This window comes from Leptodactylus fuscus, chromosome 4, assembly GCF_031893055.1.
Source record: "Leptodactylus fuscus isolate aLepFus1 chromosome 4, aLepFus1.hap2, whole genome shotgun sequence".
NCBI classification, from domain to species: Eukaryota; Metazoa; Chordata; class Amphibia; order Anura; family Leptodactylidae; genus Leptodactylus; species Leptodactylus fuscus.
This window is the reverse complement of record NC_134268.1, coordinates 96,694,253-96,838,431: the sequence shown is the minus strand read 5'-3', so window position 1 is coordinate 96,838,431 and position 144,179 is coordinate 96,694,253. Positions and strand designations below refer to the sequence as shown.

Here is a 144,179-nt window from a genome sequence, read left to right as displayed (position 1 = left end):
TAGGTTATCTAGTGTGAGTGAAAAAAAGACTTTCTCCTGGTAATCCTTCCAAACAAGTTATTCTTGTTCTCAATCTTTTTCTACTGTACATCTGGTTTTAGATGTAGTGTTTGAGTTTTTTTGCAATTTCTTTGAGCATTGCGCAATCTGTCCTTTTGGTAAATTTGCTGGAAAGATTGTCCACTGAATGTTTTCCACTTGTGAATTATGTTTCTCACCGTAAAATGATGCACTTTACATTGTTTTGAAATGGTGACGCTTCCCATATTGATGGACAACAACAGTTTCTTCTGTAAGGCTATGGTTGATGTCTTTCCTTCTTGAAATTCTAGCATGACTTGCTGTTGATCAATTAAAGAGAATCTCTTACCACCTCCTCCAATTCATCTGTTAATAGGCTTTACTCAATTGATTCCAGTGTAGTTTGAATTTTCTCTAGCCCGCACTGTTCCTGAGCAACAAACACAGGTAGTTTTGGTGCCTGACGTGCTATTTGAGCTCTGTGAGGTCAGAAGGGCGGTGTCAGGAAGGGGTGTGTGATTCAGAGTTCCAATTATTGGCAGATCGTGTCAGAGCTCAGAATCACAACCCTTCTCTGCTCCTGTCTGACATCACCCACCTGACAGTACAGAGCCTCTATAGCATATCAAACACCAAAACTAACAGTATTTATTTCTCTGGAACGGTGGGGTTTAGAGAAAAAAATCCAACTGTGCTAGAATTAGTGCAGCAGTAGCTAAGAAATGAAAAAAGGACTAGACCTGTTGGAGGTGGGGAAACTTTTGGACAACTTTTAGTTTTCTGGCAGTATTTGTATCATTAATAAATTCTGTAATATATATTCTAATTTATAATATAAATTCTGTATACTTTATTAACAGATTTTGTCTCCTTTCTATGAAATCCTGTATTTCTTTATTCTTTTCCTGGCTTCGGTATTGAGATGTTTCTAACCTTCTCTGAGTAACTGTGTACGGACCATGGGCAAGGAATACGGGTCTGTGTAAAATATAAAGAAAGTGAGGGTGGGATAGGGTCACCAAACGGTAATATTTCAGGCACTATAAAACATACAACTTACTTTCATATCATACTTACTTTCATTTCATATCAAAAAAGAGATAATAAGATTAAAGTACTATGTCTTCTTTCCAGAGATATAAATGGTTGAAAACACAGTTGTGGTTAGGATATTTATATGCAGCTGCATAATATATGTGATATAAATATCCAAATCTCATCTGTTTTTTTAACCAGTGATATCTCAGCCCTGCGACCTTACACTCCTTCATATGACACTGAAAGAAAGTTTGTACGTTTTATAACACCGGAGACAGAACTGTATGAAGTGATCCTCCCCTACCCTCATGTTCTTTACATTTTATACAGCTCCATATTCCAAGCCCGTACACCATACACAGTAACATTCAGTGAAAGGCAGGAACAACTCTCAATACAGAAGCAATGGAAAGAGTGAAAAAATCTAGGATTTCACAGAAAGGATCCAAAATTTGTTAATAAAGTACATTACAACATTTATTAATAACACAAATTGTGCAAGAAAATCAAAAATTGTCTGATAATTTAGTTATGCTTTAAAGCCTATGGAAGCAGTAAGGGTGTACTTAATTTTTTAAACACTTCTTTATTTTGGCATAGTTTTTGTTAAATAATGACACGGTGTAATTTGTAATGTGTTGTTCTTCACCTGGGGTGGAATTTATTTAATTTTGAAACCTTCTAAAGACCAAATTTTTTTAAATCTATCTTCATATGTAAAAACATTGGGCTCATAGAGGAAATCTATATATTATATGCATATAACTAACAAAATTAAATCCAACGTATCGTTTATTGGCATTTTACTACTCATGTTCTCATTTTCCCAGAGAGGGGCAATAGTGAGTGAACCGGCCATCCAGGTAAGACGAAAATGTAAAGGCACCCAAGTCTGGTCTATTGAAAAATTAGAGAATAAGCTCATCGACATGAGGGATGCTTACCAAGAATGGAAAGAGAAGCCAGATGAGGTAATTACTTCACCTTGGAGACATTACACAGTTCTGGCCACCGATGGTTGAAAGACTCTTTTTGTACAATAAAAATGTTGATCTGTTATTAATGTTATCTTCTACAGAATAAAAGGATTATTTATAAGAAAGGAGACCCATTTTATGAAGCACAAGAAAATCACAACCTTATTGGCGTGGCGAATGTTTTCTTAGAATGTCTCTTTTATGATGTTAGACTTCAGTATGCAGTGCCTATCATTAGCCAACAGGGGGAGGTAAGAGTTTCCAATGTTATTATTTTTATATATACATTTTTGTACACTTTGTTGCAGGAAACCTTTCTTGTTCTCAGCCTTACTTATATCCTTACATCAGTCATAAAATGTTATATAGTATTTTATTTATAACACTTCAGTTCATCGAGCCTTGGGTTTAAAGGGATGTCATTAAAAAAAAAAGGTTAATGCTGTATTTACAGTAATAATCACAAACTGCCTTTTATCTATTCTGTCTGTATAGGTCGCTGGTCGACTTCACATTGAGGTGTCGCGGGTTACTGGCGTCGTTCCTGAGTGTTTAGTTGGTGACGACTCATCTGAGAATTCGAGTGAAAGTGGTAGCTTTGAAATCATGGATAATAGTGGAGAAATAATCTACCGACCAAAACGGCTGACGTGTCGAGTGAGTATTTTCTTTCATTGTTATGTCATGTGAGCTGAATGGATTGGTGTATTTGTTTTTTTTGTTTGTTTGTTGTTTTTTTTAAAAAGTCCATAGAAGAGTGTAAAGTTGTCATCTTTTTGTGTAGCTGATATTAAGTACCGCAAGCAGAATCTCAGTTTTGCTGCTCTAGGTATCATAGCTTTTTTAAGTATAAGTTGTTGTGAATTTATGTCATTTAATAAGCCATAACACTTCTTACATTGTTTTTCTCCTTGATTCTAGGTTAAAATAAAAGAAGCCACAGGCCTCCCATTAAACCTATCAAACTTTGTGTTCTGTCAATACACCTTCTGGGACCAGCCTGAGCCCACAGTAGCACCCCCTATGGTCAATCCTGATATGCCTTCACCCAGAAGTAAAGAAGCTCAGTTTACAGTTAAATTTGCACATTCAAAGGTCATTATTCTTCTCTGTATTTTTGCTATAGGTATATACATGTAAAGACTAAAGTATTCCTATTTGAGTTATTCACATTATATAATGTTTTCTCCTGTGTTAGACTGTAATCACACTGAGTAACGCTGACGTTTTTTGTGCTTATTTTTGCACATAGCGCCGCGTTAACGCCGCGTAGCCCCGCGTTAACGCCGGGCAACGGCACCGCAAAATAGCGTGGCGTTAACGCGGCGTTAACGCGGCGCTATGTGCAAAAATAAGCATAAAAAACGTCAGCGTTAGAGATGAGCGAACAGTGTTCTATCGAACACATGTTCGATCGGATATCAGGGTGTTCGCCATGTTCGAATCGAATCGAACACCACGTGGTAAAGTGCGCCAAAATTCGATTCCCCTCCCACCTTCCCTGGCGCCTTTTTTGCACCAATAACAGCGCAGGGGAGGTGGGACAGGAACTACGACACTGGGGGCATTGAAAAAAATTGGAAAAAGTCATTGGCTGCCGAAATCAGGTGACCTCCATTTTAGACGAATAGTGGATTTCAAATCCGGGTCATATGAGAATGTGAACTTTGTGACTATGAGACAGGGATAGCTGTACAGGCAGGGATAGCTAGGGATAACCTTTATTTAGGGGGGAATGTTATTAAAAATAACTTTTTGGGGCTCTATCGGGTGTGTAATTGTGATTTTTGTGAGATAAACTTTTTCCCATAGGGATGCATTGGCCAGCGCTGATTGGCCGAATTCCGTACTCTGGCCAATCAGCGCTGGCCAATGCATTCTATTAGCTTGATGAAGCAGAGTGTGCACAAGGGTTCAAGCGCACCCTCGGCTCTGATGTAGCAGAGCCGAGGCTGCACAAGGGTTCAAGCGCACCCTCGGCTCTGATGTAGGAGAGCCGAGGGTGCACTTGAACCCTTGTGCACCCTCAGCTCTGCTACATCAGAGCCGAGGGTGCGCTTGAACCCTTGTGCACACTCTGCTTCATCAAGCTAATAGAATGCATTGGCCAGCGCTGATTGGCCAATGTATTCTATTAGCCTGATGAAGTAGAGCTGAATGTGTGTGCTAAGCACACACATTCAGCTCTACTTCATCGGGCTAATAGAATGCATTGGCCAGCGCTGATTGGCCAGAGTACGGAACTCGACCAATCAGCGCTGGCTCTGCTGGAGGAGGCGGAGTCTAAGATCGCTCCACACCAGTCTCCATTCAGGTCCGACCTTAGACTCCGCCTCCTCCGGCAGAGCCAGCGCTGATTGGCCGAAGGCTGGCCAATGCATTCCTATGCGAATGCAGAGACTTAGCAGTGCTGAGTCAGTTTTGCTCAACTACACATCTGATGCACACTCGGCACTGCTACATCAGATGTAGCAATCTGATGTAGCAGAGCCGAGGGTGCACTAGAACCCCTGTGCAAACTCAGTTCACGCTAATAGAATGCATTGGCCAGCGCTGATTGGCCAATGCATTCTATTAGCCCGATGAAGTAGAGCTGAATGTGTGTGCTAAGCACACACATTCAGCACTGCTTCATCAAGCCAATACAATGCATTAGCCAGTGCTGATTGGCCAGAGTACGGAATTCGGCCAATCAGCGCTGGCCAATGCATTCTATTAGCCCGATGAAGTAGAGCTGAATGTGTGTGCTAAGCACACACATTCAGCACTGCTTCATCAAGCCAATACAATGCATTAGCCAGTGCTGATTGGCCAGAGTACGGAATTCGGCCAATCAGCGCTGGCTCTGCTGGAGGAGGCGGAGTCTAAGGTCGGACCTGAATGGAGACTGGTGTGGAGCGATCTTAGACTCCGCCTCCTCCAGCAGAGCCAGCGCTGATTGGTCGAGTTCCGTACTCTGGCCAATCAGCGCTGGCCAATGCATTCTATTAGCCCGATGAAGTAGAGCTGAATGTGTGTGCTTAGCACACACATTCAGCTCTACTTCATCAGGCTAATAGAATACATTGGCCAATCAGCGCTGGCCAATGCATTCTATTAGCTTGATGAAGCAGAGTGTGCACAAGGGTTCAAGCGCACCCTCGGCTCTGATGTAGCAGAGCCGAGGCTGCACAAGGGTTCAAGTGCACCCTCGGCTCTCCTACATCAGAGCCGAGGGTGCGCTTGAACCCTTGTGCAGCCTCGGCTCTGCTACATCAGAGCCGAGGGTGCGCTTGAACCCTTGTGCACACTCTGCTTCATCAAGCTAATAGAATGCATTGGCCAGCACTGATTGGCCAGAGTACGGAATTCGGCCAATCAGCGCTGGCCAATGCATTCTATTAGCCCGATGAAGTAGAGCTGAATGTGTGTGCTAAGCACACACATTCAGCACTGCTTCATCACGCCAATACAATGCATTAGCCAGTGCTGATTGGCCAGAGTACGGAATTCGGCCAATCAGCGCTGGCTCTGCTGGAGGAGGCGGAGTCTAAGATCGCTCCACACCAGTCTCCATTCAGGTCCGACCTTAGACTCCGCCTCCTCCAGCAGAGCCAGCGCTGATTGGCCGAATTCCGTACTCTGGCCAATCAGCACTGGCTAATGCATTGTATTGGCTTGATGAAGCAGTGCTGAATGTGTGTGCTTAGCACACACATTCAGCTCTACTTCATCGGGCTAATAGAATGCATTGGCCAATCAGCGCTGGCCAATGCATTCTATTAGTGTGAACTGAGTTTGCACAGGGGTTCTAGTGCACCCTCGGCTCTGCTACATCAGATTGCTACATCTGATGTAGCAGTGCCGAGTGTGCATCAGATGTGTAGTTGAGCAAAACTGACTCAGCACTGCTAAGTCTGCATTCGCATAGGAATGCATTGGCCAGCCTTCGGCCAATCAGCGCTGGCTCTGCCGGAGGAGGCGGAGTCTAAGGTCGGACCTGAATGGAGACTGGTGTGGAGCGATCTTAGACTCCGCCTCCTCCAGCAGAGCCAGCGCTGATTGGCCGAATTCCGTACTCTGGCCAATCAGCACTGGCTAATGCATTGTATTGGCTTGATGAAGCAGTGCTGAATGTGTGTGCTTAGCACACACATTCAGCTCTACTTCATCGGGCTAATAGAATGCATTGGCCAATCAGCGCTGGCCAATGCATTCTATTAGCGTGAACTGAGTTTGCACAGGGGTTCTAGTGCACCCTCGGCTCTGCTACATCAGATTGCTACATCTGATGTAGCAGTGCCGAGTGTGCATCAGATGTGTAGTTGAGCAAAACTGACTCAGCACTGCTAAGTCTGCATTCGCATAGGAATGCATTGGCCAGCCTTCGGCCAATCAGCGCTGGCTCTGCCGGAGGAGGCGGAGTCTAAGGTCGGACCTGAATGGAGACTGGTGTGGAGCTATCTTAGACTCCGCCTCCTCCAGCAGAGCCAGCGCTGATTGGTCGAGTTCCGTACTCTGGCCAATCAGCACTGGCCAATGCATTTCTATGGGGAAAAGTTAGCTTGCGAAAATCGCAAACTGACAGGGATTTCCATGAAATAAAGTGACTTTTATGCCCCCAGACATGCTTCCCCTGCTGTCCCAGTGTCATTCCAGGGTGTTGGTATCATTTCCTGGGGTGTCATAGTGGACTTGGTGACCCTCCAGACACGAATTTGGGTTTCCCCCTTAACGAGTTTATGTTCCCCATAGACTATAATGGGGTTCGAAACCCATTCGAACACTCGAACAGTGAGCGGCTGTTCGAATCGAATTTCGAACCTCGAACATTTTAGTGTTCGCTCATCTCTAGTCAGCGTTACTCAGTGTGAATACAGTCTTACATTGTATTTTCTTTCCAGGATTACCTGGTTAATATTACGGAAGAGTTTTTGGAGTTCATTTCTGAGGGTGCACTTGCTATTGAAGTCTGGGGACATAGATGCGCTGGAAATGGAAGATCGTTGTGGGAGATAGATTCTCTTCATGCAAAATCTAGAACATTACGAGACAGGTTTGTTTGGGAGAAGCATGTTAGCCAATTGGTATGCATCATGCTACCATGTCATGTTTTTAGTGTCCTTCTCTGAAAAGCTACAAGTCAAAAGGGGTTTTTTGGGACTTGTATATTGATTAGCTATCCTTGGGATATATTATTGGTGGGTATCTGAAAACTGGGACTCTTGCTGATCAGCTGCTTGAAAAGACCACTGTGCTCATAAGCCTCTTCTTTTTGCCAATGTCACATTCATTGGTGACCTGGTAATGCTGCAGATCAGTTCCATTCAAGCTGCAATACCAAGCATAATCTCTACAATATGCTGTGCTTAAAATTCAGTAAAGAGGTCACAGCTCACATCCAAATGCTGTGACCTCTGCAACCAACTGATCTGTCCCATATAATAAGAATTTGTCATTAATATACAACTCCTGGTTTACCGTATTTTCCGGACTATAAGGCGCACATAAAAACCTACAATTTCCTCAGAAATCGTAAGTGCGGCTTATAGTCCGGTGCGCCTTATATATGGATGGAAGCGGCGGCAAAGTCTGCGTGCCGCTTCCATACATACATAAAAGGCACCGTAAGGGTGCATTCACACTACGGAACGCCGGCGTGTATAACAGCTGTACACGCCGGCGTTACAGCAGGGCTGCCGGACACTTCCTATTCATTTCTATGGGAGCCGGCATGCGAGCGCTCCCCATAGAAATGAATGGACAGACACTTCCCATTCATTTCTATGGGAGCCGGCATGCGAGCGCTCCCCATAGAAATGAATGGACAGACACTTCCCATTCATTTCTATGGGAGCCGGCATGCGAGCGCTCCCCATAGAAATGAATGGAAAAAAGCAGTCCTTTCATTTCTATGGGGAGCGCTCGCATGCCGGCTCCCATAGATATGAATGGGAAGTGTCCGGCAGCCCTGCTGTCACGCCGGCGTGAAACAGAACCCTGAAACAGAACGTGAAACTTACCGAGCGGTGCAGGGCGAGCGGTGCAGGGCGGGCGGGCGAGCGGTGCAGGGCGGTCGGGCATTCAGGCCTCCTCTTCCTCCGATGTCCTGACCACTTCCTCCGGCACTCACGAACTGATAATGGCCTGGGCGCATGCGCAATATCATAATCCTTCTACTACGGCTACTGCGCATGCGCCCAGGCCATTATCAGTTAGCGAGCGCCGGAGGAGGAGGACGGAACATCGGAGGAAGAGGAGGCCTGAATGCCCGCCCACCCTGCACCGCTCGGTAAGTTTCACATTCTGTTTCAGGGTTTTATTTTAAAACGGGGAGGGGATAGTTTAATATAACTTTTACGGTTGGGCTCTATCAGCATGATTTTGCTGATAGAGCCCCTCCTCGCCTGCCGAGCGCTTCCAATAGAAGCGGCTGGCACGCGGGGGGTTAAGCGGCCGCTGGCAAAGTCTGCCTGCCGCCGCTTTCAATAACATATAATGCGCACCGGACTGTGCCTTATAGTCCGGTGCGCCTTATAGATGAACCGAGACGGACTATAAGGCGCTCATGGGCATTGCACCTTATAGTCCAGTGCGCCTTATAGTCCGTAAAATACGGTAGTTTTTTCAATGACTATAGTCACAGCTAATAATAATAATGATGGTGATATTAATACTAATCTTTGCTTATACGGCACAAACATACTCTTCAGCATTATACATTTCAAAAGGTACATATATCAATAAAATCAGACTTCACAAAGGAAAACCCCTTTTAAAGACATAACTATAAATGATTTATCTACTTTGAAGTGTAATTTATTAAAAGGAAGGTAGTAATGTTTATTAGAAAAATTTTTCCATTTTATCTCCAGATGGAATGAGGTGACTCGGCGAATAGAAATGTGGATATCAATATATGAGCTTAATGAGAATGGAGAATACATGTCAGTGGAATTACATCAGGCCAAGGATGTGAACACTGGTGGAGTATTCCAGCTTAGACAGGTTAGCTTGCCTGTCTAGATTTTGCTTTTATATAATAATGCAAATGTTTTGGTTATATTCATACATTTATATATATTTTGTTAAAATTTCAGGGTCATTCTCGGAGAGTCCAAGTGACTGTTAAACCTGTGCAAAATTCTGGTACATTACCTCTAATGGTCGAAGCTATCCTTTCAGTCTCAATTGGTTGCATCACTGCCCGATCAACAAAGCTGCAGAGAGGACTGGATAGTTATCAGGTAACTAGTCAGTGACTAAACTAAAATATCTTGGCAGTGGAGGCACCAATTCATAACAGGAATACATTGTTTGCAAGGCTGGGATGATGTGCTTGGTTCTAGAACTGAGTCCATTAACAACATGCTTTAAAAACCGTTTGATTGTGGGGACCTATAGGAGGTTGTTTAAAGGGGTTGTCCCATGAAAAATGTTACATAAAATTAAATGAAACAAGTAAATTTGAGGGACCTTTGAAGCGTTTTTAAATGCACACAGTGAACAGGCTCCAGATAGTCCAGACAAAACACCAGTAAATAGGATTGTTTGATCTGCCAACAAGCACAAATGGCTCCCTATAGTTTCCTTGTCCAACACCCAGACACAAGTGGCACTTTCATAACACACCCCTGTCCCTGGCTGGACCGTTTCCAGATGCCTAGCACACAAAAATTTGGTATCATGATGCCCATTACATGTCCTGCGATTGACAGCCAGTCACTCTACCCTTTGTTTGAAGTGGTGTTGTGAACGAGATACCTGGACTGTTACTGCGACACTTTGTCCCTACTGCTGGAGTGATGATGTGGGGACCATTACATGTGACATTTGGCCACCACTAGTATTAATAAGAGTCAACACATAACTGAAAGTTCGACAATTTTTGCAGGACATCCTGTGGCCACATGTGTTGTCTCTCATGGCAGGGCTTCCAGCTGTGACACCAGCTTCTTCACCTTACAAATGTACAGGCCCAACAGCAACATATTTGGGCAAAATGTGCCGCAGTATACCATACAGAACCTGTATCTCTCCATGCACAACAATATTTCATCTTGCATTCAGGTTAGAGGTGGCCCAATAGGGTACTAGGGCCTCCTTCCACAGTTTTCACTAATAAACTTATCCTTTTATTGTAATCACTCACATATTTCATTCAATTCCAACAACTCCTTGGTGTGTTCTTTTTTTTTTTTTTTTTTTCTTTTTTATCAATGAATATAAGAGATTTCATAGAATAACCCCTTTAGGCTTCAATACAAAATAGGGAAGCAATTGCTTATATAGTGCTTACGTATTGCCCAATTTCTACAAAAAATCTAAAGATCTTTTACTTTTTTCCATAGTCTATGTAAAAAATGGCTGTATTTTCATTCTAGTAATATTTTAATTTGCATTTGTCAGACAGGCTTTATGCTATAGATGCATTTCTCTGTTTTCCTACAGTTTAGCATTGTGTATGTCACATTATGTTCTGGTACTTATTGCTCCTAGTGCTTTGTTACTATGTCATGAAAGCCATGCATGTCCTGTTTACATCGTGTATTCTCTCCTACCAGAAAGATGATGATGTTGGTGGTGATGATATGGATAGTTACCAGGTATTATTACAGAGGCTGCTTCTGATCCCGAGGCATGGGACACAATTCTGCTCTGCACTACAACTTGGAAAGAGGGAGAGAGATCTTGTGGAGCGCGGGGAAATGTATTTTGGGAGGAGGGCGGGGAAAGCTTATAAAGCTGGGACAGGGAAGCTTTAAACAAATCACTCCTTATTGCCATCACTGAACCATCACCTAAATTGCTTACAGACCAGGTACCATGTATAATGCTATATAATTTACTCACACACATAATAGAGTTTGTCTAGAGGTGGTAAGTCCCATAAGAAAACAATAAACATAGTAATATAATCTAGTGCATATAGACTATGTAGTATTTCTGAAATATGGGTCAGTCTTTGACTCAGTACAGACTGATGAAGGATAATAAAAATGGATTCATAGCCTGCTACATTGAGTTTATCTTTTTTGTAAGGTTGGCCATACATGTAAGATAGCTGTTGGATGAATGATAACTTGTCTAACAGCTATCCTCCCCAATATTTTAGGCTTGCTATTTCAGTAAGTTGTAAGTCATTTGAAGGAAAATATAAGTTAAAGAGGACCTTTCACGTCCTCAGGCACATGCAGTTTTATATACCGCTAGAAAGCTGACAGTATTCTGAATTCAGCGCACTGTCAGCTTTCCCCTTATGTACCCTGGGGTTGGAGATATCAGTGCCGTTAATGATCTCAGCCCACTGTCAGAAGGGCATTCCTGACAGTCTAGCTGGGCTGTGAGGAATACCCTCCTGACAGTATTCGTCCATAACCCTGTACTGAGGGGACGTTCCCTACTGCCCAGCTATGACGCTAAGTTGTGAGGAATGTCCCCTTGACTGTACGATTCCATAGATTAGTAATGGGGGCCGTTCTTCACAACTTGGCGTCCTGGCTGGTCGGTATGGAACCCCCCCCCCCCCCCTCTGATAGTACATGGTTATGGAAAAGTACTGTCAGGAGGGGACGTTCCTCACAGCGCGGATAGACCGTCAGGAATGCCATTCTGACAGTGGGCTGAGATTGGTAATGGCACCGATATCTCTTACCCCAGGGAAACTGAAAAGCTGACAGTGCGCTTTCTAGTCGTATATAAAACCGCATGTGTCTGAGGATATGAAAAGTCCTCTTTAACCTGTCCAATCTTTGATGCTTTCTGATGGAAGACATTGACAGTCACAATTTCCAAATCACATAAACAACCTACAAGTCACAAAGCCCACAATATATGCCTAGTTATACAACACTACATAAAACCTACAGAACCCACAAGCCTAAACAATAGCAATTAATTATAATAAGGAAGTGGTGCTTAATGTTCTGGTATAAACTACAAGATACACTATAAACAAATGGTTAATAAAGTACACATAATATTCTAGGTATACATATGCTTACTTATATAGCGCCATCATATTCCCCAGTGCTTTACAGATATTGTCAGTCACTGTCCCATATAGGGCTCACAATCTAGATGTTCACCAAGACTAGTTGACTGCCCCTGAAAGTATAATTAAGAATACAAAACAATGTTACCTGTTAGTAATGTGAATCTGAATACGTCTAAGTAAGCCACACCACAATTAATCTATTGTGTATGGCCAAATATTTAGGCGATCTATGTTTGGTAAACATGTTACTTAGTCTTCATAAATTGATTGTTATATGGGCAGAAGGTCAGGTCAAATAATTCTACTAGTTTGGTTTTTTTCAACATATATACACTACTGCACTCAAAATGCACCAAGCTTCACTTCAATCTTCACCAGATTCCAGATTGTCATATATTAGCACACAAAAATCAAAATAGGTTGGGCATACTGCCAATGTATTGTGTCCACCATCAGGAGTATAATGCTTGGGTAGTTCTCTTATTAGAATCTTTATCTACCGTTCTTGCTTCATTCCAGAACATTAGGCAATACTACCCTTAGCTGAACTATCAGTTTTTCTAGGTTGTTGGAAGCTAGAATAAAAAGATGTTACTAAATTACAAACATAAGATACATAGTAATTGCAGAACAATCCAGCATTGATAAAAAGTTCATTTACAACATGACTAATGATAATATGCTTATTCACAATTGCACTAACATATGGCTTAGTACATAATGATGCATTGTTCCATTCCAAGCAGACACCAGTGAGCACAAGGCATGATGCATGATTTGGATTAATATGCATGGAAACAAGTATTCACACATGGACCTGCTGATAATCTTTCGCAAGCAGCTGTGCACAGAACTAATGGTGGAATTGTATTAATTTGGTTTTCTTGGATATCTAAAGGAAAATAGCTGGCTATACATCACTCCAGGCTTTTCTCATTAAACATGTTTTATGTTGTATCCCAGACAACAAGCTTATATTTATTCTTGCGTTAAACTTTGTTTCTTTTTAGACGTCTTTTACATCTGATTGATATGTATCAATATGTATGATATGAATCATTCCAAAATTTTAATTTTAAAAGTCCAATCCTTTTTAGAATCTTTTTTCATTCCCTTTTCCTATTTTTTTTTAAAAAGCAACATAAAACTGTTTAATGATATCACTTCTTAATTCTCACTTAATTCATATGACAGAAGTTTAAATGGAAAGCTTGGAAGCCACAGTTTTTTAAGTGTACTGTATATATATTTTGTATCTTTACAACAGGAGGAGGATTTAAATTGCGTCCGTGAGAGGTGGTCAGATGCACTGATAAAGCGTAAAGAGTACCTGGATGAACATATTCAGAAAATCATCAATAAGCAAGGTTTATATGTTTCTTTCTTTGCATGTTTTCACATATGTGCGGTGTTTCCAGGAATTAAGAATAAAATAGACAGTCCTGACTTATGATGTCCATTTTTCCCATTGTGACATATGGATACCATAGTTTGGGATTCACCCCTATGTGCCAACTCATTCTGTATATGCGGGTCTGGTCTGATGATTCAAACCATCCTTGTCCTGCATGGATAACCATTGATCTGATTTGCTGCCATGTAATACTACACTGTAAGTAATTTAGGAAGTTAACTATTCGACATGGATGAATAAACAATTAATACCATTACCCCTATTTGATTTTCACACAGAACCTGTCTCTTCTTCATGTGTTCTAACTATTTAGCAAAGTAACATTGGGACCAATATCGTCACCTACAGCCCAAATCCCAGCATGCATATGGTCCGACCATGGCTCGTTTCTTGTGCCTTTAATTCAGATCAATTTGAAAGGGAAGAAGGGGACTCCTGTGGCTTTTGCATAAAGCTTCAAAAGCCATGTTTCAAAGAGTCATGTCTTCAGCACAGGTGGTCTTTTGGCACATGCAAATCTAATAATACGGGAGATCCTCCTCTATATAAGCAGGATTGTTTATCCTGTGCATTGATTGCACTTATACAGTTTTTATTACTCTATATAACCCCTTCTAAATAACGCACCATTTATTGCACTATTGTTCAACATGTTGTGTCAGAGATGACTAGTCTTAAAAATCTCTGTTTTATAATGTCTGAGATATCCACCCTCACATTCTCTACATGTTACACAGTCCCGTACTCAGTAACATGGCAGAAACGGCTCTCAATACAGAAAAAATGGAAAGAGTGAAAAAATGCAGGATTTCACAGAAAGGATTATATAACAAAAGGTGCTGAGACTGTAGTGTAACAAAATAGTTGCAAACTACTGTATAATAACCCATAATATCAAACAATAATAACTTCTTAAGAGTTGTGCAAAGCACATTCATACAATATAAGTACAAGGATAGAATAAATGTATATCATCTACTGACTCGTACAGACCAAAACTACCTGCCCCAATGTATGTTTCACTCTCAAGATACTTCCAGGGGTCAAACAATAGCAGTGTGATGTTCAGCTCTGTAAACTTATACCATTTCAGTGTGTAGCAGTGTAGTGACAGGCTGTATAGTCAAGCATGAGATTTTAATAAGAACAAAGTGAAGATACCTGGTGGAGGAAAGAGATGTAAAGTACAGCTTTTAGCATGCCATGCAGCACACATCTCTGTATCCTAAGGAGGATGATAGAGATTGTATCATGTGACTCATGAACTAACTGAACGGAATGAACTGCTGAACTAGAAACAATCCTGAAAGTCTAACTCAGTCAGATACATATGGATGAGCACAACCGTGACACCTACTGTAGTTTAATGGTACAGACCTATGGTCAATGTGTATGAGAGGCCTGAAAAGCAGTGCTGCAGCACCTGGCATATTTGGCACAGAGTAGACTGAACCTCTGGACTAACAAGATACTGATTTTATCACAAACCAGTTGAGTTGTATGAAGCTACATACGCAGAGTTTCTCACTAACATGAAAGAGATCACCCACTTTGCTTTTCCAGCATTAGGAACTAAAAGGCAAGTCTTCAGGAAGGGCTGGTATTATGAATGAAGTCTGCAGGAGGGGCTAGTATTATGAATGAATTCTGCGGGAGATGCTGGTATTATGAATGAAGTCTGTGGGAAGGGCTGGTATTATGAATGAAGTCTGTGGGAAGGGCTGGTATGATGAATGAAGTCTGTGGGAAGGGCTAGCATTATGAATGAAGTCTGTGGGAAGGGCTGGTATTATGAATGAAGTCTGTGGGAAGGGCTGGTATGATGAATGAAGTCTGTGGGAAGGGCTGGTATGATGAATGAAGTCTGTGGGAAGGGCTAGCATTATGAATGAAGTCTGTGGGAAGGGCTGGTATGATGAATGAAGTCTGTGGGAACGGCTGGTATTATGAATGAAGTCTGTGGGAAGGGCTGGTATGATGAATGAAGTCTGTGGGAAGGGCTAGCATTATGAATGAAGTCTGTGGGAAGGGCTGGTATGATGAATGAAGTCTGAGGGAAGGGCTGGTATGATGAATGAAGTCTGTGGGAAGAGCTAGCATTATGAATGAAGTCTGTGGGAAGGGCTGGTATGATGAATGAAGTCTGTGGGAAGGGCTGGTATGATGAATGAAGTCTGTGGGAAGGGCTAGCATTATGAATGAAGTCTGTGGGAAGGGCTGGTATTATGAATAGAGATGAGCGAACACTAAAATGTTCGAGGTTCGAAATTCGATTCGAACAGCCGCTCACTGTTCGAGTGTTCGAACGGGTTTCGAACCCCATTATAGTCTATGGGGAACATATACTCGTTAAGGGGGAAACCCAAATCCGTGTCTGGAGGGTCACCAAGTCCACTATGACACCCCAGGAAATGATACCAACACCCTGGAATGACACTGGGACAGCAGGGGAAGCATGTCTGGGGGCATAAAAGTCACTTTATTTCATGGAAATCCCTGTCAGCTTGCGATTTTCGCAAGCTAACTTTTCCCCATAGGAATGCATTGGACAGCGCTGATTGGCCAGAGTACGGAATTCGATCAATCAGCGCTGGCTCTGCTGGAGGAGGCGGAGTCTAAGATCGCTCCACACCAGTCTCCATTCAGGTCCGACCTTAGACTCCGCCTCCTCCGGCAGAGCCAGCGCTGATTGGCCGAAGGCTGGCCAATGCATTCCTATGGGTATGCAGAGACTTAGCAGTGCTGAGCCAGTTCTGCTCAACTACACCGTGTGCCGGTCAGCCCATCAGATGTAGCAGAGCCGAGAGTGCACTAGAACCCTTATGCACACTCGGCTCTGCTACATCTGAATGCATTGGCCAGCCTTCGGCCAATCAGCGCTGGCTCTGCCGGAGGAGGCGGAGTCTAAGGTCGGACCTGAATGGAGACTGGTGTGGAGCGATCTTAGACTCCGCCTCCTCCAGCAGAGCCAGCGCTGATTGGTCGAATTCCGTACTCTGGCCAATCAGCGCTGGCCAATGCATTCCTATGGGAATGCAGAGACTTAGCAGTGTTGAGCCAGTTCTGCTCAACTACACCGTGTGCCGGTCAGCCCATCAGATGTAGCAGAGCCGAGTGTGCATAAGGGTTCTAGTGCACCCTCGGCTCTGCTACATCTGATGGGCTGACCGGCACACGGTGTAGTTGAGCAGAACTGGCTCAGCACTGCTAAGTCTCTGCATTCCCATAGGAATGCATTGGCCAGCCTTCGGCCAATCAGCGCTGGCTCTGCCGGAGGAGGCGGAGTCTAAGGTCGGACCTGAATGGAGACTGGTGTGGAGCGATCTTAGACTCCGCCTCCTCTAGCAGAGCCAGCGCTGATTGGTCGAATTCCGTACTCTGGCCAATCAGCGCTGGCCAATGCATTCCTATGGAAAAAAGTTTATGTCACAAAAATCACAATTACACACCCGATAGAACCCCAAAAAGTTATTTTTAATAACATTCCTATCTAAATAAAGGTTATCCCTAGCTATCCCTGCCTGTACAGCTATCCCTGTCTCTTAGTCACAAAGTTCACATTCTCATATGACCCGGATTTGAAATCCACTATTCGTCTAAAATGGAGGTCACCTGATTTCGGCAGCCAATGACTTTTTCCGATTTTTTTTCGATGCCTCCGGTGTCGTAGTTCCTGTCCCACCTCCCCTGCGCTGTTATTGGTGCAAAAAAAGCGCCAGGGAAGGTGGGAGGGGAATCAAATTTTTTTGGAGTTTGCCACGTGATGTTCGATTCGAATCTAACACATCGAACAGCCTGATATCCGATCGAACATGTGTTCGATAGAACACTGTTCGCTCATCTCTAATTATGAATGAAGTGTGCAGGAGAGGCTGGTGTTATGAATGAAGTCTGTGGGAGATTCTGGTATTATGAATGAAGTCTGTGGGAAGGGCTGGTATTATGAATGAAGTCTGCGGGAGATGCTGGTATTATGAATGAAGTCTGTGGGAAGGGCTGGTATTATGAATGAAGTCTGTGAAGGCTGGTATTATGAACGAAGTCTGCGGGAGATGCTGGTATTATGAATGAAGTCTGTGGGAAGGGCTGGTATTATGATTCCCATTCTCTTCTCCTACATACTTTAGTTCATTTTGCTAGAAATGTGGACAAGATGAATTAGTTCAAAGTGAGCTAATCTTCATATTAACTAATAGTTCATGAACTACCCACTAATTCTCTTGACTCGGTCCTCTATATTTCAATACTGGGAGATCACTCTTATTTTGATTTCCCATTTCGAAAAAAAAAAAAATTAGCAGATTTATTATTTTGGATGCCAGTTGACTCTGGTGGAAAATGCTCCAAAATCTGCTGTATTATGTTGGTATGGTTTATGGCAAAATTTTCACTGCAAAATGCACCACAAAAATTTTGCAACAAAAATAATTTCAAATGGAGGCAGATGATTCATTTTCTGGTAGCTGAAAATAAAATCAGCTAACAGTAAGAAAAGCATCCTGCTTGATATATAGGCACATTCTGCCCAAAACTCCCATTGAAGTGAATGGGAGTAATTTTCTGCGGGGGGATTTTGCGTTGGGGATGCCATTGTAAAATCCGCTATGTGAACCTAGCCTAAACATGCATCCAGCATCATCCTATGAGATAAGTAGACAGGCAGTCTCAAAATGTGCCACACTTTATTTTACATTGTTTAACTAGTTTGTAAGTATTTGGAACTATGTAGCATAAATAAGTGTGTTTCTTGCAGAAAAGACTGAGGATGATATTGAGAGGGAAGCCCGATTAGTCGAGCAGTGGGTTGGCCTAACTGAAGAGAGGAATGCAGTTCTAGTCCCATCTCCTGGAAGTGGCATTCCTGGAGCTCCAGCAAACTGGTAAGGGTTTGTTGTATTGCTTATAAAATGTAATTGTTCATTATCTATACTTATTCATGGGGAACTTACCAAGTCCAGTTATGATATATCACCTCCAACTAAGTGCAAATAGCAATAAGCTAAGGTATCTTACTATATTTTTCCATAATGATTTTGAGCTCCATCTATTATCAGTACAGGGATAATATTAAAAATAGAGGGGAAAAATGTTACAGCAAAATCATCAATAAAATATGTCAAAATCCTAATCCTATGTTTACTGCACATGTTCAATTTGTTTATGAAATTTATGATTTTTACATCCCATGATTTCTTTTGTCATCTGTGCAGGACTCCACCTGCTGGAATGGAGGCGCACATCCCCGTTCTCTTCCTAGATCTTAATGGTGAGATCACTTCTATTCATGCTCCTCTCACTATTTTATTTTTGCTTTTCCTGTTTTTATTCTGGTAAGAATAGGAAATAAAACAATGGTTATTGATGTCCTTAGATTTTAGATTTACTGATCTTGTCCTGGGTCACACAGTTGTCTACAGATCATAACCCTATGAGATATAGTAATGTCAGTCCTTTTAATGCTTTCATTAAGAAGTCATTGACAGCAAGAATTATGTAGTACTAACCTCTGCCCGAAACTTAGTCTGCGTGTTGTTGGCGTCGATGATCTGCCTATATTCAGCAAATTGCTGCCGTCCATGGTTTGCCTGGTCCGGCGTTTCGGCAGCTCTTAAGCTGTCCTGCTGCTGAACTTGTTCCTCATGCCATGCCTGTGATTGTTTTGGCATCTCAGCAGCTCACAGGGCACCATATAATGAGCGTGTTGTTGGCGTCAATGAACCACCTGCTCTGGCGTTTTGGCAGCTGTTAAGTTGGCCTGCCGTTGAACTCACTCGTCGCACTGTGCCCGTAATTGTTCCAGCATCTCAGCAGCTTGCTGGGACACCATATAATGAGCGTATTGTTGGCACCGATGATCCCCCTCAGCTCCACTTGAGGAGAACTCTGTTGACTTCTGGCTACGTTCATAGCTGTCATTGTTTTAGAATTTTGCAACAAATTAGATTTTCTTTTTCCCGGCATGTTTAAAAGTAGCAAACTGCCAATTTGGATTAAAGTTGTTTTCCCATCCAGTGTGTCAGCATGTTGCCTGGAGCAGATCAGATAATATGCAAATGCATGTACAGAATGGACAGAGGGTTAGCTGAGTGTTTTACATACAGAGATAGCAGAGCAGCTTTATCAGCAATCTCCAATTAACGGTAAGCTGCTTATTTCATTCAAATCCGTTCAGCCGTTTTTGCGTGATTGAGGAACAAACATCCAAACACGCAAACTTTCACATTTATAATATTAGCAGGATAGGATGTTGAGCTATACTGTATACTGTAAATAAAAATGAAACCTGTAGAACTTTTTAATGCAATGGGATATCTAAGAATCTTCCTGATTCTATTGCAAAACATATTTACTATGGTCCATGTAAAAACCAGAATATTTATACTGATGAGAATTTGTACCTGTGACTTGAATATTTTATTCTTTGTTTAAAAAAACGTCACCTTTATTTCTATTTTTTTCCATTTCATTTGTCTTTTTTTTTTCTTCAATAAAGCTGATGACCTGAGCGCCAATGAACAGCTTGTGGGCTCACATGCAGCGGGTGTCAACTCAATATTACCAAAGGAGCATGGTAGTCAGTTTTACTACCTGCCAATCATCAAGCACAGTGATGAAGAGGTAACATATATGTATGAGTGTATTTATGTGTCTACTCTTTAGATGGGCAAGAAATGTGCAGGTGGGATAAAGACCAAAAATGCTGAGGCTGACTGTCAAAATATAGGTTATGTCCTATTTTGATTGATTATGTGCAGATATACAACTTTTCACCTTCTCATTCTGTGGGCTCTCCAGACTCCCCTTTCCTGCCCCTTGGGTCACTGGAGGTGGGATGACAGGAACAGGCTTTCTTTCTGATGTCATTTATACCATCTCCCACCCCTTCCTTTAACACACATACAGAATCAGGAATTAAACCTTTTCATGCTACTCCCCGATATCAAATGAGGGATGCACCCAAACACTCTACTTGCATATTGAGATACCAATTGAAAACTAAGATTGTAGGCTTTAGTATGATACCAAGATCTAAATTTTAATCCTAATATTCTACTCTTGGCGAGTGTATTCATTCATAGAGTATCACATAAGTCTTTCGATGTGAAAAGGTTAAATTGGCTGCCTGTACTGAACTTTTACATAATGTAAACTAATAATGTAACCCTGAGCAGTTTTCCTGGATCATGATGTCAGAACAGTCAGAGCGATACTAGAATCTTCAGCCAATTTGTTCATGGTACAGTGAAACCTCTTTGGGATGACCATTGATAATTGCATTCAATGGAGGGTGGTCTTTTCCAAGAAGGTGTCCATTATTTATAATATATGATGGAACTGAAATCAGGTCTGAATGAGAGGAGTGTGCTTACCAAGAAGTGGCCTTTTTGATAGCTTTCACTGTATACAGACATTAATGATCACCTACTCAAACTCCGCTTGCCACAACATTATATGGAGTATACTGACAAGTTAACAAGCTAGGTGTGCGGGTTGGGATAAAAGGGACTAAAAATCTCTTCACTGACAGACTGGGAATTACATGGGGTCCATATCACTATATTAGCTTAAAGGCCACACATGGTCCTACCAGATAACTTTCTCAAAACTGTCTCATATCATTTAAGTGCCCCCAGACCCAGAAAGAAGCTTTGTGGTAAAATTTTCAATGACAATCCTGTCTTGAGCCTATGTTCCTTTTCTTGACATGGCAGAATTGTCTTACTAATGCTCTCTGGTGTCTTGTAGGTTTCCGCCACAGCTTCTTGGGATTCTGCAATCCATGACTCTGTGCATTTGAACAGAGTGACTCCCCAGAATGAACGCATCTATCTCATTGTGAAGGTTACAGTACAGCTGAGTCATCCTGCTGCTATGGAGCTGGTTCTCCGGAAAAGAATTGCTGTCAATGTATATAATAAGCAGGTAAGTGCTGTGTGTTAACTATTGCATTTTTTCCCCATTTGTTTTACACTAAAAAAGAAATATGATCCCCAAACCAGATGAGCAGTTGTCTCAGACGACCAAGACTGGACCTTCACTTAGGTGTTTTTATTACATGTGGTATTACATGTTCACCATACACAGCTGTACGGTAAAATAGCTAGGCTTTATGAAATGAGGATCTTAGCAAGGTGGTGGGTGACCACAAGATATTGCAATATTTCTGCGGAACCTCAAGCTTTGACTATTTAAAATCAGGAACCTTTTTTTTTTTTGTATCTATATTTTTTGCAGAGCTTTACCCAGAGCTTAAAACGCAGGATGTCTACGAAGAATATTCTGTATACTAGTGGAGTAAGCTATGAAATCGTATCCAATATCCCAAAGGTTAGTTTCTTAATATCTGTTAATAAAGTTTTCATAGAAATAAGATCTATTTATGAGAGCACATCTTCAGAAATACTTTTTTATAAGTCTTTTGGTTTCCTTATAATCAGGCAACAGAAGAGCCTGAAGACAGAGAAACACTAGCTTTGATGGCAGCAAGGAGCGAGTATGAGGCAACATCTGACGGAGAAACATACATTGAAAAATATACGCGTGGTGTGCTGCAGGTGGAGAACATTCTGAGTCTGGAGAGATTAAGGCAGGCAAGTCGCTTCTCAAAGATTAATGAACGTGGGCATGTTTTTGTGTGTTTTTGTTACTTTTCTCAGAATTTTCCAAGAGGATACATCCTTCTGCCTAGACCAAATTGACTCTATCTCATTTTGGGACCGCACAAAACTATTGATGGGTTTCTTTTCCATGTTCACTTTAGTTAGACTTCTTTAGTTTTGCAGATGCACCTAGCATTCAAGCATATTCATTGGCATACTACCTAAACTCATGAGGACTTTATATGATACTCCATCATATAACAATGCTTCTAGGGTAGAATACCTATTGGATTTGTAACAATGTCTGTAAAATGCTGGGGAATATGATGGTGCTATACAATTAAGCAAAATAAATGTGTACAGAAGAAAACATTTTGTGAAATTTAAAATAATTCTCCATGCACCTCTGTGGGCACCCTTTTACAGCTCTGTACTGTATGAAGCTGTAATATGGCTGTGTACATGAGTGCTTACAGGTTGCACTGCATATACCTAATTCTGAATGTTCATATTCTGAACTGTTCATATGGGTTAATCTAACATGTCTTTTTGCTTCCAGGCAGTTACAGTCAAGGAAGCAATTTCTAACAAAACTAAGCACATTCGGAGGAGTCTCAGCACCCCCAATATGCATAATGTAAGTAAGTTTATTCAGTACGCCTGAAAACACCACAGCGGTGCTTCCATTACTTTGAAGAACTGTGATCTACATAGAGATTATTGCAAAAGTTCTGATAATGCGATAAACACATGACAAAAATGTGGCAATCTTCTTTATCTTGGCATATTGTAAGCAGTACATGCTTGTAACATGGTTGTAATAGATTTGACCGTTTCTGGTGTCAGATATAACTTTATGTAAGCTCCAAAGTTCCCGATTCCTGGGCAACACTGTTGTAAATATTTAAAAGCTAAGGGCTAGTTCACAATGAGGCAGATTTCGCCTCAAAATCTGCCTCCATACAATGGTGGTCTATGGAGACTGCTAGCTTTTTTTTTTTCTGCTAGTAGTTTTTTGCTGCTAGCAGAAAAAAAAAAAAAAAAAGCGACATGACCTTTCATCAGGTGGATTCCGCCTGAGGAAAGCAATAGAAGTGAATGGGAGGCGAAAAACGCCTAGCGTTTTTTTTTGCAAAAAAATGCGACCGAAAACGCCTAGCATTTACCAAAAACTGCTCCAGAAAACGCTCCAAAAAACGCCTCCAGGTCAAAAAAACGCTTCCTAGTTAGATAGCATTTTTTTCAGGACCAAAATAAGCCAGGCAGTTTTTACGTGTGAACTAGCCCTTAATGTATCTTTAAGGCCGGGGCCCCATGGGACAGAAACGCCGCGGGAAAAATCGCAGTTTTTTACAGTAAGGGCAAAGATGGATGGGATTATAGAGAATCCCATGCCCACTTTGCGGTAAAAACTGTGGTGCAGACACGCCACAATTTCCAAAAACGCTGCAGTTTTGGAAATTGCAGCATGTCAAGTATACCTACGTAAACGCTGGCAGTTTCCACATAAGTATAATTGTAACGGAAAGTCTGCGGAGGAAAACTCTGTGAACTTTCTGTCTAAAGAGCTGCAGGAAGAACTGTGATGCGTTACTGCCGTGGTTTTTCCCGCTGCACTTTTTTGCTGCGGGACGTCCCGTGAGGCCTTAGCCTAAAGTGCAACTTCCTTTCAATTGAAAGCGGGCAGTAAACTTCCCATTAGCAATGCTGTAACTAAGCAATGCCAGTATACTGTCGGTACACATGTACTCAATGTAATACATAGAACTGAAGCATTTACCAGAAGGTGGAGAGTCACTTTAAATGGCTATATCTCTGGTTTTATACCACCTAGAAAAAGGGCTCTGATCACAAGAAAGCTGGCTATAACAGAATCTGAGATATCACTAGTTAAAAACAAGATACATCCTTCTACCTAGACCTTATAGGCAATAGGCTACAGTCATAAATTTGATTTTATATGCAACATGAACTGCTTGATATTACATTGAAATTCCTGACTATGTTTTTAACTATTGAGATCTCAGATTCTGTTATAACTAGCTTTTTTATGATACCACAGCCATTTTTCTAGGTGGTATAAAACCAAAGATATTTGAAGTGACCATCCTTCCTTCAGTAAATGCTTCAGCTCTGCATATTCCCAATATAACTGTGTATGGACTTTCCTTAGTAACAGCTCAGTTAGAGGGTTGTTAGGGAGAATGTTACAGGCTGTTTTATAAGAAGAAATAATTTAGGGTAATAAAGCACATTACAAAAATGGTCACCAAACATCCCCAACATGATAGCAAAAAAAAAAAGGGAGAGTGCCACATGGCGAATACGCTGCATTTTGACCACAGCGGAAAAGTGGCAATAAAAAGCTGCATATTATAGTACCTGCAAAGTGGCTGGGATTCTGGCTGATCTCATCCATACATTGCAGAAGAAATGCTGTGATGTCAAAAACTGTCCCGTTTTTGTAAATCACATCATGTTAATTATAACTACAGAAACGCTGATAGTTTCCGTATAGGTATAATAGGTAAAACAATTGTTAGGGTGCATGCACACTACGTAACGCCGGGCGTGTATGAGAGCCGTACACGCCGGCATTACGGCAGACTGCCGAACACTTCCCATTCACTTCAATGGGAGCGCTCGTAACAGCGGCGTTTACGAGCGCTCCCATTGAAGTGAATGGGAAGTGTTCGGCAGCCCTGCTGTAACGCCGGGGTGTACGGCTCTCATACACGCCCGGCGTTACGTAGTGTGCATGCACCCTTACAATGTAATTATTTGTGTATAAATAAAATGTGAAGTAGATCTTTATGTCATCCTATGATAACTGTATTCTTTTTAATGGTTATATCCCTGATTTCTAGGTGTCCTCTAGCCGTTTGGATCTGTCTGGCTGTGATGAAGATGACAAAGTAATTATTTTTTTATTTTTTGCAGGAACAGATTTCAGTTAGGGCAGATAATTTTGTGACGTGTTACTGTTTTTAGTGGTTCTAATCCGCAACCAAATTAAGGTGCACATTATGGTCATTGGTGCGGGATATTTCCCAAATTCTGACATACATGTATGTCCTGGGAAGGCTGAACAGTGCCAGTTTTGTCTTCTCACAGAAGTAGAAATAAGCTAGTACATCGCAATTAAAGAGTAAAATGTTAAATGTTACTAAAGAAAACAATTAAAATTAAACCAAAATGTTGCTGCAAAGTAAACCAAGTAGTAAGTGGTTTCAAGTTGGACAAAACTGCATGGTGTTAGTTTACTAATGTTACTAAAGTTAGGAATAGTAAATTTGCACCCCCCTTCCCCCATATTTATTTATCAAACTGTATAGTTGTAAGTATTTCATTTGCGTATATTTTCACTAGGGGTGGTCAGAAAACCAATTGGAAGTTTCTGAATATTCCTCCAGTTACAAAGATGTATCATTCTATGGAAGTCAGCTCAACGAATCGCCTAGAAGAAGAGACACTGTAGGAGGTAATATTAAATCTTAGTATTTATAGCTGTATCATAAACTGCGGCATATGATGATCGGCCAAAAAAAAAGGCAAATGACAACCCAGTCAGACAGACACTCCTTGGATATGCAGTTGTCATCTGGTACAAATATATGTCTGCCCACAGAAAATCGAGGTTTTAGAGCTGTGTGAGTGAGGAAAGAGGCTACAAAGGGTGAAAATGACACTACAAAGCAGAGCTTGTTTACATTGATAGTGTTAATGTAATGATATGTATCACTCCAGACAGGTTTTTTTTATTCAATTTGTGTGATAACTCCTTTAAGTATACTTACCAAAACATTATGTACACTTCACTATGTATGTCAAGAAAGTGAAGGATTTGTCTTCCTTTTTCAGGTGGAGCACCAGAAAGCCCACAGGCCTTAATATCAAGTCCATTCAAAACATTCTCTCCGCACCCACCAAAATTTTTCAAGCCGTTAATGCCTGTAAGAGAAGAGCACAACAGAAAGGTTCCTGTTGAAACTCAGCCATTGCTTAGTCAAGAGGTACGTGCGGGACAGGTGTCTTTTTTTTGTGCCTGGATAGGTGGTTATATACTAACCTGCTACTGAACTAAACATTAACGTATGTCGCATAGGTGCTTATAAGCTGTAGTATGAATAGCAGAAGTGTAGCAAAGCTAAGACTATCTTAGCTACAGACAAGTCACTTTGGACATATTTATTGCGATATCTTGATAACTTTAGTTCAGTGTCTGATCACTGGAGGTTAAATTGTCAAAGGCTCTCTATTCTTTTTATAATAGTAGGGTTTTAGCACTAGTAGTTATCACAATACGCTTTATGATGATTCATAATTTCCGAGGCCTTATTTCAATTTGGTTTTATAATAATATATTTTATATAGGATTAATATGGTTCAGCACTGATTAAATTTTTAGGAAGTTTAAGGAAGATTTACACTTAAAATTGAAATGGCTTCTTGCAGCAAGTCCATGTGGATATTTTTCTGCAAAGTGTGGATGGGTTTAGCCAGAATACCATCCACTTAGCAGGCACTGCAAAAACCACAGTGTTTATTCTATATGGGGCCCGGGCCTAAAGGGGCTTTCCTATCAGTGGGGGTGTAAAGACTCAAATCTCCACCAAACAGGAGAAACAGGAATTTTTTGTCCCCTATTCTGAATGGAGCAGTGATCATGTGGTGATTGATTTCAATGGGAGTGCTTGAGATAGAAAGTACAGTGCTCAGCTGTCCCTCAGCACTCCTGTTGAAATGAATAAAGCAGTGCACGCTCTTGATCACTTTCTGAATGGGGAACAAAAGTCTCTCATTTTCTTGGTGAGTAGGGGTCTGAGTGGTTGGACCCACTTGCCTAGATGGTAAAATCCATTTAAATTCCACTTTGCTTTTTCTTCCTACTAATGTCCCCTGTCCCTTCTCCACCCTTGTTTGGTGAAAATGAACTGAAGACCTGAGTAATCTGAACCAGATGGGTTACTGACAGATTTGTTGCAAAAATGTATGTGACTGAAAATCTGTTGCATACATCTGAACAGTTGTTGTGTTTTACGAATGAGCCAAGTTTTTATTGTGACTACTTTTTGTGCTGTCATGTGACAAGTTCATATACAATACCAATAAGTATTTGGACACGTGTGGTAGATTACAAAAAAAAACGTTTATTCAAAAGGGGTTAACATCCATTGTAAGTTCATTATTTTGAATGTTCCCAAAAGACCTGCACCATCTGTCATTATATCCATCAAAATAATGGCGTGGGACAGATTTGGTGAAAACAGACACTAACGGACAACAGATCAAATCCCATTGAAATCAATGGGATTTTCAACATATTTATTTATTACTTTATTTTTTTAATGTAGATTGTGAGCCCCATATAGAAATCACAATATACATTTTTTCCCTATCAGTATGTCTCTGTAGAATGGTAGGAAGTCCATGCAAACACAGGGAGAACATACAAACTCCTTGCAGATGGTGTTCCTGCATATTTGTGACGTGTCTGTTAACATCTTTGGACAGATGCTAGCACCTTGCACTACTAATGGTAGAGTGAAAGCCCCCTAAGAATAAAAAAGCAGTCACTTACAGGAAACTACAGCATTTATAATTTACTTGAATCGGACAATGTTGCAGTTCCTTGCACAGCAGAATAAGCCAAAGGCTAAAGCCCACCAGTGATATGGTATGGTATATTGCAATTTTACTTGTCGGTTATGACTTGATGCTATGACTGATAGGTGTATACTAGTGATATCAAATATGATTATTAAATGGGATTACTCCTTTAAGTACTGGGCTATTTGCCATTTTATCAGTTGGTTTATTGTGCTGCATTATTTACAATGTGAACTACATGTTTGTAAAGATTTCATACAGTCCTATGAAAAAGTTTGGGCACCCCTATTAATCTTAATCATTTTTAGTTCTAAATATTTTGGTGTTTATAACAGCCATTTCAGTTTGATATTTCTAATAACTGATGGACACAGTAATATTTCAGGATTGAAATGAGTTTTATTGTACTAACAGAAAATGTGCAATATGCATTAAACCAAAATTTGACCGGTGCAAAAGTATGGGCACCTCAACAGAAAAGTGACATTAATATTTAGTAGATCCTCCTTTTGCAAAGATAACAGCCTCTAGTCGCTTCCTGTAGCTTTTAATCAGTTCCTGGATCCTGGATAAAGGTATTTTGGACAAACAATTCAAGTTCAGTTAAGTTAGATGGTCGCCGAGCATGGACAGCCCGCTTCAAATCATCCCACAGATGTTCAATGATATTCAGGTCTGGGGACTGGGATGACCATTCCAGAACATTGTAATTGTTCCTCTGCATGAATGCCTGAGGATTTGGAGCGGTGTTTTGGATCATTGTCTTGCTGAAATATCCATCCCCGGCGTAACTTCAACTTCGTCACTGATTCTTGAACATTATTCTCAAGAATCTGCTGATACTGAGTGGAATCCATGCGACTCTCAACTTTAACAAGATTCCCGATGCCGGCATTGGCCACACAGCCCCAAAGCATGATGGAACCTCCACCAAATTTTACAGTGGGTAGCATGTGTTTTTCTTGGAATGCTGTTTCTTTTTGGACGCCATGCATAACGCCTTTTTTTATAACCAAACAACTCAATTTTTGTTTCCAAAATGAAGCTGCCTTGTCCAAATGTGCTTTTTCATACCTCAGGCAACTCTATTTGTGGCGTACATGCAGAAACGGCTTCTTTCTCATCACTCTCCCATACAGCTTCTATTTGTGCAAAGTGCGCTGTATAGTTGACCGATGCACAGTGACACCATCTGCAGCAAGATGATGCTGCAGCTCTTTGGAGGTGGTCTGTGGATTGTCCTTGACTGTTCTCACCATTCTTCTTCTCTGCCTTTCTGATATTTTTCTTGGCCTGCCACTTCTGGGCTTAACAAGAACTGTCCCTGTGGTCTTCCATTTCCTTACTATGTTCCTCACAGTGGAAACTGACAGGTTAAATCTCTGAGACAACGTTTTTTATCCTTCCCCTGAACAACTATGTTGAACAATCTTTGTTTTCAGATCATTTGAGAGTTGTTTTGAGTAGCCCATGATGCCACTCTTCAGAGGAGATTCAAATAGGAGATCAACTTGCAATTGGCCACCTTAAATACCTTTTCTTATGATTGGATACATCTGGCTATGAAGTTCAAAGCTCACTGAGGTTACAAAACCAATTTTGTGCTTCAGTAAGTCAGTAAAAAGTAGTTAGGGGAATTCAAATCAATAAAATGATAAGGGTGCCCATACTTTTGCACCGGTCAAATTTTGGTTTAATGCATATTGCACATTTTCTGTTAGTACAATAAACCTCATTTCAATCCTGAAATATCACTGTGTCCATCAGTTATTAGATATATCAAACTGAAATGGCTGTTGCAAACACCAAAATATTTAGAACAAAAAATGATTAAGATTAATAGGGGTGCCCAAACTTTTTCATAGGACTGTATGTTTCTATGTTACACAGCTTCACTTTGTGTTGTATGTATAACATGTACTGTGTATTATGCATATGGTCTGAGCCAAATGGTTACTTGTGTTGACGTAACCTAAGTAACATAATCAGGTTTTCACATGCTTCGCACCTCCACATTCCATGTCACAGGAGTCCTTTAAATTAAAAAAAAAAATGTGTACCCACCTGCAGCTTTGTTTGGTGATGTCAACTGTTTGCCTTTACCCTAGTGTGGTTGTGGTGAGCTGAAACTGGAATCTCATGTACCTCTTTTTGGAGTTGAAGTAACAGTTATCAAATATGATAGCTGAATTTACACTAAGTTATATATTATTATTATTATTATTATTATTTATTTATTTATATAGCACCATTAATTCCATGATGCTTTACATTTGGGGGTTACATACAATACACAGAATATACAGGTAGATATAATGCTAACAATGACCGACTGGCACAGTGGGGTAGAGGGCCCTGCCCGCGAGGGCTTACAATCTATGTGGGAAGAGGGGTAGAGACAGAAGGAGAGGGGGAGACTGTACAGATGGGGGTGCGGTGATAGTGTTATTGGAGGTTGTAGGCCTTCCTGAATAGGTGAGTCTTCAGGGCCTTCTTGAAGCCTGTGATTGTGGGGTCAGTCTTATGTGTCGTGGTAAGGAGTTCCAGAGTATGGGGGATGCACAGGTATGAGAGTGTGGATTAAAGTTGTTACACTGGAAATTAGGGCATGTTTTTGATAATAAAATTTTTTTTTTTTTAGCTATTCCTGGTTACATTTTTTGGCATTTTGATCCTAAATATACTGAATGTTCTCTGTTGTTGCACTTGGTAGAAGACAGTTTGGGGAATTTATTAAGACTGCCGTTTTCTGCACCAGTCTTAGACTAAGGCTCCACGTTGCGGAAAGGAAGCTTTTTTTGTTACAGATTTTGTAGCAGTTTTTTGAGCCAAAGCGGGACTAGGTTGAGCAGAAAAAAAACAAAAAGGGGGACACTGAGCCAATCCTCCTGTAGTAAGTCAGGATGATATAGGAATGAATCACACAGACAATTGTTTGCTCAACTGAAGGGGCTGTGAGGACGTCACAACAACCCAAATGCAAAAGAAATAAATGATCCTGGGAAGGTTCCTTAAGAATTGGGTGAGCGCGTTCTCTGGCCCTATCTGGTTGGTTGGTCCTCTCTCATTGCTAGGTTGACCAGAAATTAGAAGTATGCATTTCTGATTCCGTTTATAGCCATTCTTGGCTTTGGCTCAAAAAAACGCAACAAAATCTGCAACAAAAAAAGCTGCGTTTCCGCAATGTGGGGCCTCAGCCTAAAGGGAGTCTGTCACCAGGTCCACAGGAAGGTTATGTTTACGCAGAGTTTTTTGCAAGCTGAAAATATCTGCTTTATGAATTAGGAAATGGTTCTTTGACACATTTTTTTACATGGTGCTTTTTTTAGCTCCAGCACACTGTATGGACCTGGAATCTTCTCTTTAAAAAAAAAAAAAAAAAAAAAAAAAAGTAATGGTTTTTGATGCAGTTTTTGCAGAAAAAAAAAAAAAACGCATCGAAAACCATGAAAAAAAAAGCTAGCGGTTTTTCCACCTCCTATTGATTTCAGTGGGTTTTTCAAAGCAGAATCCGCCTGAAGATAGGTAATGTCGCCTTTTTTTTTCCAGCTAGAGGAAAAAAACTGCTACTGACTCTCATTGAAATGAATGGAGGCGTATTTTGAGAAGAATTCCACCTAAAAATCAGTCTGCAAAAAATCCCTGTGTGAACATACCCGTAGATTGGTTAATGTCACCTAAATCAAAATGTGTTTTCCCCTTGTAAATCTTTCCCTCTGTTGCTAAGATATCACCATTTTTCACTATCCACATGAGCTCTTTGTAGCAACAGCAACGTCCTTGTTATTCCAAGGAGCTCATTTTCATATTGACAAAAAAGCAATATCTTGGCAGCGTAGACATCGATTAACAAGAGGAAAACCCCATTAGATTTATTCAGGTGACCCTAACCTATCTGCAGTATTGGGTTCATATGCTTGCTGGCACAAGATACAGCAGAATTCTGTATTTATCAGTCTGGTGCATTGTGGGAGATCCTGTACAACAGAACTGAAATCTGTGCCAGCCTGGGCAGCCAGCTCTCTGACATGAGTTATAGTAAGCCTGGCGGGCTGCTCTGATACACCCACTGTGTTAGAAAAGGCAAAAAGGGTATGAGAACGACCAAAGTGGCCCATCCTTGGTGCAAACTGAGGTTGTGCACCAAAGAGACAATACTTCTATTCCAGTTTTCTGGTGTAGGTCATTTAATAGGTTGAACTCTTGTTCTGTAGCCAAAAAAACACATCATATTTGAGGGGGTTTTTTTACACCATTTTTTTTTTTTTTTTTTTTCAAGAGCTGACTATTGATTCTTCAATAATAAGGCATGCTGTATAGTCACTGTTATCTGTCATAGGCTCTGCATGTGTTTATAAACAATGTTCACCGTTATTTTTGCATGTTTTTATGTATCGTATTCCCACTGCATGTCTTACTCACCGCCATTGTATGCTTTACATGATGTTTTGGTCTATGTGATGTGTTGTGTGTCTTTAACCTTTGCAGAGCATGTCTTCACCACTGACAAATAATATTGGCACTGCTGTGCCTTCTGGACTTAATACCAACTGCATGCCAGTAGAAAGCAATAATATTCATCAAGATTCCATTGTAAGTTATCATTTTAGCGTTTGGTGTGTGTTAAGATGTTGTATTGCTTGCTTCATATGTGTATTGGCACCCGCTGTATGTCCGCTGGATTCTCTGTTATGGTAAATTGTGCTCATTTAATCCATTGCATTAGATTGATCATGTAATCCTATTACCAAACAGAACTGCAAGCTGGAAGGATGTGCTTTATGTTATTAGCATTTTCATTCTCTGCTGTCTTTAACACATTTGTGTTGTCATTACATAAAGTACCTTGCCAGACTTGGCCCTCTCACCACAAGACTATGCATGCTAGTGCTGCTCCCCTATAACCCAGTACCAGTATACCAATATATTTAGAGGATATTGCTTCACTCAGTAACCCATTTTTAGCATTCTTACTCCTCTGTTCTTCTGGTCGGAGGAATGTGTCACTACACACTGTCAGTACTCATAGGACAGTTTCCGATCAAATAGGGACCCCACATTCAAGCTGGTAACAATAAATTCATGTAAGAAATATCAGGAATGACACAATGCAGAGTATTAAGGAAGATGCTCCAGAATTGTAGTTTTATAGGGAGTTTGTACTAAAATATACTGCACGTCACAAGATAGTTCATCCGGAAGACAGTGGAAAATGCCATATTTGTTTTATCCTATTACTAGAAGAGATCTGAAAGATGAGGCACGGACTTCAGTCAAAACTTCAGTGTAGCTTTGCACAAAAAAGCAAAGAAATCTAATCTGCATGGTAAACTTGCATAAGAGCTATTTAACCCAGCAAAAGGACTAAGCATGGATTATAAAATAGTTTATATTAACTCATTCAAGCCCACGTTTACTGATCAAGTTCACTTGCTGCTCTCTTATCCTTAGGTCTGAGAAGTGCCAGATACCGTACACAAGGCTTCCAGGAGGTGAATTCAGTTTAGTAGCCCTGCTTGCTGGTATTCAAGTCTGTACAGAAATTTACAGGAATTTTGAAAAATCATTAAATCAATTTTCACAATGGAAGGTTTAGAATTATCTACCGTAAGCGCTATACTCAGAGGTCCTATAACCTATGACCTCAGTGGTACTATGCCTATATTACAAGTGAGAGACTAAAGTATGCTTGTACGTGATACACATACATTTCTTTGTGTATTCCATATATAATAATTGGTTTTTAGGAAAACTGGTATGGGTAAGATGTTACAAAACATAGCTCCTAAGAATAAATTTGTATAAACTGTATAGCAATGATCAACCGATACTTTTTCTATGCACAAGTAGAAAAGTGGTCCCTCTTATGTGAGCAGATCTTTTATTCACTGCATCCATTATTCTTCTAGGAATCTGAAGAAGAAGACCTGGAATTTGATAGACCAATCAAAAAAGAAATGTGTTCCTCTGCTTTTCATGACTTCAAGCCTTATGTGCCCGAGGAGTTTGCCGACTTCAGTGTTTACAATGCTAGTTTGGACAACAGAGACTGGATCAATTCCAAAGCGGACTTTGCTAGTTTTCATTCTTTGGATAAAGATGTTTCTCGGAGCCCTACTACCAGCAGTGTTACTAGTGGTTATGTATCACATAGTGCTTCTAATATCACGCTCTCTGACATTGTGGTTGCTTGTAGTGACAGTATGGATCAGTTAACTGTCCAAGTAAGAGACTTGGAAAGCCAAGAGCACCCAGAACTTGCTGGACCTCTGTCTGTACAAAATGGCAAATCTTACGCACATAAAGAGTCCAATGAGAACAGCTGTCCGGGAAATGCAAACAGCCACTCCACCGTCACGGAAAATAGTGCCTTTGAAAAAGTGCCACTTTGCACTACTGAAAAAGATGCTGCTGTATTGTGTAGAAGTGTATCTTCTTCATCTATGGACTGTAATAAAGGAAGCTGTGTCAGCTTTTTACCCTGTGAGGTTGCTGTGGAACATACTTGTGATATTTTAGAAGACCATTCCTTCACGGAATTCATGGGAGTAGAAGATGGAAAAGACTTTGAAAACCAGGAAAATCCACAAATGTATTCTTCTAAAAGAGAAAATAAAGTAGTAAATGTTGTAGACTATGAAGCATATAATACATCTGGCCAGGAATTGTCAGAACAAAAAGATAGAGAAACCTCATTATGTTGCAATTCTCAGCTTTGCTCTTCTGAAAGCCATTTGCCTGAAAAGAATCATCTAGATCTATCTGATGATTGTGAAGACAGTCCTTCCCATGGCCAACCATGCCTTCTGTCCCTGGGTGATCAAGTATGTATTGGTGACAACAAGTTTGGAACAGTGCGATATATTGGCACCGTGGATTTTTCCAGAGGTGTATGGGTTGGTGTTGAACTTCATGTTCAGTTAGGTAAGGAACAGCTTCATACTAATAGTATATTATCTCTGGATGAATTAGCATGGTGTTACATAAGTCTGTTTTAAAGTGATTGTGTCATAAATATAACATATTATTTAAATCACATTTTTTGTTAGACAATAGGTTATACTGTTATTTTTTTTTCCAAGTCACTATTTATACACAAAAAATAAACTATTGTAGTTTTTTAACTCCGACCACTAGACAGACATTTTTTTAGGCAGTTCAGTTTTCACTAGTGCTCTTCCGAGTCACATCGGAATCCCTTTTTTCAAAATATTTTTTTTATCAGTGGAAAGAAGGGTCGCAGGTTGGCAATTTGTACAACCACAACATTATTCCTAACATAGTCACTTTTTTTGTTTTTGTTTATGGCAGTAACTTTTTTTTAGAGCTTAGTACCCTAACTCCATCATAATAGCCAGTCATAGTCCCTGATAACAGCTCACTGCAGCTTTCCACCCACATTACAGCTAGCCATATTCCTCCTATAATAGCCAGACAGAGTCCCCCCTCCTGCCTCCATAATAACCAGGCATAGCCCCAAGCATTATATCTAAGCAAATTCCACCATAATAGCTAGATAATCCCTGATGTAATAACAAGGTATAACTAGATACTGTAGTATCTTGACTTCCATATAATAGCCAAAGTCCTCCATCATAAATAGCCCACTAATACTCCCACCTCCAGTATACTTAGGCTCAGTCCTGCCATAATACCTAGGAACAACTCCAAATGTAATAGCTAGGAAATATACAGTATAGAGCCTAAATAGCATATGAGGCACCAAACTAACTGAACTTATTGCTCAGGGCTAAAGAAAAAATTCCAACTCTGCTGGAAACAGTAGAGCTGCACCAATGGTAAAGGATGTCAAGCATTAAACTTGGCAGAGGTCGTGAAAGGTACACTTTAAGGCCAGGGTCCTACGACAGTCACTGAAAAGTGGATTCTGTAGAAGAATCAGTGCAGCGGAAATGCTGTGATTTTCAAAACCATTGCAGTTTTGGAACATGTCCAGGGGCGTAGCCACAGGGCCCGGGACATTTGGGGCCCAGCAACAGCCGCTACCGCTGTGGTTTTTTTTTTTTCTTAATAAGCCGTTACCGACTGGAGTTACTTCAGCCAGTAATGGGCCCTATTTACCTGGCAATCCTGGCAGTGGCTGGGATGGGTAAGTGACACCGCGGGCCCCACAAACACTATTATTATACTTGGAGGTCTTTTCAGACCCCCGAGTATAATGATCGAAGGCCCGGGAGAGGTAAGGAAACATAAAAAACTGTGTTACTTACCTCTCTGGGCAGGCTTTGGGCGTGGTTGTATGACGTCACATGACCGTCATGTGACGTCCCAGACGTTATTGAAGGTGGCCGACACCACTGAGGACTGCAGCGGAGCCAGGGATAGGTAAGTAACAGTGTTTTTAATGTTAGTTCCCTTCCACCCCCACCCCACCCCCACCCCCCCGGTCTCTGATTATTATACTCTGGGGCCTGAGTGAATAATTGTTCCTAAGTGTTCTCAATGGCGCAAAATACTGTGTATAGGGGCCACTATGGGGCATAATAGAGTGGGCAGGAATGCCGGGGGGGGGGGGGGGGGGGAGTTCAGTCAGGGTCTTCAGTGTCGGTCAGGAGGGGGGCTCCATGTCAAAAGTTTGCCACGGGGCCCCGCCATTCCTGGTTACGCTACTGAACATGTCAGTTATACCTACAGAATCTCCAGCAGTTTCCCTATAATTGAAGCAGAAGGTCCGCAGAGGAAAACTGTGTGGACTTTCTGTGAAAAGGGCTGCAGGAAAAACCTGTTTAAAGTAAAGCGATGGGAATTTCTATTTTCATATGCTTAAAGGGATTCTACCACTAAATCGCTTTTTTTTTTTTGCTTTAGACATCGGAATAGCCTTTAGAAAGGCTATTCGTCTCTTACCTTTAGTTGTGGTCTCCGCAGCGCTGTTCCTTAGAAATACCGATTTTAACCGGTATGCAAATGAGTTCTCCACAGCAATGGGGGCGAGCCCCAGCCTCAAACGGCGATGGGGGCATCCCCACTGCTGCCTGAGAGCTCTCTCCAGCGACGCTTCCATCTTCAGCTGCAACCCTGCTTCTTCTGTCTTCCGTCTGGGTCCAACCTCCGACACCTGCGCAGTACGCTCCTGTATTGAACTGCAAGAGCGGCCATTTTTGGGAGGCCTCTCTTACTCTTGTAGTTCAATACAGGATCGTACTGCGCAGGCGTTGGAGGTTGGACCGACATGGAAGACAGAAGAGGCGGTTGCAGTTGAAGATGGAGGCATCGCTGGAGAGAGCTCTCAGGCAGCAGTGGGGACGCCCCCATCGCCGTTTGAGGCTGGGGCTCGCCCCCATTGCTGTGGAGAACTCATTTGCATACCGGTTAAAACCGTTATTTCTAAGGAACAGCGCTGCGGAGACCACGTCTAAAGGTAAGAGACAAATAGCCTTTCTAAAGGCTATTCCGACGTCTAAAGCACAAAAAAAAAGTGATTTAGTGGTAGAATCCCTTTAAACCTTTGCTCTCATGGGAGATAAGCCACCTAAATTGTTTGGTAGCAGCTTTCACCCCTGTCCCCATTCAGAACACATACAAGTTGGTTAAAGGGGGCTGTGCCATCACTACAGATGACAATAAAATATACTTTGTAGAGTAACTTTGTGAAGTATTATTGTTAGAAAAAAAAGTTGTCACAGAAATATTTTACTGTTATCAGGTTGTAATAGCTCCCCCTGGTGTTCAATAGGTGTAGACCAGTGCACTTTCTAATGAGGTACATTTAGTCATCCGTGTCCAGTTGAATACAGCTTTTCTCCTATATCCTGAGTGGAAAAAGCAAGGAGATCATTTAATTACTCAATGTAAGCTTTTCGTCATCTCATAAGTGCAGCCTGCTACTCTCAGCTTTCTCTCTAAGAGTGCTAGACGTACGATACAGACTCCAAGCAGCAGGAAACTAGCAATTTTGGCATTTTTTAAAGTTTTTTTTAATGGCATGCGCAGTATTGCATAAATAATATGTTAAAATTATTTTATGACAATACCAATTTCATATAGTGTGTATGTATATATATATATAAAAAAAATTCTATATTTATTTTATTTTTTTGAAAACCTTTTTTCCCCAGAAAATAAGGTTTTGGGTTTTTCTGCCATATTCGACCCATAATATTTTTATTGATGTGATTGCACGAGGGCTTGTTTTTTCAGGATGTTTTTAAAAGTATTTTTATTGGTACAGTGTAGAGATACATATGACTTTGATATCCGTTTTGATTATTATTTGTTTTTGAGAGTTGAGATGAACAGAAAACACAAATTCTGGCATCTAAATTTAAACCCTTTCTGTCACAGGCATTTTTCGATTTTTCACAGTTTTTACATTTTGAGTTCACACAGCCATATCAGGGCTTAGTGTTTGCAGGACAGTCTGCACTTCTTAACTGAGAGAAAAACGGTGAGCTTTATTTTTATAGTGTTTTTATAGTACAGCCATAAAGACACATCACTTGTATTTTATGGGTAGGTACAATTTCGGAGATAACAAATTTATATAGTTATTTTTTTTATGTTGGAATCACCATATTCTGACACCTGTGGCTTTTTAAAAATATTTCTTTGTAGCGGATGCATAGGGCGTTTTTGTTTTTTGTGGGACCAGATGTACTTTTTAGTTAGACTCATTTTGGGGAATGTCTATTGCTTTGATCGCTTTTTAATCAAATTAATAGAGGTGAAACAGTGAAAAAATGGTGGTTCAGCTCTTTTGACTTTTCTTTCCCTGCTATGGCATCCACTGAATGAGGAAAATATTTTAATAAGTTTGTAGGTTGGGTGTTTTCAGACACAGGAATGCTTCATGTTTATATGTTCCCATTTTTTAAAAACTTTTATGTGTGTTCTAGGGAAAAGGGGGGTAATTTGAATTTCTATTTTTATTTTATTAACTGCAATTATTAGACCCCTGATCATGTAAAGTTTATGGGCACTTTTTGTGCACCATACAGTGAATGGTATGGCATGGAGTTGCAAAATGGAGCAATTCAGAATCCCTTTTACCTTGTACAAATCTCCCACTTTACCAGCACCAAAGCAACCCCAGACCATCACATGACCTCCACCATGCATGACAGATGGCATCAGGCAATCTTCCAGCATCTTTTCAGTTGTTCTGCGTCTCACAAATGTTCTTCTGTGTGATTAGACACCTCACATTATGATTCTTCTGTCCATATTGACATATTGAATGAGTATTTCATATTAACATAATATAAAAAATGTGTCTTATTACCATGAATTGATGATATTTATCATAATATTGTCACAGCCACACCATTATAACCAAACAAAACACATGGTTTTAGTACCAGTTCTATAACTGTATGACATATCTGTATATCTGTATGACAGTACACCACCAAATATATTTATTGTATTCATTTCTTTCTTAGGCAAACACGATGGCACAGTGAAAGGAAAAGAGTACTTCCATTGCAAACCCAAATATGGCGTGTTTGTCCGACCCAATCGACTAACTAAAGCACTTGGTTCCACTAGGAGAGACAATGGCAGCACTTTGCGAGCACAAGCATGTTACCCAGACAAGCGGAGGAGTGCTACATTGAAAGGATTCCCATCCACCAGGACAAAAGATGTAGCACAATATCCATCTGGGAATGAAGCAGCATCAGCTTTTTCCAGAAAGCAAGAGAACAGGAAATCCTGGATTAACTAAGATGCAGCATTTGCACTTACTATGTACCCTGTGTATAAATCCTATGGACTGCTTAAAGAGAAAACTATTTTTGTACAGCTGTACAGTTTTATTTCCTCTCACATGTTTACTCGGTCTAGGACTGTTTTAACAATTTTTAACAAAAGCCTCTTATTTAGTTTGTCTGCCTTGTAGGCGGGTGGTTTGCTGCACAGAAAAGCACGACTTAAGGATAGTATGTAGATATGAGACAGGTTCATGTCTTTTCTTAAATCAGAAGAGTGGCTTATATTTTAATCTAACAAAATATTCCTAAAAGAATAAACTGACTATACATATCTGTACAAAAAAGCACTGTAAGCTGTTCCTTATTTACCAAAGAACATTTGTTAACTTGTGTAGTAGCTCTTCTCTTCACTATAGAGGCAGCCATTTTGTGGTGGACCTGATACTTCTATGTACTGCAGGTGACATCACTGAGCGATATGCCATGAAACTGACATTGGAATATTGGTCCAGTTCACAAAAAGACAGTCATCGGCGCGAGTGGTGACAGTCGGTGAAAATCCTGCTTTGTGCTTTGGTATTAGGGATGATTGTTTCATGGCCACAGTAATGTAGTCTCTAAAATGAAATGAACACCATGTTGCCTTATTTTCCTTTCTTTTTATTATAACAGGTTCTGGAGACAACTTGTTTTATCGGCTTACTGGTTTAGTTTCTGTAACGTCGGCAAGGACATTTAGTTCTGGCGTACCTCTTATTGTGTGGGCTGAAATGTGCATCTATATGTGACACGGGGTAATGGGTGGCTCTAGTTATGGAGGACTAAGCAGATCGGACTTGCTTCTTCCATACACTTCATAACTCCATATTTCTTCATGCTTATCAAAAAAGTTAGAAATGAAGTTCTAGATCTGCTAAGCCATTTCCCATACAAGCTCCTTCCTGCATGGCATCTACTATGATCACTGTTTGTGATGGACACTGAAAACGAAATAGAGTACAATGTTTGTATAGAGTTTATATTGGGACACATTGGGATTGATCCATGTAACTAGTAGAACATGTCATACTCGATTCTGCCAACTGATTTGCCTTGGATTCCATTTACTATTCTGAGAGGTGACAAATTAACTACATTTTGCAGTAAAATCAGGTTATTGCTTTCTAGAAGTGTTAGGGTAAGTTTACACAGAGTTTTTTGTACATGGATTTTAGCAACTTTAGAAAAGACTTGTGCAAAAAAAAAAAAATTCTAGGTGTGTTTTTTTTTGTCTGCCATTCATTTCATTGGGGTTTGCAAGGCAAAATCCACCTAAAGAAAGATAACAACACTTCTTTTTTTGTTCCTCTAGCAGATAAACCAGATAGAGGAAAAATCTGCCTGACTCCCATTGAACTGAATGGGAAAGATGGGAGGTAGAAAAACTCTGTGTGAACCTACCCTTAGACGTCAGGATTACTTCTTGATTTATACCTCTGAATGAAGACTGTAACAGAGGCCAGTCTATAGACCTATATCGATTATAACACTCTGTAGTGACGTAAAAGAAAACATCATATACTGCATGGTATAGTGTTTTTGTAGAATATTGTATATACATGCTGACATCTATCGCACACACAAAAACCATTCAGAAACAATGTGGGAACAGAGTTTTTATCCACAGGTTCTACTGTGGTAATGTCGGTATTGTGTGAAACCAGTCTAAAATTAAGAGTATATGGAAGAGTTGACATAGTAAGTCTTGCCATTATGGCGCTCAAACAATGGCTGTTATATTGAATAGCACTTACGCTAGGTTCACACTAGTGTTTGAGCCTCACTACAAGACTCTGTCCCCCATTCCGCTTAAAATTGGAAACTGGGCAGAAACCCAGCAGATTTCATTAGAGTTTAGGGCTCCGTGGGTTTCCATATGTGACCACTTTTTAAGCAGATACGGTTTCCATTCTTCAGGTCCCCAAGTGGACCTGAAAGACAGAAATCTGAGGACTAGTGTGAACCTAGCGTAATAACAGTGGTCATGACCATGCTGGTAATGAAATGGGAAAAAAAACCTCATTTATTAAAAAATAAAGTAAATGATTTTAATTCTCAGTTAAGTGTGGACATATATCATTTATCAGATTGTTTCCAGCTGTCAGATATGACAGTGACAGTTTACAAGGATAGGTCAGAAGACTTTGCAATGGATTTCTGGATTTTATTATCGGAATGCACAGATTAGGTTTTTGGATAGTAACTTTAGCAATTCATTGAATATCACTGGACCATATCACATCATCATCTATAAAGTTACGCTTGGCAATGTGTGATTCATTGGGATTAATTGCTTTCTGGTCACTGTTTTGGCAGCTACTAGACTAGATGTCATAGATGAGCGGTACTATCATTGGTTAGTAGTAAGCCAGATTCACAGAGTGTAGGCTTCCTGCAGTGTGTCACTACGAAAGGGATTCATTATGAGCTTAAGCCCATACAAGTATTTTAAGTAGTAAAAATTACCTGGTGAACATCAGTGTTTATGGACTCCAGTTCTGGACACTTACAGCTGCAGTTGCTATTGAGCAGTAGTCACACTATGCAGTTCTTCCAGGTGCTGCTTGTTCTTTACAATTGCATATACGGAAGTTAGGGTTGGTTCGCACTAGCACTTGTATTCCGTCTGCAAGGAGTCTGCATGGAGACCCCCACAGACGGAATACCAACGCTAATGCAAGTGCTGTGCAGTTAAGCACATGGAGCCCATAGACTATAATGGGCTCCGTGTGCTTGCCACGCACTGCCCGCACAATTCATTCGTGCGGGCAGTGCGCGGCAAGCACACGGAGCCCATTATAGTCTATGGGCTCCATGTTCTTTGCAAGCACATCGCTTGCAATTGCGATTGCATTTCGTTCGGGGGGGTCTCCATGCGGATTCCTTGCGGACGGAATACAAGCGCTAGTGTGAACCAACCCTTAGTGTGTAAGGTACAAGCACCAAAGTAGCATTTGTGACATAATACATTTGGAACTACTCACTTCACAGCTGGCATATATTGACACCAATATATATGTACGACTTTCTGAGATACATTGTGGAATAAATTCTCATTTTCAACAATAATTTTTTCTGCCGGTAAGTGGATACCGTAAATTTGCTGCTTACATCAAGTCTAAGGCCCCACATAGCAGGCTGCAGCAAAAATGTGATGTGAGAAAATCATGGCAGCAAAGCTTTGCAATTTTTCCTGCAGCGCTTTTCACAAAACCTCCACAGAGTTTTTCTCCGCAGACTTTCTGCTTCCATTATACCTATAGGGAAGCCACCAGCATTTCCATAGGTATAATTGGCAATGGTTTTGGCAATCGTGTCATTTCTTCTGTGTGCGAATTTAAAAAAAAAAAAAAAAACTAAACTAAAACTCTTTAATTTTGTATCAAATTACAGATGTGTATCTTGGATATTAGGGTCCATAAACATGAAGGAAAATGGTGAGGAATTTGGTGTGGAATTTCAGCGCTGAAAAAAAAGCCTCCCGTTGAATTCAATGGGTTCCTTTTTCTGCTAGCAATAAAAGGAACCTATTGAATTCATGAAAAAGGAAACCGTTGAAGTCAATGGGAGGCTTTTTTTCAGCGCTGAAATTCCACAAGAAATTCCTCACCATTTTCCTCTGTGTGAATGGACCCTAATGGAGTCAAGGAAATACACTTTCTAACCCGTACTTGTAGAAAAAGGTGGAATAGAGTTTGGTGATGGGGTTAGCGTTGTACACTTAGTTCCAAGCGCTGCAAAGGATCAATATCACATGGTAGTAAGTAATTAAAATGTTATCATAATGCCATAACACTATTGAAACATATAGGGAATACCTTGGTTACTGTGTTTAAGGTGCACCGTATAGTTACCATGTTTCAGGCATACCATGTATAGGCCCCCGAACACTGCCATTGAGTTAAAATAACATAATAGGGAGTTACTCAACTTAAAAGATATATGAAACCGCTGAACGTTCTAGAATAAAAAAGAAACCATACTCACCTCCTTTATTTTATTTTTTTCCCCAGTCTTTGTTTACAAGTGGCCAGCATTGTGACCTCTGCAGCCAATCAGCGCTGTGCCAAGATGCCAGGAGAAAGGCACATGACCAGCTGCCTTTACAGTTTTTTAGAAATTGGACAAACCCTTTAAATACCAGCACAATATCACTAGCACTTCATATTTTTACAATGGATTTTTGTTTATTTGCTCTAATTGTAGCTTGGTGATTTAGTGGTAATGTTTCTCTATGAAAAAACTTTTTTTTTCCCAATCTCGGATAGTCCCTTTAATTGTGTGTCTCGCAAAAAAGTTGGTGACTATTCTGCAGGGTTCCATAGGCAAATGAAAATCGGTTTATCGGCTTAGCTTCTCCATGGTCATATACTCAGAAATAAAACCTAATCGATATGTGGCCCTTTTACCTCCCCGAAGACATAAAGGTGTGTGGGTTTCTGTATCTGTGACCCGAACAGTGATATTTTATCATTTTGTTTTGGGAATTTTTAGGATTCCATGCAGGACATGATAGTTACAGTTTCAAATGAGTTATATTTTTGTACAATCTAAAGCTATAAACACATATAACAAATCTAACGGTCTTCTCAACAGTATTAACAACAGATATTCTGGAAAATACTCCGTATAAAAGCAACAGATATAAGAGCGACAATACTGATCTCTGGCTATCTTATCTATAGTTCTTATTTGGCACTGAACACTGCTCTTTGCACTGTAACTTTCCTAATACAAAAAATGAAACCACTTTCTCTAAATGCAGTTCTGTCTGCAAAATCTTTGCCCACTGAGTTTTTGTATCCCATTGTATTAATTGTTTGTACAGATATCCAGATTGTACATAACTTATCTATTGTGCCATTTTCTCTTCAATTAGGCATACATGGAAAGTGTCTGTTTTATTGAACCTTAATAAAGAGCTGCTGTTCTGTTTCTTTTTGTTTTATGTAACTGGGCAATTCCACTGTAGAATATTGCTGTTCACTGTATAAAATTGTAATTTATACTCTGCAATGTTGTTACTGGTACATATATATTCTTTGTTTTTAGAATATAAACAAGTTATTGTATGTACATTGTTTTTGATGTTGTTTGTTTTAAGTATATGCAAATAACAGTGAATTACATACTACAATATCTACAGGAAACTATTATTTTCTTTTAGGCCGGGGCCCCACATGATTGAAAGGCCACGTTTTACAGAATAGGCAAAGTGGATGGTATTCTAGCAAATCCCATGCCCAATTTGCGGTAAAAACCGCTGTACAGACAGGCTACGATTTCCAAAATCGTTGCGGATTTGGAAATCGCAGCATGTTAATTATACCTAAGGAGACGCTGGCAGTTTCCTCTGCATGTCGGACTGTGTGTCCATGCAAAGAAATGGTTTCCAGGCAGAGAGGCAGCAAACGGACAACGGTGGTCTCCTTTAAAAACCCATTCAAATGAATGGGTTTTAAACCTGACTGCCGGCAAGCTGTCCCCTGTCCAGTTTTTCACCACATTACCTTATTGAAGATTGCTTGTGTTTCCTCCACCCTCTCCTGAGGTGATGGCTTGGATTAATTCCTGGTCTTGGTCGACTCTGTCCACCACTCTGTCTGCCACGCAGTCTATATGTTGATGTTGTGTGGGAACACCTATGAAGCATCTCAGGTCACTTCACTACATCCCAATGCAAGCATTGGAATGGTTTGGCGGCCATATTGCTACACTCAAACGTGCGAAGTTCTTATACATTAATCAAATTGATAGTTTGAGGCTATCATATAAATCTCAAACGTTATCTAATGGTCAATACCACCCTCCAACTGGGAGACTTTACATCCACCATAGAGCTTAGACACTCTTATTTTTGCATTCCAATTCTCCATTTAAGCAGGAAATTCATCCAGTTTGCCAACCTCATGAACCATCAGATCCATCATTTTCAATTCACTTTTCTTCCATTCAGGATAACAAGAGCTTCCCAAGATTTCACCAAGGTGATAGTAGTCTTGGCAGCAGCACTCAGGTTTCAGGGCATTTTTGTGGTCCCTACTTGGATGAATGGCTGATCAAGGTTCCTTCTGAACAGGAATTATATCTTCATCTGCAGAGGATCTTAGTCATGCTAACAAATCATGGGTTAAAAGTTATGAGAAATTCTTCGACAAACAACTAAATTTCGTGGACTTTTCGATCAATTCTTGCTTAAAGGTGTTGTCCTGACAAAAATGGACAACCATTTTAAAGTCAAAATCAGCTGGGGGCAAAAAGCATACTCACCTATCCCTGTTGCTCCGGTGTCCAGCGCCTCCCGGGTCTCTTCCAGAGTTGTGCTGAAGCCACTGATTGGCCTCAGAGGTCATGTGAATGCTGAGGCCAATCAGCGGCCTCAGGAAGAAGTCCCATGATGTCACAGGTAGTGGCATTCAGGCCCTTTGTTAATTGGCCTCAGCGGTCACAAGGCCAATCAGCATCTTCAGCACAACTCCGGTAGAGACGCACCGAAGCAGAAGAACCAGGAGGTACAGGAGGACACTGGAGCAATGGTGACAGATGAGTATGCCAACACTATCACGGTGACCGTACAATGGTAGATAGTGGCTCTACACAGGACACAGGAACAATGTTGTGACTTACAGGTGACGTCTCTGACTGTAGTTTACATTTATTGTCTTTTCCATCTGGAACGCCATGACCACTTTTTCCAGCTGTGACTGTAAAGTTTAGTTTATAGGAAGAATTTACATTTATCCTGGACAACCCCTTTAAACTGCTCTGTTCAGAATGTCATACAAAATTCCAAATTACCACTTGGGCCCCCATGGCAACACTGTGCCAACTAACCTCAGCAATCAGTGCAGTCCCCTGATCCAAATACCAATCTTGCATGCTTTAGATCACTCTATGTCTTTAGGACAATTCTGGCCTTTCTGATTCAGTTTCTTCCCAAACTAAACAAGAACTGTGACTACATCTATGGTGTCTCCTGCCTAGTTGTCCGACTACCTTTAGTCCTTGCTACAGATTCTTGAGGCTTAGCCTGGGGTGCGCATGTAGACTCTCTTTTATAGACCAATTCCCTTGGATCCAATGAAAGGGCACTCCCTTCCTACTTGAATGAGTTCACAGCAGTCAAGCTTACCCTCATCAGATTTCTACCACTCTTACACAAACAAGATGTTTAATCCAGTCAGAAAATCTTTCCACTGTATGCTATATCACCAAGAAAGTTTGCTCCCCCCATATAAAGGACATCTATGGGCAACCAAGGGCTATTGGTTCCATGCTAATCTTAAGTCTTTCTTCCAGCTTCCCTCATAATTAAGGTCCTCAACAAGATCGAAAGCTAACATACTTTTCTGGTGTTGCAGGGCCTGGCTTTCATTTGTGTTATTGCTTTGGGACGCAGGTACTGGAAACTTCCACTCCAACCTCACTTTCTCATACAGGGAAAGATTCATCAAGAGTTCCACAAACTTGATATTGCAGTCTGATGGTTGAGATGCAAAATCTAAGGACCCAAAAATGGTCTGAAGACCTGATTTCCACCTTGGCTTATAGAAACAGAAAAAGAGACAGCGCCAAACAACGTAATATTGTCACAATAAGTGATCAAACAATGAAGTGAAAAGATTCTCACCTTTTCTAGTTGTGACAAAGTTCAAAAACTCTTAATGGACAAATATGGAAGGGTTCAGATCTTTTGAAGAGCAGTTGGACTTCTTCAACCATAGTGAACTTGAACAACATTTTTTCAAGTGCAAATTATGACAGATTTGCACTTGAAAAGAGGCTTTTATTGTCCAAATTGCATTGTGCTTATGCCTAATAAAGTCGATTAACCAGATCAGCGCCAGTGACCCTTATTTCTTCTTGGGGATTTTTACTGACTTCCACCTTAACAGCCTTAAGAAGGCCTTCAATCAAGATATACTCTAGAGCAGGGGTAGGGAACCTTTGGCTCTCCAGCTGCTGTGAAACTACAACTCCCATCATGCTCCATTCACTTCCATGGGAGTTCCAAGAACAGCAGAGCAAGTATGCATGCTGGGAGTTGTAGTTTTGCAACAGCTGGAGAGCCCTACGTTCCCTACCCCTGCTCTAGAGTCTGTAGTATCTTTCAGGGAAAGTGCAGCTCCCAAGACCTTCCTTCTGATACTCTCCTCACCTTAATCCAGTTATTCCAGGTGGTGTCACGACTCTTTTAACGGGCTTCTGGAGACCAAAGGCTGGGGTCTGTATTGCAACAGGGAGTAGCTGGAACCTTGCAATGCAGTGGTAGTAGCTGGGACTTGCAGTGCAGCGGTAGATGCTGGGATATGCAATGCAGCAGTAGTAGCTGAAACCTTTTGTTCCAGCAGCAGTACCTTGGACTTGCAGTGCAATGATAGTATAGAACTGATTAGGAACAATCGATCCCAGCTCAAGAACTGATAGAAGTTGGCTTCAACACAATATTTAGGCACTGAGTGGTCAGATGCAGTTCAAATAATCAACAGGCAGGAACAAGATGGCCACAAACAGGAAACACACAAAACGCCATCTTACTAAGAGACCGGTACTGGCAAAACAAAGAGTTCATCAAATCAAGATCCTGACAGTTGTGAAAGGGGAATCAGTTTCTCCTTACTCCAGCAGTGAATGGATTGCTTTTTGTCTTCCAACACCACTGGGAGTGCTATTGAAGAGACTTTGGTTCTGTGACCCACCTTCATGGGGGCGGATTGGGACTGAAGGCAGAGTCAATACAAGTACGCAGGCCAGCACAAGTAGGGTCTCCATTAGAGATGAGCGAACACTAAAATGTTCGAGGTTCGAAATTCGATTCGAACAGCCGCTCAATGTTCGTGTGTTCGAACGGGTTTCGAACCCCATTATAGTCTATGGGGAACAGATACTCGTTAAGGGGGAAACCCAAATCCGTGTCTGGAGGGTCACCAAGTCCACTATGACACCCCAGGAAATGATGCCAACACCTCTGGAATGACACTGGGACAGCAGGGGAAGCATGCCTGGGGGCATCTAACACACCAAAGACCCTCTATTACCCCAACATCACTGCCTAACAACTACACACTTTCCACATTCAAAAAAACCTCTATCAAAGTGGGAAAATACCTGGAAACCGTCTTTACTCCCCAAATGGATGGACACAAACCCCAATTTAAGCTCAACAAACAGTAACAACCACCCCTTTAAATCACGTTCCCCATGACAACCACAAATGGAATAGGCAATGGGAATTCCAAAAGCCCTCACCCTTAACTGTCATTTTGAGTGTGTGTGTGTGTGTGTGTGTGTGTGTGTGTGTGTGTGTGATGTGGTAAGACCTTCCAAAATTCACTTTTCTAGCCCTTAACATGAGCCCTTCCAAACAAAGTTACATGACCTTAAGCTGAGCTACCAGCAGAGATTGAGGCCCTTGGCATGAGTAGAGCCTTGCACCAGCAGTGTTTTTGGCACTTAGGGTGAGTTGAGCCTTGTACCAGCGTGTGTCCCTTAACATCAGGCGGGCCCTAAGTTCTGCGCTTTGCACAAAAGTTCCACATTAACTAGGCTGAATGGTACAAAGATTAGTAGGTCCGAGAACCAGGAACAGGTCTTGCAATGGCTGTCGGATAACGCTTAAAGCACATTGTCCACCAGCCAGTCAGCCTCTACCTCCTCTTACCCAACAGTCTTGTCCTCCTTCCACCCAAAATTCCCAATCTTCTCAGAACAATAACCCCAACTGTCCCTGCTCCCCAGAGCTGTTCTCCCTTCCTTTGACTGTACCGCAACCTGCCCCTCCATTTCGCGATTCCACGGACCTAACAGACGAGTATCTGTGTCCAGATGCTCAAACACTAGAGTCTCCTCCATTCCATCTCCGGTCGATTTGGTGGCGGATGACCAGCAACCCACCCTCATCGACGACGATGAGACGCAGTTGCTGTCAGGGCAGCCAGTTGACATGCGCATTGTGCAGGAGGAGGAGGCGAGACAGGAGTTGGAAGAGGAGGTGGTGGACGACGAGGACACCGACCCCACCTGGACAAGGCAGATGTCAAGCTGGGAAAGTAGTGTGGATGTTGAGGCAGGTGCAGCACCAAAAAGGGTAGCTAGAGGCAGAGACATGTCCAGAGGCAGAGGTCAGCTGCTTTGCCGAAGCCAGGCCAGACCCGGAATGTCCGAAGATGTTCCCTTTTGTACCCAGCCCAGAAAAACTCCCCCATCGAGGGCACGTTTCTTGAAGGTGTAGAGTTTTTTCAAGGAATGCGCCGAGGACAGATATAGTGTCGTCTACACAATTTGCCTCTCGAAATCGAGTAGGGGCCCTGAGAAGAGCAACCTGTCCACCACTTCAATGCACCGTCATTTGGAATCCAAGCAATGGAATCAGTGGCAGGCAGCAACGGCAGGACAAACGTCGCCCGCCGTTCATGCCACTGCCTCTGCTCACAGTGCTGGCGATGCACTCCAGAGGACGAGCCAGGACATCACTTCATCTGCCTCCGCCACTTTGTTGACTTCTCCCTCATCCTCCCCTGTTTCTGTCTTATCTCCTTCTCCTGCACCATCAAAGGCACCATCAGGCGCTTCTTTACAACAACCCACCATCTCTCAGACATTGGAGCGCCGGCAGAAATACACCGCTAACCACCCACCCACGCAAGCCTAGAACGCCAACATCGCTAAACTGCTGGCCCAGGAGAGGTTGGCGTTCCGGCTTGTTGAAACTCCCGCCTTCCCGGACCTGATGGCAACTGTGGCACCTCACTATGCCGTCCCTAGCCGTCTCAACTTCTCCCGGTGTGGCGTCCCCGCCTTGCACCAGCACGTGTCACTCAACATCAGGTGGGCCCTTAGTTCCGCGCTTTGCTGCAAGGTCCACTTGACCACCGACACTTGGACAAGCGCCTGTGGTCAGGGATGCTGCAGTGCTTATCTTTAATGACAGGCAGGGTGAATGTGGTGGAGTCTGTTCCCCGGGTGCAAACTGGGGTGGCCTATCTCCTCTCCCAGGCCAAAATTCATGGCAGGAGTAGACTGAAACCCTACGACGCTGCAACCTCCACCACAGCTACTAGCGGCAAACGCTAAAACACTGGTGTGGGGAGACGTCAGCAGGCGGTGCTGAAGCTCATCAGCTTGGGGGACAGACAGCACAGTGCCTCCGAGGTCAGGGATGCCATCCTGGCTGAGATGGCATTTTTTTTTCCCTGCTACACCTGGGGCCTGGCATTTTTACGCCTGTGATAATGGCTGGAACCTGGTAGCGGCTCTGGAGCTTGCCAGCCTCCAACACGTTCCATGTTTGGCCCACGTCTAACCTAGTGGTGCAAAGTTTTTTAAAAACATACCCAAATGTACCGAAGCTACTGTTGAAAATGCGGCGCTTGTGCGCCCACTTTTGCAAGTGCACAGGAGTCGCTGCTAGCCTAAAAACACTCTAGCAAGGCCTACATCTGTCCAAACACAGGCTGTTGTCCGTCATTCACACACGCTGAAACCCTACAATACCATATCTTGAGCAGGGTGTGTGAGCTGCACAGACCTTTGATGGAGTTCCATCTACAAAACCCAAGGGTTCCTCAAAGTCAGCAACCAAAGTTTCTGCACCATGAGTTTCCAGGGGTGGCAGAGTTATGGCTAGGGGAAGAGGCATGGATAGGGATGATGTCTAGGGGCAAAAGCAGTGTGGATGTGGAGGCAAGCTAAGCAGGAAAAACTGGGGGTACAAGCTAAGGCATGGACTGGGGTGATGTCTAGGGGCAAAAGCAGTGTGGATGTGGAGGCAAGCTAAGCAGGAAAAACTGGGGATACAAGCTAAGGCATGGACTGGGGTGATGTCTAGGGGCAAAAGCAGTGTGGATGTGGAGGCAAGCTAAGCAGGAAAAACTGGGGGTACAAGCTAAGGCATGGACTGGGGTGATGTCTAGGGGCAAAAGCAGTGTGGATGTGGAGGCAAGCTAAGCAGGAAAAACTGGGGGTACAAGCTAAGGCATGGACTGGGGTGATGTCTAGGGGCAAAAGCAGTGTGGATGTGGAGGCAAGCTAAGCAGGAAAAACTGGGGGTACAAGCTAAGGCATGGACTGGGGTGATGTCTAGGGGCAAAAGCAGTGTGGATGTGGAGGCAAGCAAAGCAGGGAAAATGGTGGCTAGAGGCAAAGGGATGTCCATAGGCAGCAAGGGCAAAGATGCAAAACTCTCCCGTTTCAAGAATTTTCCTGACTTGTTTCCCCACAAAACATTCCTGGGAGGAGGGCTGAAACACCACCCTCCTCCTCCTCCGCTGTTAGATTTACCCCAGCTACGAGCTGAAAACGCTGCAACACTGGTGTGGGGAGACGTCAGCAGGCTGGGCTGAAGCTCATCAGCTTGGGAGACGGACAGCACACTGCCTCTGAGGTCAGGGATGCCATCCTGGATGAGATGGCAATTTGTTTATCCCCGCTGCCCCTGGGGCCAGGTTTTTTAGCTTGTTGGAGGGCTCTGGAGCTTGCCAGCCTCCAACACGTTCCATGCCTGGCCCACATGTTCAATGTAGTGGTGCAATGATTTTTAAAAACATACCCCAAATTAGCTGAGCTAAGGGTGAAAGTGCGGCACTTGGACACCCACTTTCCCAAGTCTACAGTACCTGGAGCTAGCCGCAATACACTCCAGCAAGGCCTACATCTGCCTGAAGCACCTACTGTTGTGCGAGGTCACCACACGCTCTAACCCTAGATACCGTATGTTCAGCAGGGTGTGTGAGCAGCAGAGACCTTTGATGGAGTACCAGCTACAAAACCCAAGGGTTCCTCAGAGTCAGCTCCCTCACTTTCTGCACCATGAGTTTCCATGGGTGGCAGACTTATGGCTAGAGGCACAGGCATGGATAGGGGTGATGTGTAGGGGCAAAAGCAGTGTGGATGTGGAGGCAAGCTAAGCAGCAAAAACTGGGGGTACAAGCAGCCGGTGACATCATCACTGACAAGCACAGCTGTCTGTCAGCTGACAGGCTGACTTTCACCAAAATGAACAGACAATGGATAGACTCATCATATACATGTCAGTTACATGACAAATTTAGTGCAATTTGCAAGTCCAAGATGGTTTGGAGATCTGCGGAGAGGAATCTCACCACCTCTTGCGGGTGCCATCATTTGGAAGGCAAGCCCTGGGCTCAGTGGGTGAGAGCAAGCGCAGGATAATCGTCGTTTGGCCTGGCGGCCACTGCCTCTTCCACTGTTGACAGGGCTGGCGCTGCAGTCCAGACCAGGAGCCAGGACACCTCCACATCTGCCTCTGACACTTTGGGGAGTTCACCCTTATCCTCACCTTTTCCTGCCATTTCTCCTTTTGCCCGCGCCATCATGCGCCTCTTCCCAGCAACTCCCCATCTCCCAAACCTTTCATTTCATGCTAAAGTACAGCGCAACCCACCCACATGCCCAAGGCTTCAACGGCCTCATCTCAAGAAATCTGGCCCAGGAGATGTTGGAATCCCGGCTGGGGGACACTCTGCCCTTTTTGGGCAGAGTGTCTACTGCGCCACCGCACTGTGCCGTCCACACCAGCACTTTCCCCCAAACATGAGGCGGTCCCTAAATTCAGCGCTTAGCCCTAAAGTTCCATGTGACCAGTTACGAATGGACAAGTGCATGCGGACAGGGACGCTACCTTTCAATTTGGGCACAGTGGTTGAATGTAGTTGAGGCGTGGACCGGGTCGCAAAATGTGGTGGCCTGACTTGTCTCCCCACACAACATTCCTGGGAGGAGGGCTGAAACACCACCCTCCTCCGCTGTTAAATTGACCCCAGCTACGAGCTGGAAACGCTGCAACACTGGTGTGGGGAGACGTCAGCGGGCCGTGCTGAAGCTCATCAGCTTGGGGGCCAGACAGCACACTGCCTACAAAGTGAGTCATGCCATCCTCGATGAGACGGCAATGTGGTTTTTGCCACTGCACCTGGGCCCAGGCATGTTGTCATGTGTGATAATGGCCGTAACCTGGGATTGGCTCTGTAGCTTGGCAGCCTGCAACATATTCCATGCCTGGGCCACGTTTTTAACTCATTGCTGCTAATCTTTTGAAAAAGGTACCCCAATGTTCCTGAGCTACTGGTGAAAGTGTGGCGCTTGTGCGGATAGTTTTTAAAGTGTATAGTTGCCGCTGCTAGCCTCTATGCACTCCTACAACGCCTGTACCTGCTGGAACAACGGCTGTTGTGCGACGTCTCCACACTGCTGGCACTAAACATATCATGTGTTGAGCAGAGTGTGTGAGCAGCACAGACCTTTGATGTAGTTCCAACTCCAAAACCCTCGGGTTCGTCAAAGTCAACTCCCTCAGTTGCTGAACCATGAGTGGCCATGGGTGGCAGACTTATGTGAAATCCCATCCCATCCATTGCACTGGACACGAAACATTAGCATGCGCTCAGCACAACTTCGGATATGGCAGATGCGTTAAGCAGGGTGCAGGGTACAACACAGACCAGGCCCGAGCACCAGGAACAGGTGTTAGAAATACTGCAGCATCTGCCATTTGCTTCCAATTTTGGGGTTTTGGACCCGCCACCGACTTGTCTGGACCTAAGTGGGGATCATGAGACACAGTTGCCATCAAGGCAAGCTGTGGTCATGTGCGGTTTGCAGTAAGGGGGCAGTGCGCAATTGGAAGAGGAGTTGGTGGATGACGAGGCCACCGACCCCACATGGACAGGGGTGATGTCTAGGGGCTAAAGCAGTGTAGATGTAGAGGGAAGCTAAATCAACAAAAAACCTGGGTAGAAGCAAAGGCATAAACTGGGGTGATGTTTAGGGGTGAAAGCAGAGTAGATGTGGAGGGAAGCTAAGCAGCAAAAACAGTGGGTAGAAGCAAAGGCATGCAAAACTCTACCCTGTTGGAAGACTTATTCCTAGGTCTGGAACACGTTAATGGCCCCCCTGGACAAATTACTGCCACTCAGGGGCCTAGTGTCACCAGGAGGGACAAGTATAGGCGCATGTTGTGGGAATACCTGGCCGACACCAGCTCTGTCCTCTCCGATCCCTCTGTGCTCTACAGCCTAAACTTATTTTCTCATCTTTTTTTCTGAACTGCACATCTCTTGCCTGCTTCCTTTGGGATCTTAGAAATGGTGGTCCACTTCCACAGATGGTAACTTCAATAGACAGTGTAACGGGAGTAGCTGAGGGATCGCTGTCTTAACCACTTTTTGGCACAAAATTAACTTCCAAAGCCAAATATGGTGCAAGTATATGATGCAAGGACACCTACACACCTATCTCTGACACATTGGGGAGTTCACCCTCATGCGCCCTTTTGGCCTGCACCATCATGCGCCTCTTCCCAGCCACTCCACATTTCCCAAGCTTTTCATTGCAGGCAGAAGTACAATACAACCCACCCCCATGCCCAAGCCTGTAACAGCCTCATCGATAAACTGCTGGCCCTGGAGATGTTGGTGTTTGTTTATGCTTCTGGAGACCCAGGCCTTCCGTCAGCAGATGGCAGCTGGGGCACCTCCCTATGCTGGGCCTAGCCGTTACTACTTCTCTTGGTGTGCTGTCTCTGCCTTGCGCCTGCATGTGTCCCATAACATCAGTCGGGCCCAGAGCTCTGCGCTTTGCTGCAAGGTCCACTTGACCACCGACACATGGACAAGCGCCTGTGGTCAGGGATGCTGCAGTGCTTATCTTTAATGACAGGCAGGGTGAATGTGGTGGAGTCTGTTCCCCGGGTGCAAACTGGGGTGGCCTATCTCCTCTCCCAGGCCAAAATTCATGGCAGGAGTAGACTGAAACCCTACGAAGCTGCAACCTCCACCCCAGCTACTAGCGGAAAACACTGTAACACTGGCATGGGGAGATGTCAGTAGGCCGTGCTGAAACTGATCAGCTTGGGGGACAGACAGCACAGTGCCTCCGAGGTCAGGGATGCCATCCTGGCTGAGATGGCATTTTTTTTTCCCTGCTACACCTGGGGCCTGGCATTTTTGCGCCTGTGATAATGGCTGGAACCTGGTAGCAGATCTGGAGCTTGCCAGACTCAAACACGGTCCACGCATGGCCCACGTTTTCCAACTTGTTGGTGCCATATTTCTTTGAAACCTACACCATTGTGCCTGATATACAGGTCAAAGTGGGGCCATTTTCGTAAGTGAGAACTAGCCTCTGCTAGGCAGAAAACATTCAGAGCACACTCCTCTCATCTTCGCACCGTTGGCTGGCGGAGGAAGACGAGGGGGTTGGAGTGGCATCTGATGTCCCTATCCCACACGAGGCTAGAGGGTGCACTTCAGTGCATCCCATTGCTTCACCACAAATGGTGTGAAGGGGAGTGGAAAATGGAGGAAATGGAGAGTGACCCTTACAGTTGGGGCCAGCAAAGGCATGCCAAGTAACACACTGGCACACATGGCTGACTTCATCTTGGGTTGCTTTTCAACACATATTTCACATCATGAAGAACAAATAATACTGGATTTTTTCAAGCCTCGAACCCCGGTCTAGGTCTAATGTCTGTTCCTTTCTTATATTAGGGGAGAGGGAAAAAAAATTACTTCAGTGATACGTTTAGCGTACATAGACTGACTATTAATGTGTATCCCACTTAGTGTTGTTAGGGTTACACACCGTCACAACCTGGCTAAAGCTTCTATAGCTGTTAATAAAGTCAACATAACTTTACGGTATCCAAAAAGACAGCTGGTACCGACAGAGAGCAAGACAAATGTCACCCAAAGCTGTGAGCTCTGAACACCCACAGTGACTTTGGCGTCATCATCATTATAAGGGAGCGGGTGGTAATAAATAACTTGGCAGTGCCTAAAACCCAAAAAGCTTATACAACTATATTTACATTAAGATACACAAATGAAACTTTTCAGTAGCATGTCATGAGACAAGCTGATAAGCTCTTCCTTTGTGCAGTGCTATTTGAAAGTTAAACGCTGCCTTTATTTTAATTCTGGAGAAGGTGCAGACATTAGATTTAGAACATGTTGTCTTCATTGTCCAAATCCTCTATATAGGTAACGTGTTTTTCGGGCCGAGCTGTCTGGGAACGAGCTGGTGCAGCACTGACAACCTGGGTGAATATGGCAAGAGCCTGAGATGTAGGGTGAATGAATCCCCAAATTATTTGTGGAATTCCCAGTGAGACAATGGCACTGTATACCAGTATTAAAAATTGTGGGTGCACATAACCCCCATATATTCTTTGAATTCCCAGTCAGACAATGGCACTGTATACCAGTATTAAAAATTGTGGGTGCACATAACCCCCATATATTCTTTGAATTCCCAGTCAGACAATGGCACTATATACCAGTAGTAAAAATTGTGGGTGCACATAACCCCAATATATTCTTTGAATTCCCAGTCAGACAATGGCACTGTATACCAGTATTAAAAATTGTGGGTGCACATAACCCCCATATATTCTTTGAATTCCCAGTCAGACAATGGCACTATATACCAGTAGTAAAAATTGTGGGTGCACATAACCCCAATATATTCTTTGAATTCCCAGTCAGACAATGGCACTGTATACCAGTATTAAAAATTGTGGGTGCACATAACCCCCATATATTCTTTGAATTCCCAGTCAGACAATGGCACTGTATACCAGTATTAAAAATTGTGGGTGCACATAACCCCCATATATTCTTTGAATTCCCAGTGAGACAAAGGAACTGTATAGCAGTATTAAAAATTGTGGGTGCACATAACCCCCATATATTCTTTGAATTCCCAGTCAGACAATGGCACTGTATACCAGTATTAAAAATTGTGGGTGCACATAACCCCCATATATTCTTTGAATTCCCAGTGAGACAATGGAACTGTATAGCAGTATTAAAAATTGTGGGTGCACGTAACCCCCATATATTCTTTGAATTCCCAGTCAGACAATGGCACTGTATACCAGTATTAAAAATTGTGGGTGCACATAACCCCCATATATTCTTTGAATTCCCAGTGAGACAATGGAACTGTATAGCAGTATTAAAAATTGTGGGTGCACGTAACCCCCATATATTCTTTGAATTCCCAGTCAGACAATGGCACTATATACCAGTAGTAAAAATTGTGGGTGCACATAACCCCAATATATTCTTTGAATTCCCAGTCAGACAATGGCACTGTATACCAGTATTAAAAATTGTGGGTGCACATAACCCCCATATATTCTTTGAATTCCCAGTCAGACAATGGCACTATATACCAGTAGTAAAAATTGTGGGTGCACATAACCCCAATATATTCTTTGAATTCCCAGTCAGACAATGGCACTGTATACCAGTATTAAAAATTGTGGGTGCACATAACCCCCATATATTCTTTGAATTCCCAGTCAGACAATGGCACTGTATACCAGTATTAAAAATTGTGGGTGCACATAACCCCCATATATTCTTTGAATTCCCAGTGAGACAATGGAACTGTATAGCAGTAGCAAAAATTGTGGGTGCACGTAACCCCCATATATTCTTTGAATTCCCAGTCAGACAATGGCACTATATACCAGTATTAAAAATTGTGGGTGCACATAACCCCCATATATTCTTTGAATTCCCAGTGAGACAATGGAACTGTATAGCAGTATTAAAAATTGTGGGTGCACGTAACCCCCATATATTCTTTGAATTCCCAGTCAGACAATGGCACTGTATACCAGTATTAAAAATTGTGGGTGCACATAACCCCCATATATTCTTTGAATTCCCAGTGAGACAATGGAACTGTATAGCAGTATTAAAAATTGTGGGTGCACGTAACCCCCATATATTCTTTGAATTCCCAGTCAGACAATGGCACTGTATACCAGTAGTAAAAATTGTGGGTGCACGTAACCCCCATATATTCTTTGAATTCCCAGTCAGACAATGGCACTATATACCAGTATTAAAAATTGTGGGTGCACATAACCCCCATATATTCTTTGAATTCCCAGTCAGACAATGGCACTGTATACCAGTAGTAAAAATTGTGGGTGCACATAACCCCCATATATTCTTTGAATTCCCAGTCAGACAATGGCACTGTATACCAGTATTAAAAATTGTGGGTGCACATAACCCCCATATATTCTTTGAATTCCCAGTGAGACAAAGGAACTGTATAGCAGTATTAAAAATTGTGGGTGCACGTAACCCCCATATATTATTTGAATTCCCAGTCAGACAATGGCACTGTATACCAGTATTAAAAATTGTGGGTGCACATAACCCCCATATATTCTTTGAATTCCCAGTGAGACAATGGAACTGTATAGCAGTAGCAAAAATTGTGGGTGCACGTAACCCCCATATATTCTTTGAATTCCCAGTCAGACAATGGCACTATATACCAGTATTAAAAATTGTGGGTGCACATAACCCCCATATATTCTTTGAATTCCCAGTCAGACAATGGCACTGTATACCAGTATTAAAAATTGTGGGTGCACATAACCCCCATATATTCTTTGAATTCCCAGTGAGACAATGGAACTGTATAGCAGTAGCAAAAATTGTGGGTGCACGTCACCCCAATATATTCTTTGAATTCCCAGTCAGACAATGGCACTGTATACCAGTAGTAAAAATTGTGGGTGCACATAACCCCCATATATTCTTTGAATTCCCAGTCAGACAATGGCACTGTATACCAGTATTAAAAATTGTGGGTGCACATAACCCCCATATATTCTTTGAATTCCCAGTCAGACAATGGCACTATATACCAGTAGTAAAAATTGTGGGTGCACATAACCCCAATATATTCTTTGAATTCCCAGTCAGACAATGGCACTGTATACCAGTATTAAAAATTGTGGGTGCACATAACCCCCATATATTCTTTGAATTCCCAGTCAGACAATGGCACTATATACCAGTAGTAAAAATTGTGGGTGCACATAACCCCAATATATTCTTTGAATTCCCAGTCAGACAATGGCACTGTATACCAGTATTAAAAATTGTGGGTGCACATAACCCCCATATATTCTTTGAATTCCCAGTCAGACAATGGCACTATATACCAGTAGTAAAAATTGTGGGTGCACATAACCCCAATATATTCTTTGAATTCCCAGTCAGACAATGGCACTGTATACCAGTATTAAAAATTGTGGGTGCACATAACCCCCATATATTCTTTGAATTCCCAGTCAGACAATGGCACTGTATACCAGTATTAAAAATTGTGGGTGCACATAACCCCCATATATTCTTTGAATTCCCAGTGAGACAAAGGAACTGTATAGCAGTATTAAAAATTGTGGGTGCACGTAACCCCCATATATTCTTTGAATTCCCAGTCAGACAATGGCACTGTATACCAGTATTAAAAATTGTGGGTGCACATAACCCCCATATATTCTTTGAATTCCCAGTGAGACAATGGAACTGTATAGCAGTAGCAAAAATTGTGGGTGCACGTAACCCCCATATATTCTTTGAATTCCCAGTCAGACAATGGCACTATATACCAGTATTAAAAATTGTGGGTGCACGTAACCCCCATATATTGTTTGAATTCCCAGTCAGACAATGGCACTGTATACCAGTATTAAAAATTGTGGGTGCACATAACCCCCATATATTCTTTGAATTCCCAGTGAGACAATGGAACTGTATAGCAGTATTAAAAATTGTGGGTGCACGTAACCCCCATATATTCTTTGAATTCCCAGTCAGACAATGGCACTGTATACCAGTATTAAAAATTGTGGGTGCACATAACCCCCATATATTCTTTGAATTCCCAGTGAGACAATGGAACTGTATAGCAGTATTAAAAATTGTGGGTGCACGTAACCCCCATATATTCTTTGAATTCCCAGTCAGACAATGGCACTGTATACCAGTAGTAAAAATTGTGGGTGCACGTAACCCCCATATATTCTTTGAATTCCCAGTCAGACAATGGCACTATATACCAGTATTAAAAATTGTGGGTGCACATAACCCCCATATATTCTTTGAATTCCCAGTCAGACAATGGCACTGTATACCAGTAGTAAAAATTGTGGGTGCACATAACCCCCATATATTCTTTGAATTCCCAGTCAGACAATGGCACTGTATACCAGTATTAAAAATTGTGGGTGCACATAACCCCCATATATTCTTTGAATTCCCAGTGAGACAAAGGAACTGTATAGCAGTATTAAAAATTGTGGGTGCACGTAACCCCCATATATTCTTTGAATTCCCAGTCAGACAATGGCACTGTATACCAGTATTAAAAATTGTGGGTGCACGTAACCCCCATATATTCTTTGAATTCCCAGTCAGACAATGGCACTGTATACCAGTATTAAAAATTGTGGGTGCACATAACCCCCATATATTCTTTGAATTCCCAGTGAGACAATGGCACTGTATAGCAGTAGCAAAAATTGTGGGTGCACGTCACCCCAATATATTCTTTGAATTCCCAGTCAGACAATGGCACTATATACCAGTAGCAAAAATTGTGGGTGTATATAGCCCCAATTCTATTGCTAGGGGACTTGCAGGGTGTTTCTGAGGTGAAGGTGGGGGGGCACACCGTTGGAACGGGGATTTGGGGTGTATATATGGGGTATACGGGAATACACTGTCAGTGTGTTCCATTCAGGATCCTGGGAAAGCTGGGTTGCGGCGATTGAGCCCGTCAGTGCCACGTTACACTGACAAGCTTCTCCCTGGAATTGAAGTTATATGTAAGCCCAATATATTCTTTGAATTCCCAGTGAGACAATGGCACTATATGGCAGTAGCAAAAATAGTGGGTGTATATAGCCCCAATCCTATTGCTAGGGGACTTGCAGGGTATTTCTGGGGTGAAGGTGGGGGGGCACACCGTTGGAACGGGTATCGGGGGTATATATCGGGTATACGGGAATACACTGACAGTGTATTCCATTCAGGATCCTGGGAAAGCTGGGTTGCGGCAATTGAGCCCGTCAGTGCCACGTTACACTGACAAGCTTCTCCCTGGAATTTAGCTCTTATAAGAGCTGTTGGTTGTCTTCTCCTTCCTATCCTAGCCTGTCCCTGCCTACCCAGAATCTAACCCCTAGCTAACTGGACGGAAACCTCCGTCCTCGGTGAATTGCAAGCTCAGAATGACGCGAAGCTGGGCGGCGCTGTTCTTTTAAATTAGAGGTCACATGTTTTCGGCAGCCAATGGGTTTTGCCTACTTTTTTCAACGTCACCGGTGTCGTAGTTCCTGTCCCACCTACCCTGTGCTGTTATTGGAGCAAAAAAGGCGCCAGGGAAGGTGGGAGGGGAATCGAGTAATGGCGCACTTTACCACGCGGTGTTCGATTCGATTCGAACATGCCGAACAGCCTAATATCCGATCGAACATGAGTTCGATAGAACACTGTTCGCTCATCTCTAGTCTCCATGTAAAGCAGTGGTGTATAAAGTAATTTTGCACAGGGCTGCTTTACATTGAGGGAGAGGCAGCAGCCCTATGTAAGTTACCATATCAGGCTGAAATTTACACAGGACTGCAAGAAGGGGGGAGGGCAGGTGTAACATAAAAAAAGAAAAACAGATTCCCTGGATCTCTAACCATTCGGTTATAAAACTGTGCTTTGGTCATCAAAACCGATGCACCCCACTTGAGGCCTTTGCAGTCACTGGAGAGTGAATGGTGTTGTATGTGAGTGATATCACTAGTCACTCTCCAGGAACTGCCTAATTGGCCTCAGCAGTCACATTGGAATGAGTGCAAGGGCAATCAGACAAACTGCGCGACCAAATATGACTAAGTTGTCTGACCCAGAAAAAAAGATTTAACATCTCTTTTCAAATGAAGGACAGATTTCCCTTTGATTATGAGTTTATTTAGGTATGGGATGAACCTCCTACAGTGGATGTACATCCAGTGGAAGATTCCTTACATTAAAAATATGCTATGGATCGTGAGGCTAAGAGACTTCCTGGGAAATGTCTTCAATCCTCCTAAAAGCCAGCATAGTGTTAACATGTATTTCTAGTTCTATGTTACGCTGGATAGACCAATTAGAATCTCACCTTAACAAGGGAATTCCCAGAGAAGAAATACTAGCTTCATTACCTTCATTACAATAGGCTAGCAGATTTTGAGCCCCATATAGGCATCACAATGTACATTTTTTTTTCCTATCAATATGTCTTTGTACAATGGGAGGAAATCCATGCAAACACGGGGAGAACATACAAACTCCTTGCAGATGTTGTTCCTGGCGTGAATCGAACCCAACTTCCAAGAATTACAAACATTCAAGATCCAATTTTACAAAGGGAACTTATTCCGAATATTCATAAACTTCTTTGCCTTCAAGCTATGTTCCAGTACCAGCAATAGGCCACTAGAGATAGATCAGGGTCACTACCATAGTCTTTTTATAGTAAGAAAACCAAACGTTTCTTACCATCCAATAATAAACCTGAAACCTCTAAACAAATTTGTAGCCTGTCACTACCTTAAGACCGGAGTCTATTTGATCGGCTGTTCCTCTTATAAGCAAGGACTCCCTAATGATAACAATAGATTTGCAGAACGTACTTTATCATTAATACTAGCTTTTACCCGCGACTTTGTCTGCGGTGATTTGAGAATTGGGCGGACACAGACGTGTGAAACTGTAAAAGTGCTTTAAAAAGTTTGGTAGGCTAGCAAATGTGATGTGATGTGTTATATTGTGTATGTAGTGATACAGACAATGTGATGTGTTGTATTGTGTATGTAGTGATACAGACAATGTGATGTGTTGTATTGTGTATGTAGTGATACAGACAATGTGATGTGTTGTATTGTGTATGTCGTGGTACAGACAATGTGATGTGTTGTATTGTGTATGTACTGATACAGACAATGTGATGTGTTGTATTGTGTATGTAGTGATACAGACAATGTGATGTGTTGTATTGTGTATGTCGTGATACAGACAATGTGATGTGTTGTATTGTGTATTTCGTGATAAAGACAATGTGATGTGTTGTATTGTGTATGTAGTGTAGGCAGGCAGTGGGAATGGTTGTGGAGGGGAGATATATCCCATTGAGATGGCTCCTCTCCACCTGGTGAGGGACAAATCCATGTCCAGGTTTTGGGGTTTGTTGGTAGACCCGGGCCCGATGCTCTATCCCAGGGTTTGGTAATAGCAGCAGTGGGAGCCTTAAACCCTGTCCAACAGTTGGGTGTGTCTCTGACTTTCATTGTTGCTGCTGCTGTCAGTATAGCTGAGGAGAACCAGAAGGGCCAGCCTGTTAAGTTTATGGACTGCATTGCCTTGTGGCTGAAGTAAGCCTTTTCTTTTCCTTTGTTGCTGAAGAAAGCTGTTTATGTTGAACTTTGTGAATTTGCTCTTAATAAACCGAACATCCGTTGAACCTGAAGACCAAGCTTCACGTGTATTTTACTTGCCTAACAACCAGTCCCAAGCACCCGCTTTTACATATGGTGGAGGACGCCGGCAGGCAAGTGTCGTTGTTTGGCGCAACAAACAATTGAAGATAGCTGTTTCAGCTGTGTATGTCTTGGGTGGAGACCGCCACATTGCCAAAGGACTATACCAGAGCTATGGAGGAGCTGGTCCAGCAGTTGGTGTGCTCTACTGTGCAACAGCAGGAGACCAATCACTTGCTGATGGAACAAATGGCAACTCTCCTAAAAATGGTGGCAGCGCAGACAAATGTACCTGTAGCCGCTCCTGTGAGTGATGTCCGGGAAAAGGTACATGCCTCATTACAAAACATGACTGCTGAGGACAATGTGGAGGCATACCTGACTATTTTTGAACGCACTGCAGACAGAGAAAAGCTGTCTAAGGAGCAGTGGGCGGAGGTACTGGCTCCCTACCTGACTGGCGAGCCGCAAAAGGCATATTTTGATTTGTCTGTACAAGACTCTAAGGACTACAGCAAGTTGAAAGCCGAGATACTTGCCCGTTTAGGAGTCAGTGTGGCAGTCCAAGCGCAGCGGGTGCAGCAGTGGTCCTTCTCTCTGGAAAAACCGCCGCGGTCCCAGATGTATGACCTGTTCCACCTGATCCGAAAGTGGCTACTTCCTGAGACACTTACCTCAGAACAGATGGTGGAGAGAGTCTCAATGGATCGCTATGTAAGGGCTCTCCCTGCTCCATTACAGCGCTGGGTTATCCGGGGAAGTCCAGACAACGCAGACAGCCTAGTGGAGTTGGTTGAGAGGTATACTACTGCTGAAAACTTTATTGTACGCCCCACTAGGGAAAAAACTTCCTTGAGGAACCCCGGGGCCAGTAAAAGATGGAATCAGTCGGCCGAGGAACAGAGGCCATTCCCTGCATACCAGAAGCTGGAAGAGGTAGGAGCAAGTGCCAAAGCACAGCCTCGCCCAATAGTATGCTGGAGGTGTCATGCTCCTGGACATATTGCCGCACATTGTCCTGAGAAATCAGAACCTATGGCTTGTAATATGGCGCGACGCTGCTCTATGTTTGCCCACCCAGTATGCAGCGCCATAACCACTGACCTGGACAGACCCCAAAGGTGTCAGCTGACAATTAATGGCACCAAAGTCATTGCACTACTTGACTCAGGGAGTCTGGTAACTCTGGTCAGAGATGAACTGTTTCCTGTGTTGTGTGACCCAGGGCAAGTCATGGGGGTTGTGTGCATACACAGGGACACCAAGAACTATCCGATAGCCCAAGTACATATAGAGACTGTGTATGGGAGTGTCACCCATAAAGTGGGCGTGGTTAAAAACTTGCTCTATGAAACAATATTAGGGCAGGATTTTCCGTTATTTTGGGAATTGTGGGATAAATTGTCACCTGATGTAAAAGTGTCTGTTTCAGATAACAGGGTGTCTTCAGGGTATGAAGCAACCGCTCAAGGGACAGATAATTTTCCTTTGGCGGTGTTGTTAGGGGATGAGGATGAGTCCACAGATACTGAGTCTGTACTCCCAGACCTTGAAGTATCAAGGGTTAACTTTGGTACTGCACAACTACAAGATCCCACCCTAAAAACCGCCTTTGAAAATGTGACAGTTCTAAATGGTGTACCACAGGAGCCAGGGGCTGAACTGCGATATCCTTATTTTGAGATGCACAACAACTTGTTATACCGTGTGACAAGGGTTAATGGTGAAACTGTAGAACAGCTACTGGTTCCTAAACCATACAGGAAAATAGTGTTGGATATGGCCCACTCACATGTGTTAGGGGGCCACTTAGCAGCAGACAAGACCAGGGAACGTATTTTGCAAAGGTTTACTGGCCAGGGTGCTATAAAGAGATAGAAAACTATTGCAAGTCTTGCCCAACCTGCCAGATAAATGCTCCTGTTGCACATTTCAGGAGTCCCTTGATACCCTTGCCTGTCATTGAGGTTCCGTTTGAACGGATTGCTTTGGATATTGTAGGGCCCTTGGTGAAGTCAGGCAGAGGGCATCAATATATTTTGGTTATACTGGACTATGCCACCAGGTATCCAGAGGCGGTCCCTTTAAGGAAACCCACAGCCAAGTGCATAGCCAAGGAGTTGTTTCATATGTGCACGAGGGTGGGAATTCCCAAGGAAATCTTGACAGACCAGGGTACACCTTTTATGTCTAAGGTCATGAAGGAACTCTGTAAGGTTTTTAAAATCAGACAGTTAAGAACCTCTGTGTACCATTCCCAAACTGACGGTCTGGTAGAGAGATTTAATAAAACCCTAAAGGCAATGTTAAAAAAGGCTGTTGAAAAAGATGGGAAAGATTGGGATTGCCTGTTACCGTACCTGCTATTTTCTATTAGGGAAGTTCCTCAGGCCTCTACAGGGTTCTCCCCGTTTGAGTTATTATACGGTAGACATCCCCGTGGTCTCTTAGACCTCGCTAAAGAGACATGGGAATCTGAGGCCACGCCATACCGCAGTGTTATAGAACATGTGGCCAGCATGCAGGAGAGAATCTCCAAAATAATGCCCATAGTAAAGGAGCATTTACAGAAAGCGCAGGAAATGCAAAAGTGTATATATAATCGCTCTGCAAGAGTTAGAGAGTTTAGTCCTGGGGACCGGGTCCTAATACTTGTGCCCACTGTAGAAAGCAAATTTCTGGCGAAGTGGCAGGGCCCTTTTGAAATCCTGGAAAGGGTTGGAGAGGTAAATTATAAGGTGCACCAACCAGGGAAAAGAAAACCCATCCAGATTTACCATGTAAACCTGATCAAACCCTGGAGAGAAAGGGAGTCCTTGGCCACGGTAACCTGCCCATCCCCAAATGTTGAATCAGGACACCATAAAGTAGGCATAGCAGAGACTCTGTCAACCTCTCAAAAACAAGAAACAAAAGAATTCCTGCAACACAACCAGGAGATGTTTTCTGGTTTACCAGGGTGTACCACTGTGATAGAGCATGAGATCATTACAGAACCCCACGTAAAAGTAAAAGTAAAACCCTATAGGATACCTGAGGCCCGAAGAGGTGCAGAGGATGTTAGCTCTGGGAGTGATTGAAGTGTCCAAGAGTGACTGGTCTAGTCCCATTGTACTGGTTCCTAAACCTAATGGGACTTGGCGGTTTTGTAATGATTTCAGAAAGCTTAATGACATTTCAAAAATGGATGCTTACCCTATGCCACGGGTAGATGAGCTCATTGAAAGGTTGGGTCCAGCTAGGTACATAACTACCCTAGATCTGACAAAGGGGTATTGGCAGATATCACTGGCTAAAGATGCCAGGGAGAAAATGGCGTTTTCCACCCCTGACGGTTGTTTCCAATATGTCAGGATGCCATTTGGTCTGAAGGGAGCTCCTGCCACCTTCCAAAGGGCCATGGATACCATCCTTGCCCCACACACAGAATATGCGGCAGCCTATCTGGACGATATAGTTATTTTCAGTCTAGACTGGAGCAGCCATTTGAACAAGGTTCAGGCTGTTTTGGATTCCCTTAAGAAAGCGGGGTTTACGGCCAACCCAGAGAAATGTGCCATAGGCATGGAGCAGGCGAGGTATTTGGGCTATGTTGTAGGGAGGGGCTTGATTAAACCCCAAAACAATAAAGTAGATGCAATACAAAGCTGGCCTCGCCCACTCACAAAAAAACAGGTGAGAGCTTTTTTAGGAATTGTGGGGTATTACCGGCGGTTTGTACCCAATTTCGCTAGCATGGCAGCACCCTTATCCGACCTCACTAAGGGAAGAAAGTCAGTGATGGTACAGTGGTCACCCGAGGCAGAGAGGGCTTTTCAGAGTCTTAAAACAGCCCTGTGTAGACAGCCAGTCTTAATAGCACCAGACTTTGCTAAAGAGTTTATAGTGCAAACTGATGCCTCAGAGGTCGGCTTAGGAGCCGTATTGTCGCAAGAGGTCAATGGAGAGGAACACCCGGTAATGTATTTAAGCCGGAAATTAAATTCTGCAGAGAGGAACTATTCCATCGTGGAAAAAGAGTGCCTAGCAGTCAAATGGGCCCTGGACTCACTAAGGTATTACCTCTTAGGCAGGAGATTCAGGCTCATCTCCGATCATGCTCCACTGAAGTGGATGAGTAAAAATAAGGGGAATAATGCGAGAGTGACACGTTGGTTTTTATTGTTACAGGACTTCAACTTTATAGTTGAACATAGACCTGGGAGAGCTCACACAAATGCGGATGCCTTGTCTAGAACCCATTGTTTGTTTTCCAAAGGTGCCCAACCCTACGGCTTTGGGCAGAGGGGGAGGATATGTAGGCAGGCAGTGGGAATGGTTGTGGAGGGGAGATATATCCCATTGAGATGGCTCCTCTCCACCTGGTGAGGGACAAATCCATGTCCAGGTTTTGGGGTTTGTTGGTAGACCCGGGCCCGATGCTCTATCCCAGGGTTTGGTAATAGCAGCAGTGGGAGCCTTAAACCCTGTCCAACAGTTGGGTGTGTCTCTGACTTTCATTGTTGCTGCTGCTGCTGTTGAGAGCTGAGGACCCAAACCCAGTATAGCTGAGGAGAACCAGAAGGGCCAGCCTGTTAAGTTTATGGACTGCATTGCCTTGTGGCTGAAGTAAGCCTTTTCTTTTCCTTTGTTGCTGAAGAAAGCTGTTTATGTTGAACTTTGTGAATTTGCTCTTAATAAACCGAACATCCGTTGAACCTGAAGACCAAGCTTCACGTGTATTTTACTTGCCTAACAACCAGCCCCAAGCACCCGCTTTTACAGTAGTGATACAGACAATGTGATGTGTTGTATTGTGTATGTAGTGATACAGACAATGTGATGTGTTGTATTGTGATGTGAGTGAGTAGAGTGAGGGCTACTCCTGAGGTGACAGTAAGGAGTGTGCAGGCAGGTTGAGGCAGAAAATGCCAGGCAGTGTGTGTGAGTCTATAGCTGGGGCTAGGAGTCCTGCTTTTGTGAGTCTCCTGCTAGGAAGCCATGTTGTTTAGTGGCACCAAAAGTAGCCTGTGACTCAATCCTAAGGGAAAACTAGGTTTGTGGAAAATTGCACGCAAATCCATCCAGGCGTTTTAGCGTGATTGAGGAACAAACATCCAAACTTACAAACATCCAAACACACAAACTTTCACACTTATAATATTAGTAGGATTATTCATTATCATTCACCCAACATATCAGAAGTTTCTTGGTTTTGCTGTAGCCCAGGGTCATAAAATCCTCCACTATCAGTTCTCCCCCCTTTCATTCGGAATCAGTTCTGCACCTCGAATTTATATGAAAATGATGGCCGAGGTAATATCTTTCTTGAGAAAACCGGATCTCAATATTGTCCCTTACTTGGATGACCTTCTGATAATTAGTCCAAACACTATTCTTCTCTAAGCACATGGACTTAGCAAACCATAATTAGAGTAAACAGTTCTTTAAAGACTCTAAAACCTGAGCCCCACTTGGCGTAATCAGGAAAAAAAAAACTGCATTTTTCAGTCAAGCGAATCCCATCCACACACTGCGGGAAAATTGCAGCAGACATGTTGCGTTTTCCAAAGCCATTGCGGTTTTGGAAATCACAACATGTCAATTATACATGCAGTAGCGCCAGTGATTTCCCTACAGGTATAATTGAAGCAGAAAGTCCACAGAGGAAATATCTGCAGACTTTCTGTGAAAAGCGCTGCAGGAAAAAATGTGATGCGTTGCTGCCATGGTTTTTCCCACAGAGTTTTTTTTTTTTTTTTTGCTGAGGCCCATTACATGGGGCCTTAGCCTAAGATTGGTTCATAGGGTCTCTAACTTAATGCCTTCATGGGAACTAAATTATTCAAAAATTTGAATTATTCAGAAACTAGACCCTACGTTTCTTCCAAAAGTAGTTTTTCACCTTTCTCAAAATATTGTTTTTCCATCTTCGTGTGAAAATACTACTAACTCAAAAGAGCTTCAGCATCACTCTCGATGTTTGTACTCAAGTATACTGAAGTAACCAGTTCCTGGAAACCAGACCAAAACTTGTTTATTCTATTCCAGATTTCCAAAAAGAAGTAAGTATTCAAAAGCTCTATTGTAACCGCATAAAGAAAGCAATATCAGAATACTATTCATCTCAAAACCTTTTTCCTCCTATCAAGATTAAGACACACTCCACAAGAGCCATGTCAGTCTCCTGGACTAAGAGAGCTGACACAGGTCTTCTCTGCACACCTTCATAGAACAATATAGGCTTGATTTGGACTCTCAGAAAGAGCTCTCCATTGGGAGAAAGGTACTTCAAGCTGTGGGCCTTCCCTGAGGTGGTTATTTGGTATTTTCAAAACTGCAACGGTTTTGTAAATCCTAGCACTTCCGCTGCACGTATTTTTCTGCAATGTGTGGATAGGATTCGCTAGAATCGCAACCACTTTACATTGACTGTAAAACGCTGTGGTTTTTGCTAAGATGTGGTGTTTACTCCACGTGGGGCCCTGGCCAAAGGGTTTCTTTTTAACACAGTCACAGGCAGAGTCTCTCAGAAGCAAAGATGGTCAGAGAATCACCAAACTGTATCTAAAAATTACGTACCCATCATCCATACCTCCCAACTTTTGAAGAACCGAAAGAGGGATAAAATGTGCGGCGCGCGTAGCACTTTTGTGTTGACTCCACCCATTCTCATTAAATTTTCATGTGCCCGCACACAGTATAATCCTCCTACAGTCACCCGTAAATTATATGTTCCCCCTCTATCTCTCCCCCAGTTTCATGTCCCCCCTCCATCTCTGCCCCCAGATTCGTGTCCCCTCCATCTCTGCCCCAGATTCATGTCCCCACCTCTCTGCCCCCAGATTCATGTCCCCCCATCTCTGCCCTCAGATTCATGTCCCCTCCATCTCTGCCCCCAGATTCATGTCCCCCCCATCTCTGCCCCCAGTTTCATATACACCCTTCATCTGCCCCCAGTTTCATGTCCCCCCTCCATCTCTGCCCCCAGATTCGTGTCCCCTCTATCTCTGCCCCAGATTCATGTCCCCACCTCTCTGCCCCCAGATTCATGTCCCCCCATCTCTGCCCTCAGATTCATGTCTTCTCCATCTCTGCCCCCAGATTCATGTCCCCCCATCTCTGCCCCAGATTCATGTCCTCCCATCTCTGCCCCAGATTCATGTCCCCCCATCTCTGCCCCAGATTCATGTCCCCACATCTCTGCCCCCAGATTCATGTCCCCACATCTCTGCCCCCAGATTCATGTCTCCACATCTCTGCCCCCAGATTCATGTCCTCTCCATCTCTGCCCCCAGATTCATGTCCTCTCCATCTCTGCCCCCAGATTCATGTCTTCTCCATCTCTGCCCCCAGATTCATGTCTTCTCCATCTCTGCCCCCAGATTCATGTCTTCTCCATCTCTGCCCCCAGATTCATGTCCCCCCATCTCTGCCCCAGATTCATGTCCCCACCTCTCTGCCCCCAGATTCATGTCCCCCCATCTCTGCCCTCAGATTCATGTCTTCTCCATCTCTGCCCCCAGATTCATGTCCCCCCATCTCTGCCCCAGATTCATGTCCCCCCATCTCTGCCCCAGATTCATGTCCCCACATCTCTGCCCCCAGATTCATGTCCCCACATCTCTGCCCCCAGATTCATGTCTCCACATCTCTGCCCCCAGATTCATGTCCTCTCCATCTCTGCCCCCAGATTCATGTCTTCTCCATCTCTGCCCCCAGATTCATGTCTTCTCCATCTCTGCCCCCAGATTCATGTCTCCACATCTCTGCCCCCAGTGTCATGCCATCCTCTCCTTCATCTGCCCCCAGTTTCACGTTCCACCTCCATATTACACTTACCTTCTCCTTGTTCCCCCGCTGCACTCTGTGCCCCTCTCTCTCTCACTGGCACACAGTTGTAGATGCGATGTGACGTCATCACATCGCGTCTACAAGCCAGTAGGCGGCGTGCAGCGGCGAAGCAAGGAGCTGAACTGTGACAGCTCCTTGCTTCAGCCGCGTATGTGTTCAACTCAGATCTGCCCCCCCCTGGACACAGATCTGAGTTGAAATCGGGACATACCTCCCTCCAACCGGGACTGCGGGACACGTCACCGGAATTGTGAATGTTCAGCGGAAATCGGGACGGTTGGGAGGTATGCATCATCTACAGTACATAATTTCATCAAAAGATTCAAAGAAGCTGTAGAAATCCATGTGCACCAAAGACAGGCCCCTCAGACAGCACTGCATTAAAAATAGGCAGGAATCCATCATTCAAATTACATCTTGGGAGACAGATTTACATATTCCTCCCATGCATGTGCTCAGGAATACTCCCAGAATCTGTGAACACATTTTGCAGTGCAAACCACAAATGCATGTTAAGCTGTATCTTGCTAAGAAGAAGTCTTATATAAACACAATCCAGAAATGCTGCCATTTCTCTGGGCTAAAGCTTATTTAAAATGGACTAAGGCAAAATGGAAAACTGTTCTGTGGTCAAATGAATCAAAATTTTAAATTCCTTATGGGAACCACAAATGGCATGTCCTGTGGACTCAGGAGGAGAGGGACCTCACATCCCAGACATTTACAGATTGTTGTAAAAAGAAGAGAGGATGCTACACAATAGTAGACATGGCCCAGTCCCAGAGATGTGTTGCTGCCATCAATTTCTAAATAACTTTCAATTGAAATAATAACATTCAACTTCTGATGTGTGAATAAAATAGGATTATATGTTACTAGCAGTTACCCGCGACTTCGTCCGGGGGTTGGCAGTGGCGCCGAACCGCTTATATTTCTTGTTCTCCCATGTCTGCCCCCAGTTTCTTGTCCCCCCATCTCTACCCACAGTTTCATGTCCCTCCCTTTATCTGCCCCCAGTTTCTTGTCCCCCTATCTCTGCCCCCAGTTTGTTTGCCCCATGTCTGCCTCTAGTTGCTTGTCCCCCATCTCTGCCCCGTTTCTTCTGACCCCAGTTTCTTGTTCCTCCTCATTTCTGCCCCTAGTTTGCCCCCCCATCTCTGCCTCCAGTTTGTTGTCCCCCCCCTATCTCTGCCCCCAGTTTGTTGTCCCCCCATCTGTGCCTCCAGGTGCTTGTCCCCTCTTCATCTGCCACCAGTTGCTTGTCCCCCCATCTCTGCTCCCAGCCTCAGGCCCCCCCAATCTCTGCTCCCAGCCTCAGCCCCCCCCCATCTCTGCTCCCAGCCTCAGGCCCCCCCATCTCTGCTCCCAGCCTCAGCAACCCCCCCATCTCTGCTTCCAGCCTCAGCCCCCCATCTCTGCTTCCAGCCTCAGGCCCCCCCATCTCTGCTCGCAGCCTCAGGCCGTCTCCCCATCTCTGCTCGCAGCCTCAGGCCGTCCCCCCATCTCTTCTCCCAGCCTCAGGCCCCCCTCCCCATCTCTGCTTCCAGCCTCAGCCCCCCATCTCTGCTTCCAGCCTCAGGCCCCCCCCTATATCTGCTCCCAGCCTCAGCCCCCCCATCTCTGCTCCCAGCCTCAGCCTACACATCGTCCCGAGTGTAGTTGGACCTACCTTGCCACGCTCCACCGCTGCTCTCTCCGCTTGCTTGCTGTTCATCAGTGTTGGGCGGCTGGCTGCGTGCGGCGTATAGGAGGCAGAGCGAGGGCGTCAGGTTGCTATGACAGCCGGAGCCTCGCTCTGCCTCCCTGGCCTGTCAGGCGTGCGCTTGTATTGCAGCCTAGGCAGGTAGACTGCAATCCAGGCACCAGTATCATAGAGTGCATTGCCGAATACCGGCGCCTGTATTGCAGGGTACCTGCCATGCGCAGCCAGCCGCCGGACACCTTTGTGCAGCGAGCGAGCGGAAAACGCGTCGGGGGAGCGTGGCAAGGTGAGTTGAACTACACTGGGGCCAATGAAGCTGGGGAATGTGGTTGCCCCCCCGGGACACCCCAACCTCCTGTACCCGCTGCACTTACCTGTAGTATGTCGGGTGCAGCAGCCTCCTCCATCCGAGAGCTGTGTAGGTGGGCTGGGACAGCTGCGGCGCCGGGACCATGTGGGCTGCCGCCATCTTCCTTAGTGTTTCCCTGCTGAATTGGCATGCCCACCTTCAGCCCCAACCTATGGTGCCGCAGCCCTGGCTCCAGAGCCCGCCCACAGCCTGCCATGCACCAATAGGAGGTGCTTGCATAGACCAGTGCTGGCAGAATGCCAGCTTCTACAGCCGAGCCTGGAGGATTGTTTGGAGGGTCACGGTGGCGATTTGGGGTGAGTGACCCAAATCTAAAGTAGCCTACTACCTTTTCCTGGCAAATATGTGTGTGTATGTGTGAAATTTCCCCAAAATCCATTCAGCCGTTTGGCTGTGATTGAGGAACAAACATCCAAACACACAAACCCACAAACATCCAAACTCACAAACTTTCACCTTTATAATATTAATAGGATTTCCAGATCATTGCATTCTTGTTTTCTTTACATTTTACATACCGTATATACTTGAGTATAAGCCTAGTTTTTCAGCACAGTTTTTGTGCTAAAAAAAGCCCCCCTTGGCTTATACTCGAGTCAAGCAAAAAAAAAAAAAAAAAAAAATTTTGGGGTGGGGGTGGGGGGGGGTTGTCTATTACCAGCCACAATAGTCATGTACAGAATCTTCCATAAAATAGTGAAAAAAAAGCTTTAAATAAATAAATAAAAGTTCTAAATCACTCCTTTCCCCAGAATACATATAAAAGTAGAAAATAACTATGAAACACATATACATTAGGTATCCCTGTGCCTGACAGTGCCCGGTCTACTGAATATAGGGGATCTGCAGTGCTCCTGTTCTGTCGGGAAGGGGTTAATAGGAGCACTGCAGATACCCTGTATCAGTGGCGGATCCAGGGTTTGCGGGGCCCTGGGCAATTGACTTTGGCGGGGCCCTAAGCGCAGCGCGCCGCAGCAAATTAGGCCCCGCCCACTTTTATGTTGAGTCCGCCCATTCTCATTAATTCTTCATGTGATTCCACACAGTATAATCCTCCTACAGTCACCCGTAAATTATATGTCCCCCCTACATCTCTCCCCATTTTCATATACACCCTTCATCTACCCCTAGTTTCATGTCCCCCCCCCTCTATCTCTGTCCTCAGTTTCATGCCATTCTCCCCCTTTATCTGCCCACAGTTTCATGTCCCCCCCGTCTCTGCCCCAGTGTCATGCCATTCTCCCCCCCTTCATCTACTCCAGTGTCATGCCATCCCCCCCCTTCATCTGCCTCAGTGTCATGCCGTTCTCTCCCCCTTCATTTGCCCCAGTGTCATACCGTTCTTGCCCCTTCATCTGCCCCAGTGTCATGCCGTTCTCCCCCCCTCCATCTGCCCCAGTGTCATGCTGTCCCCCCCTTCATCTGCCCCAGTATCATGCTCTTCTCCCCCCCTCCATCTGCCCCAGTGTCATGCTGTTCTCTCCCCCTCCAACCACCCCAGTGTCATGCTATTCTCCCCCCTTCATCTGCCTCAGTGTCATGCCGTTCTCCCCCCCTTCATCTGCCCCAGTGTCATGCTGTTCTCCCCCTCCATCTGCCCCAGTGTCATGCCGTTCTCCCTCCTTCATCTGCCCCAGTGTCATGCTGTTCTCCCCCCCTCCATCTGCCCCAGTGTCATGCCGTTCTCCCCCCCTCCATCTGCCCCAGTGTCATGCCGTTCTCCCCCCTCCATCTGCCCCAGTGTCATGCCGTTCTCCCCCCCTCCATCTGCCCCAGTGTCATGCCGTTCTCCCCCCCTTCATCTGCCCCAGTATCATGCTCTTCTCCCCCCCTCCATCTGCCCCAGTGTCATGCTGTTCTCTCCCCCTCCATCTGCCCCAGTGTCATGCTGTTCCCCCCCCTCCCCTTCATTTGCCCCCCAGTTTCTTTGGGCCCCCTCCATCTTTGTCCCAAGTTTCATGCCGTTCTCTCCCCACCCCCTTCATCTTCCCCAGTGTCATGCCGTTCCCCCCCTCCATTTGCCCCCCAGTTTCATGGGCCCCCTTCATTATGTTCCACCTTAATATTTAATACAAACAAACACTTACACTCACCTTCCATCACTCACCTTCCATCGTTCCCCCGACGCTCCTCTCTCCAGTCACATACGCGATGCAGGTCAGGAGCTGTGATCTCAGCTCCTGCTTAGCTGCGGCCCGGCTTGCGTGTGTAAGCGTGATGACGTCATCGCGCCTACACACGCAAGCCGGGCCGGAGCTTTAAAGCAGGAGCTGATCTCACAGCTCCTGCTTTAATCCCGTATGTATTCCAGCTCATCGGCGGACGGACGCCGATGAGCTGGAATCGTGACAGGCAAGTGCCGGGGGGCCCCCAGAGGCTCTGTGGCCCCGGCACTTGCCCGACTATGCCGAGGCTGACCGGGACCATTTTGTTAGGGCCGGGCCGTGGGGCCCCGGGCGGTTGCCCGGCTCTGGATCTGCCCCTGCCCTGTATTCAGCCAGGCTGAATTCCAAGTGGGGGAAGAAAACACAGTCCTCAAGCTCAGGGAAGGGGCAGACAGACAACCAAAGCACACCCTCCCCTTCCCCCAGCAACTACTGCACCCAAAAACTCTGACCATTTTAATTTTTGAAATTTTCCAGTAGCTGCTGCATTTCCCCCCTTATACTCGAGTCAATAAGATTTCCCAGTTTTTTTGTGGTAAAATTAGGGGCCTCAGCTTATATTTGGGTCGGCTTATACTCGAGTATATACGGTAGTTTCAAACAGTTTCCAACTTTTTTTTGAATTTGGATTGTATTTTCAAAGAATTTTTTTTCCTTATATTAAACCCTTTCTGATATCTGCAGCAATAACACTTCTGTTCTGAATCATGCTCTGAATGGTTCTAGCATGACAGGATTGCTCATAGGTTGCCAGGCCTGCCATAGAAATATTTCTATTGAGTTTTGTGTGTGCCAGAGTTTCCACCACCCCAGCAATATCAAAATGAAATGGAGATATACAGGCTGTGCATGATTTTGTAGCTCAGGTAACGTTATTTTTAACCAGAACAAAGACAATAATGCAATTTTTTTTTTTTTTCCAGTTTCACTCCATTTTGATTTGTTTTTTTAAACTTTTGAGTACATTGCACACAATATAAAATATTACCATTATGAAGTAGAATTTACCCTGCAAAAAAACATAAGACCTTATATGGTTCAATGAATAAATGAAAACAAGTTACCTTTTGTAAGCGGGCGTTCATACTACTGTCTGGATTCCGTTAGGAAAGTTTCTGTTAAAAAAAAAAAAACATCAAAAGACGCCGACCTATGGACAGTGACTGATGCCTAGGTGTCTGTGTTTTTTTAAGGGATCTGTTAAAAATATATGAAAAACGGACAGAACTATCAGTCTGTGTCTGTTTTTTGTGTTTATTTGGTCGCCATAACACCGAATGGTGACAGAGGGAATATAAAAGCTGGAAGAAGAGCTGACAATTCAGTCTGGAGCCAACTTTGGAGAGAATATTGTTTCTGTGTTCCAGTTCTACTTGTGCTACTGCATTTTTGAAAATGATTCCTTCATCTTTTTGACCTAGAGATGATCAGGCTGAGGATGAAGAGTAGAAGAATTGCCAGGCAGGGACAATGGTGAAGGTGATGCTTCATCCTATTATATCGGCTCATATGACAAGGAAAGTCTATCCCAGTCTCTATGGAGAAGTGCGCCAACATCAAAAAGTTCTATGTTTCTCTGCATACGACTATTTCCCACCTTTAATGAACTTCTTCAATAGTTGTTAACCAGAAACCCACTTGACGGAGAAGCATAACATCAGAACAGCGCTTACGGTAATAGTGACCCTATTTCAAGGTATCTAGCAATAGGCGAGAGCTTCTCCTCCATACACTTCCAGGTCCATCTTAGCAAGTCAACAATCTCCTACATTGTCCGGGATACTTGGCAGGTCCTGTGGGATTTACTGCGTGATGAATTTATCCCACAAAAGAACAATGGAAAGACATTGCAGACAAGTTCTGGGAGGTGACACATTTTCCAAATTGAGTAGGAGCAGTTGATGGAAACACATGGAGCAGGGAGTTGGGGCACCGGCTGACCCCAGTCCCTCCACGGCCACTCAGTAGGAATGACCTGGAAGGCCCAAAAGCGCCCAGATTAGCTAAAAATTATAGCCCAGCTCTGGGGGCTCCAGAAACAAAGGAACATGAGAGAGGCACTGAGGGGCTCAGGGGAGCCTGGGGTGCAGAGGGGTTGAGGTAACTAACCAATCTTCTCATACTCACCTGTCTGGCATCTTCAAGCGCCGCATGGTCACCTCCTCGGTAGACCTTGCATGCGGGAGTGGGGTCACCAGCAATCCAGCCACTGATGCGTTGAGTGAGAAGTGGGACCTAGGAGAGTGTTGCGCCCGCAGGGGATATGACTAGTGCGGTGTACACGCTGAAACCCCCCCTGCACTTGAAAGAAAAATAAAAATAACTTAAGGTAGAAAGACCTGAGTTAGGGCTAGTTCACACGGGGACATGGAGGAGGATTTTGACAGCGGAATCCACGTCATAATCCTCCTCCATACAATGTTAGGGCTAGTTCACATGGGGACATGGAGGCTGATTTTGACAGCGGATTTCGCTTCAAAATCAGCCTCCATAAAATGTAGCCCTATGTGAACCGCTCGCTTTTTTTTAGCAGAAAAAGAAGCGACTTGACCTTTCTTCAGGCGTTTTCTGCCTGAAGAAATGAATTGGAGTCTATGGGGCGCTGAAAAAAACGCTCATGGATTTTGGTCACTTATTTTTATTGTGGTTTTGGTAAAAACAGCGACCGAAACCGCGGCCTTTTTTTATCACATTTTTGAAGTGACATCCCAGAGGAGTGCATACCAATACCTTATTAAAAAAAGACACTGACATTAAATTTTACAAATTTTATTATTTGAACATTTTGTAGAAAACTTTTGAAACATTTTTTGAAATAAAAAAATTTAAAATTTTAAACATTAAAATTTTTATTTTTTTTGTAAATCTAAATGTAAAAAAAAAAAAACTTAAAAAAAAATTAAAAGAAAGGGGGGAAAAAAATAAAAAAGGAAGGTCCGCCACGATGAGGAAGGTCATAAGGAAGGTCGCCTGGCCATGCCCACCGCGACCACAAACAGAAGATGGATTTGTGGTGGGGACAGTGGTAGCCTGCGCTGCCTGGGGTCTGGCTGTGATGATTCCATGCCTTTTTTAAAAAAATTCTTTGATATAAAATATAGCAGTTTGCTCTGAAGTAAGGAGTGAGCTCTGCTCAGTTCCAGTTGTGTGCTAAAATGGCGCCTAGAGGCAAAAAGGGGTTGGTTGTGGCCATGTCCAGTGGGCTGGCTAGTCAAAAAAAATGGGTTAGTGGGGAAAAAAAAGCTTAAAAAAAAAGCGCGACCGAAAAAGCGTCAAAAACAGCTTCCAATGCAAAAAACCACGTCCAAAAAAAGCAATGCGGAAAAATCAGTGCCAAAATCAGCGAGGCTTTTTTCACGTGTAGACTGCTAGCTTTTTTTTTTTCTGCTAGCAGATTTTCTGCAAGCAGAGAAAAAGAAGCGACATGACCTTTCTTCAGGCGTTTTCTGCCTGAAGAAAGCAATAGTAGTGAATGGGAGGCGAAAAACGAGCGTTTTTTTGCAAAAATAAGCGATGCTTTTTTTTTTTTTGCAAAAAAAAAGAAAAACGCACGGGAAAAAAAAACGCGACGCGGTTTTTTCATCCCATTCACTTTACAGAAGGGGAAAACAGCCTGGCTTTTTTTGAAGCGGTTTTTACAAAAAAAAAGCTTGGCAAGGTACAAAAAAAAAAGCTTCCTAATTAGGAAGCTTTTTTTCCGATGCCAAACTAAGCCACACGTTGTGTCTGCCTCCTACCGGCACTAGGTGTAACCTGATTCATGCACAGTGCTTTGGCAGGGTATAGCCTCGAGGTGGAGCCAACAACTATTCATTTCCCTATAATCGGTCTCCCGTTGGCCAGCTCTATACCGATGGTGCAATGAAATGAGAGACATTGGATTTTCCTTTTATTTTGCAGTCCCCTCATAATACGCTTACCAAAAATGAAACACAAAAATGTATGTACCAATTAAAACACCCAAAAACTCTAAAAACCAAGAACTCCTAAAAATAAATATATAGACATCAATCTACTTGTATACGTTTACACGGCCGTGTAGCAAAAGAGGAAACGGACGGAGAGCTGTGGAGCTTTAGGTTGCGTAACACCAGCACACACCGCCCAGCACCCGTTCCCGCCTCTAATATCTACCAATCAGAAGAGGCGTTGGATTTGACGCTATTCGTTGGTGTTACGTCATTACGTCCCCCACTTTCCTACTATCAGTATTCGTCCATTTCGTTATTCTCGAACTACATTTCCCGACAAGCTCCTCGCGTTCTCATTGTATTGCATCATTACGTCTTCGAATCGTCGAGTACGCGGGCAAGCGCAGTGAGACACAGGCGGGCAGTGTGAGGAGCGGAGGCCTGTACACTCGCCACACACGTACCGGGAACTGAGATAAGTGTTCGCTTGACCAGTCGAGTCATCTCCGGCCCGTACCACCGGGCCTAGACTAGAGCCGTACGTTAGGCCGTCTATAACTGTTGTTACTACGAGTGAAGTAGACGCACAGGGTCCTCGGGCCAGAGTGACCCGAGGAGGAGCCAGCCGGATGGCGGCAGCGGGAGGTGGAGGAGGAGCGGGTACTGGCACTGGAGGAAAGATCCGAACCCGGAGATATCACCTCAGTTCCGGGAGGGCTCCTTACAGCAAGAGCCGGCAGCAGGGCCAGCAGCAGCAGGTCAGTACTTGTCTGTCAGCTCCGCGTCCATGTGTATGATCCATGTGAGGGTCCATGTGCTCTAGGGATGTGCGTCCTGCTGTCCTGTATTCTGGGTAGTCTCATCATCCTGTGGGTCCACCTAATTATGTCGGGCTGCCTTGTATAACATCCCCTGGATGTCCTAACATGTATTACTATAGATGATTAATAATCCGTCACACAGTGCGCGTCTTGGCCGCTCACTGCCAGGTAATCTCAGGGTCAGGGGGTGGGCACTGTGTTCCTGGCACTCATATGCGTTTAATTCTTATGCTATAGTGCCATAAAGCGTAGCTAATCTTTCCAACGTTTGGCTTTCTGGCAATCTCTGTGACATTAATAAATTTTTCAGTTTCTTTTATTAAATAAGATGTCCACTAAAAGCATGTGAATTCAGCGCACTTTCTGCTGTGGCAGTCTCTCATGTTCTAGAGATATTGCTGCTGTTAGTTGTGGCCTCCCAGCTCAGCATCATCACTTGGTGGTAAGGAATGAACCATTTCACAGTACGAGACTGTAGCAGAATACAGGTGGGGGTTATTCCTCATTGGGACCAGGTAGATGCTCTTACAGCTGAATTCAGCACACTTTCTGCATTGCCAGTATGTCAATTTCTAGAGATATTGCTGCTGTTAGTTTTGGCCTCGCTGGTGGCGAGGAACGCACCATTTCACAATACTAGTCTATAGCAGAATACAGGTGGGGGTTGTTCCTCACTTCCCAGCTCCTCAATATCAGTGGCCATAAGGGTAACAATATCTCTGACACCTGAATTCAGCGCACCTGCAGCTGGTATATAATGTGCCCTGTCTTGGAAGAATTGAATGATCTTCTAACTATTTTTTTTTTTCAGTGAAATCCTGTGCTTTCTTTCCTTTGCTACTCTTAGAGATGTGTCCTGCTCGTCACTGTATAGGGGCTTGTGTCTGTAATGAAGAAAAAAAAATACCATAGATATCAGTTGACATTGCAGTCTGGATTAGTAGCAGCTGATGCTACATATAAATACATGTGTGTTTTCAACTGATCATACTCTGAAAATATAGGTACTGCTAATGACATGAAGGCTGAGAATCTCCTCTTCTACTAGAAAGGGGTCTCTACATTTTAGAGTGTCAGACATGTAACTGTTTGAAAAAAAAAAAAAAAAAATATTTTCGACCTTAACATAATTTCATACGACACAAGAATCACATGTCTACGCTTTGTAGCTCCTGAGAAGTAACTGTTTAAACCAACTCTCCCCTCATTTTTCTCTTCATTACGCACACAAGCCCCTACATCATCTGCAGCAGGGTATATCTGTCAATAGAAGTGAAAGAATAAAAAAAAAAATTCAAAATTTCACAAAAAAAGGAGCCAAAAATTAACCCTGTGACAGTTTTGATTGTCTTCTGCTCTGGGTTTGAGCAAAGTACATTAGTTTACCCCAAGCAGATGAAATTTAGTGAATTTGCAAAAGTAGCTGTCACTTAAAATAATGCGAAGACCATGTCTGTGTTCACATTAGATCCCAAGATATCACCGGTTGGCACTATGTTCACGCTAGTGCTGGCTCTATGTTGTTCCAGTCGGGGATCTTGCTTGTATCAAACTATCAAACCCCAATAGTTTATGAAGTGATTCTCCCAAAATTCAGATTGTGCACGCTTTCCCTAGATCACAAACAAATTAGCCTTCCCTGTGTCCGAAAAATGGCCAAAATCTTAAAAAAAAATTGTAAACAATAATACAATGCGGCAAACAGTGTAGTGATAGCAAAGATCCGAATTGCCAAATTGCTGTTTTGCCTACCCCCCCACCAAAAAAAACATATGATCAAAACGTTAGATACTCCCTAAAATGGTATAAGTAAAGACTCCAACTTGTGCCGCAGAAGACAGCTCGCATAGTTCTGTACTCTGAAATACAAGTTATAGATGTCATAATATGGCAACTAAAATTTTTTGCATTTTTATATTGGAATCCACACATCAAACAATACAATTTGGTATCCCTGTGATCGTTCTGGCTAAAACAATATAAGGAATGCCGAGTGTTAAAAAAACAAACCCTAAATTCACTATTAGGGTGCATTCACACTACGGAACGCCAGCGTGTATCACAGCCGTACACGCCGGCGTTACAGCAGGGCTGCCGGACACTTCCCATTCATTTCTATGGGAGCCGGCATGCGAGCGCTCCCCATAGAAATGAATGGACATGCGAGCACTGGAGACAGCCTAAGTACTGCACTCTATCTCTGGTGCTCCCATTGAAGTGAATGGGAGCATCATCCAGCATTAGTCACATTCAGCCTGGCTGCTGTCGGGCTGAATGTTTAGCAGGAGAAAGGTCCTTCTGTTATCTCTTTATTTGATAACCCCTTTGAATGTTTTAGATAATTTTTCTTTAATTGAAATCTATTTTAGGACACTTCCCATTTTACATGCCACACACCCTTATGTATGACACTGAATCTTTGTTATTGACATATCAGCAATCCTGATTGGATAGCGCACAGTTAGTGACATATCCTCTAACCAATGGCAGTGTGAGACAGGATGGCATGGATGCAAAATAATTAAAATAATAAATATGATCAAGTTCACATCGATTAATCGAGCTGGCCTTCAATTTTGATTACTTTTTGATTAATTGCCCACCTCTAAGCTGGCTAGGTCATCAATATGAAGCATGCATTAGGGGCAGAGAACCCCTTTTAAGGGCAGTTTATATGAAGAGGCCCACCGTACTATTAGAACATGTCATAAAATGTCCCTTTTATTAATTTCTTTAGGGTTAGTATTATAGATTAGCCGTCAGGAACTTTTAGAATACACTTAAGCTGAGTTCACACGGGGGCTTTTCCGACCAGACTTTGAGGTGGAGGCCGCCTCAGAATCCGGTCCAAAAAAACGGCTAGCCACGACTGGATGCTGGTGCAGTGCACTGGCATCCAGTCGTGGCGTTCCACTCCGGATTAGGCCCAAATGAATAGGCCTAGTTGGGAGGGAGTGTTCGCACCGTGGACTCCGCGTCAAAATCTGGCCCAAAAACCCTTTGTGAACCCAGCTTTAGTGTGACAGGGGAGCAGATCTCTATGGAGAGGGGAGAAGGAGGAGGCTGCCGTCTAGTTAATTGATTGCCTCATTCTGTGGACTCCTAACACTTTATATTGAAGATTCAGCAGTGTCTAAAAAGCTTCCTGACTGAGTAGTGGCAGCATTAATTTGTGTTTGCCATCAGCTTCTCCTCTCATATGCTAATATATATTCCAATGTTTATTTCCAACTGTGCTATTCTTTTATGAAAAGTTGTTTTATAACCGGAAGTACACTGAAGGGAGTCTGTCAGCGCCTCAGTTATAAACTAAACACTTAGTACAAAGGGCTATTTGCACAGATTCCAATGGTACCATTTTATTGTGATTGTATGATCAATTGAGCTGGGTTGTTGGAAAGTGCGAGTTCTGCATATTTATAAGCGAAATTTATCAACATTGGAGCATCAGATCACAATATAAAAGGTACCATTGGAATCTGTGTGCCTTGCCCTATTGTACTATGTATTTTGTTTATAACTGATGTTCATGTTGACAGGTTTCTTTTAAAAAAAAACGTTTATTCTGTCCTAATCTATACAGCAAAGCTGATAAGTGAACAACAGTAAATGAAAAAAAATCTTGTACTTTATTAAATTTAACACATTAAAAATACACAATAATAAATGTACAGGGGATAGTACAAACATATAATACATGGAGGTTAAGTTGTAATACACAATGCACAGATATACCTTGACATCTGATATATATATATATATATATATATATATATATATATATATATATATATATATATGTAACATGAGTTATACCTACAGCCTTTGATGCAGTATTACAACTTAACCTCCATGTATTATATGGTTTGTACTATCCCCTGTACATTTATTATTGTGTATTTTTAATGTGTTAAATTTAATAAAGTACAACATTTTTTTTTACAATTTTTGAGAGGTTTATGGCAGTTCGCCTGATTCAGGCACAGTAGAAATATTCATATAGTTCTGCCCCTTTTTTGCCCTAGTTTTTTGTGTATATCAACAGTAAATGAAGTTACCTCTTGTCAAAACTACCCAGGACAGCACTTTCAACTTGTATATCTATTTATGTAAGGGATTCAGCTCACTGGCCTCAGCGGGGGACTTCAACCGGTAGACAACAGACCGGGAGCATGCAAGTGCATAGGGGGGGGTGTCCTGAATTTCCTACAGAGTGCGAGGAGTGCTCTCTTTATCCACTTGAACCACTTGCCAAGCAATGCCTTCTTCAGCTGTGAATGACTTTTTCAGCCTTTGCATCATGACTGTAGGCAAATCTGACAAATCAGGTATACCTAGGTCAACTTGCAGGCTGATTTGCATATCCATAAAAATTTTTTGCGAGCATTGCATGGCTTGTGCTTCTGTTTCTATCAAAGTTCCCTATATGTCACTAATATTTGTGTGGCAGGCATTTTAGACCTGAGTGACTCCCTTTCTGGCTTTGGACCTCTGGGCTGCTTAGTTTTGACTAGAACCTGTCAATGTTGTATGAGGAGTAGTTTGACCTTCTATAATGGAATAGTTTCTAGTAGAGATGAGCGAACAGTGTTCTATCGGATATCAGGGTGTTCGCCATTTTCGAATCGAACACCGCGTGGTAAAGTGCGCCAAAATTCGATTCCCCTCCCACCTTCCCTGGCGCCTTTTTTGCACTAATAACAGCGCAGGGGAGGTGGGACAGGAACTACGACACCGGGGGCATTGAAAAAAATTGGAAAAAGTCATTGGCTGCCGAAATCAGGTGACCTCCATTTTAGACGAATAGTGGATTTCAAATCCGGGTCATATGAGAATGTGAACTTTGTGACTATGAGACAGGGATAGCTGTACAGGCAGGGATAGCTAGGGATAACCTTTATTTAGGGGGGAATGTTATTAAAAATAACTTTTTGGGGCTCTATCGGGTGTGTAATTGTGATTTTTGTGAGATAAACTTTTTCCCATAGGGATGCATTGGCCAGCACTGATTGGCCAGAGTACGGAATTCGGCCAATCAGTGCTGGCCAATGCATTCTATTGGCGTGATGAAGCAGTGCTGAATGTGTGTGTTTAGCTCACCTACACTGGTGGAGTAGTTGAGCTAAGCACACAGATTCAGCTCTGCTTCAATCAGCGCTGGCCAATGCATTCTATTAGCTTGATGAAGCAGAGTGTGCTTAGCACACACATTCAGCTCTACTTCATCGGGCTAATAGAATGCATTGGCCAATCAGCGCTGGCCAATGCATTCTATTAGCGTGAACTGAGTTTGCACAGGGGTTCTAGTGCACCCTCGGCTCTGCTACATCAGATTGCTACATCTGATGTAGCAGTGCCGAGTGTGCATCAGATGTGTAGTTGAGCAGAACTGGCTCAGCACTGCTAAGTCTCTGCATTCGCATAGGAATGCATTGGCCAGCCTTCGGCCAATCAGTGCTGGCTCTGCCGGAGGAGGCGGAGTCTAAGGTCGGACCTGAATGGAGACTGGTGTGAAGCGATCTTAGACTCCGCCTCCTCCAGCAGAGCCAGCGCTGATTGGTCGAGTTCCGTACTCTGGCCAATCAGCACTGGCCAATGCATTTCTATGGGGAAAAGTTAGCTTGCGAAAATCGCAAACTGACAGGGATTTCCATGAAATAAAGTGACTTTTATGCCCCCAGACATGCTTCCCCTGCTGTCCCAGTGTCATTCCAGGGTGTTGGTATCATTTCCTGGGGTGTCATAGTGGACTTGGTGACCCTCCAGACACGAATTTGGGTTTCCCCCTTAACGAGTTTATGTTCCCCATAGACTATAATGGGGTTCGAAACCCATTCGAACTCTCGAACAGTGAGCGGCTGTTCGAATCGAATTTCGAACCTCGAACATTTTAGTGTTCGCTCATCTCTAGTTTCTAGTTCTATTTGCTGGCTGCTGTAGTGCTAGATATTTTCCATGATCGTTTCTGTATGGCTGTCAGAAGATCTGGGATCTCAATGGAAATTTGCAATAAAGAACAGGCTTTACAGGCTTCCGCTAACATAGTCTAATGCTATAGGAATGTCGATCTGCCACAAAGCATTAGGTGATTCAGTATACCAAAGTCTTATCATTCGGTTATGTAAAATTGGGATTATAGTGCTTGTTAATGATTCCTGAAATTTTTCTAGCTATTTTTGGTGTTGAAGGCTCAAGGAAATCTGTATTAAGTTCAGGAAAGCCCTTTTCTATTCAAAACTTTCTTGCAGCTTCAGGCCGTACAATATGAAGAGTTTTGGCCTTCAGCCCACAGGAGATTCATGTGAAATGCAAATATCCAGAGACCTGTTAAATTGTGTTCCATTAAGTTTAAAGTAACACTAAAGACCTTTTTTTTTGGCCTTCATTTTAAAATGAGCCAGTGTATAATGTAATGTTATTGAATAACTTGCTAACAGCTTTATTGTGAAGTTATATGCTTCCCACCAGAGCTATGACCTCTTCTCTGCATTCATGTGTTTCCTGAATGGACAGGTAGAGCAGACTTACAAAGCAAATCTATGGGTCTCTTGTTCATGCAGGTAACACTGTTCACAGTAGCAAAGAGGTGGTCAGTGCTCTGGAGGGAAGCACATAACTTCATTATAAGGCCTCCAGACCATATTGCCAGAATTTTCCAGAGTGGTTCTAGTCTGAAGACATGGACTCCCGGCATCATAGTGATCTGTGATGCCAGTGGTCCTTGCCTTGCTGTGGCACCGCTGTCCTGTACGGTTTATAGACTAGGACAGTGGAACCGCAGGCAGGAAGTGACTCCTAGCATAATGGGTCGCTATGATGCTTCTCAAAAAGAGTTTTTGTCCCTTTTCCATTTCTGCCAGACCACCTGCTTGTTAGTAGTTTTATGTCCTAAAACGAGTTGAAACCCATGGTACATGTGCCATGAAAGGCACGCACGGCATTTTCCCTGGCACAGCAGCACCAGTCCGTGACGGGGCGGCACTTAAATAAATTTGCCCATTTATTTTGTTTGGGCTAAACATGTCTGAAATGAAACTATTATACTCTGGGGATCCCAGAGAGGTGATCAAACAATAAGTAATAAAAAAAGTCAAAGACCGCTGATAGAAACTCGGGGTGTGTGTGTGTGTGGGGGGGTGCAATTGGTGTTACATTGGCGTCATGATGCTACCGACGTGACCCCTGAGACCCAATCAGTGGTCTCTGATGTCAGGCAGAAGCACCACAGAGAACAGGGAGTACAGGAGAGGTGAGCAACCTTGAGTATAATAGCTTGTGAATAACAAACCTCAAAAATTTTGGGCTTGTCCGAATGCCAGAACTTTTGGAAAAGTTGTTGGGATGCTATACTGTGTGAAGGGGTCGCTAATGAACATTATACCGTGTGAGGGAGGGGACGCTTATGAACATTATACCATGTGTAAAAGGGATGCTAATGGACATTATACTGTGTGTGGGAGGGACGCTAATAGACATTATATCGTGTGTGAAGGGGACGCTTATGAACATTATATCGTGTGTAAAAGGGACACTAATGGACATTATACTGTGTGTGGAGAGGACGATAATGGACATTATACCATGTAAGGAAGGAATGCTAATGGACTTTATACCGTGTGTGGAAAGTACGATAATGGTAATTATACCATGTGTGGAAGGGATGCTATTGAACATTATTCTGTATGATGATGCTTCCAGATAAATATTGTCACCACCCCTGCGTTCACAGAGTTTTTTGGTCAGGAAACTGACTCAATTTCTTCCTCCTAAAAACGCCTTGCCATAGAACTGTATGGTGAGGTGTTTTTTGGAGGAGGAATTAGACCATTTCCTGACCAAAAAAACTCAGTATGAATACAGCATAAGACTGCTGCCATACTGTGCTCCTGGACACATACGTTTAGCACTAATTGAGGGCTGCAGGTGTACTTTTATTGCTTCTAATGGGAAAGTACAGGGGCGTTGCAGGAAATAACAATAAATACATGCGTCCAGAAGCATTTTGTGGCAGCACTTCTGTGTTATGGTTTGTGGTATATGGCTTTTGTGTAGGTGTCGTCAACCTTACAATTATTGCTCTCATCTTTGATCTTTGTAATTTAAATCGGCACGCTGAACAAAAAACCTTGCCTATCCTTGTTTTAGAAAGTTGTTCCTCAGTTGTATGCCCTAGAGTCATAAGTCAAAAGATCAATTCATGAGACAACTTTAAGTCCTGGTGCTTTTTTACAAGTTCCTCATGATGCTTCAAAGAGTTTGTCCAGGCTAAAATTTTATTTTTTAATTAGGTTTGGGGAGGTGAAAAAAAACTAAAAACACTCTTGTCCCTGGAGCACTGTTGTCCTGCCAGCGCGGTCCGGTCTTTCGACTTGGCTGTTTATTTTTTTTTTGCAGAAGTCCTTGCTGGCTGTGACATCCCAGGTAACTTCCGCTGTGGCTGATCAGCAGCCTAAGGAAGGCACGTTGGGACGTCACAGATAGTCATGTTCCGTGTCCTTCACTGGTGCTGCTGTTTGGCCTCAATGGTCACGTGTGGTGGGGACTTCCAGCAGACGAAAACAATGGAGCTGTAAGACCGGACTGTACTTAGGAGGAATTGGAAGCAGGTGAGTATGGGTTAATTTAAAAAATTAAATTTCTAGCCTGGACAACCCCTTTAATGAATTTGAGTACCCACAATTTCAAACAATCTCTGGTTACTTGCCTTCCTTTCTCCCTGGACAGTGTGAAGGAGCTAGTCGTGATTTTTATTTTTATTTTCCCTATTCACCCTACACATTCAGTGAAACATTTACTCATGTAAACAGCCTTACCTAAGGGACACCACCTTTAGACTGAGGCCACATGTTGCGGGAAATCTCCCTTGGATTTATCCCTGAAATAAAGCATCACCTCCAACTAAAAACACAACTTTTACGCAATGCATGGGCTCAGGCTTAGGATAGTCTTATTGTATGGATGTGTGCAGCTTTCCTTCGGTGTTCTTTTGCATCTAAAAGGGATTATTGTTTCATAAGCCAGGGCATTGGTTCTCATGGTATTACAAGGGGATTTAGATTTCAAGGAGAGAAAATGTAGGCTGTGTTTTATGGGAAGAGAGAAACTTTAATTAAAAAAACACAACTTAGAATAAACTTAGACATGAAACTTTTATTGTTTTCCAATAATTTACAATTTTTTTCCCATTATTTGCAGGGCATCATCAGTCGTGTCACAGATACAGTAAAGAGTATTGTTCCAGCTTGGTTGCAGAGATATTTTAATAAAGAGGAAGAGGCGCCTCGCAGATCCTCTAATTTGGATCGTGTTGAAGACCATGTCAGTGATGCACAAACTGAAGAACAAAGTGAAATCTATGTTCAGGATGATCTCCCTACTGCTGTAGATGGCAGAATCACTCCAGAGCCTGTTAGACCCCAGGAAGGTAAGAATACTGACTCACAATTTTCTAAGGACTCTTTAAAGGGAGTCTGTAAGCAGTAAATTGGTTATAAATTGAACCCCTTAGTGCCTTGTAGAGGTGTTTGCAGATATGCCTCCTGTTAGTCTGCTTAGGAGCCCAATTTACATTTAGATTGCAGTGTTATTTGTATGCAGATAAGTGGGAAAGAGCTTTGGGGGGGGGGGGGGGGTTTCGCCTTTTCTTACCTGCATTCTAAACTCCCAGGCAAAGCACATTTCCCCCACTTGCATATGAATAAAATGTACATTTACATGTAAGTGGGGGTCCAAACATGAATAATGGGCTTATTTGGAAGTTGTAGAATCAACTCTACAAAGTACTGCTGTTTGGCTCCCTTTAAGATGTCAATCTCATGTCCTTATCACTTTTCCTTTATTGTAATGACAAAATAGCAAAGTGGAAATAAATTGGCCACAGATCGAAGATATTTAAAGGGATATTCCCATGATGCTTGTTCACTAACCTGCAGGCTGTTGTGCTCTCTTCACTTCCTGCTTTTCTCGGCACATTGGTGGGCGGGGTTTCACTTACACGGGATTGGTTGTAAATGAATTACCACAGTGTGAAGCTGATGTAGCAGAGCTGGATTTGAGTCAGTTTGCATTACATACAGAGGTAATGGACTCCCTATCTCAGCTGTTATCAGCCAAATTCAATTAAACCGACTGATAAGAGCTCAGAAATTCCCGGAGCTCTCACCTCCCCTATCTGAGAAGCTCTGCTACTTATCAGACACAAACAGCTCAGAGCTTCTCCCAGCCCACTCCCCCCCCTGAGAGCAGGCAGCTACATCACTTGACAAATGAGCAGATAATCCCAAGGGCCATAGAAACGGAGTGTAAACAATGAAGTGAATAAATTAAGATAGCAGCCAAACAAAGCAGTTTTGATAAAGCAATGCATTTAGGAAAAGTCTTAAATCCACATAAACTAGCAGTATAGATAGGATCCTTGTGATGGGACAACCCCTTTAAGATTTTTTTTTTTTTTTGAGCAGATTTATTTTAATGCTATATTTCTAACCTCTTGCAGATCAGTCCACCAGTCGGCTGACGTTAAATCTGCCTGATGTGTTAACCCGGCCATCCTTACACAGAGCTAACCTAAATTTCAATATCTTGGATTCCCCTGCACTCAATTGCCAACCCTCTACTTCTTCTACCTACCCTATTGGCACCTCTAACTTTTCACTGGTGAAGGAAATTAAGGACTCTACCTCACAGCACGATGATGATAACATTTCTACAACCAGTGGTTTTTCCTCACGGGCCTCTGATAAAGGTAAGGATCTTTTGAGTTAATTTTGGTCCCTTTTTTTAAAATGGGGGTGTATATTGTGTATTGAATTGTACTACCAATATAAAACTTTCTTTTCTTTTTTTGCCAGATATCACTGTCACAAAAACTCTGAATGCACCCCCTCTGTGGTCTCCTGAGGCTGATAGATCACATAATCTTTCACACAACTCCATTTTGAACTCTAGGAAACCAACATTTAACCTTTCTACATTTGGATCCCTGTCACCGGTATGCTTTTGTGTATAATATTGTAACTTGTTTGTGTTTCTCAAGAATTTCAGTGGAAGTGAGGCAGAGCTTTGCAATGTCTTAAAGAAAACATAAGGAAGCTAATGTGACTTTAGATGTGGTTTAGGCATAGATGGATACATCAACCCAGCCTTACACTAAGTTCGGGCTACAATATTTTCAACATACAGTGCCTACAAGTAGTATTCAACCCCCTGTAGATTTAGCAGGTTTACACATTCTGAATTAACTTGGCATTGTGACATTTGGACTGTAGATCAGCCTGGAAGTGTGAAATGCACTGCAGCAAAAAAGAATGTTATTTCTTTGTTTAATTTTTTTTTTTAATTGTGAAAAGTTTATTCAGAGGGTCATTTATTATTCAACCCCTCAAACCACCAGAATTCTGTTTGGTTCCCCTAAAGTATTAAGAAGTAGTTCAGGCACAAAGAACAATGAGCTTCACATGTTTGGATTTATTATCTCTTTTTCCAGCCTTTTCTGACTATTTAGAACCCTCCCCAAACTTGTGAACAGCACTCATACATGGTCAACATGGGAAAGACAAAGGAGCATTTCATAGATTGTAAGCCCTCGCGGGCAGGGCCCTCTACCTCACTGTGCCAGTCAGTCATTGTTAGTATTATATCTACCTGTATATTCTGTGTATTGTATGTAACCCCCAAATGTAAAGCACCATGGAATTAATGGTGCTATATAAATAAATAATAATAATAATCAGAGACCAGATCGTGGAGGGTCACAAGGCTGGCAAGGGGTACAAAACCCTTTCCAAGGAGTTGGGCCTACCTGTCTCCACTGTTGGGAGCATCATCCGGAAGTGGAAGGCTTATGGAACTACTGTTAGCCTTCCACGGCCTGGACAGCCTTTGAAAGTTTCCTCCCGTGCCGAGGCCAGGCTTGTCCGAAGAGTCAAGGCTAACCCAAGGACAACAAGGAAGGAGCTCCGGGAAGATCTCATGGCAGTGGGGACATTGGTTTCAGTCAATACCATAAGTAACATACTCCACCGCAATGGTCTCCGTTCCAGACGAGCCCGTAAGGTACCTTTACTTTCAAAGCGTCATGTCAAGGCTCGTCTACAGTTTGCTCATGATCACTTGGAGGACTCTGATACAGACTGGTTCAAGGTTCTCTGGTCTGATGAAACCAAGATCGAGATCTTTGGTGCCAACCACACACGTGATGTTTGGAGACTGGATGGCACTGCATACGACCCCAAGAATACCATCCCTACAGTCAAGCATGGTAGTGGTAGCATCATGCTGTGGGGCTGCTTCTCAGCCAAGGGGCCTGGCCATCTGGTCCGCATCCATGGGAAGATGGATAGCACGGCCTACCTGGAGATTTTGGCCAAGAACCTCCGCTCCTCCATCAAGGATCTTAAGATGGGTCGTCATTTCATCTTCCAACAAGACAACAACCCAAAGCACACAGCCAAGAAAACCAAGGCCTGGTTCAAGAGGGAAAAAATCAAGGTGTTGCAGTGGCCTAGTCAGTCTCCTGACCTTAACCCAATTGAAAACTTGTGGAAGGAGCTCAAGATTAAAGTCCACATGAGACACCCAAAGAACCTAGATAACTTGGAGAAGATCTGCATGGAGGAGTGGGCCAAGATAACTCCAGAGACCTGTGCCGGACTGATCAGGTCTTATAAAAGACGATTATTAGCTGTAATTGCAAACAAGGGTTATTCCACAATATATTAAACCTAGGGGTTGAATAATAATTGACCCACACTTTTATGTTTAAAATTTATTAAAATTTAACTGAGCAACATAACTTTTTGGTTTGTAAGATTTATGCATCTGTTAATAAATCCTGCTCTTGTTTGAAGTTTGAAGGCTCTAACTTATTTGCATCTTATCAAACCTGCTAAATCGGCAGGGGGTTGAATACTACTTGTAGGCACTGTATAACATAGTCTTCTCTAGACCTCTGAAACTTGAGACCAGACCAGAATATACAGTCCCAGCCAAGCAGTACAGACACTTCACTGGTTAAACGCATGTATAGTGTTGGCTGACTGGTAGCCCGTCTCTACAATATAGTTCAGCACTACTTGTTCTCTATTTCCCTCTTCCAGGATGACCTCGATGTTATTTTTTAATCTCACTATATATACTTCTCAGGACTCTGAAAAAGCTCTTGTTACAATCATAGAAAGTGATTTACAGCCTTCTGCAGCTTTCCCTGACTTTTGTGTATAAAGAGTTGCTGTGTACTTTAGTTCTCTGATATTTTATTTTTTGTCTTCATATTTTTTAGCAATGTTTTGGAATCTTTGGAACTAGTTTTCCATAATTAGGGTCTCAAGTTAATATTACTACAACTTGCAATATTAATTGGATAAGGAATGACGATGTAACTTGAAGAACCCCTGTAACAAACTTCAGAAATAAGAGTGTGTCTGCTAGTGGTTGTCTATAAGCTTTTACTCTTGCCTATCTCTTGATGAAAGTGACCACCTTTGCCTTTGAGTGCCCTTATCTGATTGAAAGTGCACTTTGAAGGTGGCTTAACAGCCCTTATACTTTAGAAAATGCTGGTGAAGGACACCACTGATACGAACATAAGACATTCTGTTAGCTGGTCTTCCCCTGTTTAGTGTGGAAAAGGTTCAGATTTTGGTGCACTTTTTTGAGCCTAAGCCATGAGTGGATTTAGCAGTAGGGAGAAGTATAAATGTTTTTGAGTTATTTAACCCATTCCTTATGAAGCGACTCTTGGCTTTGGCTCAAACTGCAGCAAAGTCTACAACATGAAACAAACCTTTTCTGCAATGTGGAGCATAAAGGGCACCATTAGGGCTAGTTCACACGGAGTTCTGTGTGTACACATTCCGTTGCGGCTGCCGTGACAGTGTGTCGGTGCAGTGCACAGGCATCCCTTCGCGGCATTCCGCTCCGGATTAGGCCCAAGTGAATGGGCCGGAGCCTCGTGCCGTGGAATCTGCGTCAAGATAGGACAACTTGCTTCTTTTTTTCCGGTACTAGGTAGCAGAAAAAAGAAGCGAGCAGCTCCCATTGAAGTCAATGGGAGCCATATTTGGCAGCGGATTTTGAGGCGGTTTCCGCGTCAGAATCCGTTGCCAAAAGACCCTGTGTGAACTAGCCCTTAGGTGGTGGTTTTATTGTGTATATTCATATGTTGGTTACTTTTTAGAATGTCAAAATATTTATATTTAGTAACGTTTCTGATTTATCTGCAGTCTCTGGGAAATTCATCAGTCTTAAAAACCAGTCAACTTGGGGATTCTCCTTTCTATCCTGGAAAAACAACTTATGGAGGTGCAGCAGGTGCACGGACATCAAGAGTCCGCAGCACTCCATATCAGGTAAAAATTTCCAGCATTACTATGTTGTACACTAGACAATGGAGGAATGGTTGTAGTCTTAGATAACTGCCGAAAGTGTGATTTTTGAGGCTTTGCTTGATTTTTTGTCAGATTCCAGTTATAAAGGAGGGACACCTAATAGATCACATTATGGTCAGTGGGGTTTCTCAGACTCCATTTGTGTTAGTCCTACAAGTGATTTGTTTTTCAATTTTTTTGGTCCTCCATTGTGCCAGAAGAACAGAAACAGACTCAGGTGTGAACTTAGCGTTGCACTTTGTCAATGAATAGAGAGCTATTTTTTGAAGAGGAACGCTGTTGAATCTTGGAGGCACAAGTGCTGTTACGTCCTGTGTGACATGTAGTAGCGGGTTTCTTTTTCAGCTGCTGTGCTGACATGTGTTTACAGTTTGTTTTCTCGATCCCTTGGCTTGCTGTGCATGTTTAGCTGAGCACCTGTTGTCTGCTTGTTAACGTTATGCTTGTAGTATGGCTTCCAGCCTCATTTGTGGTTTGGCTCCAATATAATTTTTAATACGGTAATTATGCTAAGCTGAAATGTTAGACTGATCTTTTGGTCTAATTTCCAGGACATTGACTGACACTTGCATACATTAGAGTCTAGGTCTCCTATGTGAAGTCTTTTGTGTTGCACTAACTGAAGTTTTAATTTTGCTTTTATAGCCTAGAAAGCAACTTGAGGCTGTTTTTAAACACAGCATTTTTTTTTTTTTGTCTTCTGAAAAAACTGCATGTTTTCATGGTCCAAAATGGTGGTTTGATGTTAAAATGAAGTAGAAAGTGAAACATAACTCTGCCTGCAGTTTTGATTGTACACGTCTGAATTGGAAGTTCTATAATCTTCTGACCTGGGTTAATAATAAGCGTAGGCACAAACTTAAAATCCAGTGTTACACTCCTCTTCTGGGCTCCGGCGTGACTTCCTGCTGACGTCAGGAACTGCTGAGGCCTCTGATACACAAGCATCATGACTCTGATCACTGAGGTGCAATCAATAGAGTTGTGCTGGAGCCCAGGAGAGGTGAGTAACATTGTTACCCCCGATCCCTCGGAATAAAACTGCCAGGCAAACCGGAATCTCACAGCACCCAATGCATACTCGTACCCTAAAAGCGGCGTGTTTTAAAATGGATGTGACCTAAATAATTGCTATTAATCGTTATTGAGGTAAAATACTTGATTAATTGTGCAGTAATTTTGTTTTGAGTCCTAATCGCCCACCCCTATGACCTATTGACAGTATGTGATCTGTCGGGTTCTAGCACCTGGACACTGCATAGATCATCTGTTGTAGCAGCCTCCGGGTACCAGAATCTGCCAATGGATGTGCCAATGGACGTGTGCAGCACAGCTCTTATCTAAGGAATAGGAGCAGCGCAGCAGCCTCATTCGTAGCTGGGATTCAGCAACACTTGTGTTTAAATGAGTGAAGGGTCTATAACTGCTTATTAATGTATGGAGCCAGGGACTCCTAGCTTTAAACATAGCTAAAACGCTAAGGGATTATGCCTGGAAATCTGGCTTTCACAAACTCTCATGTGCTTTTAGTTTTTACTGTGTCTCCCCCGCTTCCCATAGACATTTATATAACCTACTCTCTGTGAGTCTTCAGTATAGACTATTCTGAGCAGTGAAACTAGAAGTTCAGCAGGCAGGAGAGGGGCTGAAATGAATAGATGAGATATATTCTAAATCTTAGTGTGAGGTCAAAGCCTGAAAAATCAAATGTCTTGTCCCAGCAGTGAGGATGTCACCGCTTTAGCCAGTAAAATAGCTATTTTGTCTTGTGATTGTTCTTACAAAAAAACAGAGCAGTTTTACACTTATCCTGCTTGCTATATTATTGGTGCATTGTTTTTTATATTTAACTTTATTTTTTGGTAAATTTAGGCACCTGTAAGAAGACAGGTGAAACCTAAGCCAGCAAATAATCAGTCTTACGGCGTTACAAGCTCCACTGCAAGGAGAATTCTTCAATCCTTGGAGAAGATGTCAAGTCCTTTGGCGGTAAATTTGTAACTGATAAAACTGGCTTTATCCCCTTCAAAAAAAATAGATGCTTCATAAAGTATCTTAAATCTAAAAGGGCAGTTTTGCTTTTTTTTTTTTTTTTAAGCATTTTCTGTTATTTTATGAGTTTTACATTCTTGCATGGCAAACTTAAAGTTTCTGCTATTTGCACTTAGGGCAATTTAGATCCATCCCTCTGTTTGATACATAGCCTAGTAGCATAACTGTTGACAGAGCTCTTATCGGGAAGCCATCAGAATTCTAAATTTCACTTGTACAAATTTTGAGAAACCTTACGTCAATTAGCCTTTTTATATACAAGTTTATGTATATACAAGGGTTCCCTTTATTTGTTTACCAATGTTTGTAAAGAATTACAGGGGCTTTGCCTTTAGGAGATAAGTGTCAAATTGCTCGGGGTGTGACCACTGGAACTTTCCAGTGACTTGGAGCACTTGGGCTCAATACTAGCCAAAAGTGATCTATGAAAGCTTCAGCGGTGGTTGCAAGTGTTCCATCGCTCGGACTTGCCAGTAATATACCGTATATACTCGAGTATAAGCTGAATTTTTAAGCACAATTTTTGTGGTGAAAAAGCCCCCTTTGGCTTATACTTGCTTTTTTTTAATTTTTTTTTTTGGGTGGGGGTGGTCTATGACCAGCTGCAATAGTAATGTAAAGAATCTCCCATAATATAGTGGGGGGGGGGGGGGAGGGGAGCTTTAAAAAAATATAATAATAAAAAAAGTTCTAAATCACTCCTTTCCCACAATACATATAAAAGTAGAAAATTACTGTGAAAAACACATTAGGTATCCCTGTGTCTGAAAGTGCCCGGTCTACTGAATATAGGGTATCTGCAGTGCCCCTGTTCTGTCGGGAAGGGGTTAATAGGAGCACTGCAGATCCCCTATATTCAGCCAGGCTGAATTCCAAGTGGGGGAAAAAAAAAACAGCCCTCAAGCTCAGGGAAGGGGTAGACAGACAACCAAAACACCCCCTCCCCTTCCCCAGCACCCACTGCACCCAAAAACTCCGACCATTTTAATTTTTGAAAAATTACCAGTAGCTGCTGTATTTCCTCCCTAGGCTTATACTCGAGTCAATAAGTTTTCCCAGTTTTTTTGTGGTAAAATTAGGGGGGTTGGCTTATACTCGAGTATATACGGTAATTTTTTTTTAAAAAAAACTTTGCCCCACTTTCTGATCTCAGACATATCTGCTCTCATGCGACTACTTGAAATATTTAGGAGCAATATGCTTACGTTTTGCTTGTCTGATTCCAGGACGCCAGGAGAATTCCATCAGTTTCCTCTCCTTCAGCATTGGTGAGTGTCGTATTCACAGAATAAATGTCTGTTTTCAAACTCCCCAATTCAACTTAAACATGTAAAAACAAGGCCTTGTTGTGTTTGGTCCAGCACCTGTAGTTTGTATGTAGTTCTGCAATTGTGTATTGTCAAAACAAAATGACCAAAGTTCTACCTTATTAACTTGAGAATCATTTGTCTCTTTATAGACTTCAGAAATAAGTATCGTAGATGTTGCTGATAGTTCAACGAAAAGGAAAAGGGTAAGACTTGAGGATGTTTTAAGGCTGCTTTGATTATTGAAAAACTCAGAATTAACATGGAGTGGTATAGTAGTGGTATATGGATGAGTGTGGTGGTTTTTTTTTTTTTGTGTGTAGCTGTATTTTGTGGTCTGGCATTTTTCCTGAACCTTCATATGTAAGGCTGAGGCCCCAAATTGCAACAACACAGCTTTTATGGAGTCAAAACCAGGAATGGCTACGAAAGGAATGGGAAATAAAAAGGAAGCTCTTGTACTTCTTTTTGCTCAGTCCACTCCCGGTTTTGGCTAAAAAAAAAATTAAAACAAAGTCTGCAAGAAAAAACAAAACAAAAAACCCTGTTTCCGCAATGTGGAGCTTTAGTCTTAATCACATTTTTATGTTGAGCATATTTTTAACTAATTTGGTTAATTTTCCAAATAGTTAAAAATCCTAAAAATATTGTAATTCCAGTTTTCGTCTCTAAGCCAAAATCACTGTTGACTGTCTGTTTATATAGGACGATCATGGGCCATAGGTATAATGGTCTGAGGCATACCCAATTCACTTATTTAGAAGTTTTCTAGCCATGCCGTGTGATCTGGGCAGTGGTCGTTATTTAGACAGGGGAGTAGATGACGTTGGGTTCACACCAGCGCCTGAACTCCGTTTTCAGGTTTCCATCTTCTGCATGCAGAAGACGGAAACCTTTCATGCAGTTTTTTTAAACCGGACATAGAGTACTGCATGTCAGACTCTGTGTCTGGTTTAAAAAAAAAAGCAAAAACTGTTTCGCAGCGGGGAGCATAAAACGCTCACCGACGCTAACGGCCGGAGACTTTTCAAGCCCATTCAAATGAATGGGATTGAAACATGCCAGCAGGTTTCCGTCTCCTGCCCCTGTTTTGTGCAGGAAACGGAAAACTGCAAAACGGACTCCTGGGTGCAGATGTGAACGAGCCCTCCCTAAGCTGTAAAATATTCTATTGTGACTGGTGAATTCTTTGTCTTAGGGGGTGTTTACACTACTGTTGATGACCTTCAGCACTGTCCGTAGCTATTGTCAGTTACAAGATTTTAGCAACGGACACTAGCTCAGCTATCACTCCGTTGAAATCTCCATTCATTTTAATGGGATTTTAACTTATCCATTTACATCCAATCCGTCAAGTTCATTTTTTTTCCAGCCGACAAAAAAAAAATCCTACATGCAAGACTTTTTTTGTCCTTTTTAAAAAACTGATTCTTGACGGATGGTAAGTGTCTGTTATGTTTTTAACATTGAAGTTTATGGGCAATGGACTTATAACGGACAGTAACTGAGAGCCATCAGTTACTGTCCGTTATTTTCTTTATTTTTTTCTGCACATGCTCAGAAAGCAGAACCCTCCCCCCCAAAAAAAAGAAAAAAAAAAAAAAGAAACAGCATTAGAATAGACACTAACTGATGCTAGTGTGTTTTTTTTTTTTTTTTTTTTTTTTTTTAAATGGATCAGTTAAAAAAAAAACACACTAACATCAATTAATGTCCGTTAATGTCTGATATGAGTAGGTGTCGGTCCCCCCATGGACACCTTCATAGCAGAATTCAACGGTAGCATGAACCCTGCCTTATCAAAGTGTTCCAGATATCCCTGTATGTTGTCAGGACAGATGGACAATATGTGACTACCTGTGTTTTTTTTAGTTGAAATACAAGTGATCTCTTATAATGAAAAATAGTTTATACAGGTCATGGATGGAGTTAGATGCAGTCTGTGTAAGTAGAATAGACATGGGCTTATAAGCACCTTGTAGAAGATGTAGTAAGAAATTTTTCCATATTTCGATTTGTATCAGCATTTTGGATCATAGATGACCTACGGATAGGTGTTTGTCTTTACATGTACGTGATCCGTTAAATGCTTTGTGGTGAAAAATGTTTTTATGGGTTGCAGTATTGTTTGTAAATAGGTCTAGGTTGCCTTCATGCTGTAATTGTTGTTGCAAACAGACCACTGATCGTATTTTTTTGCAGTACAGTGCTGGCTTGTTTGCTGAACACATGTGGATGTTAAGGCAGTTGTTTAAGACCTTGCTTGTGCTTGCAGCTGTCACCAAGAAAATGTCCGTGTGTGTGTTGGGGATTGAATGGCAGCAGAGTCTGTAAATGAATGTGATTGCCTAATGCGTCTGCTAGTGAATGTTAAAAATATGGGAGGAAAGAGTGGAAAAGATAATGATTGTGCCTTTATACCCATTTGTGTGCAGTGCTTAGAAGAATAATCTCTAGCTAATAAATGGTTTTCACACATCTTAGGTGGAAGCCTCCTACCCTCCAGTCAAGAAGCTTGTTACACCGAAATCCATTTCTGTCTCTACAAATGCATCATTGTACATCAAACCTTCACTAACACCATCATCTATAGCAAATGCAAGCTCTCGCCGAACACAAGGAAGTGACAAGCACAAAGTGAGTGTCTCATAGTTAGCAGCTAGCATTTTTTAGTCACTGGTTGAGGAAGGGTCAACTCTACAGGTATTTCATGTGGATCCAGGAGATCAACAGGGAACTCGTAATAGAGCTGAACAGATGGGACATGGCAGAGTACAACTTCTGAATTATCACTTAAATCTTTTTCAATTGCAGGAAACCTCCAAAAATCATGCACCAGCACCACAGCAACCAGAAAGGTTAGTATGGCAATACACTATGGCAATTATTTATGAATTGAATTCAATGGCAATGTATCTGTTGGCGCTTGTACATGGGACACCTGTTTTTATTAGTGGTGGGGAATTTTTTTTAAATTTTTTTTTTTTTATAAATCATTGTCAAGCAAAGCTACTTTTTGGTAAACCTGAAAACAAGGGCACATTGTAAGGTAGTCGCTAAACAGAATATTCACTTTATAAATGTTACTATACTACATTTCTTCTGGTGTAACACTTTTTTTTCATTACCATTATTCTTTTAGTACAACATTTACATTTAGTTTTTCAATCAATGTAAGTTTAAATATAGATGTATCTTTTATGCGGCTGGGTGTAGGTTAGACGTTATTTACATCTGCCTTTCTATGCCACAGCTTTTCCTATCCCAAGTTTAGTACTCCTTCATCTAATGGCTTTCCTTCTGGAAGAGGTGGTGGCAAAATGATGAGGGAGAAAGGCTCGCATTATGTCACAAAGACAGCAGATGAGGTATGGAATTTTTGTTTCCCCTCTTTTCAAATAGCTTAAAGGTTATTGGATGTTTCCCTCATTTCTTAATAGAGGCTGTCTCTATACTGGTAATTATTCTGTCTTCCCTTTAGGAGGTGGAGGCTCCTAATTTGCCAGAGATATCTTTACCAATAAGCACGACGGCACTTCCAAAAATTTCCTTTGGTCTCCCAGCTAAGTCTACACCACCCCCTGCTGCTGCTAGTAAATCTGTCTTTAGCACAGTAAGTTTATTTATTTATTTTTTTTTAATGCATGCTTTGTTTTGAATGTCATGAAACCTTTTAAGACTGCCTTTTTCAGCAGTCCACCCTTTTATTGTTACTACCCTGATCTCAGCCCTGAAGACCCAAAATAGGTCTGAACGTAATGCAGGGACTGGAATACCCCTTTTAAGGCTGAGTTCACATGGGTATTTTGGTCAGGATTTTGAGGTCGTATCCAAAATCAATGGGAGACGGCCGTTTCTTTTCCGGGAGCCATTTGTTCCGGCCTGAGGCAGCCTCCGCGTCAAATTCCGATACAAAATACTCCGTCTGAACTCAGCTTTACAGCTATATTCATAATGGGATCCACCTTTAAGAACCTGCAACTATCTCACAGCTGCATGTGATGGACCTGATGCAAAACAGCTGATGCAAAAGCTTGCTTATACAGGAATTCCTTAAAAAATAGCTTCCAACTGGAGAACTTGATGCTGTCTCTGGCAGGATCAAACACCTTCTCACTGGAAGAAGACACATGACAAAATCTTGATAAAAAAAATAGTTCTGCTTGGAGAAAACCAAAAATGTGGCCCGTGATTTTAATACCTATGGGTAAGGCTACACTTAGTGAAAACGCTGCTGAGTGATTTTTGCATCTTTTTTACTTGAAAATTTTCCTGCAGTCCAGCGTTGCGAAGATGGAAAGGTAGAGGTAAAACTTGCAGCAAGAATTGACATGCTGCAGACTTAAAACCTGCAGACAAAGTAATGGCCACTGTTCTTTTTTTTTTTTTTTTCCTTTTTTTTTTTTTTTAATCTGGAACATGTGGATGAGTTTTTTGTTTAAATCACATCCACTATATTGTAACTGTAAATTGTGCGGGTTAGCTTACTGATAGTTTAGTGGCAAACCTGCCATGATTTCCTGCAGTGTGTACATAGCCTTACTCAACGTTACAGCACATGCTATACAGGAGTTCTTAGTAATGGATGCAGATTTCTTATTGAGTGCATTTTTGTGGTGGTGTTGCCACAGTCTGTGGGGTGTGATCACTTGAAAATCATGACTCTTAATATTGCTGTTTTTTTTCTAGCAGACACAGGCCACTAACTCCATGAGCAATCCCGAGTTCACATTTTCATCTCCCATTGTAAAATCAACTGAATCCAATGCACAATCTCCTGGGTCATCTGTAAGTATTGTAAGAGCTGATATTCTGCACTACAAATCATATGTTCATATTTTTTAATAAATAAATAGTGAAGGGGTTAGAAATAAGTGACTCTTTTGCTCTACCATCCGAACTACCTGAGTCATGATCTCTGTACTGTCCTGTTATTTCTGTTCTGCAGACAAACCACTCGCATAGTACTGTAGATGCTGTTAGCAGAATAGATACCATACCTTAAGCTTCAGAGCCCCAGGGATGCATAGAAAAAGCACCAAATTGAGGATACTGGAGCACAGGGGAAGTTTTCTTCAGGCACTGAGCACTGCTGCATCATCACTAACCATGCCCATCCTGCATTCAGCTCTTCCCCCTAGTCAGTGGGAGGATCCACTGACACTGGGAGGATCAAATCACACTGCCCAAGGGGAGGAGCTGAATGCAGGATGAGCCTGTTTAGTGATACAGCAGTGTTTAGTAATAGAAGAAAACTCCCCTTGCAATCAAAGATCCTCATTTGAATAAAAAAATAAGTGCTTTCTTCCTCCCATCCCTGGGACTCTGAAACTTAAAGGGGTTGTCCCATAGCAAGGATCCTATCTATACTGCTAGTTTATGTGGATATACAACTTTTTCTAAATACTTTACTTTATCAAAACTGCTTTGTTTGGCCTTTAATCTTAATTTATTCACTTCATTGTTTACATGTGTTTCTATGACCACGGGCTTATCTGCTCAGTCCCTCAGTGAGTAGCTGCCTGCTCTCAGGGAGGGAGGGAGGGGCTGAGTGCTGGAAGCAGCTCTGAGCTGTGTATGTCTCAATGGAGCTCCTCAGATAGGGGAGGTGAGAGATTTTTGAACAGAAAGTGAAGAGAGCACGCAGCATGCAGGTTGGTGAACAAGGGTTATGGGATTACCCCTTTAAAGGTTTTTATTCTCCTAACAGCATCTATAGCACTATGGGAGTGGTTTAAAGTAGCTGGGGGCAGTGATAGACCTCCTTTAAACGTTAGTAGGCAAGGGAAAATGCATATTCTGTTGCTTGCTGTGAACTTTAAGCAAGCTGCAAGGTATTCTTGGGACTTGCTTACTGTTGGGTGACTGAACATATAGGCTTGCAGAATAAGGTGTCAGTCTCTAAATATGACAGCAGGGATTAAAATGAAGATGCAAGTTATACTAAATATTTTCCAATAAAACTAAATATCAATCTGCACATGCCTCCTGCCTGGCTGCAGATCATGTCATGTTAAATGGCAGGTACCCTACTATTATTGACCCAATGCTATTGACTTTGAGGAATGATATTTATGAGCTAATGTTAAGCTCAGAAATGTTTGAGCAATGAAAAGCTTGTAGGGCAGCACACAATTCAAAATGAACACTGTTGCCCCTCCTCTCAATTGATGTCTGGACTGATATATAACCACCATGTTGCCGTGACTCATTGACAATTTCAGTTTAGCCAAGAGTTCTCATATAGGTGAGCATATGTTACAAGTTGACCCCACCTACCCCTCTAGAAAGCTTTTTGGTTAGCTATGTATATATACATGCTTCATTCTTTTGCAAAGTGGACAACTTTTCTGAAGCTGAGATTTACATGCATTTGTATTTATAGGTTGGCTTTACATTTAGTGTGCCAGCAATGAAAATATCATCACTCTCTTCCCAGACCAGTAAGACACCTATGGGCAGTCCTGGTAAGTAGCATTAGGGGCTGGAAGCGGACTTTAGTGGCTGTCATGGGTATGGGCTGCAATCTTCCAGCCATAAATGAAGTTATTGTATAGATATCCTGCCTGATCCATAGTACTAGATTTCATGTAGGTATACAAGTGTACACTGGCCGTAATATTGGTCTGCAGTACATGCCTGTATTACAATCTACACAACTCAGTTGGTCCATAGTATTTTACACAAATGATGCAGGTTTTTGACCCACTACAATTCTTTGAAATATTCCTAGACTGCATTTATGGAAAATTCATAATTACTATTTTCAGTTCTGCAGGTTTTGCCATTTGAGGACAGGAAAAAACACGACTTAGTGACCTGTTAAATGTCTTGCAGGTTTTTTTTTACCCACATAATTGCATATACTTGTTTTAAATTTTTCATAACCGTGTAACATCTGGCAAAAATGTGGCGTAGTTACTGGTGAATTCCAATCGATGTCAGATTTTCTTGTAATGTTTTGATCAGAAACAGTCTTGTGTGTGTGTGTGCCGCAAAATAACTACCCATGTAGTAATTGAAAAGTAGCCAAAAATCTGTATCCACAGACACTTGGACCAACTCACTGATAGCAATGAAAAAGAATTCTGGTTTAGTTTGCACCAAAAACTGTGATCTATGCTTGTGAATTTCATGTATTTGTTTTGTTTTATCATTTGAATGGACACCAAAAAACTAAGGTGTGTGGCTGACCCTAAGTTTACAGGTTAAAGGTTGCTGCCTACCTGCTACAGGGCTCCTACTAAAATTTGCTTTAAATCTTTTCCCTTTTTTAAAGATTAAGGTATCATGCCTTTCCATGTACTAGTATTTAATTTAATGATGGTTTAACTTTTTTTTTTTTTTAATTTCTTTCCAAGTTAAAGCTCCTGTTGAAATGAATAGCAGCAATGTTAAGAAGACTGAAGAAGAGTACACCGGATTCTGCAAACCTGCAAAAACGTTAAAAGAGGGTAGTGTGCTTGATATTCTGAAAAGCCCAGGTGAGAAATGCTACTGAGATCTGACACATTGGGGTGGATTTGGTATTGAAAATGTGGCAAAACTCAGGTGAAATTTGCATGCTTTACCACTGTTTTATTAGCTTTTTTAGGCTAAAGCCCCACTTTGTGAAAACCATGCATTTTACACACACACAATACAGAAAAAACAATTTGCAGAAAAAAAGCTATGTTTTTAAAAATGCCCGCATTTTAAAAAAAAATCGTGGCATGTCATTTATACCTGTGGAAACGCTGCCATTTTACCTATAGATATAATAAGGGCAGAAAGTCAGTGAAGAGAAACTGGATGAAAAATGCTGAAGAAATACAATGCGTTCCCACTGCATTTTCCCCGCAGGGTTTTTGTTTTGTTTCACTACGTAGGGCCTTTGACTCTTGATAGTTTCTGCAGGTGGATGGGTTTTACCCAGTATTGATGCAAATTAGGGTATATTAGTCAAGTGGGCAGTAACATTGCATTTCATACTGCACACAGACCCCCTATCCTTAGACAAAGCAGAGTTATTGCCCACTTGGCTAGTATGCCTTAATATGCATCAATACTAGAAGCACTTGTATCTTGGAGTAACTGACTGGATTTGGATTTAAAAAAACAACAAAAAAAACTTCAAAATACTCAAAATAACAGCACCCACCATATGATGTATTGGGTTTTTCTGACCTTTTTACTGCCATTCTCTTCCTATCTGTATAAAACAATAAGTCTTTGCTGTTTAATTCTCTAAAAGACAGTGGACAGACTTGTGTTCCTGTGTCTGAAAAAGTGACATTTGGCGATATGCTCTGTGAGCTTTCCCAGCATATATGGCGAGGATAAATTGCAAAGAAAAGGTGTTAAATAAGCTATATGTATTTTGAGGGGCTCAGTCTCATTTTGAAATAAGGTTTAGCAATATTTAGTGTGAGTCCTTTACTTTACTATACTTTATTAGGACACTACAGTTTCTCTATATGTTCAAAGGGAGGAGTGTCAGCAGGTTTATAAGCGCAAATGTGTACTGCACACCTAGTGTGCACATGGCCTACTTGGTAGTACTATAGATATCTAGTTTTAGATCTATCTATATATCTCTATATATTTGTGTTTTGGTTTTTTAAATTAGTAATTTTTTTTTTTTTTTTTGTATCACTGTAGGCTTTTCTGCTTCATCAAGTTCCCAACAGACTACAACAACGTTTAGTCCTTCTCGAAGCACATCTACTACTCTTGCAAGGCCTCCTGCAGCCCTTAGTGAGAGCAGTAAACAGGCTTTGGGGATTTGGTATTGCAGCAAGTGCTTAATTGATAACAAGGCATCAGACAGTAAATGCACATCTTGCAGCACACCAAAAGAACTGCCAGCTAAAGACCTAAAGGAGTCGGCTACTTCACCACAAAGCACCCCTTTTAAAAATACAACATCTTTGACAACTGTGCAAGGATTTGGTGACCAGTTTAAAAAGGCCCCTGGAACGTGGGATTGCGATACATGTTTAGTACAAAACAAACCTGAATCCACAAAATGTATAGCCTGCGAAACTCCCAAGCCTGGGACTGAAGCTAAAGCAGCTTTGCTTGTATTACCCACGACAAAGTCTAATAAACCCACAGGCGAAAATAGTTTAATGTCTACAAGCCTTAAGTTTGAGGAATTGGCTAGAAAACCTATTGGATCATGGGAGTGTGATGTGTGCCTTGTGCAGAATAAAGCAGAAGATGGTAAATGCGTTGCCTGCACCACCCCTAAACCAGGTTTGTAAAAAATAACCAGCACAACTGTATAATTCTGACTGTATAGACATTAATACACTGGCCACTTAGTATTGCTGTTAAGTGGTTTGAGTGGTTTTTTCTTTTTTTGCTATTTCATGGGATTGGGTGTAGTGAAGATTTTTGTAATATACTCCATTAATCTGTCAAAATTCCTTTTGATAGAAAACAGGCTGTAAAGTTCCCTTTAGCAATGCTTTAACTAAGCATTGTTAGGTAGAATCTCGCCTATGTTCTGGTATCAAAATCATTTTCTTAGGTGGTATAAAACTGAAGAAACAGCCATTTGAAATTACTATTACTCCTCCCCCCCCCCCTTTGGTAAATGCTTCAGCTCTGTATATTTACAATATAATGGTATATGGATTTTCCGTAATAGCAGTTTAAGTTACGCTTCAAATTGACATGTACAATAGATTTTATTGTCTAGTTCGCGTTTGACAGAACAGTCACTTGGCACCAAAGATTGAACAGAAAACTCTGCTCTGACAGTGAGGGTCCTACTGATGAAGTCAAAAATTAGATCCTCTGAAATATTTTCTATCACTAATCATTTGGCTGTAATCTGCAGATATTTCTCGTTTTATGAGCCTTTTTCCACATTGAGTCCTTCATAAATTGCTATAATTTCAAAATTGTGTAATTTTATTTTTTTCAGATTCTTTTGTACACCTAAGTACACTATGAGAAAGATAAACAATGTTAGGTTCACTTAAAGAGTGATGGCATGAAGATTCTTCTAAGGAATAGGTCATACTGATTTTGTATGGCCACTCAAACTTCCCCATTGTTAGTTTCTTGACAAATAAAGACTTTAGGTTGAACATAACAAATATTTATAAGCTTAAAATGTGTAAATTTTCTTATGGCTGGTGGTGGCTATAGCTGCACCCAGTCCTCAGTCTGCTGGTGCTTTTACTTTTTTGTAAGAGACTTGCAGATTAGTTTGAGGGATATCATTTCTGGCTTCAGCAAAATCACAGGCCTGGAACTGAACCCAGCTGAAACTAACTGGTGTTTCACTTACAGAGAAGTGACTGCAATGGCAGCTTGAGACCGGATGTGGCTATTGCCGTATCCAGATTTGTTTTGTATCACTGACCATAAGTCTTTATTCATTTAAGAAGTATGGTGTTTAATATATATAATAGTACATTTCTACAGATTCAGGCTGTATTTGCTGAATTGGTCCTATAGCAGAGCATTGTATCGACTGTCGCTGAATACAAGGTTTACATGCCTTACTTTAACTGGCATTACCACTGTGACCAGTTTTGTTGTTAACTACTTTTTTGGGTTCACAGATTCTTTAAATGAACTTGCATTGGGTAAAACCTGCAATGGAATAGATATATGCTGTTGAGTTTGTACTGAATTCACTGTATAATTCCAGCCTTGTCAGCCCACATATACCTGGCTGGAGGATTTTGTTGCTATGCAGCAAAGCAGAAGATTAACAATATGCCTAATTGCTTTTGTTTTATATTAAGGAGCGTCTGCGCCTGTAAATGCTTCTGTACTTCCATCTTCTGTTCCTGCAACAAAGAATCCACTTGGATTGTTAGAGCAGTTCAAGAAGCCAGCTGGAGCCTGGGACTGTGATGTATGCTTGGTAAATAATAAACCCGAAGACGTAAAATGTGTTGCCTGTCAGAGTGCCAAACCGGGAAGCAAAGCTGAGTTAGCAGGTGAGAAAGCAGTAGCTTTGGTGGTAACTAATAAATGAAAGTGTTTTCGATTTAGTTAAGATTTTCATGGAAAAAAATACTCCTTAAACTGTGTGTTTGTGTGTATATGTGTGTGTGTGTATATATATGTATATATATATATATATATATATATATATATATATATATATATATATATATATTAGTGTGTGTGCAGTGATGAGTACATCTTGGCTTCAGTGCATACTTGACGGATCTTTGGCATAGCGAAGCTGGGATGTACTTCACTGACAAACCGAGCACATGCCAGGAGCACCAGAGATGAGTTCGGTGAGAGGCCCTGGTCCATAAGGTGACAGGTTCCTCTTAAAGTATTAGCCCTCAGAAGAACTATGCTTGCAAAGTGAATACTTTGTTTGGTTAATTCAGTTTTGTTTTTCTTTATAGGATTTGGTACATCTGGTTCCAGTGATTCTGCACTTCCAACAATTAAATTTGGATTACCATCCTCTAGCAGTTCTGGAGAACTTAAGTCAAGTGCCTCCAAGGACTCCTTAACATCTGCATCAGGTGGATTTTCTTTCCCAAAATTTTCTGGAGAGATCAAGTTTGGTACAAGTTCTTCCCCTTCTAAGTCAACAGAAGAAAAGAAAGATACAGGCTTTAAGTTTGGGACAGCTACAGAGGAGAAGAAAGATACAGGCTTTAAATTTGGGACATCTACTGAAAAGAAAGATACAGGCTTCAAATTTGGGACATCTACTGAGGAGAAGAAAGATGCAGGCTTTAAGTTTGGGACTCTTGGCGCTAATAGCAATTCCAGTGCATCAAATTTGTTGTTTAGCTTTGGCAAGCCTGCTGATAAGGACACTACTGCAAAACCATTATCTGGTGAAAATCCATTTGGGTCCGCTGCCAGTGCATCAGCTTCTGCTCCTAAACCACAGACTTCTGAAGGTCCCAGTTCTAATGAGAAATCTAACATCACAGTGTCATTTGGCTTCAAGGAGCCTGAAGAAAAGAAGAATGAAACTCCTGTTGCAGGTGGCTTTACATTTGGTAAAACAGAACAAAAAGAAACCTCATCTCCCTTTGTTTTTGGGAAAAAGGATGAGAAATCTGAGACTAACACAACCACAACATCAGTTTTTGGATCCAAGAATGAGGGAGAACAGCCAAAGCCATTTGTGTTTGGCAAGCCTGAAGCAACCAAAGCTGACGCTCCAGCGTCGGTCTCTTTCTCTTTTGGTGTATCTAATACTACAGAGAAGAAAGATGCAGATCAGACTGCAAAACCTGTCTTTTCTTTTGGCCTTGCTACCCCAGCCACAGGTAAGCACTAAAGTTCCACTTGTGTTCAAAGCGTAAAAGGCTATAATTTTTTTTTTTTTGCTAAACAATCATGACTTTTAAGTCTGCACCACCTTCCCATAATTTGTCTGAAATCTGGAATAAATGATGAGGGAAAATGTACAGAACCTACATTGCCTCCAGGCACACAACCTGGCGGAGAGTGTCTCTCATTTATGAGGCGGTATGGGCCTTTTTATATGAGGCTTCTTGCACTTGGTGCCCTTTCACCAATACACTCCCTGCATTTTAGTACAGTTTTAGTACATGTTCACAACAATATTTAATAGAAAATTTTAAAAGGCTCGATCATTGGGAAAACTCATTTTTAACTAAGCACATACTTGCATAGCCTTTAGAAAGGCTATTTCACACATTCCTTTTGTATGTTAATCACCTCAGTCATTTTTGAATGGGCCCACTTTTATTCATATGCTAATTAGCCAGCAACGAGCATCGGAAGTCTCAGTGAGCACTGTGTCAGAGAGCAGGGAAGGCTGATGAGGCATTAGCAGCAGCCTCCCTGCTCTCATACACACATAGCAGACAGTGCTCACTGAGACTTCCGATAATGATTGTTGGCTAATTAGCATATGAATGAAAGTGGGGTCATTCAAAAATGACTGAGGGGATTAACATACAAAAGGTATGAGTGGAATAGCCTTTCTAAAGGCTATGCAATTATATGCTTAGTTAAAAATGAATTTTCCCAATGACAGAGCCCCTTTAAAAGAATTTTAGGTTGCTTTCGCATTGTTTGCAGTTGTCTGTTGGAGGTATACATTGGGGGCATTCCCCAGTGTTTATCCTGACGCATGCCTCCCACAGATGCCACTGTGTAATCGTACTGTACCTCCATTGCTAATAGGCAGATTAAAATGTATTCATGGAAACCTATCAGCTAGGGAAGAGCTCCTCAATTTAAGAAGCACTGCCTATCATGATGATATTCTGTATTAAAGAGGACCTTTCATGGTCCGGGGCACAAGCAGTTCTATATACTGCTGGAAAGCCGACAGTGCGCTGAATTCAGCGCACTGTCAGCTTTCCAGCAGTATATAGAACTGCCTGTGCCCCAAACCATGAAAGGTCCTCTTTAAAGATGTCCTCTGGTGAATTGGCCATACATATGTAATCCCTATCTTGGTGTACAGTTTCAGGCTAACTAACTGTGGCATAGATATTTACAATTACAGAGAAAATTTACATGTATAACAAGTGTGATATACGAATAAGGTCATGGAGATAACTGAACCCCATTCCTCAGTAGAAAAAGAAAAAAGGTCTCTGCCGTAAGAGGTTAGTCTCATAGTTTCCTGTAGAGGGAGCTTCAGTCATGTTTCACAAAAATAGTCCAGCACAGAAAATACTACAGTACAAGACCAACAGAGTATACAATGAATACAAAGTATTTAGACTGTTTTGCTTTGTTCACACTTCATATTGCAGCCTTGTGCAAAGATGAAAAATTAAACCTAGAAGTCCTATACCCTAGATATAATAACTACCAAATGTCCCTTCCAAAAATGGATATAAAACCTAACAGGAATGATTAGGCTTAAAATCATAAGACATAACTAAAAATAACCAAACGTATCACAAAATATCAAAATATATTCATCCAAAAAGGAAAATATTAAAACCTTGAAAAAAAAAAATATTACAGGTAAGGTCACAGTATTCCTTGCTTCAATCACATAAATTGCACAAATGCTCCAGTATGTCCAGAGTCTGCAACATGCATTACAATATATAATATATATTATATTACCCAAATACATGTAGTGCATGTGATTGAAGCAAGGAATGCTGTGACCTTACCTGTAATGTTGTTATATGGTTTTAATATTTTCTTTCTTATATTAAGGTTTTGATATTGTGATTCATTTTGTTTTAATTTTAAGCCTTATCGTTCCTGTTATGTTATATAAAGATGTTCCTTATCACTGAAAAAGTGATAACAGAATGTTAGAAATATTTCCTAATTTATGGAATGGAAAAACTAAAATCTTTTATTGCCATAGATATTCAGACCCTTTACTCATACTTAAAGCGCCTCTGCCAGTGAGAACAGCCTCCATCCTCCTTGGGTGTGGATACCGCAAGGTCTGCATGCCTGGATTTGGGGATTCTCTGTCACTCGTTGCTGCAGATCCTCTCAGGTTGAATGGCGACTCCATTTTAAAGTTCTTTCCAGAGATGTTCAATTTGGATGAAGTGAGGGCACTGGTTGGGCCACTCATTGACTTTCACAGAGTTGTTCCTAAATCACTCCTGTCTCGTGTTATGTGCTTACGGTCTGTGACTTGTTAGGTGGACCTTTGTCCCAATCTGAGGTCTGACCATCTGGAAGTTTCTCCCATCTATACACACTATCTTAGACACTTAACCTGAGTGACTATTAGATTCTTGGTCTCTTCTTTTACCAAATCCCTTTTAACCCAATTCATTTGGGGGCAGCTATCTCCAGAAGGGTCCTGGTTGTTCCAAACTTCTATATAAGAATTATAGAGGTCTTTATGTTTAAGTGCAGCACAAATTTTTTGTACCCTTGTCCAGATCTTAGCCACCACACAATCCTCTATCTGAGCTCTACAGATAGTTCTTTGCTCCTCATTGCTTGGTGTTTGCTCTATGTGGTGTCCACTATGAGACCTTATATAGATGGGGGGTGTTTCCAAATCCTCTCCAGGTAGACCCCAGAAAGGTGTAGAAACATCTCAAAGGTGGTCAAGAGGAAAATGAGGCCCTCCCCCTGAGCTAAACTTAGTGTCCTGGTATAGGGTTTGAACACTTAATGTCCATGAAAAAAATTTTTTTTCCTTCTAATAAATTTTGCTAAAATTTCTGCCACTTTCATTATGTGGAATTGAGTACAGATTACAGAACTTTTTTTTTTTTCTTCAATCTGGAGCTTTAAAATATAACAAAATATTAAAAAGTTAAAGGGTCTGAAATCTTTCCAAATGTATTGTATATTGTTAACTCTGGAGTTGTTTTTGTATATAATTTGCGTATACATGTACACTTGGTACATGCGAGGAATGATTTACAGAAGTCATGCACCTTTGTCAGTTTTAATGGTTAATGTCCCTTTTTATTTTAGGAATAGAATATTAAAAAAGGGACTAAAGAGGTGATGTTTCATTAGGAAGAGACTTGTACAGGGAATATCCAGGAATGCATGGTTTAATAAAAAATTCTGGGTTATGACCTGATTGGTGAAAAGCGGAATTTGCTCCTAGTGCCACCTATTAGATGGTAGCTCCCTATAGAGTAATAACCCAAGGGTGTAATCTGGGAATAATGGCCAAGCCAAAGCAACTTCTCCAAAAGGAAGCGGATCCCATCTGCAGACAGCTATTTTATGGGTTTTGGCTCTCACAGTAGTCAATGCGTCCCTTTTGATGAGAGGAGTTGTAGTTCAGGGTAGGTTAAGCAAATATTTAATGCTGAACTATGTTTTGAAATGTATTTTATTAATATATATATTTTTTCATTTAGCAAACCCAGGAGCTACAAAGCCGTTTGGATTTGGATTTCCAACCAATGGATCCTCCACTGCACCTCAGCCAAATAGTATGGGAAGTTCTGGCAGCGCATTTGGCAGTGTTCAGCAGCCCAGTACCCAGACAAGCAGCGCTGGCATTTTTGGAAGTGCCGCACAGTCAAGCAGTACATCTGGTTCCAGTGGATTTGGCACTACAGCTCCTGCAAATGCTCCCCCCAGCACTGGGTTTAGCACATCTGCTACATTACCCGCTCCAACTGGTTCTAGCAGTCTATTGGGTAGTGCAACAGCTTTGAACACACAGTCAAATTCCAGCACGATATTTGGAAGTGCAGCTTCATCCATTGCTGTTTCTAGCTCAAGCAATGTGTTTGGTAGCGCTGCCCCTGTAAATACAACTAGTGCTAGCAGTGTTTTTGGAGCTGGAGCTTCCACGAACACATCAGCAAGTTCTAGCAGTTTGTTTGGCAATTCAAGCGCATCCACCAACTCTTCAGCTGCGCCCTTTGTTTTTGGACAGCCTGCCACCACAGCCAGCAGTTCTTTGTTTGGCAGTTCCAATGAATCAAAATCTTCATTTGTTTTCTCTGGACAAGAAAGTCAACCGGTGGTGACCACAGCAAGCACCGCTCCAGCTGCTGCATCACCATTTGTCTTTGGTGCAAGTGCTCAAAGTGCAACACCAGCAGCTCCAAGCTTTAACTTCACAGGAGCGAACACGTCCAATGTCGCAGGTAAACGGATATAGCTATTAAAGGTCATACAATGCAAAAAAGCTTTTTGTCTTTAGTTAAAAAAAAAAGAAAAAAAAAAAAGTGGGTATGAGAAATCCAGTCGTGGGTTCGTTTCCAAACATCTCAGCGAAATCTGCAACTAAAAAATTCAGCTTTTCATTGTCATATAGCTACAACCTAAACACATTTCTCTAAAGTCCTCCTTTTCTTAAGCTATAATCAGACAACCATGGATAAAAATGGCCGAAAAAAATTGATACAGTGGTCTGTTTTTTCTCCACCATTTTGCATCCATCTAGGGCAGGGTTCTGCAACCCCTGGCACACGTGCCTAGAGTAGCATGTGTGGCATATATTGCTGGCACAACAGCCGGCATGGGATCTTCATGTAGTAAATGACTCTTCAGGGCTCTATTAGAACTGAGGTATAGGACACTCCTCCTTCTCTCACTGCCCAGCAATGAGAGGGGGTGAGGAAAGCCTAGAGACGGAGCTAATCATTACAGCACAAGGAACCTACCTCCATATGTCTCACATATCAGTAACCCTTATGTAAAGCACACACGGGTTAATGTGAGGGACATGATGGGGTTAACTGCTATTAATGTGAGGCACATGGAGCTGCTAAACTGTAATGCACATGACCAGACTTTTTATCCACTACTTTATGTGGCTGTGTATCTGGTCCAAATAAAAGACCTGCAAATTATGGAGCAGGTCCTATATCTGCCCTTCTGCTTAGTCCAATCCTGGCTTAGGTTCAGAAAAAAGCAGCAATAGATGAAACATAAAATCTGCATTTCCAAAATGTGGGGCCTCAGCCTTAGGCCAAGGTCCCACATTGCGGAGCACAGAGCTTTTTTTTTTTTTTTTTTTTTTTTTTGCAGCCATTGTAGGCATCTTTGGCTTTGGCTGAAAAAAAAAAAAAAAAACAGCAAAGTTTGCAACAAAAAAATCTGAGTTTCTGCAACGTGGGGGGCCTCAGACTTAGGGCATTCAAATGGTCACAGAGGGGACGGATTACGGTGTAGAATCCACGTGATAATTTGCGCCCTCACAATGGTAGTCTATGGAGACTGCTCGCGACCTGCCCTTTCTTCAAGCAGATTCTGCAGCTCGTTGAGCCGCGGCGTCCACCTCGCGGCAGCAATCTCCAGGGTTGGCCCATTCATTTGAGCCGACTCCAGAGGGAAAAGACGTGACACTGTGTCAAAATCTGCCCTTCTGTTCCCCGTGTGAACGGGGCCTAAGGTTGTTTCTTCTCAGGTGGTGTCACACTGTGTACCCAAGTGCGGCTATTGCCAAATCCAGCTTCCGGAAGCCAGTGCTGTCATTTGTCAATGTGTGACACCCATTAATTCCGCATAGCCAGGAATTAAGTGGCTGAAATTAGTCCACATTTACAGAATAGTAAAAGTACTGGCAGCTGGAGACTGGATACAGCATCAAGGTACATTGTGTGTCGCCCCCTACGGGTGTTACCTCGCTCTGCTGCCAGTCTCATACATTTACCACTAATTGTTGGTTGCACATGTACTTCCATTGCTTCTAATGGAAAAGTACAGGTGTATCCAGGCAAATAGTGGTAAACGCATGTGGCTAGAAGCACAGTATGACAGGACCCTTGTGCTATGCTACAGTTTGTGGTATATGACTTTAGTATAGGGGTCATATACCAGCAGAGAGCCACAGCACTCCTATTTTCTCAAAAAAGGTGCACTGATAGGGATTCACCCCAGTAGTCCTCAATAGTATAAATCAGGCACTCTATATAATAGTACAAAAAAGGAATAATGTGCAATCCAGTAGAAAGCGGGTTAACCTTTTCAGCCCTTGTATCGAGCTTTCATCGGACCCTAACATAAAAAATAAAGAATAACAACCCTATGAAACACAAGTATGCAAGCTTATCAAAATTTGCAACAAAATCAAATCTTAAGACGTGAACGTACACATGTGCACATATACACAGATAATCCGTATACACGTACACATGTATACACCCACACGCTTCGGGTACATTGGTACTACAGATACATGAGTATATAAAAATATAAGACAATTAACCATAATCATCGCACAAAGTTACAATAATGAAAAGAATTTTTGAGAATACAGGGACTACATGGTATCCAAATTCCCACAAAGTGTTGACAATAATGTGACATACGATGTCATACTATGATGCTATGTCATCCTATAATACAGATCTCCCAATGCAAATTCAGGTAAACCACAAACGTAGATAAGAGTGAGCCCAGAATAACGAAGTACCAAAGCGCTTCCTGTGCTAATACATATATTCTCTGTACTCACCGATTGCTCTATTGAAAGTGAATATGAGGACTCAAAATGAAGAAAAGCGTCAGGGAAGTAGCATGAACCCAGATAAAGGTAAAGACGCCAGTGGATAAGTGAAAGGACCTAGGTTTAAATACTAATGGTATGAATTAGCGCCAAAACGCCGTGTGACATCAACATCATAGGACAGGTCAGTTTACCATTGTCCTAAGTAATGTAAAGTTGCCACAAATCGGATATCATAACAAATTGTTAGGGATAGTAACATTAAGAATAGAATCTATCAAGTCAGCACTACACTGTGAGAGCGTTACTACATAGGTACAAGGACCTGGCGACGCATGACTATGAAGTGGTCACCTCATATTAAGAAAGGTGGGACAATGAAGCAGTTTATGTGTAGGTACTAAGGCTAAGCCAAGACCCATAGAGGCAGCAGTGGCCATCTTGGAAAAGGGAAACCTATATAATAATGAATGTAAACTATTGGCAAATGAATGATAATGTACTAATAATGAAATGACTAGAAAAGGGGGAACAAAATAGAAAAAGAGGCATCGGAGCTGCTCTCTGTGCTCTGGGTTATTCATTCGCATATTTAAAAAATCTAATAATCTAAGTGCGTCTTCTATTTTATGTGCTTATTCCTGGTGACAGATTCCCTTTAAACTGGGCAGAGCCGGGTCAGATGACATTTTAGTTCTGTCGAATTAAAGTATTACAGTGACGATGAATAACCTGGCATGTAGTGGCGACGCGTCCACCAGCAATAACCACTAGGGTTATCAAGACATTCACCTTTATTCTTTTAGCAAAGGGCTCATGTTTTAGTAACTTACAGAGCTTTGCTATACAATTTAGTTTACTCGCAGATCAGCAGAGGCCAATGCTCATAATGGAGGCAAGCAGAGACCTCTTTCATACCACTTCTCCTGAACAGATGGTGATGAGGCCAATGTAGTAGGAATTAGCAGTCATGAAACACTTTAGTCATTGTTTTATTGGACTACTGCTGCTCTTAAACAAATAGCATGGAAAGATGGATTGAGAAATAGAATGGAAAATGATTGGTGGAAGGGCAAGGAGTAACAGGGGTCTGATGATATTCCGTTTTAAAAATGTTTTTCTTTTTCAGGTACCAACTCTACCCCCTTTATCTTTGGTGCTACAGCTGCCCCTCCTGCTGCTGCCAGCCCTGTTCCTGCATTTGGGAAACCTGCCAGCCAGACAAACGCTCCCCCAACTTTTGGCTCATCGGCATCTACTAGTTTATTTCCGAATACTTCTCAAAACGTCCCTGCTTTTGGATCACTGACAAGCAACGTCCAAACACCAGTGTTTGGACAGCAAAGCACTCAACCTGCTTTTGGATCCAGTGCAGCTCCTGCTAGTGGTAAGTATTAGGCTAAGGAAAATGGAGAGGAATTTGAGGTTGACACCCTCTTTTTCCGGTACATTTTCCATTGCTGATTAGGTCCAGATGAAGGGGAGTCTTGTACTGCTGAATCGAACACTGAATTTGCAGGAAAGTGTTAGTTCAGTAAGTCTGCCGCATTCCCCAAGCATAATAAACTACCATCATTGTGTTACAGAACACTTTTTACAGTGATACACATTTTTTTTTTTTTTGTGGGGGGGGGGTCACTTTTGTAGAAAAACAACTTTGAAGTCTTATGCAAGTTAGGACATTGGTGCACTTGGGGCATGCCCGTAGCGCTGGAGCACTGCTCTTGTAGGATCAACTCTCTGCTTGAGGTGATGTTACTCAGGTCACTACAATCTCTTGCCTCCAGGGAGCTGAAGTGCACATACTACCTCATTTTCTTAAGAACCCGGGGTGTGTGTGTTGTGTGTTTTTTGTTTACAAAAGTGACAAACTTTACTCAGGCACGGTGCACATCTGCGTTTTGGCCATTCTGTTCTCCTTGCCGCATGAAAAATGTTGAGCGAAAAGTCCTGCTTGGACTTCTCTGCATTTTTTTGAGCGGAAACCACACGGATCCCATTATAGTCTATGGGGTTGCGGGTTTCCTAAGGTAACTGCTTTTTTTTTTTTTTTTTTTTTTTTTTTTTTTTTTTTTATAATTTTATGCAGATTGTGTTTCTGTTCTGGGGGGTCCCAAAGTGGACTTTCTGAACGGAAACCCATGCGCAGATGTGAACCCGGCCTCAAACATGTTTATTACTATAACTTAGTGCTGACAGCTGAATATGCTTGGGGAGGTAGTAGACTTCCTTTAACCCATTAACCACCAATAATGTACTTTTACTTTATTGGTTGTGAAAAACTGTATAAAGAAGGCTTTCCCCTTCCCACCCTTCCCTAGATCACATAAGAAATAAACAAAAAAAAGTTGATCAGACATTCCCCAAAATGGTATCAATAAAAACTACATCTTATCCTGCATAGACACCATACCCAGATCCATACATATAAATATGAAAAGAAATTTTGCAAGGATTAAAAAAACCAAAATTATATATCCATTATATAAATTTATCACTGTGATTGTACTGACCCCTAGACTGGAGGTTACATGTCATTTTTACCACATAGTGAATGGCATTAAAAAAACAAAAACCTTTTAAAGGAATTCAATCGTTAAAATAAAAAAAAAATTCTCGATAACATGTAGGAATAGCCTTAAGAGATGCTATTCTCCTACCTTTAGATGTCTTCTCCGCCTTTCGGTAATAATCCTGGTTTTCTGTGTGCAAATGAGTTCTCTCGCAGCACTGGGGGCGGTCCCTAGCGCTCAAACAGCACGGAGGGCATCCCCAATGCTGCTTCATCCGGCGCTGACTTCAAACTTCTAGGCATGCCCAGTCGGCTCTGCCCGAGGCCCGACGGCAGAGCCGACTGCGTATGCCTAGAAGTGTGAAGCCAGCGCCGGAAAAAGATGCAGGGGGAGGTCGTTCCAGGCGAAGATAGAGGCGGCGCTGGAGACTTCTCTCACAGCATTAGGGACGCCCTCAGAAGAAAACCGGGATTTCTAATGAACGGCGCGCGGAGAATAGCCTTAAGGCTATTCCTATGTGTTGGGGAGAAAAAACATGTCATTTTAATGATTGAATCCCTTTAAGAAATTGGCACAAATATTACATTCCCCCTGCCTCCATTCTACCTCTTTCTCAGTTTTTTGGTGCTTCCCTGTACATTACACAGATTATTGAATGGTGCCATTATGATGTGCAATTTGTCCCACAAACAATTAGCAAGCATGTGACCATATTGAACTGATTTTAACAATAAATAAATGACGGTTTTTGGAAGATTGGTAGGGAAAGAAAAAAAAAAGGTCCTGTCTTTAAGGGGTTAAAAAGTGTAGGTGCTGCGTTGATAATGCTTTAAAACTTTGGGTTAGATACTGAAACCCCACATGGAACAATATACCTGGATAGTTTTGACCACCGATTATATTTCTCAAGTTCATTTTTTTCCCCCTTCCCCAGGCTCTGGTTTTCAGTTTAGCTCCAATTTCAACTTTACGAGTGGGAGTTCACCAGGGGTGTTCCAGTTTGGTGCAAATTCTGCCTCTGCACCCGCACAGCCTGCAAACGCTGGATTTGTCTTTAATCAGCCCCACTCATTTAACATGGGGTGAGTATATATGTTGTGATTTATGCTGCATATACCCAATTGATGTATTAATTTGCCCTAATATTGCTATGTGGATAACCTGCTGGTATATGATCTGACCTTCCTGTGAATTTTCTTTCAGGTACAAATCAATCTAAAGCTTTTATTATACTTAGACTATGTGTACATGTGCCGGGTCTGTGGTTTATTGTCACATGAATGACCTATATGTGATGCCTTTGCTTCTACAGGCATATTTTCCTCCTCGGTGAGCCAGATTTCCCCCAGGATCATGGTCCCATACACAGGCCTTTGATAATAAACGGATGTATGCATAGGGCTGTTATGATATAATGGGCCGGTGTATTTAGCTGTGACAAACACTGCTGGCACACTGAGGCATCATGCACATGACTGTACGCATTGTCAGTCTGAAACTATTTAGGAAGGTGATTGGCTAACTGAAGTATAGGAAAGTTGTCGTATCCACTAAGCTATAGAAAGCCATGATTGCATCTAGTACAGGTTTAGTGTATTGGAATAGAATTTCTTTATATTGCAATACATCAGTATTGCAGTATATAGTATATTTTTGGCTTGCTCTTGTAGGGAAAGAGGCATGGCTTGATGGCTAGTGAGGTGATGGCAGGATGTGACACTGCACCAAAATTTGTGCCCATTTTCCTGGAGTAAACAAATGTTAATCGGTGCTAAGAGTAGGGCCTTATTGACATGACACTACCTTTTTTCACTGACCTAGCGTCTGTTGAAAAACTGCAGTGTCATTGCGTTCAAGTTTGAAGGGATTTAATCATATGAATATGGCCATTAAAAAACCCATAACTTTCTATGGGCTTATTCACACAGTTAAGTTTATTTACAGCTATCAAAAACTATTGCCATTCATGGTTTTCAATGGCCGGGAGAAGGGCGTTTTTCACGGTCCTGTGACTAAGGCATAAGTCTGACAAATGATAAATCTTTCGCATTACAGTTTAGGTCTGTACATGACGTCTAGGTGTAAAGTAAAGCTAAACATAGTTGGTGTCTGGGTTGGAAAACTTGGCCTGTGTGTGGCCATATTTCACTTGGTAAATTATGATGCCGTGAGCTTCTCAACGGCTGGATCACTACTGTACTAATCTGCCAGTGACATGGTGGGAGCTCAGTGTATTGTAATTCACGATGGTGCAAATACTTCCACACACAGTCATGGAAGCCTGATGAAGTGCGTCTAGCACGAAACGGTCGTTGTTTCATTGTCTCTGCATTCCATTTAATCCATCTCCGATTGTGTATGCTGTCTAAGTGCCATTTTTTAATGATGACGAATTAAAGCTTGAAAATTTTACTTTTGGTTGGTGAGTGCCCTGTTTCCCTTTACAATTTTTTGCCCAAGACTTTTTTATATATCCTTTGAACAGTGAGCACCACCTATATACCACATCACTTTGCCTGCTATTCATACCTTGTTGCCGTATACACATTGAGGTGTTGTATTTTAACACAGAACGGTGCCACTACCTTCATATATCTTTTTTGTTTACCAAATGCAGAGACCTTTACCTTTTCAGTACAAAGTTGTAATGCCCCATTTACATGGCCATATTTTGTGAATCCGCACAGTGTTAAGGTTAAATTGGCATGTTGGCACTTTGCGATAAATTAGTGGGTTTTGGGCTCTCGGTCTCTAAAAGGGCATTTGTGCCTCTACTTACCATCCATGTGCAGAGGGAGATTCATCCTAGTTTTACAAGTGTCTTTGTTCTTGGTACTTTAGTAATTTCGTATATTGCACACTGTAAAAATTTGGCATCACTATGCACTGCTATATTTTTCATTGAAAAAACTGCTTTAAAAATCAACTTAGAAAAAAAAAAAGTATTGACTATTTCATTTCTCTCATGTAGGGCAAATGGACGAACTGCAGCCCCCTCTACAATTTCTAATCGAAAAATAAAAACGGCAAGAAGACGAAAATAGGCTTCGACATGTTAAAACCTCCTGCCCCTTCTCCCTTTTTATTTTTTTTTCCGCCCTTTTGATTAGAAAAATAAATCAAACTTAAAAAATGGTGTCCTGCATTGTGCGAATACTGGAGTGTACCTCATGCTGTGTTTAGTGGAAGTCAGATCTGCCCAAGAACTTGCTGAGAGTCCCCAAACGTGTTATCCCTCCTTGTAATTAAACATGTGACTACGGGAAGATTTTTGAACACAAAAAACAAGAAATCTCAAATTCTAGCAACTTTAGTACCAGACTTGGCATGATCTGGCTATACAAGCAAATATAGCCTGCACAGCGAATGGCTTTTTGTATAATACCTCTTTCATCTGCACCACTATTTTACTGACACTTTGAAATTGTAATTACAAGTTGAGGGTTTCTGTATAGTGTAGAGGAAGACGAAGATGAATGATTTCTATGCCTCGTTGTGCTGGTGTATGTGTGAAGTTGAGTTTATTGTGCACCAAAACTTTTCTGATAGCTGAAGACTGATTCATGGATGGTCCTTTGCTTGGGATTTGTTAGATATGTAGTTCTACATCTTATAAATATGCTTCCCCTTCCTCTTTCTCGTTTTTTTTTTTTTCCCTTTGCCCTTGCCTTTATTTTATGATATTCATGTAAATATAATTTTGTCTTTCGGCGTATTTTTCAGCATAACCTAAAAATCTGTGAACTTGAAATTTTAATTTTTTTGTGTTGCAGCAAATCTTTGTTTAGACTTGTTTCAGATTTTATTATGTAAATCTCATTATTCAAAGTTGCCTAATTCCATACAAATAGTCTTTAAAGAAAATTGGAAATTCTTTAAAGTATTAGGTTATTGGCTTTTCTGATCCATTTTTGTTTGGACCAAAAACCAGTATTGTACAAAGTATTAAGTATATATTTTTATATTTACACAAATGGACTGTGGTGACTTTGGATAATAAGTAAGTTTAATATTAAAGCCATGTTTATTACAGTATAATTAACATGTTAAACCATGGGATAAATGCCATCAATAAAATTATAAAGTACAAATGGTTTTAACTCTACCCTGTTAAATGATTGTGTTTTAGGTTGTCTGTCTTCTATGCTTGAGTAGCATGCAGTAAAGTGACCAGGAAAATGGTTTTCCAATGGCAGTCTGGCAATCGTAAAACCCATAAAAGAACGCTCAATCTAGGATTGAATGCTAAAAGTAAACAAAAATGCAGTGGCTCTTAAGGCTAGTTCACACGGACCAAGAGGGGGCGGATTTTGCTGCTGAATCCTCAAAATCTGCCCCCTCACAATGGTGGTCTATGCAGATCGCTGGCGTTCTTTTATCTGCTAGCAGTTTGTTCCTGCTAGTGGAAAAAAGAAACGAGCTGCCCTTTTTCAGGCGGATTCTGCAGCTGATTCATCCGCGGCGTCCACCTCGCGGCAGCACCCTCCAGGCTAGGCCCATTCATTTGGGCCTACTCCGGAGCGGGAAGTTGCGACTGTCGGAAGCCGTGACAGTTGTGGCAGATGAATTTTGGTCCTATTCCGGCGTGGATTCCTGTGTCAAAATCAGGACCAAAAAATGCGGTCCCTAAGAGACTTCCCCATACTGCTCTTTACTAAACCCACTGCTGCCTGACTGTGGGGACCTACATTGGCTGCAACTAGTTCAAGAAAGGGGGGAAGGCATACCAGTGAACCCAAAAATTAAAAAAAAAAAGTCCAACAGGGAAACCATAACTTATCAGTTGACAGAGATGGGTGAATCAGTTCAAACCGAATATTTCCAAATTATTTGTGTTTTTATGAATCGAAACAAGTGGAGATTTGTCTGACAAATTAAAATGTCTGGCTCCACCAAGCCAATAATGCCACACTATGCGGTGGCCAAAGATTGGAGGGAAGGGGGGGGGGGAGTATTAGTGTTTTATTTTTACACCTCCCCTTGGTCTCCACCTATTTTACTCTAGGGTTTGAAGAGTCCCCAGATCATAATATAATTTTGACATGACATTGTGTATGCCGTAGAGAGCTAGAAATTGGCTTCTGAGTAGCCCTGAGAGTGTTCTATACTGTGTTAAACTAATTTAAGGTGTGTCTTGTACCAAACTTGTTCAACCCAAAACGAATCAGGGACCTGAACACGAAACAAATCTTGAGAGGTTTGCCCATCTAGTTGGCAGTTGATGATGGGGTCATAACAGGCATTCTTGGGTACTTGACGGGTCACCCTTTTGTTAACTACACCATGAGTTGAGCAGCTTGTCATCCTTGGTAGGTACAACCAATGAAAATGTAGCTTTTCCAATACTGAATGTGTGGATGGGATTATGCAGAATCCCATCCACATTGCAGGTAATATAACAGTCAGCATTTTAGTAACATGGGACGCCAGCCATTAAAGAGGATGTGCTGCAATGAAAATGTATCATATGCCCACAAGATATAATGGTTAATGGGGTCCTAGTGGTAGGGCACCCAGTAATCACATTTATAATTCCAACCCCTCTCACCATTCTTCTACACTGGAGCTGACTGAACAACCAAGCATTATACTGTTCTGACAGCCCCATAACCATTACAAGGAGGACACTGCACGTGCCTGACACAACATTCAAACTTCTCCTTACTGCATTCATGCATAAATATAGGGGGGGGGGGACCCCATTATAGTGATCTGACAATGTGCCATTCTATCTTTACAACCTCTTATATTAAGTACATTGAACACATGAACAGATTTAATGAATTTATTTCACAGTTAGAAAGGACAAAGTACAAACTGTGCAATACTGTATATATTAATATGTACTTCAGTACATGGATTGTTTTATACCAAAATACTGCACATGGTAATATAAAGAATTCTCAAACATCTCACAACTGATGTTTATTAATAGGAGCTGTCACTTACTATGTGTCATGCTTGAATCCTCTTGTGCAGTTTTCTTTATAGTCACCATTCTGCCAGGGATGTGTAGCTGGCACTCTCGCCCATAATAGTGTGGTGCCTGGACGATTATGTGACCATATAGCTCCACTTAGCCTCTACTGTGCATGTGCTCTTTTCTGAAGCACAGTGTTGATACGGATGAGGTGAATGCACCTGCAGCCACTGCAATGGAACATGGTTTATACAACCCAGGAGCGCTACCTATTAAATGGCAGCTCCTACTCACATACATATACAAGACTAAAGTGAAGTTAAAGTGGCCAACTCTTATAACAGCTCAAACGAGCATAAAAAATGAATTAGAATTCCTTGTATGGGACTGAGTTGCTGCTGGCCTACATGACCAATGAACTTGATATCATTTGGCATAAGGAACCACTATGGCCTCTTCAAACAGCTGATCTAAAAATAGGTAATCGGTATGCAAGGTCCAGAACAGTTTCTAGAGGCATGTAGTTTTTACTGCTTTTTTGTACAGATTTTGCGGAGTTTGAGACAAAAAAAAAGTGAATTCAAAATCTTATATGAAATATTAAAGGACTGCTGTAGCCAAGCCCAATTTCTGCATAAAAAAAAAATTATACAGAATAAATGGTACCATTAAGAAGAACAATTTGTCTACATATGGCTCTGAACAAAAAATAAAAGTTATGGGGTTTGGAAGATGGGGTGTCAAAAATAAAAAAAAGTCTGATGGGAAGGGGTTAAGAAGATCTTTCTTCAGCACTTACTCTAGGTTCCCACTAACGTTTGGGTTTCTGTTCTTCAGGTCCACTTGTGCACCCAAAATACAGAAACCCTATCCGCTTAAAAATCAGTTACTTGCAGACCCTAGACTGTAATGGGGTCCACCAGAAATTTCCACCTATTTTAAGCAGAATGAGAGATGGAGTCCCCGAACGCTAGTGTGAACCAACCCTTAAGCTGTTCTGCTCTTCATCCTCAGTCTGACTGCTTGTTTCCATATATCCATCTCTGTATTTAGCCTCACACATAGACCTCAATGGAGGAGGGAGGGAGATTGTCCTGCCAGCTGGTTAATTTATCGCCTCATTTTGTTCTCTCTCCTCTGATCTATAAACTGCCAGTGTTATCTTAAACAAGGTACAGCAGCAATTATTTGCGTCTTTTCTAATCCCCCTCCCCTCTCCATAGACTACTATGGAAAAAAAGTAACTGCCTGAAAGTGGAGATAACCATTTCCTTAATAAAATATATTACAAAGTTTCATATATTAACTTGTACTATTCATTCATGAAAAGTTATTTATAACTGGAGGTACGCTTAACTATACCAATGGAGAACTTGGCTAAATCAATACCCTAAGACCTACACACTGAAATAAAGACTTATTGGAATCTGTATGGGGTGTACTAGGGCAGCCTTCACCGTCTTAGGGTGCATTCACACGTAGGAAGTTTGTGCTGATTCTGGCACGATAACTCACGGCAGAATTAGCGCTGAAAAAAAAAAAAAAAAAGACTCCCAGTGACTTCAATAGGTTCCATTTTCCGCGCGGAACCCATTGAAATCAATGGGAGGCTTTTTTTTCAGCACTGATTCTGCCGCGAGTTATCGTGCCACAATCAGCGCCAACTTCTTACATGTGAATGTCCCCTTAGGCGATTCACTTACCCTAGTGTACCTCCGCATAGTGCACCTAGTTCCTTATTAAGGAGTTTATAGTTCTGGACCACATTGTCTTATATTTAAGTTCTTGTGCGATCCAAAATGTTATTTGCGTTAGCCGATTGATAGTGCACCTACTGACAATGTAATGTGAATGGGACAGCCTGACTACTTATTGACATTTGCTGTCAAATGATGGAGGATAGGGACAGTGATATAGTGACCATACATTTCTTATATAAAGTACAGTCATACGTGTCAACTCACTGCCATTTATGGTGACTGCTCTTCATGGGACAGTTTTACTGATGGCAGCCTCAAAAGAAAATAAGTGTACCGAACAGTATATTCAATACATTTCTCAGCAGAAAGCTTGCAGTTTGACTTAAGGTATGTTCAGTATGTCACTACCCAGCCATACTACTGAAGCAATTTTGGTGGGGGTAGCTGTTTAGCATTTGCCTGTGCAGCAGATACACCAGGCCCACAATGTGCAGAAAAACCGCCATGGCCTTGAGTCTATTGGTTCTTGGAAATGGAGCCAGTCTTTGAGTAGAGGCTAGCCAAACTGATCATTTGTTTAGAAAAAACTACCCCTTTACTGAACATTAAATGGGCTTTTTTTTTTTTTTTAAACAGATAGCTCTCTTTCAGAAACATAACACAAGTATGGCGGGCAGGGGGATAAACTGCTGATTTTGTGCAATTATCAAATTTGACCACACAACATCTCAAATCTGGGTGGCTCTGATATTAAACATACAAGTGCAATGCAAAATCTAGAGTCCCTGAACTGTAAAAAAAAAAATTCACTGTCATCCTAATTAATAATATATAAGCTATTTATAGAGGACCTTACTTATATATACTAACCTATACCCCCTAAACAGAGTTTCTGCATTGTTTCTTGCTGTATTACTGAATAAAAACGAGGGCAAAAGATTTACAGCCATATCCACCAGGGATATTTGTATGCATAAAGTATATTGTATGCAGGATATTTGTATGCAAAAAAACAAGTACAGTTTCAGCCAGTTACATAATCTGTGTTAAGTAAAAGCTGATGCAATGAAAGGAAAACCTGAAAGAAAGTAACGGGAGTATAAATGTTTCATAACAATGATGAATGCTATGAACATCACTACCCACAGGGGGATAGGGAAGGAGCAATACATTACTAAGAATGCCACCTGTTCAGGCTACAGTCACATCTGAGGTGACATCTCCACTTGGAGACTCCATTGCAGTGCGTATGAAAGTCCCGTATTTCAACTTTCTCCTGCTGGTTTCAGTTTTAAAGAACGGACACCCAACGGATCCTGTTATAGTCAATAGGGTCTGCCGGGCTCTGTATGCGACCACTATAGAAGCGGTCCTCCGACAGACCAGAACAGAAAAGCTGACACTAGTGTGAACAAAGTGTCAAAATGATATGAGACTGAGCCAATGTTAAGAAAGGCAGCTTCAAATATCTAAAGAGTTGGCCTAGTGGCTGCCCCACTTAATACCACCCTTGAGCCTGGCATCCAACTGACAAGCACAGTATTCATAGTCACTCAGAAGTAATAGAGTCTCCTCACAATGTCTCCTTCAGCTGGATTCCATGTGCAGTGCACAGCCCCCATACCCAAATTCTGATCATCCACTAGGCTATAGGATCACACTGAGGAACTTGGAGCCAATTATAAAGCAAATGCTGCTTTCAATTTCGGCTCCAAAAACCAGCTAGAGTCTGCCTCCCATTGTGACAAGTTTTTTTTTTTTTTACCCCCTCTTTTCCAGAATTGTTTGTATGACACTCTATGGGGTCTGCATGTAACCACTTTTTTTTTTTAAGTGGATTGGGTTTCCATTTTATGGATCCCCAAGTGGAGACAAAGAATAGAAGCCACATCGCTGGTTGGTGAACCTAGCATCAGTTGGTTTGCACATTTCCATAAGGAATTGCATTGCTCCTGCATTATTTTAACGGGAAATACAAGTATGGGTGAAACTGGAGAGGTTTAATTCAAGTTTGTTGTGGATCCTTTAGGTGGCGCTGCCTCGAACTGTGAAGTGTTAGGTATACGGTCTGGTCTGTCACAACTAACATACCCGAAGCCTCAAAATTTTCTGGTATTGAATTTGTTAAAGGGGTTTCCAAGAATTTCAGGATTCAAGGAGCCAGCTTGCACCAATCAGTGGACACAGGAAAGTAACTGGCGACGTCACTTACTATGACTCTCCTAGAAGCAACCCTAAGGGGGCATTCACAAGGAGGAAGTTGGCACTGATTCTGGCATAACTCGCAGCAGAATCAGCGCTGAAAAAAAGCCTACCATTGACTTCAATGAGTTCCGTTTTCCACACAGAGCCCATTGAAATCAATGGGAAAAAAGCCTCCCATTGATTTCAATGGGTTCCGCTCAGAAAATGGAACCCATTGAAGTCAATGGGAGTCTTTCTTTCAGTGCTGATTCAGCTGCGAGTTATCATGCCAGAATCAGTGCCAACTTCCTCCATGTGAATGCCCCCTAACCCGCCTGCTTTGACATGGATACAACAGGTGGTCACAGGAGGCAGCGCAAACCTTCTGGATCCATGACACAACTTGTTAAATCCACTCCATTCTAACATCTACCATAAAAGTTTTGCAAAAATAGACATGACGAGCAAGTAAGGGTGCACTTTAAGGAAATCAGCCTGGTTACCAATGTAGTCTGTAGATTGAAAAAGAAAAAAAAAAAAAGTGCTGCTTTTGCCTGCAGGTAAGTTATACACGTGCTAAAAATAATCTTTATTATTATATCTTTTCCACTTAATATCACTGTCTTGTTATGGGTATTACATATTATTAAATACACGTGCGTTATTTCTTAAAGAAACATCAGGGGGGGTTTTCTTTTTTCATATAAAAGAAAATGTATCGGATTTTCTCTTCCACACTGCATGCTCTCTGTAAAAACCCTGAGAAGGTCCTTCATTAGAAAGCATTATGTGGATTATGGAGTTCATAGTCTTTTTCCCACTTGACAATACTGATCATCTGAAGAGATTGGCGGCAATGATTAAGGTCATTCTTCAGGTAGCTGTGTGAAGATTACATTGTGTACAACCAATCAATAACACCTCTCGCTCTTAGCAAAGATTTAGAAAAGCCCTTGACAATAAATAGCCTCTCGGAGGAAATCAGCAGTAAATAATCCAATCACACAAGGTGCTTTGAGCGCACGTTTTCATACGTTTGCATCATCTCATGTTCCGTCTTACAACTATGGTGCCTGCTACAATGTCGTAGGCTGTTCTGTTATGCTGAAAGAATAGCAATGTAATGAACGCAGGGAAAAAGAACGCTATGGAGAAGTTCTTGATCACAGCTCGCACAGTTGACCTAGGAAAGAAATGAAATAAAGCCATTAAACAAAGACACTTTAGAAGCAAATTCTGCAACCATCAGCATTACAGGTTTTTTGTTTTTTTTTATAGGGATCGAGAACTCAGATACTTTGCTGTAAGAAATCAGAGGGGTAAAACAGTGGAAAGGCCTTAAATGGATTTTTCAGTACCGATACCCCATCATTAGGAGACGTCATGGCTATCAGATCATTGAGCAGGCACAGAGCTGTACTTTATGTAGTGGCATATCACTTTAATGATGCATTAAAACACATATAGAGACAATACAAGAAAGTACTTACGCTGTCATATTTACATTTGTAGAAGGGATCACCAACACTCTGTTTGGTGCAACCAGCACAGAGCTATCACAGGTCACAACTCGAAGACCAAGAAGGAATTTTCCTGGAGTTGCTCCTCCGGCTCCCCAAATACATATAATCTTATAAATAAAAAGAAAAGAAAAAATAAACCATCTTACAAGATGCTCATCCAGTACTACCATTTGTATAACACATTAAGAGGTAAGCATATGATAAATTGACTTTGTGGCTATATATGTGGACTTGTATTATGTCTTTTTGACTGAGGCCTGGTTCTGCATTCGGTAAGTCTGCTTGTGGACCCCCCGAACAGAATACCAAACATATTGACAAGCGGTGATCTTATGAAAGCACATGGACTCCATAGACTATAATGGGGTCCGTATGTTTTCCACGCAGTGTCTGCACAAGTCATGCGGAGAGGAAAGCAGTTCATGATTCATTATGGGGTCCGTGTGCTTTCATAAGCTCACCGCTTGTCAATGCATTCGGTATTCTGTTCGGGGGGGGGGGGGGGGGGTCGCCAAACACAGATGAGAACCAGGCCTTACATACTTAGTAACGCTTATTGCTGATAAATACTGCTGACCAGTGAACAAATGGATGATCACATCTTATCTGCAGTATAAAACAAAGTAAGCCATTGCAGCATACTGTCTTGTATGATCAGTCTACCAATAAGCAGCAATGGAGAAGGAACAGTTTGATCGGTCCTTGTTTGTATTGGGCTGATGCAATGAGTTTCTGGTTGATCAGCACTCCTGGGGCAGAGATCTGGCTGTCCAATACACCCTTTATAGTGCACATCGCCTTTAACTACAGCATGGGGAGATCTATCTAGACTGGGGTATGTACGTCAACCTCAGGGCACCAGAGTAAAGATGCCCATTAATTCATTAAGCTACATGCACATCTAAATGAACATCTCTTGCATTCTGAGTGTCAGAAAGTAAAATCTAGCTGTTATCTAGTATAGATCTGAGCTATTTATGCCACTTTCTAATGTAAATAGAAGTATAGTCTGAAAAATGGGAATATGCTAAAATTTATAACACAGTCTTGTCACAGTCAGTGTCTTGTACTAGTCTTTCCCAAGTACCTCCAAATATTATTTTATTCGTCTTAAATATGAAAAAGTATAGTGTACCAGCGTCAGATATTTTTCTCGATCACATCGAGATTAAAGTGCTGAATGGGACAGCAGAGTAATCTTAGTTTACAGCATTGCTGCAAATAACCTCATAAGGTTAATGATAATAGGTGAAGAACTGGATTGACAGAATGAAAGCTCTATTGTTCTCATGACAGGCCTTTACAGCGCTGGCCTAGACAGGGTTAATGATATAGGGAACAGCTATTGTAGATCATATTTAGCAGTTTTTAAGTACTAATTTTTATATTTATTACTGTTTTTTTCCTTTACATATACACCTTGGTACTGAATAGTTGCTATATAGCAGTTTGCGCACATTTTTGCTTCTCTTTGGCATCCCTTAGTACCGTATTGTACTTTTACAATACACATCCTGTCACAAAATGTGTCAATGCTTGCTGGAAGCTTATAGGGACTCTCCACCCAGAACTAAAGTTCCCCATGTACTCCATTACGATATTCCATGTGTCAGTAATGAAAGGAGCCATTGCTTAGGGACAGTTTAGTTCAGGCTTCAGTAACATGTTTTTCTACCGGAGTCTATGGAGAGCTGTGCGTCACCCATAACAGACCTCAGTAGTTCCTGTACTATAAAACTGTATGGGCTGTTCCTCAGAAGTTCTCTATAGGAAGGGACACAGGCTCCTATCATAGGCTCACATTGTTAAAATGAAAGAGCTTACAGTTCTGACTACGTGAAAGTCTACTTATGGCTAGAAGAGTGGAGCATACGGGAAAAGGGGGCAGCCAAGGGACGCATCATGCACAAGGGAGGGTGTGAGGGCAGTACGTTCCTAAGTATTCAAGAGATTTCAACAGCAAAGAGGTCACATAGCCCAAACTAGACAATTATATGGCTGTTTGCAGATTTTATGTGAGCTCAAAGACTAGCAGTTACATAGCAGAAAGAGCAAAGTCTATCAGCAGCACAATGTATTTCAGGAATGTAGTCAGCCTGTGAACAACATATTAGAAGAAGCATTGTCCTCAGAAGGCTTGGGAAGAAGTTAAGGAGTAGAGGGTGTTTTTTTTTTTTCTATTATTTTGTAAATGGTGCAACAACCCCTAAGAAAGCAGCACATGGTATTTCATGTTAGGAATGTGCTGATCTTGTGCGACACTGAACAAATACTGAAAATTCACTGCAAAATTTGCATGAAGATTTTGAGGCAGAATTTGTCATTTGCTATTCTGATTTTCTGTGGCATAAAAATCGCTGTAATAGTAAATCCAACCTATGAGTTACAGATAAGGGGAGCAAAGCCCCAGCAGCCCAGGCTTTGTGTGGAGTCAGACTGAGAGTTCCATATGGGAAGCTGCAGGAGAGTGTCTAATACCAGGGAAACGCGGTGGCTCAGTGGTTCGAATCCCGCCAGGAACAACATCTGCAAGAAGTTTGCATGTTCTCCTCGTGTTTGCGTGGATTTCCTCCCATACTCCAAAGACATACTGATAGGGAAAAATCAGGGGCTCACAAACTACATTATAAAAAACAAAAAACAAACTATCTAATACCACTTTAGCACCTCACTACTTCCATTGGTTCTCTCTATCCTGCTGTTCATAGGCTTTAGGTGTAAACAGTTCCAAATAAATACATACCGTAACTTCTTTGAGATGACCTCCTAAAATTGGATTAAAAAAAAAAAAAAGAGTGGCCTAATGAAGTGTTCGTCTCAAAGAAGATGGCTAGTATGGAAAACTGAAAATCTGTGGTCTGGATAAGTATGAGCGACTCTGTCTGTCTTGTATGTTTTTTTTTTTAGTTTGGCATTCTTTTAGCATTTCTTTTGACTTAGTTATGTTATGCTTATCGGCCATATTTGGCCTCACTGTCATAGCACTGTTGTGCTATGTTTCCTTTATTGAAAAGTTTAATAAAATCAGATTACACCTAAGTGTGAGCGACTCACTTCATATAAGCAGACCAGTAGCCTATATATGAGGGCTACAACCATCATTTTCTGTAAGTCTTCCATTGATGTATCTTCATCAACTTCCTCGATTATGTAGTGCATAGCAAACTTAGAAATATCTCTGAAGGTTTAAGAGAAAAAAGTTAGAATTAATATGTTTTTAAAGGAAAAATTAACTAGTTTAGGAGATGCATCCATATAATATAATATAGGGGTTCTCTGCATTTGACAATAAACTTATCACACAATATCCAGCTGTGAAACCCAACTACCAACCGCAACAGCAGCGTCCCTTTCAAAGCAGGACCTGCCCGGGGAAAATAAAGTATGACACATGTCCTATTGAAATCAGTGGCCAATGCAAACATGTGTCTGGTCCAGATCGAGAGGCGACTGCTGCACATCTTTCTCTTTTACCTGCTTTTGTGCTCTGCTTAGTCGACACAGAAATTCCTAATGGATTTAGAAAATCTTTTTTGTGTTTGGAAAGATTGTAGTTGTGCTTCTTTACCCAATATAAGCTAACATAGTTAAAATGTAACTTAACTTTCAGACAACTTTTGATTTCTGGCAGTATGTGTGTTTAATAAAGTTTGGAATATACTTTGTTAAATTTTGGATAACTTCTTTGAAATTCTTCATTTTTACATTCTTTACTTCTGTATTGAGAGCTGTTCCTGCCTCTCACTGAATGTTACTGTGTAGGGAGTACGGGGCTGTGTAGTAGAGAAAGTGACAGGGGAGGGTTTCTTCAAACCGTTGTATTTCAGACATTATAAAACATACAAACTGCCTTTTGTGTCAAATGAAGAGGAGATTCTCTTTCATGTGACACTAAGGCTGCAGCAATTATTTCCAGAGATATCGCTGGTTGAAACCACAATTGAGACTACGACATTTATATGCAGCATAATATATATGGTCTCAAAATCCCAATCTCAACTGAGTTTTCAATCAGTGATATCTCTGAGAAAAATTTAGCTAGCACTGCAACCTTAGAAGAGAATCTCCTTTCATATGACACACAAAGCAAGTTTGTACGTTTTATAATGTCCGAGATGCAACTATTTGAAGTGACCCACCCCCATTCTCTAGGTTCACACCCGTGTCTGATTTCCGTTCTTCCGGAAAAAAACAGGAAGCCCAAATCTGCTTAAAAAGTGGTTACCGGCAGACCTCATTAACTATAATGGAGGGTCTGCCTGGCTTCTGCCCGACAGAGAGAAAAGTCATGTGCAATAGGGGACGGAATCCCCTAACGGAACACGGGCGCAGGTGTAAACCTAGCCTAACATTCAGGGACAGCTCAGAGTGAAATGCAGGATTTCACAGAAATTATCCAGAATTTATTAATGACACAAATACTGCCAGGAAATCAAAAGTTGATAAAAAGTTTAGTTATGCTTTAAAATACAATTAAAAGTCCCAAGTTGTGTGATGCCACAAGACTGTGTCTGTCATAGTGGGTCTGAGCCACTTACTTGATGCCACTGAAGTGCATTATGGTTAATATAACAGCTGCTTTGATGAAAAACAGAATGAAGAAATCCACCATTTCCGCTCTGAACCTTTGCGCCAAGGATGGAATAATATATTCACGACCTACAAAGAGAGATCAACAGTTCTAGTTGAAACTAAAAGCCTTACAAATGTGAACACTTGGCGATGTGAATAGTATTTTCAGCAAAAGGTTAAGCAACAGACAATAGAGCAGTTAACCCCAAACCACATGATGAAATAAATGTAAAGGGCAGGAGCACTTTATTCAGATCCTGACACTATTTGGTCACGTTGTGTTGTACTGTGCCATGTGGCAAAAAGGCATGCCATTTTCTGCAGATTCACTAATCTGATGCATGACATGCCATCACCCTGCGGCCATCTCCTGGAAACTCAGTGACTGTGACAACCACTTTATAGAGCAGATCCTAGTAGCACTCATACACAATGCAGCTTATGGAAGTAACCAAGTACAGCATTCCAGCAATCCTACAGAAATGGATGGAGCACCCATTACACACTTGTGCTCCTTTCACCAAGAGGACAGATGAATAACCCTGGGAAGCTTGTGAACCCCAGTCTGCACATTGGTGAAACCTAGCAGAAGACCCTCAGTGATCAGACACCTTTCTCCTACAAGTGAATGGGGATGAGTTTTGTTAGAGAGGAAATATCTTTAGTCTTTTTTTTTTTTTTTTCTTTACCAAAACAGGCTGCTTGACAGTTTTGGTTATGGGTGAAATTTATAATATAGGTAAAATTTTAACTGCTCAATGCCAGTGCTTCCCCACAGCAAAGTGCAAGTAGTGGCTGGTAGTAGTAGTGGTGGTTTGCATAGTCTGCCACCGCTGCATTCACTTGTGTGGAGCTTATGGGAAGGGACTCAGGAAAACTTGCAGATCCCTGTTCTCGTGATTGTTGGGGATCCCAGTGGTCAGGTAAATACTTCCTACACTGCAGATTGAACATAGCAAGAAAATCCCTTTAATTTGGAAGTCAGACATTGAAAAAAAGATGTTAGCACCGGGACAAAAGTAAGAAGTAGGTGGCAGAAAAAGCTAAGGAAATAATCAATTTAGTGGGTCCAATTAGTTTAGTGGGTCCAATTGCAACTACTAATATCTGTTTATTAGGGCATCTAAAACATGCTCTGATGTAAATGGGGTACTCTCATAAACATACGTGACATAGACAGGAAAGCAATATATAAAATGTGGCTTAGTCTCTGATATATACTCAGTACAATAAACCTGGCACAGCTCAACCGCTATCACAGCAACGTCAAACATTACTTCAAGTGGTCTCAGAAAAGTCACTTATGGCTGAACATTTTGAGACTGACAAATTTTGGCTTTCACTCAGTTTGATGCTTCAGTGCTCTCAGATGTGTCTATGGTATAAGAATTATAAGCATTTTAAGGGGTTTTATTCACAAGTAAATGCATGAAGTGTATGCAAAGATTCAATATATACAGTGCTGACCCTTATTTTTCAAGTCTCCTGCAATTCGCCCTGGATATCAGCTTCTGGGCCAAATCCTGACTGACAGCAACCCATTCCTGTCTAATCCCTGCTTGGAGCTCATCACAATTTCTATGTTTATCGCTTTTTAAGGATTGACCACAGGTTCTCAATGGGATTGTGATCTGGGAAATTTCTTGGCCATGGATTCAAAATCCAGTGTTTTGTTCATCACTTACCTTAGCTATCACTTTTGCCATGAGATATGGTGTTCCAGCATGTGGGAAAAAGCATTATTTATCACTAAACTGCTCCTGGATAGTTGGCAGAAGTCACAATTTTGACCCAAAACACTGCCATGAATAAAGAATGGTTATCTTCTTCAAGAGTATCTTCTCCATAGCAAACCAGGAGCAATTTGGTGAAAAAAAAGTTTGGTTTTTTTTCCCACAATGGTGGAAGATCATGTCACAAGGGAAAAGTGAATAAACAAAACATTGAATTTTGGACCATGGCAGGGTAGCTCCCTAAATCCAAGACCCATGCAGAACTTTGAGGGGTTGTACAGTATAATTTATGTTAAAAAACAGAACAAAAAAACAAAACAAAACACTCACCTGTCCCTGGTGCCCTGTTGTCTCCTAGCACGGTCCAGTCCTGCAGCTCTGTTTTCTTCCGGCATGTGTGACCCACAGAGGCCAAGCAGCGGCCTCAGCAAAAGGGACATGGGACATCATAGCTGGTGAGCACTTCTAGCAAAAGAGCAGCAGGACCAGAGCACGCTAGCAGGACCCCGGAGCACCAGGGACAGGAGAGTATGTTTTTTTGTTTTTAAGGAAAGTGTGACAAACTCCTACACTGATTAGCAACCCATTCCTGACTATCAGTCAGGGTTTGGCCTAGAAGCTTATATCCAGAATGCCAGGGCGAATTTAAGAGGTCTTGAAAAATAAGTCAATAATGTAAATATTGTTTTTGCACAAACCTGATCTATTTGCCAATGAAAGTTTAAGAATTTATGAAATGCTTATGACGATAGAAAAATATGACTAAAAGATCTAAAAACACTGAAGCAGCAGACTTTGTGAAATCCAGAATTTGTGTCAGACTCAAAAACTTTTGACCACAGTTGCACATACAAAATTCATGTTTGTTCTTAGAATTATTATTGCTTCCTTTTAAAGGGGCTCTATCATTGGGAAAAGTTATTTTTAACTAAGCACATACATTCATGTATATGACAGCAGGGAGGAGGAATCAGCAGCAGCCTGTGCTGTATATACAGAAGACAGTGCACAAAGAGACTTCCGGGGTGCACTGAGAAGCTAATTTGCATATGAATAAAAATGGACTTATTCAAAAACTACAGGGGCAATTTACATACAAAAGGTAGGTGTGAAATAGCCTTTCTAAAGGCTATGCAAGGATGTGATTAGTTAAAAATGACTTTTTACAATGATAGAGCCCCTTTAAGTACTTGAATTTACAGAATAAACAAAAATGCTGAAAATGTCCTACAAAGCATCTAACCATACAACATACCAAGAGGCACAGCTTGATCATGAATGATAATGAGAGAACAGTAGGGAATAAACCTGTTAGGTTGGTTTACCACCCTAAACCTCAACAATGCTTATTACAGCATCTCACTTATTACAGATGCAGAAATTTGCTAAAATTAATGAAAATGGTACAGAGTGCATGTTATTACTAGTGAGGAGACATCTGGGCATTGACGATATCAGGAAGAATAGTGCAGTGCAGTTACCAAGCATGTCCCTGAACTCTGGTCGCCTGCACATGGAGATGGCTGGGTGGTAAAACAACCTGGCAGGTGCCACTAGAACAGTCCCTATTGATCTGTAAGCATAGTCAGATAGCAGGGGTTCATGTGCTTCTGCTTAGCAATCGGTGCCTATGTTGCTGAATGTTAGCTTTAAACCTAGTATGCTAATGAGCTGTTTGGTGCAACAGAGGCATGACTGTTGCTCTCATCACACCAAAAAAGAGCCATCTCCCTGCTATAATTGACAGTGCCAAGTATATTCCAATCATAGCAGGGAGGAAGGTACAGACTGGTCACTGGAAAACAAAGCTGTTGGTACAATGACAGCAATAGTGATGTTCTCCTTTTACCAAAAAATGTTAGCAACATAAGCACAGATTGAGACGCATAAAGCATTTTATTCAGGAGAACTCCAGCTATCTGACTGTGATTATAGTTTGATACAGTCTTTTCTGTTGAGAGACTCCCTTTAATCACAGCAGTACAAACATTACTTAATTCTGCTGTACAGGTATCCCTTCTAGATTGGGCAAGTTGAGGGCACAGCACCCCTGTGATCTGGAAAAATCTTCGTAAAATGCAAATGGCCTAGAATAACAGAGCAGTTACTCATCAGTCCACCAAGAATCCAGTGCCCCCTCTCCTCCCGCCATCTGTTTACTTGCATGTGGCACATGACTGCTATAACCAATCAGTGGCCACAGCAGTCAGGTGCTGGATTACTGGCATCATGGCTTCCTTCAGTAATACTGCACATGACAGGACTATAGGGGAGGCAGAGCTGGATTCCTGAGGAACATGTGATTGATCTTTTTTTATTATTATTATTTTAAGTCATTTGCAGGTACCCACATTATATCAAAACTGTGATAAAGATGTGATGCAGAAGGGAGCACTGTACTGTTACTCAACCAAAATCCCTGAATATGACATGCATGCGAGAAAGAAGAAGGTACCAAAAGTGTATCTATCAGTAAAAAGGGTTAGGATATCCCATTAATGTTAAACATAGGAATAAAGAACTACAGTGAGCTACACTCTTTAGCTTATATAGGAACAGGTTGTTGGCAATATTCCAAGCATATTTCCAACAGACTGCTAGGTATGAAGACAGTAGAGAACAGCACACCACAGAATACATGCACAGTACTAACTAGCAGTCATTAAACCTAAAACAGGCCATAGGCATCTGTATGATCAAATGCACAACCCAATAATACATATTGGCCATATAGCTTTATTGCCCAAGCTCCTTTACTGCTGCATGGTACCAGATTATCTCAGCTTGTCTCGGATAACGTTTATTGTTTTCTACTGCAAAAAGAAAAATGATAAGTAAGGTTCTTGGCCCCAGATTCTTTTTTAGTACGTGTGCTAGGAAAAAGTACCAATAAACCAAAGTGGTACTAGAAGGTCAAGTGTCCAAAACCTGCTCGGTTCATTGGTTGTCATTTAGATGACACCCAGATACATGAATCGGGTACTTTCTACGGTGGAAAACAATGTACAGAGTACATCTAGCAAGTCTATCTGATACTATGTAGCGAAAAAGGAGCTATAAACTCCAGATAATGACGACTGCCAAACCAGACCTTTCATTTCTACGGCTGCCCCTATATGTTTAGAGTGCAAGCACCCTCCTACAGTGCTGCTGATCATCAAGATTCCACTCCTGAGAAAACCAGTGCAATAGAAGGCTAGTGAGTGGTACTCTCTGATGACAGTGCACACAGCAATCACTTCTCTGTGGATAATGGCTGGGTGGCAGTATATATGAGGGACCCCCCACCTCTCTGTGGATAATGGGTGGGTGGCGGTATATATGAGGGACCCCCCACCTCTCTGTGGATAATGGGTGGGTGGCGGTATGAGGGACCCCCCCCACCTCTCTGTGGATAATGGGTGGGTGGCGGTATATATGAGGGACCCCCCACCTCTCTGTGGATAATGGGTGGGTGGCGGTATATATGAGGGACCCCCCACCTCTCTGTGGTTAATGGGTGGGTGGCGGTATATATGAGGGACCCCCCACCTCTCTGTGGATAATGGGTGGGTGGCGGTATATATGAGGGACCCCCCACCTCTCTGTGGATAATGGGTGGGTGGCGGTATATATGAGGGACCCCCCACCTCTCTGTGGATAATGGGTGGGTGGCGGTATATATGAGGGACCCCCCACCTCTCTGTGGATAATGGGTGGGTGGCGGTATATATGAGGGACCCCCCACCTCTCTGTGGATAATGGGTGGGTGGCGGTATATATGAGGGACCCCCCACCTCTCTGTGGTTAATGGGTGGGTGGCGGTATATATGAGGGACCCCCCACCTCTCTGTGGATAATGGGTGGGTGGCGGTATATATGAGGGACCCCCCACCTCTCTGTGGATAATGGGTGGGTGGCGGTATATATGAGGGACCCCCCACCTCTCTGTGGATAATGGGTGGGTGGCGGTATATATGAGGGACCCCCCACCTCTCTGTGGATAATGGGTGGGTGGCGGTATATATGAGGGACCCCCCACCTCTCTGTGGATAATGGGTGGGTGGCGGTATATATGAGGGACCCCCCACCTCTTTGCTTCAATGACAGCTCAGGGCAGATTTCCTGAAAGCACTACTGCAGTCATCTGGTTTCACATCCTCTTCCCTAGAAAGTCATGTCTACATAGTGAGCATGGATACCTGAAGCTAGAGATTCCATTGCAGCCAGTGTCACCAGAGCCTTAAGGGACAATTACATAAAAACATTATCTAAGTACTGTGACCCTCAAACTAGACCCCCTTCCCAATATGCCATGATCTACAAGTCCTGCAGAACAGGACACTGGAGCTTCTGAGACAATAGCAGACTACACTGCCAGCACCGCCTATCGCAGCAATAATACATATGGATCGGGCTCCGCATGTGGAGTGACAGTCACCTGCAGCTGGCGGCGCAGTGGTCGTAGAATTGGTATTGAGAGCGGCGGTGCTGGGGGCAGGGGCAGCTCTCCCGGGGGCTCCACTGGCCACTCTGCTCTGATCGCCATTGTTGCTTGTATTCATCATGACGAGAGCCGCTGCGGTAGCGCAACTGTTTTGCCAGCAGAGAGAACCGCAGTAACACTGCCAAAGCCATTCCTGCAGCCTCCGGGAATACTCGGCCGCGCTCATGTTGGGACTGGAGCTCAGAAGGCCTCCTCCTGCAGAAGCTTCCCCCGCACTGTGCGCCTTCCTCTCCCGCAGCTCTGCAGCTACTTGTGGAGCCTCCGCCATGACTCTGCTATACAGAATCCATCAACAGCTGCGTCATCGACACAGACTGGGAGCCTGGACGCGCACAATGATGACGTCAGTGGCTGGCGGAGCATGGGAGTATCTGCCATGGGAGTCTGTCCTAGTGGGTTGCGGCTAGAATGGACAACTCCAATGTAGTCACCTCACTACTGAACGATCTACAATGGAGTTGCTGGAGGACCTGCCATTCTAGACAATTCATTACTGAGGTGACTAGATTTGGGGTTGCTGGGACAGGACCTGCTAGGACCAACTCCAATGTAGACTGTTCATTACTGAAATAACTAGAATGGAGGAGCTTACAGGAGCTGTCCCCAGAAACTCCAATCTAGTCGCATCACTACAGGACAAGCTAGAGTGGAGATTCAATAGGGAGGATCCAGGAGTATGTCCTAGAGGGACAATAAAGGGGCTCTATCATCACCCAGAAGTCTCATCGAGCACTTGATCTCCTCTCTCTGCTGTGTATGAGAGCAGTGAGATGAGTCATCAGTAGCCTCTCTGCTCTCACACAGCAGAGAATAGTACAGAGGGTGCTCGCTGAGACTTCCGGGTGCTCGCTGAGACTTCCGGGTGCTCGCTGGAGCCTAATTAGCATATGAATAAAACAGGCTCATTCAAAAACTACTGAGGCAATTAACATAAAAAGGTGGGTGTGGAATAGCCTATCTAAAGGCTATACAAGAATGTGCTTAATTAAAAATGTATTTTCCCAATGATAGATCCCCTTTAATAATAGAGTTTAGGAATGATTCGCAATAAGAATGGAGGAAAAACACATTCCTGGACATATATATGTGTGTGTTTGTGTATATATATATAGCGCCATATACCTCTTTCTCATATATATATATATATATATATATATATATATATATATATATATACACACTCACCGGCCACTTTATTAGGTACACCTGTCCAACTGCTCGTTAACACTTAATTTCTAATCAGCCAATCACATGGCGGCAACTTAGCATTTAGGCATGTAGACATGGTCAAGACAATCTCCTGCAGTTCAAACCAAGCATCAGTATGGGGAAGAAAGGTGATTTGAGTGCCTTTGAACGTGGCATGGTTGTTGGTGCCAGAAGGGCTGGTCTGAGTATTTCAGAAACTGCTGATCTACTGGGATTTTCACGCACAACCATCTCTAGGGTTTACAGAGAATTGTCCGAAAAAGAAAAAACATCCAGTGAGCGGCAGTTCTGTGGGCGGAAATGCGTTGTTGATGCCAGAGGTCAGAGGAGAATGGCCAGACTGGTTCGAGCTGATAGAAAGGCAACAGTGACTCAAATAGCCACCCGTTACAACCAAGGTAGCCAGAAGAGCATCTCTGAACGCACAGTACGTCGAACTTTGAGGCAGATGGGCTACAGCAGCAGAAGACCACACCGGGTGCCACTCCTTTCAGCTAAGAACAGGAAACTGAGGCTACAACTTGCACAAGCTCATCGAAATTGGACAATTGAAGATTGGAAAAACGTTCCCTGGTCTGATGAGTCTCGATTTCTGCTGCGACATTCGGATGGTAGGGTCAGAATTTGGCGTCAACAACATGAAAGCATGGATCCATCCTGCCTTGTATCAACGGTTCAGGCTGGTGGTGGTGGTGTCATGGTGTGGGGAATATTTTCTTGGCACTCTTTGGGCCCCTTGGTACCAATTGAGCATCGTTGCAACGCCAAAGCCTACCTGAGTATTGTTGCTGACCATGTCCATCCCTTTATGAGCACAATGTACCCAACATCTGATGGCTACTTTCAGCAGGATAATGCGCCATGTCATAAAGCTGGAATCATCTCAGACTGGTTTCTTGAACATGACAATGAGTTCACTGTACTCCAATGGCCTCCACAGTCACCAGATCTCAATCCAATAGAGCATCTTTGGAATGTGGTGGAACGGGAGATTCGCATCATGGATGTGCAGCCGACAAATCTGCGGCAACTGTGTGATGCCATCATGTCAATATGGACCAAAATCTCTGAGGAATGCTTCCAGCACCTTGTTGAATCTATGCCACGAAGAATTGAGGCAGTTCTGAAGGCAAGAGGGGGTCCAACCCGTTACTAGCATGGTGTACCTAATAAAGTGGCCAGTGAGTGTATATATATATATATATATATATATATATATATATATATATAAATGAGTGTCTGTCTGTCCTCTATGCGTGATCAAACGACTGGACC

General features: G+C 42.3%; 3 protein-coding genes across 12 annotated transcripts in view; 2 read left to right on the top strand and 1 right to left on the bottom strand.

The window, feature by feature from the left end:
• Positions 1 to 41,979, top strand: part of KIF13A (kinesin family member 13A) — a 167,369-nt gene extending 125,390 nt beyond the window's left edge. The window contains exons 20-41 of one of the 7 annotated variants that reach the window (XM_075270884.1): positions 1,890 to 2,030; positions 2,138 to 2,287; positions 2,532 to 2,693; positions 2,958 to 3,131; positions 6,920 to 7,071; positions 8,891 to 9,023; positions 9,116 to 9,262; positions 10,580 to 10,621; positions 13,280 to 13,379; positions 18,180 to 18,306; positions 18,637 to 18,692; positions 19,920 to 20,044; positions 21,173 to 21,349; positions 21,662 to 21,754; positions 21,865 to 22,021; positions 22,590 to 22,663; positions 24,894 to 24,941; positions 25,396 to 25,507; positions 25,888 to 26,039; positions 32,125 to 32,229; positions 33,546 to 34,560; positions 39,039 to 41,979. In XM_075270884.1, coding sequence (XP_075126985.1) covers positions 1,890 to 2,030; positions 2,138 to 2,287; positions 2,532 to 2,693; positions 2,958 to 3,131; positions 6,920 to 7,071; positions 8,891 to 9,023; positions 9,116 to 9,262; positions 10,580 to 10,621; positions 13,280 to 13,379; positions 18,180 to 18,306; positions 18,637 to 18,692; positions 19,920 to 20,044; positions 21,173 to 21,349; positions 21,662 to 21,754; positions 21,865 to 22,021; positions 22,590 to 22,663; positions 24,894 to 24,941; positions 25,396 to 25,507; positions 25,888 to 26,039; positions 32,125 to 32,229; positions 33,546 to 34,560; positions 39,039 to 39,322 — 3,726 coding nt within the window. In that variant the 3' untranslated portion in view covers positions 39,323 to 41,979. Of the gene's footprint in view, positions 1 to 1,889; positions 2,031 to 2,137; positions 2,288 to 2,531; positions 2,694 to 2,957; positions 3,132 to 6,919; positions 7,072 to 8,890; positions 9,024 to 9,115; positions 9,263 to 10,579; positions 10,622 to 13,279; positions 13,380 to 18,179; positions 18,307 to 18,636; positions 18,693 to 19,919; positions 20,045 to 21,172; positions 21,350 to 21,661; positions 21,755 to 21,864; positions 22,022 to 22,589; positions 22,664 to 24,893; positions 24,942 to 25,395; positions 25,508 to 25,887; positions 26,040 to 32,124; positions 32,230 to 33,087; positions 33,129 to 33,545; positions 34,561 to 39,038 lie in introns of those variants that run through there. The other 6 variants (XM_075270886.1, XM_075270885.1, XM_075270888.1 and 3 more) reach the window with 6 other exon arrangements.
• A 38,101-nt stretch (positions 41,980 to 80,080) lies between these two features.
• Positions 80,081 to 123,682, top strand: NUP153 (nucleoporin 153). 4 transcript variants are annotated; one of them, XM_075270871.1, is made up of 22 exons: positions 80,081 to 80,432; positions 89,691 to 89,919; positions 90,991 to 91,239; positions 91,346 to 91,485; positions 94,718 to 94,843; positions 96,755 to 96,871; positions 98,161 to 98,202; positions 98,394 to 98,447; positions 100,726 to 100,878; positions 101,056 to 101,099; positions 101,495 to 101,609; positions 101,723 to 101,854; positions 102,931 to 103,029; positions 104,627 to 104,708; positions 105,603 to 105,725; positions 106,882 to 107,478; positions 108,987 to 109,184; positions 109,611 to 110,495; positions 114,018 to 114,758; positions 118,194 to 118,451; positions 120,512 to 120,659; positions 122,549 to 123,682. In XM_075270871.1, the coding sequence occupies exons 1-22, from the start codon at positions 80,304 to 80,306 to the stop codon at positions 122,619 to 122,621; spliced, it is 4,734 nt and encodes a 1,577-aa protein (XP_075126972.1). In that variant the 5' UTR covers positions 80,081 to 80,303; the 3' UTR covers positions 122,622 to 123,682. The 4 variants fall into 4 exon arrangements, with proteins under 4 accessions (XP_075126972.1, XP_075126970.1, XP_075126971.1 ...); XM_075270869.1 differs by having other exon boundaries at positions 101,050 to 101,099; XM_075270870.1 differs by having other exon boundaries at positions 100,726 to 100,884; positions 102,934 to 103,029.
• Positions 123,683 to 125,353: 1,671 nt separating this feature from the next.
• Positions 125,354 to 141,998, bottom strand: FAM8A1 (family with sequence similarity 8 member A1). Its single transcript, XM_075270867.1, has 5 exons — positions 141,630 to 141,998; positions 135,443 to 135,563; positions 133,959 to 134,082; positions 130,872 to 131,011; positions 125,354 to 130,564 (listed from the first exon to the last, which is right to left on the bottom strand). Exons 1-5 carry the CDS (start codon positions 141,961 to 141,963, stop codon positions 130,423 to 130,425), a joined length of 861 nt encoding a protein of 286 aa, XP_075126968.1. The 5' UTR covers positions 141,964 to 141,998; the 3' UTR covers positions 125,354 to 130,422.
• Positions 141,999 to 144,179: the final 2,181 nt, after the last annotated feature.

Bases quoted from the DNA above. Each gene is read 5' to 3' on its own strand.
- FAM8A1 (XM_075270867.1), bottom strand. From the start codon at position 141,963: ATGGCGGAGGCTCCACAAGTAGCTGCAGAGCTGCGGGAGAGGAAGGCG. The intron at 135,564-141,629 runs GTGACTGTCACT...CTCTCTTTGTAG, and splicing joins CACTGCGCCGCCAGCTGCAG to GTCGTGAATATATTATTCCA. The intron at 131,012-133,958 runs GTGAGTCGCTCA...TTTATTTATAAG, and splicing joins TACTGGTCTGCTTATATGAA to ATTATATGTATTTGGGGAGC.
- NUP153 (XM_075270869.1), top strand. From the start codon at position 80,304: ATGGCGGCAGCGGGAGGTGGAGGAGGAGCGGGTACTGGCACTGGAGGA. The intron at 96,872-98,160 runs GTAAATTTGTAA...GTCTGATTCCAG, and splicing joins AGATGTCAAGTCCTTTGGCG to GACGCCAGGAGAATTCCATC. The intron at 98,448-100,725 runs GTAAGACTTGAG...CACACATCTTAG, and splicing joins GTTCAACGAAAAGGAAAAGG to GTGGAAGCCTCCTACCCTCC.